Raw genomic sequence first — 113069 nt, 5'->3', positions numbered from 1 at the left:
TTTATCATGTAGGTAATAATAATTCATTTTAGGGACATTTACTGCTTTTATAAAAGTAAACACATAAATGAGTACTCCACAATTTCAAAATTATTTTATTTTCTATTAGGATAATCTAGCATTGCAAAAAACAATAACCATAACCATGGTAGATTTTGTGTTATGCTTACCAATGCTAAAAGCAGAAACAGAATTGGAATTCACTAATTATGTAATTTTTCTCTAGTTCCAACTATTACCTTTACTGCAGTTTCACAATTGTGGTAGTCACTGTGATGTGCCATGGCTTAATGAATTTTTGCTGAACTGTTGGGAGTACAGGCAGCAAATAGCATTTATCTGTCAGCTTCTTCAGGGATGGCCATAGCTGCCTTGTCCAAATCATGTCCTTTCCCAGGTCAGCTTATATCCATCCAATCATTGAGGTTATAAAGGCCCATCAATTTGTGCTCTCCATTGGACAACTGTAACTAGCCTTTTAAACTCCAGAGTATTCTATGAGGTTGGCTGAGGCTATTGGGCTTGCACCACAGCTCGACTTCTCTTTCAGCTCTATCTTGCTTTCTTACCTTCATCTTCACATACTGATTACAAGTGTGCAACCTAATAAACACTGCACATGCATATGAAATTCAATCTCAGAGTCTGCTAGTCAGAGAATTCCAGTGGTGAAAATAGTTTCATCTCCAGCAGGAACTCTGCATTGTTTCAAACTCAACATGTCCCAAGCTACGTTTATCATCTTAGTGTCAAAATTTCTCTCTCATTTTTATTAACATATATCTGAAAATAACACCACATATCTCTTGGTTATTTATTATGTATAACTTTTTTAACTCTTCCATCCTCATTTTACAACTTCCAGTGAGATATCAAATTTGGTCATTTCTTCCAAATTCAACATTCCTTTCTATTTCTATTGCCAGAACTACTGTCTAGGTCACTTGGTACCTGAGATACTGTCACTTGGTACCTGAGATACTGTCAATACCTGGACACCATAACTCATATTTTATATTTTGGTCTTTCCTACATATTAGTTATAGTTTTCCTGAGCCACCAGTTTCAATTCTGTGTTGATGAATCTCTAGTGGTTTGATATTTCATAAACTCTGGAAATGTTATTTCATGATTTTCTGTGTATTTGTCTTTACTCTCCAACTTGTAAACTCCCGGGACTAAGACTTGTACTTGCTACATGATGACAACAGGAGTTGTCAATAATGGAAATCCAGTGTGTTAGACTCCAAACATCTAAATTTGAGTAAGTACATAATTAAATACTATGTAATAAACATTACCCTCAGAGTATTTTTTAAAAGTTGTAAAAGCTAACCTGATACTTATTATTTCCTATCATTTATATTATGCATTTTTAATTTTGATTCTCAAATATTTCAATAGAGAATGAAAGATGGAAATTTAAGTGATTAAAAATAAATGTAAACCTACTTAACAAAAGTCAGTGTTTCCTTTCCTGAATGCGTGATAACTTGGTAACATTTTACAGTGTAATTTACAAAATAACAAGTTAGTGTCAAGATTTCATTTTAAGTAAACATTTATATTCAGAAATGTTTAGTATCTTTGTTGGTTTCTTCAAATCAGGATGCATATAACTTGTCATCAGTTAACAATTAAATATGTCACCAGAGTTAAGAAAAGCTATTAGCAAGAGGGACCTTGGAACTTTATGCTGGATTATCTCAATAGAAAACTTTTTATTTATTTATTTATTTATTTTTAAACAGGGCGTGGCTCTGTCGCCAAAGCCGGAGTGCAGTGGCTGATTTTGGCTTCACTGCAACCTGCGTCTCTCAGACTCAAACCATCCTCCCATCTCAGCCTCCCAAGTAGCTGGAACTACAGGTGTGTGCCACCCGCCTGGCCAATTTTTGTATTTTTTGTGGAGATGGGTTTTACCATGTTGCCCAGGCTGCTGGTCTCAAACTCCTGGGCTCAAGTGATCCTCCCACCTTGGCCTCCCAAAGTGCTAGGATTACAAGCATGAGCCACCATGCCCAGCCTGGATACTTTTAAGTATCCATAGATCATTAGAAATTAGCCCACAACCCTGCCTCCATAGGAATTTGTCTTATTCAAATATCTAATCTTCAAAAGTTAATAGAAAAATCAAGCTTTTTTTCCAACATAAAGAAACAATAAAATTATACAACCGTGTGATATATGCACAAAAGAGATTTTCTCTCCTTTCTATTGGAGCATTTGCCTTATAGTTGTGCCTATTCATGTTGACACATTACAAAGCTACCACTGTTGATAAAAACATTTTAGTATCTATAATCTTAGTAGAGAGTCTCTAAGCAGCTGGTCACAACATCTCCTAGGGATCCTTTCTGGGACCTGGGTAGACCCGTTTCTCAATTTTAATGATCACACGATAATTGGAGATGCTGAAAGAACCTGGTTGCCCAGTAGGAAAGTGGTCTAGATGATGATAGTCCCAAAGAAGATGGACTAGAAAAAAATAAAATGACACTTGGGGCAGAGTACTGGTGTTCTACAATAGGGGCAGAGTACTGGTGTTCTACAATATCCATTCTCCCAGCCGGGCGTGGTGGTTCACGCCTGTAATCCCAGCACTTTGGGAGGCCAAGGCAGGCGGATCACCGTAGGTCAAGAGTTTGAGACCAGCCTGACCAACATGGAGAAACCCCGTCTCTACTAAAAATACAAAAATTAGCCAGGCGTGGTAACGCGTGCCTATGATCCCAGTTACTCTGGAGGGTGAGGCAGGAGAATCGCTTGAACCCAGGAGGCGGAGGTTGTAGTGAGCCGAGATTGCGCCATTGCATTCCAGCCCAGGCAACCGTGTGAGACTGTCTCAAAAACAAAAACAAAAACAACAACAACAAAAAGGAAAGGATAAATCTTCTCTATGGGTTAGGAAATGGTCTCATGGAGAAGATGGCATTTGAGTAAGCTACTTAGGGTTTTTTTGCTCTATAAGTCGGTGTCAACGTCACGTTTTCACGTGGTGGCCTGATCATTTTGTCTTATAGTGATGTCTTTGTGTGCATGTGCGCTCATCTCCTATATTGGACGGGGTCTAGAGCAGTTTCTGGCACAGAGTAATCACTCAATATTACATCACTGTAATAAAAAATCATGATAGTAAATCTTGACGAGATAAATGAAGGCATGAATAAATGTATAAATTAACAAGTGGCAGTGAGCGCTTCAGGGGTGGTGGATCTTGTCTTACTGTCTTTGAGCTGCGGCCTCGCTGAGGGCACAGTGCGCGCAACTGGCTGGTGGCCCAGATTCACTGGCAGGCACCAGGATCGCAGCCCAAGCGCCGGGGCGGGAGGGATGACTCCGGACGGTAGGGGGCACCGGCGCGCGGCCGGGTCGGGCCCCCCGGTAGCTCCGCGCGCACAGCCGGACCGTCATTGACGCCATGAGCGCGCTGCTGCGGCTGCTGCGCACGGGTGCCCCCGCCGCTGCGTGCCTGCGGTTGGGGACCAGTGCTGGGACCGGGCCGCGCCGTGCTATGGCCCTGTACCACACCGAGGAGCGCGGCCAGCCCTGCTCGCAGAATTATCGCCTCTTCTTCAGTAAGTAGCTCGTGGAGGTTCGCTGAGCGGCGCACCGGAGAAACCTGGGTGGGGGATGGAATAGGGGACACTTGCGGCGCCCCGCGCGGTCTCCCCTGTCTCTCTTTTTGGGGCCCTCGGCGGTAGCTGCGCGGTCCAGGCAACCTTCCTTCTCGCTGGAGCGCGCACCGAGTCACGAGAACTGACAGCGAGGAGACGGCGGATCAAGACCTCAAAGCGAGCGCAGAGGCTCAGGGCTGCCGGCCGGGGGTACACAGCGCCCTGTGCCCTGCCAGCCGCCCTCCCCGAGGGGTGGGCAGAGTGCTAGCGGCCACCCCGCGGCGGCCCGCAGCCATTAGCCGGCCAGGCCGCGGTTCTCGGTTCACACAATTTAGTGAGGAAGGGAAGGCAGAGCCCGCCCACACGCCGGCCTTTCTAGTGGCGTAAGAAAGCTCCTACTGCGGGAGCTCCCTGACGTCGGCGAGGCGGGCGGAACTTTGCAGATGCCTAATCCAGCGTGTCTTCTTTTTTGGAGGGACTCTGATGAAGGTTCTTTCCCAGAAGCTTGACTCGGTACGCACAGGTTTACACCCTGAATATGATCCACCATCCAAAGCCTCGTTGGCCCCGGGGCAGCCCCTTTTCCTCCCCAAGTTGAACAGCCCAGAGGGCTAAGCGACTTGCGGGGGGGGTGTCCCTGAGTTGTCCAGCTCAGAGAAAGGACCCAGGTCTTCCGTGTACCCCATTGTTTCACTGTGTACGTTAAATGTAACTGAAAATAGCGATCTTGGTCGCTTGCCTTCACGCCCCACTGACTGCAGAGCCTTGGAGTGGTAGTATCAAAGTGGGCCTTGCATTATTGCTCCCCTTTTCGGAGCACTGGCCCTGGAGGCTTTCAGTTCTAAGCAGGCCCTCGAGTTCTTCAGGTCTTAACTCTGTGACCCCGAACGAGTTTAAGTTGCTAAGCCTTGTTTTTTCCATCTGTAAAATAGGGCTGCAAGAATGACATGACATTGTATATGTAAAGTGATTATTCACAGGGCCTAAAATATAAATTACTATTAATAACTATAATCATTATAGATATTTGTAATTGATGAAGGATTTGCAGTTATCCTACATGAGTTTAGGGTCGAGGATTATTTTGTGGGAGAGAAGACAAGTTTGCCTAAAGTGTGATTATAATGCAACTAGTACTAGAATTTCTGTTTTCTTCAAAATTGGTTGCAGTTTTCACCCTGTGCCACATATTTTCTTCTGTCTTTGGTTAAGACTAATCAGGTGAACAGGAAGTCTCAAATTTCTGAATGGATTGTGTTCCAAAAGGTTACCATATGATGAATAATGGGAATAGTCATAGAAACAATGTTTAAAGTGGCAGTTCGCTTTTTAAGCAGATTAAAAAAAAAAAAAAAAAGCCTGTCTGCTGCAAGTCTTCTAGATTTGCAATAAGTACAGTTATTAATAGATACCCAAATAATCAATAAATATGAAGTGTGCTAGACACTGTTAGGCATAGTACAGAGATTCACAATATTACTATAATTAATTATGGAAAAAGTAAATACACTGGTTGAGCAAAAACAGGCTTGAGAAGCCTGGCGCGCACAGAGTAGTTGACCCAGTACTGGATTTGGAATGGGGAGTCCTAGGCCATAATCTTGGCTCTGCCATTAACTCGCTGTGTGCTGTTGGGTGGGTGGTTACTTCAATTCTTTTTCACAGAGCCAGTTTCTTCAGCCGTAAAATGAAGCATTTGACCTTGAAGTGATGATCCTCAAGGTTCTTCTCAGCACTGGTATTCCCTGAAGGCATTGGATGAATAATGGAGATTCTAACAGTCTCTATTAGGACAGGATGTCGAATGGGGGCATTTACGGGATTATGTTGGCCTCTTCTTGTTGGTTTGTTTCTTTAGCTTCAAATGTACTTAGAACTCATGATTTTTCTGTAACTAGAGTGCCACAAATAAAATACGTTTTTCATTCAGCTGGATAAACAGCACAGGAAAGAAGAAAAGCCGATTTTACTAAGGTAAATGGGCAAAAATTGGAAGAAAGGGGAGTGTGGTTTTGGAGAGGGTCCAGATGGTGAGATCCTGATTGGAAAGTGTGTTGGTTAAACAGTTTCTGAACGAACCGCCAGATGGCATCACTGGCCAGGACCATTTACTACCTGCTAGAAGGGGTAGGGCAAAGTGAAAGGAAGCCACTCTAGGGCGAATGGGGTAAGGGGAAAACAATGAAAAAATTACCCTTTATAAAGATGGTCACAGATTGGTTATTTTTTACTCAGTATGTCTGTATGCAGTACTAGGGTGTCTTCTCACTTCGAAGACAAATATGAGTATAGTACTACTTGGCCTAAAATTGTTATTCATTGTTACTGAAGTGGAATCATTTTCCACATTTCCAGATATATTCCAAGTCTCTGAAATACTAGTGCATTGGGAGGTAGAACATTTTCCAGCTTCATGTCTGTAAATGGTTTCTCTTTTTTTTTTTCTTTTTCTTATTATTATTATACTTTAAGTTCTAGGGTACATGTGCATAACGTGCAGGTTTGTTACATATGTATACTTGTGCCATGTTGGTGTGCTGCACCCATCAACTCGTCAGCACCCATCAACTAGTCATTTACATCAGGTATAACTCCCAATGCCAACCCTCCCCCCTCCCCCCCTCCCCCCTCCCCCCTCCCCATGATAGGCCCCGGTATGTGATGTTCCCCTTCCCGAGTCCAAGTGATCTCATTGTTCAGTTCCCACCTATGAGTGAGAACATGCAGTGTTTGGTTTTCTGTTCTTGTGATAGTTTGCTAAGAATGATGGTTTCCAGCTGCATCCATGTCCCTACAAAGGACACAAACTCATCCTTTTTTATGGCTGCATAGTATATTCCATGGTGTATATGTGCCACATTTTCTTAATCCAATCTGTCACTGATGGACATTTGGGTTGATTCCAAGTCTTTGCTATTGTGAATAGTGCTGCAATAAACCACAATGAGATACCATCTCACACCAGTTAGAATAGCGATCATTAAAAAGTCAGGAAACAACAGGTGCTGGAGAGGATGTGGAGAAATAGGAACACTTTTACACTGTTGGTGGGACTGTAAACTAGTTCAACCATTATGGAAAACTGTATGGCGATTCCTCAAGGATCTAGAACTAGATGTACCATATGACCCAGCCATCCCATTACTGGGTATATACCCAAAGGATTATAAATCATGCTGCTATAAAGACACATGCACACGTATGTAAATGGTTTCTCTTTACTGTCATTCAGTAAAATCAGAATAAGTGATTCATGTAATACTTTAAAAAAATTGGTGTTAAGCTCTGTAGAAACAGTGAGACAGGATGATTAGGGGAAAGAGTATCCTGGTGAGAATCATCAGGCCTCCTTGTGCCAGCCCTGACCCTGTTAGTATCTTGCTGTCACTTCACCTCCCTGCATCTCATTGTTTTAAACCACGGAATGAGGAGATTGGACCAGATGATCATTTTCCGAACTGCTTAGTTGAACACAAGCATCTCATGGTGTATTACTAGGTTTTCTTTAAAACAGAGGGTTTCATGGTTTAATAAATTAGAATACGTCCCATCTTATTGCTTTTTTGAAGAGTAATTTGCCTATTGAAGTTCTGGAAAATTCGGATGTAACTTCTCCGAAACCTGAACCACAGAGTACTTATTTCTCAGAACATTTGTTAACATCTTAGTGACACCAGGGTTATGATTTCTGCAACTTCCAGAAACAACTGTGCTGTAACAGTTCTAGACTAATAGTCAAACCACTTAAGCTGTAGTCCTGACTACCATCTTGGACAAGTCACTCGACTGAATTAACCACCAGATGGCATCCCTTACCTCAGGTGACATCCGGTAGCTCAGTTTCTCCATAAATAAAATGGGGAAAGCACTAGTAATTTTATAGAATTGCTGTGGCAGTTAAATGAGACTATGTGTATAATTATCAGTGTCTCACACATGATAGGTATTTAATAAATGTTATTTATTTTTCCCTTTTGACTTTAAGGCATTAGACTAAAATCCTTATTGTTACATTCTGTGAAGGGAGAAAATAAGGGATGTGGATAGAATTGATTATTTTGAAAGTGTTCCTATTACATTATAGGTTTCAGAGGGGTTTTTGTTGCTGTTGTTGATTCATTTTATTTATTTTTGTTTGGTTTGTTGTGCACTCACGACTCACTGCAGCCTTGACCTCCCCAGCTCAAACGATACTCTCACCTCTGCCTCCTGGGTAGCTGGGACTACAGGCATGCACCACTGTGCCCGGCTTCCTAGATCTTAAAGTTTTAATGGGTGCTTGCAGTCTTTTGAATTAACTGTGAAATCATAATGAAGTTAGATTCACTTATATTGAGCCAAAGACCTAACACTGCATATATTCCTTTGATATCTTGGGTGTTTTTGTTTTGTTTTGTTAATAACTTGAAATTTTATTTTAGATTTCAAACTTTTCTCCGAGGATAGGGAAAAGCTATGCTTTCCATAATTTGGAATTTTGTTATTATGGGACAGGCAACTGGTTTACTTAGAGAAATAGTGCTGTGGATAATTCAAGTTGCTTTTATTTAGTCTGGAAATGAACCAAGCCATTCTTTAAAATTAATTTGCTTTGTCACTTACAGTAAGCATGTGCTTGTGTTGAAATTACTGTAAGTTTTCTTTACGTCTTCTGGGTAGTAGGTGGAATCTGCCATTGAAAGTGCTCTATCTTTGGACTTAAAAGAGAACTTCCCGTGAATAATCCACAAAATATGTTTGAGTCTGAAATATGAGTTTCTGTAACTTTTTAAAGTTGACCTATGTCATAGAACTTCAACTGATATAATAGAACACAATGGGTTTTGTGTGAATATAGAAAAAGTATTTTATTTGATTTTTCAGTCCTTAAAACCTTAAACGTTTTCTATATGAATGCTGTGAAATAGGAATTGTGTGATCTACATGGAACAGAGGAAGCATTTTTATTGAAGTTTTTAGGCTTCTTTACATTTCTTAATCTTTTTATCAGAAAATAAAACAAAGCTAGCTTCAGTCATTGCTGAAACTTCCAGTAAGAATCTCTATAAGTGGTTTTGTAATAGTGTGTCATCATATGTTGGTAAATGGCATGTATTTAGCTGTCTGGTATAGATACATAAAATTAGGTATGGTTTTCACTGAAATTCCATTCAATTTTTCCACTTGCTCTAGTGTAAGTAATAAACTTTCATCCTGATACAATTTGCTCTTGTGAGAGAAAGAATGACATAGATAACTTAGGAAATGCTAGAATAAAATCTAATCTCAAACCAGTTGAAGGGAAAATTTTGATCACTGTTTGGCAATATCTTGTAGATTGATGGGCCTGATAGAGGTTAGCAATTAATGCCTAAGGACACAATCTGATTTTTGACAACAGTGAAAATGCCAAGGCAAAAATGACGCAGTGACTACAATCATTTATCTCTTTTCCCCTATAATAAATATCCTATTAAAGTGATAGTGAGGGTAAGAAAGGGTAACCCTAAAACAACAGATAAGAAGGAGCCACCAAAGCTTGAGATTTTGAAATACGTATAAAAGATTTAAAAACCGATGGAGGTATGGTTATTAATGAAGCAGTGTGGAAGAAGTCCCAGCTTAAGTATATGTGTTCAGGGGACGTAGTTTAGGAAGAAGCCGAGCTGCTGCAGAACCTCAGAGAGGTTGTGGGTGTGTTGATATCAGATAGGATAGAGAGTTAGATGGATGTAGAAGGCAACACAGGGGGATTAGTTTAAGTTGTATTACAAATAGTACACAAATGTTTCCCATGCAGGTCTAATGCATGAGGGGTGTACTAGTTCCACCTATAAAAGTTGAATGAAGAGCTGAGAGGGAAGTAGGACCCCTGATGGTGTTGGTGCCCCAGCAGTACTCTGCATGCTGGCATTTGGGGACCCCAGCATAACAACCAGCCTCCTACCCATTCATGTCTGTGGGAACATAGAGCTCCCAGTCATTGTTTTCTAGTCTCTTTAATATAAACCAAATAGCCAAGGATCACCTAAGTTAGGCTTTCATTACTACTGTTCTACCAAACTGCTTTTTGTCAGGGCTACCTGTCACCTCCATGCTGCAACCTTAATGGTCAGTTTGAAGTCCTCATATGACCAATCAGCAGTAATTTTTACAGTTGATCGCTTTCTCTTTGAAACACTTTTTTTGTTTTTCCCAGAGGAAACTGCTTTCCACTGGGAAGGCACTTAGTCTTAGTTTTGATGCTTCTCCTTCACATTCTCCCTTGCTGAACCTTTGTCGTATTTCTGAACTCTAACCTTTGAAATGCCCAGGGCTCAATCCTCAGCCCAGTTCTCTATCTATACTGCCTCTCTAGGGCAGGGGTTGGCGAACTTTTCTGTAAAGGGCCAGGTAAGAAATACTTCAGGTTTTGCAAACCATTCAGTCTCTGTCACAACTCCTCAGCTCTGCCTTTGTAACATACAGCCATGGACAGTAAAAGTATGGCTGTGGTTATGTTCCAATAAAACTGTATTTACAGAAATAAAACCAGGCCATGTGACAGATTTAGCCCATGAGCCAGAGTTTGCTGACCATTGCTGTCACTCTGGGTGATCCCATCAGGTCCCATAGTGTTAGACACTTTATAATTCCCAGATTTACAACATTAGCCCCAGTCTCTTCTTGAACTCAGAATTTACACATCCAGCTTTCTACTCTGTGTTTTTACCGAAATATTTAAGATACAACTCAAGATTAACAGTACAAAACAGAACTCCTGATCCCCCATCCCCACCAAACTTGTTTCTTTCTCTGTCTTTAGTTGCTAACCCATAACTTGGGAATCATTCTTGTCACTTTTTACTCTTATCCCACAGCTAACTCAAGAGCATATTTTTTGAAATGTACCAAAAGATAATTCCTTCTCTCCACTTCCACCCTTGTCAGTTTCTCTGTGTCACCATCATACACCTTGATCAATTGTAGTAACCTCCTGATTCTTCACCCTGCTTTCACCCTTATCCCTGTATAGTCTACTTTCCATACAGCAATCACCTTGATCCTTTTAAAATGTAAGTCAGATCATGTCCAAGCTCTGCTGAAAATGCCAGTGGCTTTCCATTTCACTCAAAAAATTTTTTGAAATATGTATCATAGTATGTAAGGTCCTACTGGATCTAATACTGGGCTCCTCTCTGAATTCATTGCTTGCCACTTTTCCTTTTGATCAATGTCCTCCTGCCATCCTGGCCTCCTTGCTGTTTCTCAGACATGCCATGTATGTTCTTTCCTCTGCACACCTGTGCTTTTTATGCCTTAGGTGCTCCTCCCTAGAGGTCTGCTTGATCTCTTCCCTCACTTCATTCAGATCTGTGCTGAACTGTTGCCCACCAGAGAGATCTTCCCTGACCATTTGATATCAAATATTACTCCTTCTGTTACAGTAGGTAGCTAGTCAGGCCTGAGCAGGGCAGAAAAGGGCTCCTCTCCCCCACCACACACCAGGAATGACAGGCAACCATCAGGTGATGGTCAGGCAGTTGTTAACTGTTTCTCTAAAATATTAATTGGTTGCAGCCTGCACCAGGGAAAGGTAGTCTCCAAATAAACAGAAGCATCTGAAGCTTGTGGTCAGCAGCTTCCCATGAGATCTCAGGAACTGGGTGAGTGAGCTCAAGCATTTGCATTAAGAACAAAATGGCAGAGTTTCGTATATGACCTCCTAGGGACATTCGACTGGTAAGGGAAGAACACCTCAGGTGAACATGCGTACAACTCCAGTAAACACGTTGCACTTGGTCCCCCTCCCAAGTGCTAGGAGGCTACTGTGTGTACAGACAGCCTGCTCCAAGGGAAGAATCGGCAGATGGGACACAAGATCCCAGAAGTATGCCAATGTATAAAACCCCACGTTGAAATGTCAAACCGTGCATTTGTCTGTTCAGGTTGCTCACTTTGCCCTCTTCCAGGTGTACCTTCCTTCCCTTTGTTCCTGCTCTAAAGCCTTTTATTATAATAAACTCATTCCATCTCTAAAACTTGCCTTGGCCTCTCCTTCTGCTTCTGTCCGTCAGTTGAATTCTTTCTTCTGAGGAGGCAAGAATTGAGGTTGTTGCAGAGCCATAGGGATTTGCCACTGGTAATTATTCATTCTTCACTTTCCCTAATTTGGTTTCCTTTATCTTTATAGTGCTTATGATATGTGATAGAATAAACACATAATCAATTCTTCTGCTCCCCAACTAGAATGTGATTTCCATAAGAGCAGGGAATTAGAATTTGTATCTAGTATCTAGAACCATGCTTAGTACAGTGCGTATGTTCAATAAATATTTACTGAATGAATTCAAGGAAAACTTAAAAATTAAATGGGAAAAACAAGAAACTTGAATTTTAAAAGGTCAAATGGGTATTCTTTGTTACATCTGTTATAAAGGAAAGGAAGGAGTGGGCTGTGAAGAAATGGCAATCAAGACCAAGACCTCTTTAACAAATAACTTGTTAAAACAAGTAACTCAGTAGAAGGTGTAGTGGGTTGAATGGTGTTCTGTTTTAAGCCACGAAGTTTGTGGTAGTTTGTTACAGCAGTCCTAAAAAATGAATATAGATGAATTAGAAGATAAGGGAAAGAAATCTTATCAGAAAGTAGAACAAAACATCAGAGATAGAAAAAGGAGGCAAGAAGAAGTGACATAGACATTGAATCCAGAAAGTCCAACATTTGACTCATATGGGTTTCAGAAGGAAAGAAGAAATAAAATGGAGAAGAAATTGTAAAAGGGATAATAGAAAAAAATCTAAGAATTGAAGGACTCAAGTGTTCTGACCCCGCAGTGACATTGTTATACAACTATTGAGAGAATCCTACATGTCTTGCTGGGTGCAGGGCTTGGGAGTGGTTAAATAATAGGCCTGCAACACTGAATGCTCAAAGACTGGAGTAATGCCTTTGAAATTCTGAGGGAAAAGAATTTTCTCCTAGAATTCTCTACCTAGCCAGCTGTCGATCTGGAGTGAGAACTAAGTAAAGACATTTTAGACATTTAACAACTTGAGAAATTGGCCTCACACGCATACCTTCTTACAGAACACTTATTAGGGATATGCTTCTGCAAGACAAGTAAACCAAAAAACATGAATGCATGGGATCCAGAAAATGATAGATCTATGCTGGAGAGCAAAGAAGCAGTCTTAGGATGCCCAGAAAGCATCCAGTTCATATTGTAGCCCGAGGATAGAGGGCTCCTGAGGGAGCTGTTTGGGTAAGGAGAAGATTCCATAATTTTGATGATACCCGTGAGGCATTGGAATAATTTATAGATGTGATTATGACAATGTAAGAAAGATAATTAGAAGCACAAAGAAAAATAGAAGCTGAACCAAAAAAGGAAATTTAATTATAGTATCCTCCTCACCAAAAATAAACACATAGAGAATGCTTCTCACACACCTGAGTGTAAGAATTATTTGGGATGTTTGCTAAAAATACAGATATTTGTTTCTCCTTGAGATTTTGCTTCACTAGATGTAGGATGGTGGTTCAGGGATCTACATTTTAATGAGCATTCCAAGTTTTTCTTATCTAAGAGAAATTTTGGATATATATAATAGGAAATGCATAGAAAATTCAATATGATTACATAACATTCTGTTAGCCTTGCCATGAAAAAATAAAAGGACAGAAGACAAAAATTAGAAGAATGAAGAAAGGGAGGTAAAAGGCAGGTTATTTATGTCAAGAAATACTATATATTTGTCTTAGTTTGTTTTCACACTGCTGATAAAGACATACCTGAGACTGGGCAATTTACAAAGAAAGAGGTTTATTGGACTTATGGTTCCACACGGCTGGGGAGGCCTCACAATCATGGCAGGAGGTGAAAGGCATGTATCATATGGTGGCAGACAAGAGAAGAGAGCTAGTGCAGGGAAATTCCCCCTTATGTAATCATCAGATCTCGTGAGACTTACTGTCACAAGAACAGCACAGGAAAGATTTGCCCCCATGATCCAAGTACCTCCCACTGGGGTCCCTCCCACAACTCCTGGGAATTCAAGATGAGCCAGCCAAACCATATCATTCTGCCCCTGGCCCCTCTCAAATCTCATGTCCTCACATTTCAAACCAATCATGCCTTCCCAACAGTGCCCCAAAGTCTTAACTCATTTCAACATTAACTCAAGTCTGCAGTCCACAGTCTCATCCGAGACAAGGCAAGTCCCTTCCACCTATGAGCCTGTAAAATCAAAAGCAAGTTAGTTACTTCCTAGATACGATGGGGGCACAGGTATTGGGTAAACAAACTGTTCCAGATAGGAGAAATTGGCCAAAACAAAGGGGCTACAGGCCCCAGCAGAGCAATCAAATCTTAAAGCTCCAAAATGATCTCCTTTGACTCCATGTCTCACATCCAGGTCATGCTGATGCAAGAGGTGGGTTTCCGTGGTCTTGGGCAGCTCCGCCCCTGTGACTTTGCAGGGTATAGTCCCCCTCCTTGCTGCTTTCGTGGGCTGGCATTGAATGTCGGTGGCTTTTCCGGGTACATGGTGCAAGCTGTTGGCAGTGGATCTACTATTCTGGGGTCTGGAGGACAGTGGCCCTCTTCTCACAGCTCCACTAGGCAGTGCCCCAGTAGGGACTCTGTATGGGATCTGCGACCTCTTATTTCCCTTCCACACTGCTCTAGCAGAGGTTCTCGATGAGGGCCCTGCCACTGCAGCAAACTTTTGCCTGGGCATTCAGGCATTTCCATACACCTCCTGAAATCTAGACAGAGGTCCCAAACCTCAATTCTTGACTTCCAAGCACCCGCAGGCTCAACACCACTTGGAAGCTGCCAAGGCTTGGGGCTTCCAGCCTCTGAAGCGAAAACACAAGCTGTACCTTGGCCCGTTTTAGCCAGGGCTGGACTGCCTGGGATGCAGGGTACCAACTCCCTAGGCTGCACACAGCAGAGGGACCCTGGGCCCCACCAAACCACCTTTTCCTCCTAGGCCTCAGGACCTGTGATGGGAGGGCTGCTGTGAAGGCCTCTTGACATGCGCTGGAGACATTTTCATCATTGTCTTGGGGATGAACATTTGGCCCCTCGTTACTTATGCAAATTTCTGCAGCCGGCTTGAATTTCTTCTCAAAAAATGGGATTTTCTTTTCTATCACATTGTCAGGCTGCAAATTTTCCAAACTTTTAGGCTATGAGTGCTTTTAACAGCACCCAAGTCACCTATTGGATGCTTTGCTGCTTAGAAATTTCTTCCTCCACTAGATACCCTGAATCATCTCTCTCAAGTTCAAAGTTCCACAGATCTCTAGGGCAGGGACATAATGCCGCCAGTCTCTTTGCTAAAACGGTCAAGAATCACCTTTGCTCCAGTTCCCAACAAGTTCCTCATCTCCATCTGAGACCACCTCAACCTGGATTTCATTGTCGATATCATTATCAGCATTTTGGTCAAAGCCATTTAACAAGTCTCTCGGGAGTTCCAGACTTTCCCACATTTTCTTGTCTTCTTCAGAGCCCTCCAAACTGTTCCAAATTCTGCCTGTTACCCTGTTCCAAAGTTGCTTCCACGTTTTCAGTTATCTTTTTGGTAGCACCTCACTCTACTGGTACCAATTTACTGTATTAGTCTATTTCCATGCTGCTGATAAAGACATACCCAAGACTGGGGAATTTACAAATGAAACAGGTTTATTGAACTTACAGTTTTACATGGCTGGGGAGGCCTCACAATCATGGCAGAAGGTGAAAGGCACGTCTCATATGGTGGCAGACAAGAGAGTTTGTGCAGAGACACTCCCCTTTATATAATCATCAGATCTCGTGAGACTTACTATCATGAGAACAGCACAGGAAAGACTTACCCCTATGTTTCAGTTGCCTGCCACCGAGTCCCGCCCACAACACGTGGGAATTCAAGATGAGATTTGGGTGGGGACACAGCCAAACCGTATCAATATACTTGGTGGAATAAAAAGGTATGAAGTATTAACATTAGCCAATTAAGAACTTATGCGGAATAGGCTGAACTAAACTATCTCTCAGAATTGGAATCAGTAGGTAATTTCTACAGTTGATAAACAAAAACTACTAAATATGCTATTTTGAAAGATGAAGGTAACCACTAGACCTAATACAAAGAGTTGAAAATGGGTTGCTCTCAGAAGTGGAAGTAGACTGGTGAGAGGTGGAAACTTTTATTTTTTCAGTCATGGACCTGCATTGCTTTGGGTTAACAACAGCAAAATAGGTGATTTAAAAAGCAAATTGACAATAGCTTGTTTTCAACTGTTGAGAAACAAGCAGTCTGAGCTTCAGATAAGAAAGTTCTAACCTAAAATGTATCACTAATGTATTCTGTGGTTCTGAGGAAGGGCTGTCTGATGTGTGCTTCAGTTCTACCATCTTTTTTTTTTTTTTTTTTTTTTTTAAACCTAGTGCTAGATAAGTTCTACTATCTTTAAAAATAATGGCGTATGTTGCCCCAGCGCTTGCTCCATATACCATATCCCTCTGTCTGTGGCGCATATGTACCACATAGATTATGTTATTCATTTTGTAGAGGATCAGGATAGATACTACATATCTTTAAATCCACCTTTAGAGGATTTTAATACCCTTTAAATGGAACATAATAGCATACTAACATGATTGGCCCTGGAAAACTTTTAATGAGTTCTTATCCTTTTGCACTTTAGGGAAATGTATAGTTCTCTACTAGTGCTGAGAGGATGCCTTTGTGTTTAAACTTACTAGGTGATGATGATGATGACAGTGATGTAACGTGTCTTGTCTTAGCTATGGGTATGGATCACTGTCTAGCACTTTTGTATTCCAAAATCTAGTACATTTCCTTTTCATGTGAAACACTCTATAAATACATATTGCTTAGTGCAAGAAACTATTGAGAAAATTAAGCTTCAGAGAAATTGAGTAACTGTTGAGAAATAAACTAAAATTCTGAGCCCCTCAGTTGACTGAATGGGTCTCCTTTTGGCCAAGGGGACCCCAGAGAAACCTTGAAAACTGAGTTCTTGGCCACGACTGGAATGGGGAGGTCAAATACGCCTGCTTATGCCCTTTCCCTCACTAACTGCCATTACGTTTTCTTCCCTAAGGGCTAAATAGAAACCAGCCCTTTCAAAAGACTCCACAGATGATGATACCAACCAAAAGCCTGACAGCTGCCCCTCCCTTTTGTGGTTTCCACAAAACAACTCACCAGCATTCCCTCCTGATAAGAGTGGTTCTGGCAAATCTATGGAGAATGTGCAGTGAGGGTTTTCATGTTTTCCACTTCACCTTTTGACATCAGAGAGCTGAAAACTCCACCCTGGGATCATGGTAACACCACCATTTTTTGAACATGGGTCCTGTGGAGAAGCATGAAGCTCAATTGAGCATGCTTGCAGGTTGCAGTCCTTTATGAGAAATAAAGCTCTGCTTTCCAAATTTATGAACCTCATCTTTCTTCAGTTGCCACTTTTATCAAGCTGAGTAACTAGAAGTCAGGCTTTTGACCTTTCTAGTTGTTGCTCCTAAGCAAATTTATAGATATATTGCCCATTAAAGCATTATCATTATCTGAGATCTAAGACCATATTTGTTTTCTAGGAATAGTTATATTTTTACTCTTTTTCTTCATTATTACATTTTTATTTATTAATACTATTTCATGAAATAGCTTCTAGTAGATATGGTTATGTAAGTCAGTAAATACAGACCATTCACTCATTTGTAATCTTTTTACCTTCCAAATGACAACTAGAAAACTATGTGTGTATATATATATATATGATCTTACATCTTAATAAGTATTGGGCTTGTCCACAGTTAACAAGAGCGTTGGATCTTTAGGGAAATTTGACACCAAATCAGTGTCCTAGATTTATTTACTATTAATTACAAAGGCAGTCTAGCTTTTCTGTCAAGTTTCTTTTACCCCTATGATAACAAACTTCCCTTGTTTGTGTAACTTCCTGGATTGTTAGGGCTGAAATTGATAAATTGGTCTGGGACAATGATAGGTCCCAAATGAACAATTGAAGTAATCTTTTAAAGGATTGTATTTTTTTCTTTTCAGAATTCTACCTTTTTTACTTAAGTGACTTGAAGAGAGGACAATCACAGATTGATGATTGTTCTTGGAATAAGAGCTTCCATTTATACATTACAGTTGTCCCTCTGTATTTGCAGGGGATTGGTTCTAGAACCCCCATGGATACCAAAATTTGCAGATGTTCCAGTCCCTGATATAAAAGGGCATAGTATTTACATGTGACCTATGCACTCCTCCTATTTTTTTTTTCTTATGGGTCAGGGAGGGGGGAAAGAAACCAAGAGAAAGGAGCCCTCTTGTCTACTTTTAATCCTCTTTGGATTACTTACAATATCTGATGCCTTGTAATGCTGTGTAAAATAGTTGTTATATTGTATTGTTTTATTTGTATTGTTTATTGTTGTATTTTTATTTTTAAAAAATTTGCAGAATATTTTCAATCTGCAATTGTTTGAATCTGCAGATTCAGAAGACTTACTGTGTATGTCTTCTTAACCTCCTCCTAGTTGTCTTTCAGCTCCATATTTACTTATTTTTAAAATTCCATACAGCAAAATTTACTTTTTTTGTGGACACTTCTGAGTTTTGACAGAACATAGATTTGTGTAAACAGCATCACAATCAAAGTACAGAACACGTCTACCCCTCCCTGCAAAATTTTTTGTGGCCCCCTTTAGAGTCAGCCCTACTCTCTTACCATCAGCCCCTGGCAACCAACCGACGATCTGCACTTTATCCTATAGTTTTGCCTTTCCAGAATGTCATGTAAATGGAACTGTTTGAGTTGGGCTTCTTTCACCTGATATAATGTATTTAGATGCATCCATTTTATTATGTGTATCAATAGTGCATTCCTTTTTATTGTGGAGTAATTAATCATTGATTAAAAGACGACTATATGAGTGTAACATAATTTTTGTCCATTTACCAGTTGTACATTTGCATTGTTTACCGTTTTTGGTGATTACGAATAAAGCTGCTGTAAACGTTTAGAGATTGTTGGGTGAACATGTTTTTATTTCTCAGTTAAATACTTGGTGGGATTTCTGGGTCACATACTAATTGTATGTTTAGCTTTACAAGAAAGAGCCAAACTGTTTGCCAAAGCGAGTGCACCATTTTCAGTTCCCATCACCATATTTTATTTTAATCGAAAACATGTAAATGTGGCCCACTTTAGTATCTATTATGTTTAGAAAAGTAAATAATCATGCAAAAAATTGGTAATTTTGTTTTTTGTGTTCTTGTGTTACTCATAGATAACTTTGAAAAGCAGGCAGAGAATTTGAAATCTGATGTAATATATGAAAGAAGAGTTTTTTTTAAGTGCATGCCTTTAACTGATGAAAAGAACTTTATAGACCATAGCCGAAGTTTTATGTACTTGCCATTTGTGTGCTCTTTCTCATTTTTATCCCTACCTGTGCACACATCCTTCAGGAATTACCTTGTTGCTAAGGTGGGGAAATAAAAATTTTGTTAACAGTTTAAAGGGAAAAATAAAATAGTAATAGAGACATTTATCTAACAGATATTTGCTCAGCAAGTGTATATTGGATGCCTATTAAGTGCTAGGTACTTTTCCAGATGCTAGAGATCTAGTAGAAAGCATAACAGAACAAACAAAAATGAACTACAAAAACTCCAGAACTTAATTCTAGTGATAAGTGCTAAGGTAAAGCACAGAGCATGGTAGGGGAAAATAACAACTTCATTGTTAAGTTATATGCCTCTATTTTTTTTTTTTTTTGAGGTGGGGTCTTGCTCTGTTGCCAGACTGGAGTGCGGTGGCGTGATCTCGGCTCACTGCAACCTCCACCTCCTGGGTTCAAGCAATTCTTCTGCCTCAGCTTCCCGAGTCGCTGAGATTACAGGCATGCACCACCACACCCAGCTAATTTTTTTTTTTTTTTTTTTTTTTTTTTTTTGAGACGGAGTCTGGCTCTGTCGCCCAGGCTGGAGTGCAGTGGCCGGATCTCAGCTCACTGCAAGCTCCGCCTCCCGGGTTTACGCCATTCTCCTGCCTCAGCCTCCCGAGTAGCTGGGACCACAGGCGCCGCCACCACGCCCGGCTAGTTTTTTGTATTTTTAGTACAGATGGGGTTTCGCCGTGTTAGCCAGGCTGGTCTCGATCTCCTGACCTCAGGTGATCTGCCCGCCTCAGCCTCCCAAAGTGCTGGGATTAGCGTGAGCCACCGTGTCCAGCCATGCCTCTGTTTTTATTAGGGAGAAGCCAAGGCTTATTTGTTGTTGTTGTTGTTTAATAAGCTTCATTTTGGAATAGTTTTAGATTGGGTTAAGCTGCAACGTTAGTACAGGATTCTGCCATACCCCATAGCCCAGTTTTTCCCTAATATTATCGTCTTAACATCATTTACCATTGCCATTGTATATTTTTCAAAACTAAGAAACTAACATTGGCACATAGCCTTAACAAAACTCCAGATTTTATTTGTATTTCACTCGTTTTTCCACTAATGTCGTTTTTCTGTTTCAGGATCTAGTTCAGCATACCAGACTGCATTTAGTCATCATATTTCCTTACTGTCTAACAATCTGTTACAGTTTCTCAATCTTGGATTTGTTTCTTCTCTCTCATTTATTTATTTTATCATTTGTTTGTATTAGTGTGGATTCATGCATATTTGTTGTATATTTTGTTGCTCAAATTGTTCCTGCTTTGGCCTTTGGGAACTCTTTCAGATTGGTTCATGTTTCCCTTTACCATACCTCCAATCTTTTGATTTTTGAGCACTTGGTTGCCTTCTGACCCTACAAGATACTCCAGGCTCATCTTGGGTATTCTTTGCTCCAGCATTAGAATCAGGCCTTTCTCCAAGGAGGCCTAGTTCCTTTTACTGGAGAATGGCATTTCAAAACCAAAATCTGGATCAGGTGCAGTGGCTCACACCTGTAATCCCTATACTTTGGGAGGCCCAACGTGGGTGGATTGCTTGAACTCAGGAGTTGGAGACAAACCTGGGCAACAGAGCAAGACCCTGTCTGTACAAAAAACTTTAAACTTAGCTGGGTGTGGTGGTGCATGCCACTAATCCCAGCTACTCTGGAGGCTTGAGGTGGGAGGCTGGCTTGAGGCTAGGAGAGTGAGGCTGCAGTGAGCCATGATCATGCCACTGCACTCCAGACCCTGTCTCAAAAAAGAAAAGAAAAGAAAAGAAAGAAACCAAGATGTGGTTGCTGGCGTGCTCATTGCTACTGGGATGTAGCCAGTCTTTGTTTTATTTTGTTAAATATTCTTGAAATTTAAATTTGAAAATTGTTCCAAACAGGTAGCAGGCCAGAAGTAAAACAACCTGATTTAGGAAATTACAAAGTGAAAATTTTGTAGGGCTCTATTAAACCTAGCTTTTGGAAACAGATATATTCCAGTAAAAGTGCAGTGTATTTATTTAAAAGGCATTGTGTTTAATTAAATAATACATACTTTTGAAAGTATTTAAAATATACATTTTAGTATACAACTTTTAAGATAAGATAGTTTCTGTTATTGAAGTTTGTTTTTGTTCTAAGCTTACTTTAGTACTAGCGTCCTCACCACATTGAATGGAAACAATGTTTCGTTTCTTTTCTTTTAATCGAATAGGAACTTTGGACATTTTTTTTTCCTATGGATAGTAGGTAGAAATTGGGAATACTATTGTTGGGTGTCCCCAAGGGGAAACTGACATCAGTTTTAATAGAATTCACTTAGTTATGAGTCTCTTTTTCAAAAGTGATGGTTTTGTTTGTTTTTTATATTTTAGGTTTTAGTCTATTGTAGATATTTTCTGTTTTGGGTGTTTTAAGCCACAGGGATAAGTAAATTATTTCAGCAACCCAAATGTGGTTTAGCTGGTATATATTTCTTTTCGGTTCTTAGATTGTGGCAAGTTTTAAAAGTTGAATTTAAGTTGGGAGTTAAAGTTAGCTTTGGAAAAAATGGGTAAGTTTAAAAGTGGATAAGGATATTTATTATTGCTGTACAGAACAATGTGTCTGTTGCTTTAATTCTGTTTTCTTTTGTTTGTTTCTTTGCAGAGGATGTAACTGGTCACTACATTTCCCCCTTTCATGATATTCCTCTGAAGGTGAACTCTAAAGAGGTATTGTTTTGACTTGTTTTGGGAATGAAAATGGGTACTGCCAGTATCACCATAAGATGCTCTTTGGAAGCACCTTGAAAGGAAAAAGTGTTGTTGGAAGTCAGGAGGACAAACAGGAGTTACTATAACAGGATCATAAGCCTCCGATATGAATTAAAATTTGTATGAGAATAGGATTCTTCCATGAGGAATTGGGAGAATGGGGTGTTACTGGTCCATAAAACTTAGAATTCAGTAGGAAATAAAGATTTAAGGGTAGTAATTTAGGAAGTTAACAAGAGGTTTATTTATAATAATCAGCTAACGTTTGTGGATTAATTTTTATTTGCTAGCCACTGTGTGAACATAATGTTATTTAATTGTTATGAGTTGCTATTGTTCTTTCCAAGGACATTGAGGCTCAAGGCATTTTTATTGACTTGTCTAGATTTGGTAAGTGCCAGAGCTAGTTTTGGAATTAGCATTTCTGACCACAAAGCTCATGCTCTTTAACCACTCTATGAAACAGGTGCTAGAGAAATAAAGCAGGGGTAAAAATGATGGTGTTTGAACAGCTATTCTCTTAGAACTGAAAATCACTTGACAGTTGTCAGGGTGTGAAAGATGCCAGGAGAACTGATGCTATCAAATCAAAATAATTGATTTGGGACCTCAAAATCGTTGGGGTATTTTGAGATCTCTCCTGATTAGGTGGTAAGATGGCATATTTGGTAGTATTCATGATCATCATTAAGTTGTAAGTTATTTCCTTAAAATCCAAGTAGTGAATTACCAAATTTTTTAAGGGGGTACAACTATTAAGGAAATAACCAGGACTACATTCCAGGTTGAAATTATATGGAACTGGTGAATGGGGTTGGGTTTTCTCGGATGTGGGGAGATCAATGTAGGGGTAGAAGCCAGTGAAGAAGTGAGGAGGCTGCTTCAGATGCAAGGGTTATCTGACCTTGGTATTACCTCAGAGGCTGAATATTATGCATTGTAGTGAGGTTATGGGATGTGAAGTAGGATTCGTGCTGCTTCCCAGCTCTTCAGAATAAGGAACTGGCAGTAGAATAATATCGATAATTTATCAAGTGCTTGTGGTGCTTAGCCAGGCACTGTGTTCCCTGCTTGACATGCATTATCACAATCCTTCTGGCTCTACATTTATTACCCTTATTTTGTTAATGAGGCTAGGTATCTTGCCCATCATCACAAATCTCGTGTGTTTTGGAGGTGGGATTGGATTTAGGTGCTCTAACTCCAGAGTTTGTACTCCTCACTTCTCTTGTGCAATGCCTCCAGCTCATTACTTTTAAGTGTGCAACTCCAGGACAATAGAAGGAAACTAGAGGCAAAAGGAACTCTGTGTTACTGTGTGTGTCCGTGTGAGTGTATGAGTGTGTGTGTATATGTGTTCCTGTGTTTTGTTTTGGCCACTGAACTTTCAAACATAAATATCTCATGTCTCCCAACACTTCTCTTTGCTTTTGACCAAAAGTACATGCATTCACTTATTCATTAATTTATTCATTCAATCAATCAATAGTTATTGAAGGCTTATTATGAGCCAGGCACTGTTCTAGGCACTGTGGGAGTAGTAGTGAATAAGATAGATGTAGTTTCCACTCAGTTGGAGGAGACAACCATAAAACAAGTCAGTCAGATAATGTTAAGTGCTATAAAAATACAACAGGGAAATGAAAGATAAAATATGACTGGTGGGTAGTGTTGTCAGGGGTATGCTATAGCAAAATCTATATACCTCATCATAACAACAATAATAATAAAGCCGTATTTTTGAGAATCGTGTAGTAGATAGAGGTGGAGGTGGAAAAGAGAGTAAGCTAGAAACATGTCAGTGAGAATAACATTTTATCTAAGGAGGATAGGTTTTGGGAAATATGAAATTTGGAATTAGACAAAATTGATGATAGCGCTGGCAAATACAACAGGATATGCCAGTGAATTCTGGAGATATGGAAATGGGTACACATGGTGGTTGTATAAATAAGTTTCCCTAGATCTCAGCCAGTAATGATTAAAACTCTTGCTTTGTACTTTTGGACGTGATGTATTAAGAATAAAAATAATGGCTGGGTGCGGTGGCTCATGCCTATAATCCCAGCACTTTGGGAGGCCGAGGCGGGCGGATCACGAGGTCAGGAGATCAGGCCATCCTGGCTAACACGGTGAAACCCTGTCTCTACTAAAAATACAAAAAAATTAGCTGGGCATGGTGGCGGGTGCCTGTAGTCCCAGCTACTCCGGAGGCTGAGGCAGGAGAATGGTGTGAACCCGGGAGGCGGAGCTTGCAGTGATCCAAGATAGCGGTCACTGTGCTGCAGCCTGGGTGACAGAGCGAGACTCCGTCTCAAACACACACACACACACACACACACACACACAATGTTTCAGAGCTGATTTGTAATAATGATATTCTGTTTGTTTTGTTTTCTTCATTAGTAGTCATTTTGATATATAAACGTTACACATACTGGTTGAGCATTTGTGAATGGCATAATTTTTCTTCCCAACCCACCACGAAGTCAGTTTTAATTTAAAAGTGCTCGGTTTAATGGGAAAAGAAAAAAAGTGCTTGGTGGAGGCGTAGTAATCACACCTTGGTAGAATTCACAGGCAGGAGGTGCAGCTGAGTAGTTTCACGGCTTGTTAGTCATGCTCCCTGGAGCTTCATTTCAATAATGAAATGACTGTTTTAAGCGCAATCACTGGAAACTACCACTCTTTTCTTAAAGACTGAATAGAGCCTTTGCTTATTTTATAAAAACTGGGAAAATATACTTGAAAGAGATTTAGCTTTTCTGATCATTTATTTTATGAAACATTTCGATGCTCTATTCTGGGGATACAAATGCTCAGGGGAAAAGGAAGTGGGCATTTGGTAGGTTCTCTGTTGACTCAGATTTCTGGACAGTCTTTGTGTAGAATGTCTATACAATAGTCATATTTTTATTGCTATGCAGTGCCACTGTATACTTTCATGAAATATTATAGTCATAAACACCGTCTTTTCTTTTATAGGAAAATGGCATTCCTACGAAGAAAGCACGAAATGATGAATATGAGGTATATCCAAAGGTTTTTATTTTTGTGAATCACTTTTATATTGTTTGTTAAATACCTTGATGATAGTTTGCATTTGTAAAATGATTCTAAGGTTTTTACCCCTGCAAGACTTTCATGTGCATTCTGGTGTTTTTCTTTAAGGCAGCTAGGGCCGCTATTGCCATTTAATTTTTTTTTTTTATTGTGGTGAAATATTCATAACGAAAGGTTTACCATTTTAACTTTTTAAAAGTACAATTTAGTGGCATTAAGTTCTTTCACACTGTGTGGAATCCTCATCACTATCCATCTCCAGAACTTTTTCATCATCCCAAGCTGAAACTCTACACATTCAACAACTCCTCATTTCCTCTTTCCTCCCCCAGGGCCCTGGGAACCACTATTCTACTTTCTGCCTTATGAATTTGACTGTCCTGGGTATTTCGTTTCCACTTCATTTTACAACGGGAAAACCTGAGAGAATTAGCACAGGAACCCAGATTTTAGTAGTGAGTTAATGATCATGGAAGATGGTCTAATGTAAATGTACTTCATTATAAATGAAATATTTCACTTTAAATTATAAGAGAGAAGATGGTTTGAGGGGCTGTTTTAGGACCCAGGAACAATAATCTTTTGGGAGTAGAGGAGAAGAAAAACACTTATACCAACTATATGCTAAAATAAATATATTCTAAATATGTACATTCTAAATATATCTAGGCAAACATATGTGACCATCAAACCTTTAATAGTTCTTGACTTAGGACCAGAACATTTGATTGATATCTGTCATTCCATCTTCTGCTACAAGTGTCCTTTTATCCCTCTAATTCTGATGCCAGGCAGCTTTTCCTGCTGCCTTCCTGTCTTCTTTTATCTCTCCAGCTTCATTTCCATTTATGCTCTACCCCAACTGAAATTTATAGCTGCAGCATTTGAATCTACTTCCAAACATACCTGTGGGAGCCTTTAAATTCCTACAACCTTTGCCTGCTATCTATCTTCTATTTTTCTAAACTGGTGTGGTTCTTGAACCATCTACACTGGAACCACTTAGAGTGCTTGTTAAAAATTCAGATTCCATGCCCCATCTCCTATATACTAAGTCATATTCTCTGCTTGATAGGGCCTGGTTCATCTAGGTATTTAACAAGTGTTCTAGGTGCATCCTAGACATGAAGTTTGAGAACCACTGCCCTAGATGTTGAGTGAACAAGGGTTTCTAGATCCCCAGGGACTTAGTGTATTAACCTGAAATGATTATTTCAGGTTAATGAAATACATTAGTGGGAAAAACATATTCTGAGCCCAGACATTCAAATTAAAATTTAATTCTTAGAACACAGTTTTTATGATAGAGACTGTCTGATTTGAGTTTATTTGAAATTTTCAGGATTAGAGAGGAAAGAAGAGTGATTTCTTCCTGTCTTTTCCCCATGTATATAAAATGTACTGACTGCTTTTTCATACGTCTTATTAGTTTTTGTATTTTGACTTTTGCAACAAAATACAAGGAAAAAATGGAGAGAAAGAAAAGGACTGAAGGAGTAGTTCACGGTCCTTGCCACATACGCAACTTGCTGATTTGACTTGTGCTCCTTTTGTCTTTTTTATTTTCATGTAACATTTGGCAGACCATTGTTGGTTTATAATTAACATTAATCTTAGGAAAACTAGGCTAGCTTTGGCTTTAAAAAATTTATTACAGGACAAATGCATTTTAGCTGGAGAGAAGAAAGGCAGGTTGGAAATAAGCTCTTAGTGATTAGGAGCGAATGAAGAGGGACAGTGTGGTTTGCAGGCTTAAAATTCAAACCTCATTTATTGCTCATTTGGCCTAATTCAAGTATCTGTGAGTAGTTTTGGTAGGTGTCATTGTGTAAAACGATTGTCACCAGCTTGGTCTTCTTGGTCACCTCTGAGTATTCATCTGCAAGCATTTGTTCTCCTATAGCCAGGCTTTCAGGGATGAATAAATTATGTGAACATCTGCCATTTACTTCGGTTTTTCTTTTTACAGCTACTTCAGACATATTTAAACAGGTGCAGGGGTATCTCATGAAAGAGCATAGAAAATGAAACATAACAGCAGAACTATGTGTAAGGTTGCTAAGACAGGTATGAGACATACTTCTAAGGAACAGTTATTGAGAATTTATTCTCAGCTTTGTTGTTTATCTCATTATGGGCTTGCAGCTTTGCCATTTGTAACCTTTAGTCTTATGTAGAAAAACTTAATATAAATCATCATTACTTTTATGGCCCAATATATATCTACGTTTAATTGTGTAAATAGCATTCTTTGAAATAACAACATTCCATGTTACTCCAGAAAAACTCCATGATACTGTTCAGCAATGCTTTAGTCCAGCTTTGGCTGCATATTAAAATTGCTTGGAAAGCCTATAAAAATAAGCAGTGCCCTGGCTCCACCCAGAGCAATTTAATTTAGATAGATGAGAGATGGGGCTCTGGGAAACTTTTTTTTTTTTTTAAATTGATTGAAGCTGGTGAGATGGTATTGATCGAAAATAAGTATGTGAAATCACTGCTTCTCAAATGATTTGGGATGAAGGACTAGTTTTTTGGCTGGTTTATTTCTAATTGGTTGTAAACTGATACTTTAAAAAAATACAATCAACATGAATCATTAGAAAAGTGTGGGCCTGGCGCGGTGGCTCACGCCTGTAATCCCAGCACTTCGGGAGGCTGAGGCGGGCAGATCATGAGATCAAGAGTTCGAGACCAGCCTGGCCAACATGGTGAAACCTTGTCTCTACTAAGAATACAAAAATTAGCTGGGTGTGCTGGCGGGCGCCTGTAATCCCAGCTACTCAGAGGCTGAGGCAGGAGAATTGCTTGAACCCGGGAGGTGGAGGTTGCAGTGAGCTGAGATCGTGCTGCTGCACTCCAGCCTGGGTGACAGAGCAAGACTCCATCTTGGGAGGAAAAAAAAAAGGGAAGTGTAATTCAGGTTCCAATTTTTAATTATTAGATTCAACAGGTATAAAAATTGCTCTTTTTAATTGCTACAAATGTTTGTAAATGAGCCAGTAACAATCAGTTTGCAGACTGACCCTGGTCCTTCTTGGCTACCCTTGGAGTACAGTGTTTTAAACCATCATTGTTTCCCTGATAAATTGTTAGTTACTAATGTCAAAATGTGTGCAAATCGTCTTTAACCTTAAGACTTTCTCTTTGTAAGGCAAACTGTAGGGAATTATTTTTACTTGTCATTGACCTAGGGTCTCCTTTGGTGTAAGCATTCTACAAAGTTCAGGAATTAAAAAGAAAAAAAAAAGTGAAGCCATAGTCAGTTCGTAACGTCAGGGAGTCTGAACTCACAGGATATGCAAACTAAGTCTAGAATGTTTAGTGTAGCTCTTTGTGATCTCTGTAATAGCTGTACTTATGTCCTTAATTTTACCCTGTGATTGTAAATTGGATTTAATTATTGTTTTATCATTTTAAAATGTATTTTGTATCATAATTTTCTGTATATTGCCATTGGTCTTCATAACAACCTTGTGTGGTGAGTGGGACAGAGATTATCACACTTACTTTACAGATTGGAAAAGTGAGACTGAATCCTTACATGAGGGACTGGTTCTCTCACTTCTATTTTAGTTGGAAAATAGAAATTGAAACACATTTCTTGACTCCATTCTAGTTTTGTCACTATACATCAAAGATATTCTCAGACTTGTAACCTCTGACACTGTGTATTAGTGCTCAAGTGACATGGTGGCCTAAATTTGGCTTTGTTTTAGACAACTCTAATTTCTAGAAAAAATTTAAGGCATAGGTAGATGTCTGATGGAGACTGTAAACATTTTTTTTTGTGTGGGGGAGAAGCATCTAAAGCATTCTTGTAAAGGAGGTAACGGAAAAAATAAAAGGTCAAATTTTTAATGTTCTCTCTTTGTTTTGTTTTTAACTGCAGAATCTGTTTAATATGATTGTAGAAATACCTCGGTGGACAAATGCTAAAATGGAGGTACCAATATACTTTATTAATATACAACCAAAATGATTATAATGATATAAAACTTTGTTGTAAGTTGTTTGGCATAATATTTTGAATTTGGGATAGTTGAGAAAAATACTTAAAGCTAAGTATATACTTTATGGTTTTTTAGAGAGTTTTTTTTTTTTTTCCAATTTTGCCTCTCAGTTTGTTATATACATATTAATTTTCTTTTTTTCTCCTATGAAAATGGCAAATACTTTTAAAGGTTATTTAAGTAGATTCTGAGATATATTTGGTTCATAGATGCAACTGAAACTTTTATTTGGGGCCGATGGCAATTTTAATTTCTTAGGACTCAATTCTCCTTTAGATTTTATTCTACCAGGAAATAAATCATTTCATGGTTTACTCAATTTTTGACTATCACAGAGCATCTGCTGTTTTTCTGGTTAGCTTTTTTTTTTTTTTTTTTTTTTTTTTAAATTTTTCTGGGAAATGAACCTATAAGAACTTCCCTTTTGCTTTTCAGAATTTTCTTGTTCTTTCTTCAGTTAGGTAAGCTTCCTTATAGTTCTAAATGAAATTTAATTTATGTTACTTGGTTTAGTTATATAAACCTTCTATAACTTTGGGTGTAATAGCAAATATATTTTAAGTATTTTAATTAGGTATTGTTATGTAGGTGTATATTTTTCAGAATTTATATTTGGAAGAGAATTGTCAGTACTATTGTCAGGTCCTGGCAGTATTTTTTGTTAACACTTTAATAGGAAAAAGTAAAGATATTAGATTTTTTTTTTTGGTGTTGTTTCGTGTATAATCTTTCATCATTCTTGCTACTCTACCTCAGTTAGGTGTAGGATCCGAGGATCTGTGAGAATCTACCTAACTTAAGGAGTGTTTCTTCATTCAACATGGCTTGTTTTTTTGTTTCCTATATAGCATACTTTTTAAAAATAGCAATATGAATATACTTGATAGAAAACTAACTTTGAGGCTGAGTGCAGTGGCTCACACCTGTAATCCCAGCCCTTTGGGAAGCCGAGGTGGGCAGATCACTTGAGGCCAGGAGTTCGAGACTAGCCTGGCCAACATGACAAAACCCCATCTCTACTAAATATACAAAAATTAGCTGGGCACAAATTTTTGCATGGTGGTGCATGTCTGTAATCCTAGCTACTCAGGAGACTGAGTCACGAGATTAGCTTGAACCTGGGAGGCAGAGGTTGCAGTGAGCTGAGATCGCACCACTGGACTCCAGCCTGGGTGACAGAATGAAACTGTCTCAAAAAAAAAAAAAAGAAGAAAACTAACTTTGAAATCAAATCAGTTGGTGAGAGTCTCCTTTTTGATGATGTTTTAACTTTATATTGACAATTGATAATTGTATATGTTTATAGGGTACAAAGTGACATTATGACTTATGAATACAGTATGGAATAACTAAATCAAGCTAAATAATATATCTGTCACATTAAATACTTATCATTTTTTGTGGTGAGAACATTTGAAATTTACTCTTAGTACATTATTAACTGTACTTATCAAGTTGTATTGTTGTCGCAATAACAAAAAGTCTCATTCTTCCTGAGATTTTGTATCCTTTGATTATCATTTCCCTATTCCCCCTACCCTTAGCCTCTGTAACCATAGTTCTACTCTCTGTTTTTATGAGTTCAATTTTTTAGATTCCACATATAGGTGAGAACATGAGATATTTGTCTTTCTGCGCCTGGCTTATTTCACTTGCCATAATGTTCTCCAGTTTCATCCATGTTGTCACAAATGACAGAATTTTCTGCTTTTTTTAAGGCCAAGTGCTATTTTATTATGTATATGTACCACATTTTCTTTATCCATTCGTCTGTTGATGGACACTTAGGTTGATTATATATTATTTCCAATTTTTTTGATGGAGTCTCTAGAGTTGTCTATATATAAGATCATATCATCAGCAAACAGTGACAGTTTCACTTCTTTCTTTCCTACTTTGGATGCCTTTTTTTGTTTTCTCTTGCCTGATTGCTCTGGCTAGGATGTCCAATAATATGTTAAATAAAAGTGGCAAAAGTGGGCATCCTTTTCTTTTTCCCAATCTTAGAGGAAAGGCTTTCAGCATTTCACTATTGAATATATGGTAGGAATCTTTGAGTTAGCTTTATTATCATAATATTGATGGTAATAAAGCCTGAGATTAGTAACAAAAGGCAAGTTGATTAATCTTTATCTTCTTGCCATCTCAATCATTTTATTATTTGTGTTAGAAATAATGGAGTACATAAATAATACAGTGACTAAATATATAACCTGGTGTTTCCTTTCCAAACAGTTTCTCATAGAGTGCTATAAATTAGTAGTAAGAGCTGGCTTAATTTCTTTTAAAGCACCTTTGATCATTAAGTTGGAATATGAATGTTTAGTCTGAAAATAGCAGATTTTTAAAAGTACTATTTGGATGTAGAATTAATTATTTCTTATCCCGTCTCCTTTTTTTCCTTCTGTGATTTGCTTAGATTGCCACCGAAGAGCCACTGAATCCCATTAAACAATATGTAAAGGATGGAAAGCTACGCTATGTGGCGAATATCTTCCCTTACAAGGGTTATATATGGAATTATGGTACCCTCCCTCAGGTAACATTTTTGTTACAATGGTAAAACGTTCCTGTCGTCTGAAAAAATTGCCTTATAAATCCTGTGAACTACTTGAATTTAAATTGGTTCTGAGGACACGTCATTTGGAGAGGTTTGTAAATTTGGAATTTATTAATGTGGATGGAGTTTTAGTATATCAATAAATTTTTGTTTGAAACCACACATATGTCTATACTCAAGTTCTTGGAGTCAGGCATATGGAACATTCACATTTAACATTTTGGATACTTTTTTTTTCTGGTCTTGGCTATTAAGTGTCAGTGAAAAACTTTTAAGCGAGGCTTTATCTACAGTCATTCCTTTGAACATGACAAGTTATGCTTTTATATGCATTTGTATATGATAGCATGAATTTTATATTTTAAACTTTAACAGATGAATGTGTTAAATTATTAACTTTTTTCCTGGAACTCGTTGTAAATTGAATTGCACAACTTATATTATTTACTGTTATGAGTTAATAATTTTTAAGTAGAAAGCAGAGAGAACGAGCTAAATAATGATAAGGTAGCATTCCTGTTGGAGAATAACAACAATTTGCTTTTCTTCCTTTCTTTATTTCTTTTGGTCTTCTCTCATGTTTCCTCATTCCCAGAAAGAGGTAACTCTTCCAGATTATTTAGTGAGTAAAACTCAGAATATGCTGAATCAAAATTCTAGGTTTTGGGGACACAGAGAACCATCTGCCTTTATGTTTATAAAAACCGTAGACCATCTGTCTGGAAATTTAATTTTTATATTTTTATTTATTTTAATATTTTGCATGAAATTTCAAGATGGTATTGGGGAAATATCAGAGAAGAGAGGTCTTGTTTTATCCAACATGAATAAGCAACTGCCTGTGTAGAATAAACATTCACAGGAAAATTTAAAAAAAATTGTTTTCTAAAGAGTCAGGCTGTCTCTGATTCAGTTAGACCACCCACATGGATACATTCTTGGTTAAAATGGGCACTTCTGAAGTGATGTGCTAAGAATGAGAATGCCTGTGGAAACCATGAAAGCAGGTTTCCTAACTCTCCAGGTACCTCAATAGATATGCTGTTTGACCCAACAGCAAAAGGTTGCGAAAGTTCTATGAAGCTTAGGGGATGCAGCCTGTAGGAAATGTGTGGATGAGGGGAATGCTGAAGAAGCCAGTGAATTAGAGACCGACAGAAACAGAGAAGTAAGTAGAAGAGCTAGAGAATAAACTATAGTGCATGTGTTTATTTCTTTAAACATTTATTAAGCATTTATGTGCCAGGCAGGATATTAGGTGTTGGGAATATAAAAGACAGATGAGATATAGATGTAACATCAAGGCTTCATAATAAGTGACTGGAAAATGTCGGTTTGGGAGTGAGATTGTCACTTTCTAGTGATGTGACCTTGGGAAAGATACTTTTCCTCATTTTCTTCATCTGTAAAATGGAGATCATAAAATACTTCTTATCTTTGTGTTGAGATTAAATGAGTTACTGCATTCGAATAGTGTGTAACATGTAGTAATCAATTATTATAATTAAGACTGGTACTTTTATTATCGTATGATTCTTTCCATAAAGTTATTTTTAGTCTGATTGGGGCAATCAACAACTAAACTGCTGGTTATGATGTGGTATAATAGGCACTACTAATTCATCTACTAATTTAAAATTATGAAAAAAATAAGAAAACAAACCTGTTGACAGGAAGGAGAGAAGGGGAGGAATGGAGGTAAATGCAAAAGAAACTTCTCTAGTTTTCTGTTTAAAGTCTTGCCAAACTTCTGTACTCCTCTGGATGTGTTTGAATTTCAAGATGTTATGCAGTGGTATTAATCTGGCAGGTATGGTAGTTCTTAATTTATTAATAGAAATTAATAAAACAGAATTAGACTGTGGTAGTCCCTTAATTCAGTATTCACCCTGCATTCACCATTGCCTACCTAAGTTTCATACTCCATCCAACATCCAAATTGATATTTTTTAAAACGCAAATTTGCAGATGCTTTTCTTGTACAAGAATGCTTTAATGGTCTCCTGTTGCTTAAAAGATAGAATACAAAATTCTTAACATTGCTACTCAACCCTGCGTGATCTGGCTTCTGCTTACTTCTCTATCCTCATTTTGCAGCATTCCTCCTTTCTCACTTCTATCCACTACAAAGTCTTCTTCAGTGTTTTTAACTTACCTCATTGTGTCCACACCAGGCCTTCACCAAACTGTTCATTCATTCAGTACATATTTATTAAAGGCCTGTGTATTTGCAAGGTGTTCTTATAAGTACTGCAGGTGAAACAGTGATAAAAAGTGACATATATTTTTCTGGAGCTTTTATTTTAGTCAGATAAACAGACAATAAACAAAATAAACCCCAAATAAAATCTCAGGTGGTGGTAAGTGTGTCAAAATTTAAGCAGGGAATGGGGCTAGGGAATGTTAGAATTGTTGCAATTTAGACAGGGAGACAATCTCAGTGAGAAGGTGTTATTTGAAGAAAGACGTAAAGGAAGTGAGGGAACAAGTAGCATGCACATGTAGAGGAAGAACAGTCCAACAAGAAACAGCAAGTATAAAGGTCCTGAGGTGGAAATAGGCCTAGCATGTGTGAGTATCAAAAAGGAAGTCAATGTGTCTAGAATGGAAGTGAAAGAAAGGAAATAGACCTGCATTCTCTCTGCCGTTTTCAACCAGAGATCTGTACTATTTTTTTAAACCTGACTGATCTTAGAGAGAGAGAGAGAGAGAGAGAGAGAGAGAGAGAGTGTGTGTGTATGTGTGTGTGTGTGTGTGTGTGTGAAGTCTTCAGGGAAAGAATACACCATAAATTGCATATAAGTTAGTTATTTATCAAAGAAACTAAATTGAATGATGTTTTTAAGAATGCTGAAATCATGCCAATTGCTTATGGGAAGGGGTAGCTCTACCTAATTTTTTTTTTTTTTTTTCTTGATTGTCAATGTTCAGACGTGACCCTGTTAAAATGAAAGCCAGCCCCGGTCCCATTTACCTTTTAAATCTCATCTTCAACTCTCCTTCTGCCTTCTGCTTCACTTCCACACTGGCACTCTGGTGCTTGACGCACACTCCTGTCTCAGGCCCTGACCTTCACTGTGTCCTCTCCCTGGAACACTCCTTTCCAGGTATGCACATGGCTTCCTTAAATTGCCCTTAAGTCATCTTCTTTATGGTATCTGCCAACCATCCTTTAAAACTTTTAACCCTACTCCCATTCCCCATCTCATACCTTTTTTTTCCCTTTTCCATAACAACTACCAATTTGTAACCTGCTATATAATTTATTTATTATGTTTATTGTTAATTTCTCCCAGCTAGAATGCAGACTTCACGAGGGCAGGGATTCTGTCTGTTTTGTGCCTGCCATGGAGTAGGTGATCAATAACTATGAAATGAATAAATTAATGCATCGTGTATGTGTGTCACATTTGTTTCATAGCCTTGCGTGGGTACTTTTGCTGTTCTGTGATTTGTCTTGTAGCAGCAAGAAACTTGTTCAGAGCAGTTACGAAGCCAACTATGTGTTGGAAGAACATTCAAGCAGCAGAATACTGTTAAGTAGTAGTCTATCCACTTAGCTTGTGATTCATCAGTGTGCCATCATTATTCAGACCTTGAGCTGTCTAGACTGTTAACCTGAATAGCATCTCCCACACTCCTAATAATGCCTTCCTCAAAATTGGAGCTTGCCTGGGCAAAAATTCATCTTTGTCTTCCTACCATTTTATTCCTATTGCCCACATATAATGGGTTATTTCAGTGTTACATCTCATTGATTGAATATTTAGAATACCTGTCTGGCAAATATTAAAAGACTAGATTCAGCTTAAATTCAAAATTTCTTCAGTCTTAATCTAGTATTGATATGTTTACTTTGTGCTTAATTATAAATTTGGTTCATTGACCTCCCCAATCAAATATATAGTACCACTTACTAGCTTTATAACCTGAGACAAATGACTAAATCTCTCTAGGCCTGTCTGTTTATGTGGATGATCATACTACCTACCCCACAAGGGTATCGTGAGTATTGAATGAGTTGATCAGAGGTGTTTGGCCCCGTAGTGAGTTCTTAATAATATTAACTCAATGATGATGACACTTCTGCTACTGATGTTAGCTGCTAGTAGTAAAAACACTGGTAGAGGCTTTTGCTCCAAATTGAGGCTGGGAAAGCATAGATAATGGCTTATCCCTGTAATTTCAGTTCTTTGGGAGGCCAAGAAGGGAGGATCAGTTGAGGCCAGGAGTTTAAGGTTGTAGTGAGCTATGGTCAGACCACTCCTCTTCAGCCTGGGTGGCAGAGTGAAACCCTCTCTTAAAAAAAAAAAAAAAGGCGAAGGTAGTGGGAAAGTCAGAGGTCTTTCTTCCTTTGACTTGTGATAGGAATGCTGGTTAATCAGGAAGATATTCTTAAGAACCACCTGTATATATGGCTTTGTATGATTCAGGGATTTTTTAAGAGACCTAAGGACCAGAGCGTGGTGACTACAAATGTATTCACCAATACTTATAGATCATAAGGTAATAATCACAAACACCTGCATGAAAATGAGAAGATTTGTTTTAGGGTATAACGATAATATGTGTATTCTGATGTATTCATTTTTATAGCTTTATAAACATCTTTTCTATAATACTGTTTTCCTGTTGATAGGTTGTGTGTAGCTGTTATGTCTTTCTTGGGTCCATGCTAAAGTTTGTCTGTATAGATAGTATATATAGTTATATACCTGTTAGTCAAATTATGAGTTGTGTAACTATTTTACTTTACTAAATATTTCCAGATTGTTTATAAAAGAAGTTGTGACAGGCCGGGCGTGGTGGCTCACACCTGTAATCCCAGCACTTTGGGAGGCTGAGGTGGGCAGATCAGGAGGTCAGGAGATAGAGACCATCCTGGCTAACAGGGTGAAACCCCTTCTCTACTAAAAATACAAAAAATTAGCCGGGCCTGGTGGCGGGTGCCTGTGGTCCCAGCTACTTGGGAGGCTGAGGCAGGAGAATGGCCTGAACCCTGGAGTTGGAGCTTGCAGTGAGCCGAGATCGAGCCACTGCACACCAGCCTGGGTGACAAGGTGAGACTCCATCTCAAAAAAAAAAAAAAAAAAAAAAGAGGGGCCGGGCGCGGTGGCTCACGCCTATAATCACTTTGGGAGGCCGAGGCAGTCAGATCACGAGGTCAGGAGATCGAGGCCATCCTGGCTAACACAGTGAAACCCCGTCTCTACTAAAAATACAAAAAATTATCTGGGCATGGTGGCCGGCGCCTGTAGTCCCAGCTACTCGGGAGGCTGAGGCAGGAGAATGGCGTGAACCCGGGAGGCGGAGCTTGTAGTGAGCCGATATTGCGCCACTGCACTCCAGCCTGGGCAACAGAGCGAGACTCCTCTCGAAACAAAAAAACAAAAAAGAGGTTGTGACAATTTATACTCCTGCCAGTAGTATATAGGGTTCCAGATAACCTACATCCTTACTAATATTTTAGATTATAAGATTTTTAGGTTTTTGAAATAGTATCTTATTGTGATTTTAGCATTTCTCTGATCAGACTAGGTATCTTTTCATAAATTTATAAGTCATTCATGTTTCCCCTTCTTTTAATTATCTGTTCATATCTTCAGCCCATTTTAGTTGGGTTGCCCTTTTTCTTATTTAGTTGTCAAAATTATTTCTAAAGTCTGGAAGCTAATCTTTTGTCATTTTTGTGAAACCAATATTAAGATTTTGAACTGCTGCTTCTTGATATTTCTTCTTCAGAGTTTGTTCTTTTCTAGTTGTCTGTCTGTTAATAGTTGTACACATAAGACTCCACAAGAGGGCATACCCAAAGCTTAAATTTGTCAGGATTTCCTTTCCTGTTGAAATTATACTGTATTTTCAAGTTAAATTAGAGGTGAATTTAGTGTATATCTCTTTTTGTAGTAAAAAGTGAGGCCTGTTGATGCAGAGTATTAAAGTATTTAATGGTATTAATGGTATTTTTGCTGGTAAGTAAAATCATGAAGAATTGGCCCTAAACACAACAATATTGTAGAGTTTAATAATTTTCTACTTGGGTACTTAATTCCTCAACGTATGTAACCATATTGCTAGGTAATGTTGAAATTGGAGTTCTGAGGACCAACCAACCAACAGAAATATCCACCACAACCAAGTTAATGTCAAGACAGTGTTTGTCTCTGTGTGAGGAAGGACTTTAAAAAAAAAAATTAATGCCCATCAAAATTGTCCTAAGTGGGTCATAAGTATGTGGGCTTCCTATTCACTGGTAGCATTCATGCAGATTGTGAATGAGCACTAACAATCTTAGCATTTTAGGGCTAGGATGTGTCTAAAGATCCTCTTATTGGCCGGGCACAGTGGCTCACACCTGTAATCCCAGCACTTTGGGAGGCCGAAGCGTGTGGATCACGAGGTCAGGAGATTGAGACTACCCTGGCTTACATGGTGAAACCCTGTCTCTACTAAAAATACAAAAAAATTAGCCGGGCGTGGAGGTGGGCGCCTGTAGTCCCAGCTACTTGGGAGGCTGAGGCAGGAGAATCTCTTGAACCCGGCAGGCGGAGGTTGCAGTGAGCCGAGGTCGTGCCACTGCACTTCAGCCTGGGAGAGACGAGCGTGACTCTGTTTGGGAAAAAAAAAAAGAAAAAGAAAAACAAAACAAAAAAAAGGTCCTCTTATTTAAGCCATTCTTAATAGCTGAAGAAACGGATCTAGATGTTCAGTCAAGATAGTTTGTGGTAGAATCTAGATGTTTTCCTTTAAGCCAACGGGACTTCTAGCTTGTCACATTTGTTCTCTTGGAAGTGGGAGTAGGGATAAGGAAAATTATGAGGTAGGATTTCTGCATTAGCAAGGAGGAACCTCTCAGATATTTTCTGATTCTGCAGTAGGTTGTTTGATTCTGATTATACCTGGGTGTCCCATCTTGGTTTCCCCAGCACATTAAGATTACCTTTATAGTGTTTGTCACAAATGCCATACCATTTGTTAACATGACACTCTCCATGTCATTGACTGTTCCCTATACATCTCTGTTACTGGTCCGAAATAGGTACTCAATAAATATTTTACTGTATGAGTGAATGCCTGTTAATAGAAGAAAAGAAGGAGTAAAGGGAAGACTGGGGAAGAACAGAACCTCCATAGGAAAGTTACTTAGGAGATTCTCAGAGTAAGAGAAAGTATTTAAAAGAAGAGAACTGTGAAGTAGATGGGGTTATATTTGAAATAAATGCCATTCAATTGTTGTTATAATTTGCACATAAAAAGTAATGATTAGTAGCGTGAGTTGTAATACAATCTTTACCATTTAGAAACCATGAGTTTGTGCAAGTTTAAACTGTGTTTCAGTTTACTTGTCTATAAAGTGGAATTCGTTATGGTACATTATTCATGCAGTATGTATGTATATATGTATATGTTGTGTGTGTATATATTAGCTAGAGAGTGTTTGTCACCTATGGCCAGTATGTAAGATTAACAATTGTGGTTATTCTTACATTTTCTTGGTAGTATTAGTATTGGGGGCAGTGAAATGTTGTTGGACTTCATTTATTAATTTTTTTTTAAGATAAAGGTAGGCCAGGTTATTTCTGAATAAACTATTATTAGTACTAGAAGGAAAATATTGGAATTTCTCTAATGCTTAGCTGTAAATAAGTTTATTTGTAATTATTTATATAAAATTAAAGGAAATAAACTTAGATAACCTGAAATCTTAGATAATAATGATAATCTGAATCTTGGGATGACAGTCTCTGTATCCCTTTTAATTTGAATTTAAAGCAAATAATTTTAGGGAACTTCTACAGTTCCATTTAGAATCAGGCAATTCTGAGGCTTTTTGGGAGAGGTAGTGCCTAAGGGATCTTTAATCTTACTAGCAAATTTCTATTATGGTCTTCATTTATAAAAATTCGCATGTATTTATTTTGTAACTAATGGAGTCAAATCTTGCCAGTAAACTAAAGAATTGTTGTCTTTTCATGTTTTTATCAAGGTCCTTGAGATTTGACAGGTAGAGGATTTTTTAATGGAATGAATGAGACAAAATAGGTTTTTATTTTCTTTAGTAGTGTTTTGTCTTTTCGTTTATAAAGGAAAAACTGGGTTCCTTTTAATAATTTAGATCCCTGTGCTGTTACCATGTCAAAGGAAGCAGTGAATGACGGAAGCCACAGTTGAGGCAGTCAGTGGAAACACAGAAACAAGGGCACAGACAGTGAGAATATCCACTGAAACTCTAAAAGTGAATGTGAATTTATTCCCTGACTGAACTTGGAAGATGAGTATGTCTGGATATACCACCCACTTGCAGATGCAATTATACTGACAATTGAGAGACAGAGGGAGGAAATACTATACATCTGTTTTAATTATTATGATCCTTAGGGACATACTGGCCTGTTGGCCTTGTGCCTATGTAATTTCTGATAATGTTTTCTTCGGATTATTGTTATCTATAAAACTTTGTGATTATGTGGAAAGATTAAAGTACATTATAGTATTAAGTTACATTTCTGCTTTTTTTTTTTTTTTTTTTTTTTTTTTTTTTTTTTTTTTTTAATTTTAGACTTGGGAAGATCCCCGTGAAAAAGATAAGAGCACGAACTGCTTTGGAGATAATGATCCTATTGATGTTTGTGAAATAGGCTCAAAGGTTTGTTTTATAGACTGTATTAATTCTAACATGAGTTTTGGTTTATTCATGCCATAAAATTTTGTTTTAGCCTCTAGTTCTTCAGCTCTTCAGAGTTCAAGCCTGTTGATTTCTGTGTTATCAGTCCCTCTTTTTATCTTCACTTTCTTGTCTTAAACCAGGGGTTGGTAAATTACAGCCCTGTAACAAGTCAAAGCCAGCCTAACACCTGTTTTTATAAGTAACACAGGTATGCCCATTCATGTACATACTGTCTATGACTGCTTTTATACTACAACAGCAGAGTTGAGGTGTTGTAGCAGAGATTATATGGTCTACAAAGCCTTTTATTATTATTTTATTATTTTATATCTACCATCTGACCCTTTATGGAAAAATTTGCCAAGTCCTGTCTTCACCTTCCTTGCCTATTGTTTAGATAGAAACTTCAATTCTCATGAAAGTCATCTGATACTTTTTCTGTTTCTGTGTGCCTGCTTCCAGGTTGCCACATCCTACTGAGTAAAAACAAAATCCACAATTTCAGAAATTGATGCTACCCATCAATCCTTCTATGTCTTTGGTTAGTTCTTTCTCTATTTTCTACTACATTTATTGTTACTATTTCTTGTTCCCTGCAGACATTCAACTCTTCCCCGTTTTTTCTCACTCCTAGAGTAACATCTTATCTTTAATCATGTAGAGCTCAGAAACCAGCATGTAAAAAATCTCAATGTGGTTTAAATTTGTATTTATCTGATGATTAGTGATGTAGAGCATTTTTCATGTGTTTCTTGGTCACTTATATTTCTTTTTTTGAGAAATGTCGGTTCATGGCCTTTGCCCACTTTTTAATTTTTTTTTTTTTTCTTGTTGAGTTGTTTGAGTTGTCTTAGTCCTTTGTTGGAGGCATAATTTGCAGGTATTTTCTCCCATTCTGTAGGCTGTTTACTTTGTGTATTATTTCTTTTGCTATCCAGAAGCTTTTTAGTTTAAGTCCCATTTGTCTGTTTTTGTTTTCATTGAATTTGCTTTTGGGGTCTTCATCATAAATTCTTTGCCTAGGCGATATCCAGAGAGTTTTTCCTAGATTTTCTTTGGGAATTTTTATAGTTTCAGATCTTAACATTTAAGTTTTTCATCCATCTTGAGTTAATTTTTGTATGTGGTGAGAGGTAGGGGTCCAGTTTCATTCTTCAGCCTATGGCTAGCCAGTTTTCCCAGTACCATTTATTGAATAGAGTCTCCTTTCCCCAATTTTTTTTTTTGTTGTTGTTATTTGTCGAAGATCAGTTGGTTATAGGTATGTGACTACATTTATTTGTTCTCTGTTTTGTTCCATTGATCTATGTGTTTATTTTTGTACCAGTACCATGTTTATTTTTATACCAGTACTACAGGTATGTGGTATAATTTGTTGCTGAGTAATGTGATACCTCCAGATTTGTTCTTTTTGCTTAGGATTGCTTTGACTGTTCTGGCTTTTGTTTGGTTCCATATAAACATTAGGATTGTTTTTTCCTAATGCTGTGAAGAAATGACATTGGTAATTTGCTAGGAATTACGTTGAATCTCCAGATTGCTTTGAGCAATATTGGCATTTTAAGAATATTGATTCTTCCAATCCATGAGCATGGGATGTTTTTCTCTCTGATTGTATCATCTATGATTTCTTTCATCAGTGTTTTGTAGTTCTTGCAGAGATCTTTTACCCACTTGATTAAATGTATTCCTGGGTAATGTGTGTGTGTGTATGCGTGTGTGTGTGGCTGTTGCAAATGAGATTTTTTTGTTTGGTTCTCAGCTTGAATGTTAATTGGTGTGTAGAAATACTATTAATTTTTATATAGAGATTTTGTATCCTTAAACTTTATTGAAGTTGTTTATCAAGTCTAGGAGTCTTTTGGAGAAGGCTTTAGGGTTTCCTATATACACTATCATGCCATTAGTGAACAGAGAGAATTTGACTTCCTCTTTTCCAATTTAGATACCTTCTATTTCCTTCTCTTGGCTGATTGGTCTGACTAGGACTTCCAGTACTGTGTTGAATGGGAGTGGTGAGACTGAACATCCTTGTCTTATTCTGGTTCTTAGGGGAGATGCTTTCAACTTTTTCACATTTGGTATGATGTTGGTTATAGGTTTGTCATAGACGGCTCTTATTATTTTGAGGTATGTTCCTTCAGTGCCTAGTTTGTTGAAGGTTTTTATCATGACAGAATGTTGGATTTTATCACATGCTTTTTCTGTATCTATTGAGATGATCATATGGTTTTTATTCTTAGTTTTCTTTATGTGGTGAATCCCATTTATTGGTTTGTATATGTTCAACCATCCTTGAATTCCTGGGATAAACCCTACTTGATCATGATGAATTGTGTTACCTTTTTAATGTGCTTTTAAAGGACACAAGAACACCAGTGGAGCGTTGAAGCCTCCCACTATTGTATTGCTCAGTTTTCTTAGCTTTAGTGGTAGTTGTTTTATGAATCTGGGTGCTCTGATGTTGCATGCATGTATATTTAGGATAGACCTTGATGACTGTGTGCCTTGGTGATATTCATCTTGCATAGTATCTCTCAAGTGTTCTCTGAATTTCTTGTATCTGGGTGAAGAATATGGAACACTTCATGAATACGCGTATCATCCTTACATCTTATAGCCAGAGCAGTTTATTCCTTTAGTTAATAAGACCTGAAATAATATTTACTGAATATGAAATAAATATATGATTACCATCTAAAGAATAGTTCTTTGTTAGTGGTATGCTCCTTTCTTTCATGCCTGGCTATGAGATGAGTGGTTGAATCAGCTGTAAGAAACATAGTGGTAGGAAGTCTCTTTTAACACCACATTGTTAATAGGCAGAGGGAAAGAAGCAGAGTCCTGGAAGTTGGTAACAGACTTAGAACCACAGATATAGAAAACTTTAATGTTGTAAGTCCCTTGAGGGATTTTTGTATTGCTCATTCAGTGTCTAAGAAAACTAAATGTTATACTTTGAGCATAAATTTGTTGAATTGATTTTGGATTGAATTGAAGTGTGGTGGTTTTGTAAGAATTCTACCATTTATTCCTAAGCATCTAGTTTTTGGTTTGATTGAGTTTTCCTTTCTAGTTTTTAACGGTGTTACAGCAAAACAGTGCTTTCTTTGAAATAAAACTGTGCCTTTCTGTTGCATGTGAAGTCAAAGGGTGTGTCTCATTCTGAGGCAACTTGGTAAATCTGCTGGGCATGCTTCCTTGCTTGCTTTATAACCCATACATGTCTTACCTGTTCTTATATTGTTTGAAATTTTAAAGTAAATTTTGTGAATAAAAATAGATAAAATAATTTAGAATGTGCCTTTTTTTTTTTTTTTTTTTTATGAGACAGAAGTCTCACTCTGTTGCCCAGGCTGGAGTGCAACGGCATGATCTCGGTTCACTGCAAGCTCTGCCTCCCGGGTTCATGCCATTCTCCAGCTTTAGCCTCCCAAGTAGCTGGGACTGTAGGTGCCTACTACCATGCCCAGCCAATTGTTTGTATTTTTAGTAGAGAAGGGGTTTCACCGTAGTAGCCAGAGTGGTCTCGAACTCCTGACCTCGTGATCCACCTGCCTCAGCCTCCCAAAATGCTGGGATTACAGGCGTGAGCCACCGTGCCCGGCCTAGAATGTGGTTTTTAAAAGCTATATGTGATTTCCAGGAATTCTGATACCCTGCTGCCAGAGTCATCTACAGAATTTCTCAACTTTAACACTATTGATATTACAGATGGATAATTCTTTATGAGAGAGGACTGTCCTCTGAAGCATCCCTTGCCATTTCCTAGGAGATGCTAGTAATACCTCCTCCCCAGTTGTGACAACCCAAAATGGATATTGCCAGATATCCCCTAGAGGGCAACATTGGCTTTGGTTGAGACCCTCTCATCCAGTGTATCTAGTGTGTTAACCAGTATAGCCGACTTTAAACTGGCAATTATGTGATAACTTCAAATTTGAACATTTTTGTTTTATAAAGGATCTTACATGTCTTTTAGTCCAATATACCATACCCTCCCGAAGCCTTCTGTTCTCCAGGCTTTTTATTCTAGTTGTTCTTTATCTGACAGAGTTTCTAGATTATTTTCCACTCTGGTTACTTTTCACTAGATCATCTCTGTTAATGCCCCTGTTAGAATGGAGCAATCTGGGCTCAGTGGCTTATGCTAGTAACCCCAGCACTTTGGGAGGCAAGCTAAGAGGATCTCCTGAACCCAAGAGTTCAAGACCAGCCTGGGCCACATGGTAAGACTGAGTCTCAAAAAAATAATAATAAATAAATAGAATGGCATACTACCACAGCTAAACGCCCCTCTCTAAATATGATCCAGCCTGTATAAGTTAGCAATTACATATGCAGTTGTAAAATTTTTCTATGGAGTACTTTAGTTTTGATGTGTATTCAGAGCTGCAAATATCGTCCATATCTTTGTAATCACTTGTTGTATGTTCCTTTTGGACTTGAGAATCTAGAATTTAAGCAGCCAGAGTCCAAACTTGAGGACATGTATCAGAAATACTTTGTGATTGCAGCTGGTAAGAAGCATGCCGGAGGGCGGGGACTGGGAAAGGAACAGACAGTATTTCAGACAATGGAGACCTCAACTGTAGAGGGAAATTCTTTGTTTATAATGTCTTTTCCCGTGGATAGTGTTGTCATTATATTTCCTCCACAGATGTAGCTTTAGCTATTAACCCCTGGAGGCATGCAAAAAGAGCAGCTGAGTTAATCACACTGTGGCTTCTGTGAGTTGGTGCCAGTATCAGTTCAGAGGAGCCTATATAAGTGTGCACATCTCCCATTTTCCATCTCCAGAGACATCTTTCTGTAGTTTTTCAAGTAGGAGTCTAATTTTGTAGTGGAAGCAGCTTAGTTGTTTACCTGTAATTTGCAGACTAAGAAAGATGAAACTTCTTTTTCTATTAAGAAATAGAAAAGCAGGTTAAGAAATGAGAGGTTTGGTGTTTTTTTAAGAATGCTATAAACAATGGTTACATGCCCTTTTATAGAATTAGATCACTGTAGGAAATAACATATAAAGTGTCCCTCAGAAAATCTACTTCCTTGTCTTTGATCCTTTAAGATATATATACTTCATGAGGCACATACTTTTCAAAAAAATTTCTCCTAGCATTTTTGTTTACTGAGAATGGTAAGGGGAAAAATGAATGATTTCCTTTAGGAACCCAAACCTTAATACTGATGCTTATAGTAAAGTACTAGTCTGTAAACCATTATTTGAGGTACTCTATATGGATTATCTCATTTTATTCTTAAAACTGCTACCTTGTGAAACAGGTATTTTTATTTTCAAATTTAATATAAAATTATATTCCAAAGAAGTTAAGTAATTTCCCCAAACTTACATTGCTAGTAAGTTGGCAGAATTGGGATTGAATTCCAGGTATCTTGTCCTGGAGCCTGTGTTCCTAGTCTCTATACCAGGGGTGTCCAATCTTTTGGCTTCCCTGGGCCACACTGGAAAAATAATTGTCTTGGGCCACACATAAAATATACTAACACTAACAATAACTGATGAGCTAAAAAAAAAAAAATCTCATAATATTTTATGAAAATTTATGAATCTGTGTTGGGCCACATTGAAAGCCATCCTGGTCTGCATGCTGCCCATAGGCCATGTGGGTTGGACAAGCTTGCCCTATCCCCTTCTGCCTTTACTGCTAATATTTGTGAGAATTGATCCACATATTTATATCCATCCTATTTATATTCTTCACAATTTGCAGGTTATAGCCATATGATTTCAACTTTTATTATTTAAAATGACAGAATTCTAATTTTTGAGTTTATTAAGATACATTTGATTAAATTCAAGTCTTGATTTAAATCAGCTGCATTAAAGTTTATGTTCTTTTGCTTTAATTTGATACATGTTTGTATTTTTTGATTGACATTTTTAAGAAATTATCTAATCAATTTTGTAGTTAAACACAAAAAAGTAAGTATTTTGTTCATTATAGAATAAACTTGAAGGTAGCTATTGGAAAGAAGTGAACCATTCACTTAATGATAACAGTTTCGAGAGAGAGGACTTAAGGGATAGGAGCTGTTTTATTATGGTTCATTTTGACATGTATATAACAACCTCCATTATCATAAAAAATAATTTGTGATTAATTTTTAAATTGAGGTTCAATTCACATAAAATTAACCATTTTAAAGTATACATTAAAATTAGTGGCAGTTAATACATTCACAGTGTTGTATAACCATCACCTGTATCTGTCTAGTCCCAAACATTTCATGACTTCAAAAGGAAACCCCATCCCCATTAGCAGTCACTCCCCATTTCATTCTCTAAGTGGCCCCTGGCAACCACTGATTTACTGTCTCTATGCTATCGGTTTACCTATTCTGGATATTTCATGTGAATGGTCTCACATAATATGTAACCCTTTGTGTCTGCCCCTTTCACTCAGTGTGCTTTTGAGATTCATCCGTGTTGTAGCATGTATTGGTACTTCATTCCCTTTTATGGGTGAATAATAGTCCACTGATGGATAATATTACCTTTTACTTTTCCATTCATTAGTTGATGGGCATTTGGCTTGTTTCTACCATTTGGCTATTATGAATAGCGCCACTATGAACATTCATGTACGAGTTTTTGTTTGAATACTCTTACCCATTTTATTCACCTAGGAATGGAATTGCTGGGTCATATGGTAATTCTGAATTTAACTCTTTGAGGAACCACCAAATTGTTTTCCCCAACATGTTAACTCCCACGAACAATATTCAAGGATTCCAGTTTCTCCAGATCCTTACCAGTACTCATTATTTTCCCTTTTTGGTTTATAACAATCATCCTAGTGGTAGTGAAATGGTATTGTGATTTTTTAAAATTAAAACAAGCTTATGTCTGATTTCATCTTAAACAAATGTGAATAATTATTTTATCCAAGAAAGTAATGCATTTTAAAAAAAATAGTTTTAGCCATAAATATGAAGTAGATTTTTTCTAGCTTTATTGAGTTATAATGGACATATAATAAACTGTACCTATTTAAAGTGTATACAAATCGATGAGTTTTGATATAATTACATGCAAAATTATTATCAAAAATAAGAAAATGAACATATTTTTCACCCGCAAATGTTTTCTTACACTTCTTTGTAATCTCTTCCTTTGACATTCCCAACCCTCTGTTCTCAGGCAAAGACTGATCCGCTTTCTCAGTACAGTTTGACAAGAGAAGCAGCTTTGGCTCAGTTTGGGGTGTGAATCCCAGGTCTTCCATTCACTAGTTCTGTGGTCTCAGGCAAAAATTATTTAACTGCTGTGAATCCCAGTATCTTTATTTCCAAGACGGGGATAATATCTACACTCTACACTAGTTTTTGTAAGTGAAGAATAAAATGGTACCCATAGAAGATATCCTCTAGTGCCCGTCACACAGTATGTGTTTGGTATATCATTTTCTTTTCTCCTTGTGTACTATTTGTTTTTCCTTTTAAATATTTCACTACCCTTATCTAGACTATCCACTGTCATGTCTCTAATCTAGATCCAAATTACCTCATGTCTATACTGTTATAGTCTTCTGATTTGTTAGCCTCTCTCTTGTCCTTTTATCATATTGGAGAACCTACCTTGACTCTCTGTTCCTAGATCAGGGCAGTGGCATTAGAAATGAAGAAGGCACAGCTATGAGAAATGAGGCACATAGTGTTGATATTACATGTTTAAACTTACTATGTGTTCAGTCTTATATTCTGTTCTGCCCTGAGGTATCTAAGTCATCCAAATTAAGACTATAAATCCTTGAGAACAATTCATTCTTTCTTTTAATACACAGTGCCTAATATAGAGCTGAGTACTTAATAGAGGCTAAACATGTAAGAGTCTAACACAATTATGTATATTCCCCTGGAATTCAGATTTCAGTTAGTGTATACAGTCACGTTAGTTGTGTTAGCTAATTACAATTCCATACAGATTTATGTTAAGATTTTAGAATCAACTTCCAAATATTCTGACAGGATTTATTTGACTTTATGACTTAAAATTCTAGTTTTTTTCCCTCAAAATAAATAATTTCAGGACAGAGAAGTGACTTTTTTTCTACATACCTTGTTTTCTAAATGTGAAACTGCATTTTGAATTATGAAGAAATTTGTTCTGAAGCCTGTGTTCAAATTCCAGGTTTACAGTGAAAATCTATAGCCAACCAAACTTTTAAAAATAAAAGGATGTATAGAAAGAATGCATGCATATAAACTTGACATTGGCAGCTTGAGGGAGCCTCACTGAAATAACTTTCTTAAGCACATGGAACATCTGCTTAAGTCACACTATTTCTGGATTTCTCTTAAAATATTTTTGAAGTATTTTGAGAAACCTGTTTTGTCAATATCATTTATTATTTTCTTAAGGCTTTACTGTATTATGTTTTACTTTTCACTAGTAACTGATAAATATGGTTTGTAAAAAAGGTACTATGAAGCAATTTAAAAGGATTCTCAGGTCTCTTTTCCCCTCAAGCAGGAGGAATCAAGTTTATATTATGTAATGGTTTTATTTTCTATTTAGTGTGAGCTTCTAGGCCTAGTGGATATCTTAAATTTCAAGACATGTAAATAACTTCAGTTTCAGCACAGATTGCAATAGGTTGAAACTGTAAACAGGTCCACTTTCTTGGTGCCTCATTTTTTAAATATATGGATTGTTTTTACTTATATAATGTGATGAGATTTTGATTTGTTAATTAAAAAATTGCTCTTAGACCTTAAAATGACATTTTTCTTAACTTTTAAATTTTGGAATATTGACCATTATATGAAACTTTGTAGGTAGGCATAAGGGAATAAGTTATACACATATTGAAAATCTCAGGTTCATTGATGATAGCTGCCAGTGACTGGAGTAGTATTGCCAATGGAAGATGTGCCAGCTTAGTTAGTTACTGTCATCTACTCATTCCTTGTATTCTGCCTCTTGGTCATCTTTGATTCTCATTTATCTTTAAATTTTCTTGGTAATAAAATAATGCACTTCTAGCCACACTTGCCTAGGCTGTCTTATGTCCATAATTTCCAGGCTTGTTCAGTGGAATGCAATTAAAAGTTTTGCTTCAACTGCTGATTCCTCTGGATAGAATAAGAAAAATGATCCGCTTTGTAGATTTAGATCTGGCAGCCAGAGAAATTTCCTCCAGAACCGAGAAAGCAAAATATGGAGGAGAAGATCAAAATGACAGGCAACTACCTATTGTGTGAGAATTCTGCAAACACTAAGCAGGGATATTAATTTAAACCACAAGGTAGTTATATCATGAATGAGCTTGAGCATCTTTTTATACCCTTAAAGGCTGTTTTCATTTCTTCTGTGAATTGCCTGTTCATGGTTTCTTCCATTTCAATTGAGTTTTTTCCGTTTATTTATTTTTTATTTTTTATTATACTTGAAGTTCTGGGTTACATGTGCAGAACATGCAGTTTTGTTACATAGGTATATGTGTGCCATGGTGGTTTGCTGCACACATCAACCCGTGACCTACATCAGGTATTTCGCCTAATGCTATCCCTCCTCTAGCCCCCAAGCCCCAACAGGCCTCGGTGTATGATGTTCCCCTCCATGTATCATGTGTTCTCATTGTTCAACTCCCACTTGTGAGTTAGAACATGAGTTCTGGTTAAAGTCTGTTTTATCAGAGACCAGGATTGCAACCCCTGCTTCTTTTTGCTTTCCATTTGCTTGGTAGATCTTCCTCCATCCCTTTATTTTGAGCCTATGTATATCTTTGCACGTGAGATGGGTCTCCTGAATACAGCACACTGATGGGTCTTGACTCTTTATCCAGTTTGCCACTCTGTCATTTCATTGGGGCATTTAGCCCATTTACATTTAAGGTTAATATTGTTATGTGTGAATTTGATCCTGTCTTTATGATGCTAGCTGGTTATTTTGCCCATTAATTGATGCAGTTTCTTCCTGGCATCAGTGGTCCTTACAATTTGGCATGTTTTTGGAGTGGCTGGTACTGGTTGTTTATATCCATGTTTAGTACTTCCTTCAGGAGCTCTTGTAAGGCTGGCCTAGTGGTGACAAAATCTCTCAGCATTTGCTTGTCTGTAAAGGATTTTATTTCTCCTTCACTTATGAGACTTAGTTTGGCTGGATATGAAATTATGGGTTGAAAATTCTTTTAAGAATGTTGAATATTGGCCCCCACTCTCTTCTGGCTTGTAGGGTTTCTGCCGAGAGATCCGCTGTTAGTCTGATGGACTTCCCTTTGTGTGTAACCTGACCTTTCTCTCTGGCTGCCCTTAACATTTTTTCCTTCATTTTAACCTTGGTGAATCTGACAATTATGTATGTTGGGGTTGCTCTTCTTGAGGATTATCTTTGTGGTGTTCTCTGTATTTCCTGAATTTGAATGTTGGCCTCCCTTGCTAGGTTGGGGAAGTTTTCCTGGATAATATCCTGAAGAGTGTTTTCTAATTTGGTACCATTCTCCCCGTCACTTTCAGGTACACCAATCAAATGTAATGGTCTTTTCACGTAGTCTCATATTTCTTGGAGGCTTTGTTCGTTTCTTTTCACTCTTTTTTCCTCTAATCTTGTCTTCTCTCTTTATTTCATTATTTGATCTTCAATCACTGATATCCTTTATTCTGCTTGATCGAATTGGCTATTGACGCTTATGTATGCTTCACAAAATTCTTGTACTGTGGTTTTCAGCTCCATCAGGTCATTTAAGCTCTTCTCTGCACTGGTTATTCTAGTTAGCCATTTGTCTAACTTTTTTTCAAGGTTTTTAGCTTCCTTGTGAAGGGTTAGAACATGCTTCTTTAGCTCGGAGGAGTTTGTTATTATTGACCTTCTGAAGCCTACTTCTGTCAACTTGTCAAACTCATTCTCCATCCAGTTTTGTTCCATTGCTGGCGAGGAGCTGTGATCCTTTGGAGGAGAAGAGGCGTTCTGGTTTTTGGAATTTTCAGCCTTTCTGCTCTGGTTTCTCCCCATCTTTGCGGTTTTATCTACCTTTGGTCTTTGATGTTGGTGACTTGCGGATGGGGTTTTGGCATGAATGACTTTTTTGCTGATGTTGGTGCTATTTCCTTTCTGTTTGTTAGTTTTCCTTCTAACAGGCCCCTCAGCTGCAGGTCTGCTGGAGTTTGCTGGATGTCCACTCCAGACCCTGTTTGCCTGGGTTTCACCAGTAGAGGCTGCAGAACAGCAAATATTGCTGCCTGAAGCTTTGTCCCAGAGGGGCACCTGCCTATATGAGGTGTCTGTCACCCTCTACTGGGAGGTATCTCACAGTCAGGCTACACAGGGGTCAGGGACCCACTTGAGGAGGCAGTCTGTCTGTTATCAGAGCTTGAACACCATGCTGGGAGAACTACTACTCTCTTCAGAGCTGTCAGGCAGGGACGTTTAAGTCTGGAGAAGCTGGCTGCTCCCTTTTGTTCAGATATGCTCTGCCCCCAGAGGTGGCATCTAGAGAGGGAGTAGGCCTTGCTGAGCTGCGGTGGGCTCCACCCAGTTCGAGCTTCCCTGTGGCTTTGTTTACACTGTGAGTATAGAACCGCCTATTCAAGCCTCAGTAATGGCGGACACCTCTCCCCACACCAAGCTCCGGCATCCCAGGTCTATCTCAGACTGCTGCGCTAGCAGCAAGCAAGGCTCCATGTGCGTGGGACCCACCAAGCCAGGCATGGGAGGGGATCTCCTGGTCTGTCGATTGTGAAGACTGTGGGAAAAGCACAGTATTTGGGCAGGAGTGCACCATTACTCCAGGTACAGTCACTCACGGCTTCCCTTGGCTGGGAAAGGGAAATCCCCCAACCCCTGGTGCTTCCCAGGTAGGGCGACATCCTGCTCTTCTTCGGCTTACCCTCCATGGGCTGCACCCACTGTCCAACCAGTCCCAGTGAGATGAACCAGGTACCTCGGTTGGAAATGCAGAAATCACCTGTCTTCTGTGTTGATCTTGCTGGGGACTGTAGACCAGAGCTGTTCTTATTCAGACATCTTGGAAGCAACCTTCTATTTTGTTTTTAACCATTAAAATAAACTTTAAGTCATTATGTGTATATATATAACATATATTACAATAGAGTATACTCATTTTAAGTATATAGTGAGTTTTGACCTATGTATACACACACATAACCTCCTCCTTCAATTAAAATATGAAGCATTTCCATCATCCCAGAAGGGTCCCCCTTTCCCCTTTGCAAAGTCTTTCTGATTCCCAGCATTCTAGGTTGGTAGTGTTTTTAAGAATTTTAAAAATTTCATTTTTTTGTCTTCTGGCTTACATTGCCTCTGAAGAGAAATTGGCTGTCATTCTTATCAACATACCCTTATGTAATCTTTTTTCCCCTCTATCTGCTTTTAAGATTTATTCTCTGTCATTGCCACTGGTTTTCAGCACTTTGATTATGATGTGCTTCACTTTGGATTTTTTTTTGTTTATTCTGATGGGCGTGCGCATGTGTGTGTATGTGTGTGTGTGTGTGGGCATGCGTGCTTTCTCAATCTGTGGGTTTATACTTTTCATCAAATTTGGAAAATTTTTGGTTGTTATTTATTCAAGTATTTTTCTGCTTCCTCTTTCCCATTCTGGAATTCCATTTATACATGAGATAGAGTGCTGGATGCTGTCCGAGAGGACACTGGGATTGTTAATTTTTTCTTATCCTTTTTGTTTCTCTGCTGCACTTTGGAAAGTTTCTGTTACAGTGTCTTCAGGTTCACTAATTCTCTCTTTGACAATATCTATTTTGTTGTTAAGCTTGTTGAGAGAATTTTTCATTTCAGATCATGTATGTCTTAGCTTTTAAAGTTCCATTTGGTTCTTTTTATGTTTTCTATTTCTCCCTTCCATATTGTCATGCTTCTCTTTAAATCTTTGAGCATATTTACAGTAGTTGTTTTGAGGTTCCTATCTGTTAAATCATCTAACATTTCTGGAAATGTTTCTGTTGAATGATTTTTAATCTTTTTCCCCATTTAGAGCTTACATTTTCTTGTGTATTGACAGAATTTTGGATGTTGTGTTATGTTGAGTGCCTGGATGTTGTTGTCTTCCTTTAAAGAATATTTGTTTTTACAGGTAGTTAATTGTGAGTCAGTTTGGTTGTATCCAGGCACTTTTAAAACTTTGTTAGCACAGGTCTAGAGTAACCTTTATTTGAGAGCCAGTTTAGTCCTACCATTAAGGCATGCGTGTTATAGGTTCACTAATGAATGCCCCTTGTGCTGAATGAGGTTTTCCTGGGTGGTTGGAACTCATTTTATAGATCTCTGGCAGTTATTCTTCTCTTGACTTATAGAGTCTCATCCCATGCATGCACAGGTTAGTGTTTAATCCGTGTCTCAAGGGAACCCCAATGTATATTGCTGTAGTTATTTCTTATCTCTAGTACCATGCCCTACAAATTCCAGCTGCCTCATCCTCTCCATTTTTTTTTTTTTAAACTCTGTTCTTTAACCTCAGTGAGATCCCTGTCCTCTTACAGGGTTCCTTTCTCTCTACCGTGGTTTGGAACGTGTATTGAGCAGAAAGCCAGGGCAATCAGATGTCTCTTCTCGTTTGTTTACTTCTCTCTGGGGTCACAGTCCTGTACTGCCTGTTGTTTAATGTCTGAAATGAGTGATTTCATATATTCTGTCCAGTTTTTTAGCTATTTGCAATGGGAGGGCAAGTTTTTTGTTTATCAGTAAAGTAATTCAATCATTGGTGAAAGTGGAAATTTTGAGAAAGTTAACTCTAAAGGGACATTCATTGCAAGGCAGACTTTGGCTATTTTCATGTTATTTTTAATTATTGAGGCTTTATTAGATTTCAGTCTGTAGTTCTTTTCATCTTTTATATGGATTTTTGTGATATGTGAGTAAACTCTCCAAAGCCTATAGTGAATTTCTGTTCTCTTTAAAGATTCTTTCTTGTGGAGAAGTTATTCATGTGAAGATTCTCGGAATTTTGGCTCTTATTGATGAAGGTGAAACAGATTGGAAATTAATTGCTATCAATGTGAATGATCCTGAAGCCTCAAAGTTTCATGGTAAGACTGTTACTTTCCAGAAAGTGAAAGCAAATTAGTGTGTCATTGGAATTCTTAGAACTTAAAAGAAGTTCACATAGGGGAGTTAAATGTACTTTTTAAAAATGAGAGAGGAAAAGAGGTAGATAGACACATTATATTTTAAATGAAGAAAGTATATTCTACTGGTTTCCCTCTATTCCCTTTTTCTTCCCTCTCCTGTCACCTCTCTTTCACTCTCCTCCTCTCCCTTTCACTCCTTCCTTCCCTCCTTTCTTCTTTCCTTCCATGGTTTTGATGGCCCACCTGCTATTGGGAATTGTTTTGAAAGCATCCTTTGACTAGGAATAAAAGCATACAATACTGGCATTTTTACCCTGAAATCTCTTTTGTTCATATGACTAACAAGAAGAAACTAAGGAAGGAGTGTCATCGACAACAAAAGCTATTTCTGCACCTAGTTTTTGTCTCTTCTTGTACAAATGAAGGAAGAAGTAACTGCCCTGTAATGAAATTTTGATGTGCTAGAAATTTTAAGTTCTGGAAATAGCTTGGTATGATTTAATTTTGTTTGGAGTCAGACAGACTTCAGTTTAAGTTCTGGCTGTGCTACTTCCTGGATGAGTGACTTTGGGTAGATCATTCTTGAATTTCAGTTGCTCATCTCTAAATGGAGATGATTATACCTACTTGTAAAGCTGTTGGCAATATAAGAAATGATTTATTTAAAGCATCTGGCTTTCACATACCAGTGTCGAATATATGACAACTATTATTATTCTTTGACCAATTTTTCCTCCATTTTTCTTTCCTGTTTTATTCTCGCTCAGGATCCTTTTTCCTTGTAAACTTCAATTCTAAAACTGGAAATATTACCATTTCTAAGATGACCGAACCTCATTAACAATGTATCAATCTTAGTTTATGTACCTTTTCTTGCACTTGAAACAGCAGGAGAGATTTCTGTGTTGTCATTCTTGCATATAATTGAGAAAGGGAGAGGTCTGATAGGGTGAAGTGCATGTAACCTGAGGGTCAAAAGTAAAATGTGAAAACTACAATTAAAATAGGAGCCTCAAGTCTGTAAACCATATATATTTCTTATCTCATTATTTTACCCTGATTTTGTCTATTTTTATACTTTTCATATACATATATATGAGAATAGTAAATAAATTTTATTTAGTTAAAAACATTTTTTAGCACCTTAACTGCTCCTCAAATGAGAATTGATAATCTATTAGTGCCACAGGCAGCCGAAACAAATCATCCACCTAATTCATTTGTGATCTGCCACACTAAAGTCATGAAACCTGTACTAAGGGATACCCCTTTAAGCTGAAAAAGCTGAGCACTTGAATGAAAATGAAAATATTATTTAGAGAGTAGTAGTTCAGTACTATTGGAGATGTGATTTAACGTTTTAAATTGTCCAGCATATAACAAGCACTGGTGCCTGTTATAATAGATACTATTGTTCTTAACTTAGAAGATGCTCAGAGAATGTGACTTGCCCACGTTTGCAAACATGTAAATAGTATACAGCTTGAACTCGTTTCTGTCTGATTCTAAAGTGTGAATTGCTCAGTACTGTACTGAGCAATATATAGCCCATCTATACTATTACACCAAGCAATTCATCCTTGATTCTAGTAATTTATATATTTGTAACTAGAGGTATTGAAACTAGATCACATAAGCCCAGCACGACTCCTTGAGTTTCCTAAGTGTTAGAATAAAAAGTTTTAACTCTATTCATTTTATTTCTGTTGTGTACTCAGAATGGAGATGACTTTGCACTTTGGACATCTTTCTAAATTCCTTTCACATTTGCTTTTATGAAGAGATATGCAGAAACACTAAAGCCAGTTGCTGATTTGGGTTGAGAAGAAATTATTGAACTTGAATAGTTAAAACAAGATGTTATTGTTTTAGAAAACCAGTACATTTATCATTGTATTAAAAGTGAACACGTGTATTATTTTCATCATGAAAAATATAACAATTCTTATTCATAATATGTTTTTGAAATCCTAAAAGAATGAGTAAAGTATATGGGGAAAATGAAAATTGTTTATTTTAAGGATATTTGTATATTGTTCATATTAATTAACACTTAAAGTACTCTTCTCTTACATCTAGATTTTATGAAATAAGTTTGGTAGGTTTTTTTTGAGACAGAGTCTGTCTCTGCCTTCCACACTGAAGTGCAGTGGCACGGTCTCGGCTCACTGCAACCGCCACCTCCTACGTTCGAGTGATTCTTGTGCCTCAGCCTCCTGACTAGCTGGGAGTACAGGCGTGTGCCACCACACCTGGCTAATTTTTTGTATTTTAGAAGAGATGGGGTTTCGCCGTGTTGACCAGGCTGGTCTTGGACTCCTGGCCTCAAGGGATTTACCCGCCTCAGCCTCCCGAAGTGTTGGGATTACAGGTTTGAGCCACAGCGCCCGGCAAGTTTGATAGTTTTAAGAATAACACATTTTTTTTTCTCATTCCTTTTAGCTTCACATTATTGTTAATATGTTCTGCATACCTTTGTTGAATTTTCTTCTTTCTTTTCTCTTACTTTACAGAGACCCAGGAAAAAAATTGATGTAGGCACAAATTGAAAGGAAGAAGAGATTATAGTATAAATGTTTTTTATTTTTGAAAAATTATTTGTAGTCAACAGTATTTAATCCTAAATCAAGCAACTTTTAAAATGTTTTGGTATTTATGTCTTTCATATTTACCATCTAAAATCACAAACACAGGATTTTAGATGGCATTTTTAAAATTATAAAATTAATTTTATACATGGAAATAAAAACTCAGAAGTGTAAAAAACGGTATATAACATGAAAAGTAAAGTTTTTCTTCCTACCTCCCATCTCATCTTCTCATATCTTATCGCAGATGTTTTTTGTTCTTTTGAATGGTTGCTTCTATTCTGTAAATGATGTGCTTAAATTTCTTAAATTATGCATTTTCCCTGTTGACTCAAATTATTACTTTGGAAGACAAGGAACTTAAATTCTTAAACATTTATCAACAGTGTTACCATATTTCTACTGTATCCTAATAACTCTAAGTTGTATATTTGGAGCTGGATTTATTGCCTCATTGACTTTGAACAATAACTCTTAACTGCCCAGTGTAGAACTTAGAACGTTCAGTTTCTATATTTTTATCCTTTTCTGTCCCTTACAACCTAACTTCTCTCAGCTCCACTATCAATTCTATAGTGTCAAAATTTATAATGTTTACATTACGTGAAGTATAATTGTTTTTCCTATTTTGCTTCATGGTTGAATCTGAAAATTAAAAACTAAGTAGCATTTACAGTATTATTATGTAAATATTATTCATTTAGTTTATCATACTATTTATTAAGTGATCATCTTTGGACAGACTGTTCTCTGAACCTCCTGCATAGCTATCACCTGCGGGTTTCTTTTCAATGCTTGGTTAATTCTACTTACTTAAATTCTACCATTCCCTCTTTAGTTTTCCCTTTTCATTGTTGACTGGTGTCCATTTTCCAAAAATACCTAATGCAGTAACTTTAAATATAAATTACTGTGTATAAATTGAAATTTATATTATAAAGGAATAAGTGATTTTATATTTTATGATTGTTTAAATATTTGTCATCTATACTTCTTGGCTTATTTGTCAGATAAAAAAGAAAAATTTAAAAACACTTAGGGGAGGGCAGCTATCAGGAATTTTCTTTTTAATTGTGTAGTTTTCTGGGGATGTGTATAATATAGGAGTATATAGAGATTTTTTAAATTTCCTGTACATTTTTATTGTTATTAGACATTTTAAAAGTAAATCCTTGGCCGGCATGGTGGCTCACACCTGTAATCCCAGCACTTTGGGAAGCTGAGACAGGAGGGTCACTTGAGTGCAGGAGTATGAGACCAGCCTGAGCAACATAGTGAGACTTCGTTTCTGTAAATAAATAAATAATTTCTATCCATCCTATTAGTTTCTACTATCTTTAGAAAAAGAGGCCGAGGCAGGCGAATCACCTGAGGTCATAAGTTCGAGACCAGCCTGACCCACGTAGAGAAACCCCATCTCTACTAAAAATACAAAATTAGCTGGGTGTGGTGACACATGCCTATAATCCCAGCTATTTGGGAGGCTGAGGCAGGCGAATCGCTTGAACCCAGGAGGCGGAGTTTGTGGTGAGCCGAGAACACGCCATTGCACTCCAGCCTAGGCAACAAGAGCAAAACTCCATCTCAAAAAAAAAAAAAAAAACCCGAAAGAAAAAGAAGCTGTTATTTGGTATGATTTGTCAAAGTTTTTCTTTTTTGAGAATGAAACTCGTTTTAGTTCATAGTATGTCCTTATATCTGTGTATTTTCTTTTTATTCATATAGGCACATTTAAGTTGTGGTTCTTCAAAGACGTTTTGGGGTTGTTTTAATTTGTGAACAAATAAAATAACTTTTTTTGTGAAATAAATAAAATGAAGTAACTTTTTTGATCCTGATTAACATATGTACAGACTTTGGTAGACTGTATACCCCTGTTTTAATATTTACGGTTTTTACCTCTGATTACTGAACTTAAACTAGCCATTGCATCAGAGAACATTTTTCAATTAGTAAAAAACTTTTTTATGGTTATAGTTCTGTAATTTTAATGTTACTGTTTTAAGTCTTCTAGCTTCATCTTCTAAAAATGGAGTAGCCACCGTAAAAGTCTAAAAAATGTCCAAATAACATTTGAAATGAAACTCCTTGTACTCCCTGATACAAAATTGGTCACTTCAGCAGGCTCATTAACAGAGCACAAAGACATTTTATGCCCTGTAATTAGGTTTCAGGCCCTAATGCTCTTGTTGGTACCCTAATGGCCTGAAAGAGTTAATAAGACTCCTAGGACACATAAATTGTTACTAGAAAATACCTTGGCCAGTGCGAATAATAGCTTTGGTTATCAAATAACCAAGTTTAGAGCTTTTTAAAAGGATTGAAATGCTAGGGCATGTGTAATTTTTCTCGTGGTTAAATTAACCTCCTTCTATAATGTACAGCTTCAGATGCTCACCAAACAGATATTTGTGCCTCTTCAGAATTGCCACTGATGCCTAAGGACCTTATGTCAGGAGAACTAATGTCACGAGGAGCTAATTTAGGCCTAGATGCTATTTCAACTTGCAGAGCAATGAAGATTTTGTTTGGTCTTTAAATAAATGAAAACTATTGTCTGTTGTGCTGCAGTAACTGTTTACCTGTGCGGTGATTTTATAGTTTGAATAAATGAAAGATTTAAAACAATTGAAATCAGAACAGTTATATTAATATAGATACATTGTGGATGAATAAATTATATGAGCAATTATTTAAAATAAGACAGTTCTGACATTTTCATAGGCCGGCATCACACTTGTCCTAAAATTATTAAGGTATGTCTTTTATATATGTAGAATTTCAGCTTATATTTAGAGAAATTTAAAAATCAAAACTACTTACTCTCAAGGCAAAACTAAATATGTTGAGACACAATCTATTTGGCTTAAATGTTCATTTGCTAAGTAAACACTTCTAGTGCTTCTGTAATTATTATTTAAAAACGAGCAAATTAATATAGTGTTCTATTTCCTTTCTTCCTAAAACACAACTTAATACTGTCGTATAGGGGGAAAAAAAGAATAGCATAGTGATCTTAAGGGAAAATATTCATGTTTTGTAACCAGAAAGAATAAGGTTCAATTTGCTTTTCTGTGTGTGTTAGAAGACAGCAGAATGTACTCTGGCTTGGAAAGGGGCTTGCATATCAGCATCATCAACCTAAGAACTCTAACATTTGTCAGACAATCGCAATATGCCTGAGAAGAAACTATGCTAAGTGCTTCTTTTGGATTATGTTTAATCTTCACACAACTTCAGTCAAGATATGTTATTCTCTTTTTAAAGGATAGAGAAACTGAGGCACCGGGTGGAAGGGGCATGGGGCATGGTTAGTAACTAGCCTAAATCATATGGCTAGTCATTCCACTCCAGTCTGGCTCTGAAAAATGCTGGGTTAGTCAGCTGTATTTGTGGCCTTGGACCTTGTTGCTTTCTAAGAGTGCTGACCATTTGCTCTTAAGTAATTTAGGCATCAGTGGGACAATGATAGAGATTCCAGTGAAAAGATAGCTCTTTTGATCTTTATTCCTCTTATTTCATTAATAGGTATAGGTATGTAGGGATGGGTTGTGGGAGGAGGCAGTTGAGGAACAAGGACAAATTGAGTTCAAAAACTATAATTAAGATGAAATTAAATTACCAAGAACCTGTTGTCTCTTTTTTGAACCTTGACCTCTTACAGTTTTTTTAGGTTTCAGTCATTCTTATGATATAGTGAAGTATGGGGGAGGCCTAAATTCTAAAATGCTCTTTCTGTTTCTGTTTATGAATTATCTGACCTTGGAAAAGTCATAACCTCTCAAAGCCTTTGCTTCTTTATTTCTTAAAACTGTGGAGTTGATCTTCTGATCAGTAAAAGATCCCCAAGGTTTTTCCCATCTCTAAATTTTTGCTCTAGGAAATATTTTTAATCCATTATTTTTAGCTTGTTGTCTTCTTCTATTAGTAGAAAGACCTAAATTATCTTCAAAGTTAGTGCTATGGGAAACCCAGTTTAAATTAAAGAATTAGATGATTTCTTGGGGATATGAGCACATTTTTAAGTGCTTTAGGGTAACTGTTAAGTGATGAAGCTGGAAGTTCAGTGGAGGTCAATCTGACCCCAAGACCTGTGCATTTAGCCACTTTGTTATATGCTTCAAATCAAAATTAGATTAGAAATATTTGAATTCCTTCCATGTACAAGGCATCTGTATGGTTTTCATTTTACTGGTCATGTAAAATTACTTGTAAACTGGTAATGAATGTTTATATTTTGAGAAAAATCTAAGTCTTTTCTAAGAGGTTTTTCTGATACCATGCATATAGTCTCTATGTAGAATTACCTTGTTTGGTAATACTCACTTTGACATGCGTTAATTCCATTATATTTTCCTTACGTTAATACACATTCTTAGTACAGATTTTGTCTTGGTAAGAGTACAATTTGTGAAAAGGAGAATGGAGAAGGAAAGGGCAAGAACAATGAAAGATACTCTTCATCAGCCCATGAATGTTAAACGTGGATATGCAGAACAGTTTGGAAAACATGAAAATCTTTTAGAGATTCTGAGTAAGCAGAAATTATTAAGAAAATCAGTTCTCTTTGCAGGGACCTCTATTTGTGATACAGAAAATACAGTGAATGTTGTTAAATGAAACTTGTTTCTTGTGAGTGTTTGTAAGTCTTGAAAAACACGTGTTCTTGCTTCCCACAGAGTTTCTTTAGAGGGTACCAGTTGTGCACATGTTTAGTTCTGTGGGAGCAACATTTGTAGTACTGGGATGAGAGTGTTGTGCAAATCAACATCACTTCCTTTAGTAAAATGGAAACTCCTTTTTCATTTTTCTTTTTTCCTCCCCTTTGGACAAAATTTTAGCATAAGGCCATATCCTGGTGTCTTTTTCCCCTTTTATATAATGAAGGCAAAGAGATAGGGTATTACTTTTATGTCACTGGTTTTTATCTAAAAACAAAAAGTTCTCAGCCGATTGTGTGCTTTCTTCACTTTGTGTTATGGTTTGGTGGAGATAATCCAGGTAAAGCAGCATTTTAATGTTTTTTTTTTTCTCCTAATCTTTGTGGAAGTATAGGTAGCTGTCAATTTGTGGAAGTGGATAGAAAGGTTAGAGATGTGAATTTATATAGCTAGATAAAGCTCCATGGGTGATTCTAACAGATTTCCTTCAAATTGAGAACCATTTCGTTAATGAATTCTTTTCTGCTGGTTGGACATTCTAGTCCTGGATATAGAACAATAGGTAATGATTTTGATATTTATTCAGTTAGAAGAAGGTCTTAAGATGTAATTACCTAATTCAATTTGATATTTGCCCCCCACATACCTGTTACTCCATTTTTAAAGCTGATATATTGATTCCCTTTGAGATCTTGAGCAAATTACTTAACCTTTTAGAGTCCCAGTTTATTAATTTGCATTAAAGAGATAAATAATACCTAATTTACAAGTTGTGAAGCTTAAATGACATACTATTGTTGGCAGCAGCGGCCCGTCTGGAGCAGCCACAGCAAAGACTTTGGCTGCAGCCGGGGAGGCACAGCCAGGACTGCGAGCTCCACCGAGCTGCGGGAGCCAGGAACAGGTGGGAGCCCCATCCCCTTCTGAGTTGACAGGGTGGGATCACCATCCTCTGGGACACAGCTGCAGCCACCCAGCCACAGCTGTGGACCTGGGCATCCCTGCACTCTTGGGGGCCTGGGAAGCCCCCCGCCTGACCTCTGCAAGCTCAGAAGTGCCTGCTAATGCTGCCTGGCCTCTCTCCACTCTGATTTTGGAGTGAAGTCGTGGCCAAACCTGGGTGCTGTTGCAGCCCAGACAGGTGTGCCCTCACTCAGAGTGGCACTGACACACCAGCCCCCTGCCACCTTTGCCCCCTCTGGACTTTTGGCACTGACGAACATGGGAGGGAGGCCAAAGGGGTGCTGAGGGTGGCTTGGTGCAGGCCTGCAGGTGCCCCTTGGCACAAACAGCCTGGGTACAGTGGATGATGTATAGATAGCGGGAGGCAGAGAGGCTTCTGGGCGGAAAGAGGTGGGTCCACATTGAAGCCCCACCTTAAAGCCAGGAATGGCCTGAAGCCTGGGGACCAGGCTGTCTGTTCTGGGTGAAATCTGGCCTGGAGTGAGAACCTATGGTGTGTTTTCTGGGCCTAACCATGGCTGCCCATGGGCCAGTCAGCACACACTTCCTCCCTCCTGAGCCCATAAAAACCTGGGATTCAATCAGACTCGGGAAGATGGGACAACCTGCCTGCGATAGGAACTACCCACTTTGGGTCTCCTCTCCACTGAGGGCTGCAGTCTCAGTGGGCCTCAGGCTCAATGGGATGACCTGCCTGTGGATAGGAGCTACCCACTTCTGATCTTCTGAGATCTGTACTGTCAGTAAAGCACCTTGCCTTGCTCACCCTCCATTTGCCCAGGTACCTCATTCTTCCTCTATATGGGAGAAGAACTCGGGACCCCCCAAATGGTGAAACTGAAAGAACCCTAAGGCAAACAGGGCCGAAATATGCTACCTTCTGATCCTGTTCACCACATTGCAGGCAACAAGGAGAAGAGAAGAGCTGGGTGCCTTCAGGGATCCCAGACCTAATGGCTCCCTGAGCCAGGTCTGTGACACCCTCTTTGGGGCTCTGCACTTCCTGGTGCCTCCAAGCTTCTAAGTGCCACCATGTTTCCCGGAGCCTCCAGTGGAAGCCACTTGCAGTGTTTGCCTGGTCCAGCTGCAGCCTCACAGGGAGCCAGTGCCTGTGCTGGTGCCCAGAGTTGCCTGCTCCTTGCCACTCCATGCCTGGCTTGTCCTTGGCGTGCATGGGATCCAGGCTTAGCATGAGCGGAGTGCAGCCTGCCAGGCCAAGTGGGTGGAAGGAGCCCAGCAGGCTAAGCAAAACTCGCGAAAAGGCGCCGCCGGCCACAGAGATTTCCAGCTGGAGAAACGACAGCTGAAGAATCCTGTGGCACTATTACTGAGCCATAGGTTTAAAGTATTTCAAAATTTTACTAGATATTACCAAAGTGTCTTTTGCAGTGATTGTATCATCAGTGTATGAGAGTAAATGCTTCTTAAATAATAAGTTTGTTTTTTTTTTTTTTTTTGCCAATCTGATACATAAAAGATGATTTATCTTGTTTTAATTCTTTATTTTTCTGCTTACTACTGGGTTGGAGCATCTTTCTTGTATTTTTATTGGATTATTTGTATCTTCCCTTCTGTGAATTGAGTATATAAATTGTTTGCACTTTTTCTATTGGGGTTGACATTCTTTTGGTATACCAGAGTTTTTGGATAATAATCCTTTATTATTTAGGTTGCAAATATTCTCTATTTGCAGAGATGCTGTATTGACTTTTGGCTTACAGAGGTTTTAAATTTTGATGTATCCCATTTTATCAGTGTTTTTTATACATGACTTTAGTGTTTTGATTCTAGTTTAAAGATTTCTTACCTCTTGGTCAGAAAGATGTTTTTATTTTCTTTTCACTCTTGTATATTTTATTATCTTTACAATCGAGTCTTGAATTTATGTGGAATTTACATTGTCCATGTATACATTTTTTCTAACACTGCTGAACAGAAAGTCATTTTCTTCCTACTGTTTTGGAATGTCTTTCTTACGCATTTTATTATACAGGAGTCTGTTTCTGGATTCTATATGGTGTCAGTGATAGAATCCTATGCCAGCGTCATGTTATTTTAATTATGAAACCTTGTAGTAAGGCATATATGAGACTAATCTTCCAACTTTTGTTCTACTTTTTCATACTTGATTTTTCTTATGCCTTTATTCTTTTTTTTTTTCTTTTTATACTTTAAGTTCTAGGGTACATGTGCACAAAGTGCAGGTTTGTTACGTAGGTATACATGTGCCATGTTGATTTGCTGTACCCATCAACTCGTCATTTACATTAGGTATTTCAACTAATACTATCCCTCCTTCAGCCCCACACCCCCCAACAGGCCCTGGTGTGTGATGGTGTGATGTTCCCCGCCCTGTGTCCGTGTGTTCTCATTGTTCAACTCCCAACTATGAGTGGTGTTTGGTTTTCTGTCATTGTGATAGTTTGCTCAGAATGATGGTTTCCAGCTTCATCCATGTCCCTGCAAAGGACATGAACTCATCCATTTTTGTGCCTGCATAGTATTCAGTAGTGTATATGTGCCACATTTTCTTAATCCAGTCTATCATTGATGGACATTTGGGTTGGTTCCAAGTCTTTGCTATTGTGAATAGTACCGCAATAAACATACGTGTGCATGTGTCTTTATAGCAGCATGATTTACAATTCTTTTGGGTATATACCCAGTAATGGGATCACTCGGTCAAATGGTATTTCTTGTTCTAGATCCTTGAGGAATCGCCACACTGTCTTCCACAGTGGTTGAACTAATTTACACTCCCACCAACAGCGTAAAGGCTTCCTATTTCTGCACATCCTCTCCAGCATCTGTTGTTTCCTGACTTTTTAATGATTGCCATTCTAACTGGCATGAGATGGTTTCTCACTGTGGTTTTGAATTGCCTTTCTCTGATGACCAGTGATGATGAGCATGTTTTTATGTGTCTGTTGGCTGCATATGTGTCTTCTTCTGTGAAGTGTCTGTTCATATCCTTTGCCCACTTTTTGATGGGGTTTTTTCTTGTAAATTTATGTAAGTTCTTTGTAGATTCTGGATATTAGCCCTTTGTCAGATGGGTAGATTGCAAAAAATTTTCTCCCATTCTGTAGGTTGCCTGTTCACTCTGATGAGAGTTTATTTTGCTGTGAAGAAGTTCTTTAGTTTAGTTAGATCCCATTTGTCAATTTTGGCTTTTGTTGCCATTGCTTTTGGTGTTTTAGTCATGAAGTCTTTGCCTATGCCTATGTTCTGAATGGTATTGCCTAGGTTTTCTTCTAGAGTTTTTATGGCTTTAGGTCTTACATTTAAGTCTTTAATCCATCTCGAGTTAATTTTTGTATAAGGTGTAAGCAAAGGATCCAGTTTCAGCTTTCTACATATGGCTAGCCAGTTTCCCCAGCACCATTTATTAAATAGGGAATCCTTTCCCCATTGCTTCTTTTTGTCAGATTTGTCAAAGGTCAGATGGTTGTAGATGTGTGGTATTATTTCTGAGGGCTCTGTTCTGTTCCATTTGTCTATATCTCTGTTTTGGTACCAGTTCCATGCTATTTTGGTTACTGTAACCTTGTAGTATAGGTTGAAGTCAGGTAGCATGATGCCTCCAGCTTTGTTCTTTTTGCTTAGGATTGTCTTGCGGGCTCTTTTTTGGTTCCATATGAACTTTAAAGTAGTTTTTTCCAATTCTGTGAAGAAAGTCATTGGCAGCTTCCTCGGGATGTCTATAAATTACCTTGGACATTATGGCCATTTTCACAATACTGATTATTCCTCTCCATGAGCATGGAATGTTCTTGCATTTGTTTGTGGCTTCCTTTATTTTGTTGAGCAGTGGTTTGTAGTTCTTGAAGAGGTCCTTCACATTCCTTGTAAGTTGGATTCCTAGGTATTTTATTCTCTTTGTAGCAATTGTGAATGGGATTTCACTCATGATTTGACTCTCTGTTCGTCTGTTATTGGTGTACAGGAATGCTCATGATTTTTGCACATTGATTTTGTATCCTGAGGCTTTGCTGAATTTGCATATCAGCTTAAGGAGATTTTGGACCGAGACGATAGGGTTTTCTAAGTATGCAATCATGTCTTCCACAAACAGGGACAATTTGACTTCCTCTTTTCCTTATGGAATACCCTTTATTTCCTTCTCTTGCCTGATTGTCCTGGCAAGAACTTCCAACACTGTGTTGAATAGGAGTGGTGAGAGAGGGCATCTTTGTCTTGTGCCGATTTTCAAGGGGAATGCTTCCAGTTTTTGCCCATTCAGTATGATATCGGCTGTAGGTTTGTCATAAATAGCTCTTATTATTTTGAGACCTCTTTGTAGGTCTCTAAGGACTTACTTTATGAATCTGAGTGCTCCCATATTTGGGTGCATATATATTTAGGATAGTTAGCTCTTCTTGTTGAATTGATTCCTTTACCATTATGTAATAGCCTTCTTTGTCTCTTTTGATCTGTGTTGGTTTAAGGTCTGTTTTATCAGAGACTAGAATTGCAACCCTTGCCTTTTTTTTTTTTTTTTTTTTTTTTGCTTTTCATTTGCTTGATAGATCTTCCTCCATCCTTTATTTTGAGCAAAGTGCACATGAGGTGGGTCTCCTGAATACAGCACACTGATAGGTCTTGACTGTTTATCCAATTTACTAGTCTGTGTCTTTTAATTGGGTCATTTAGCCCATTTACATTTAAGGTTAATATTGTTATATGTGAATTTGGTCCTGTCACTATGATGTTAGCTGGTTATTTTGCTCATTAATTCATGCAGTTTCTTCATAATGTTGATGGTCTTTGCAATTTGGCATGTTTTTGCAGTGGCTGGTACCAGTTCTTCCTTTACATGTTTAGTGCTTCCTTCAGGAGCTCTTGTAAGGCTGGCCTAGTGGTGACAAAATCTCTTGGCATTTGTTTATCTGTAAAGGATTTTATTTCTTCTTCACTTATGAAGCTTAGTTTGGCTGGATATGAGATTCTGGGTTGAAAGTTCTTTTCTTTAAGAATGTCGAATATTGGCCCCCACTCTCCTCTGACTTGTAGGGTTTCTGCAGAGATATCAGCTGTTAGTCTGATAGGCTTCCCTTTGTGGGTAACCCGACCTTTCTCTCTGTCTGCCCTTAACATTTTTCCCTTCATTTCAACCTTGGTAAATCTGACATCCTGTGTGTTGGGGTTGTTCTTCTCAAGGAGTATCTTTGTGGTGGTCTCTGTATTTCCTGAGTTTAAATTTTGGCTTGCCTTGCTAGGTTAGGGAAGTTCTTCTGAATAATATCCTGAAGAGTGTTTTCTAACTTGATTCCATTCTCCCTGTCACTTTCAGGTACACCAATGAAACATAGATTTGGTCTTTTCACATAGTCCCATATTTCTTGGAGGCTTTGTTTTTTTTCTTTTCACTTTTCTCTCTAATCTTGTCTTCTCTCTTTATTTCATTAATTTAATCTTCAATCACTGATACCCTTTCTTCCACTTCATCAAATCGGCTGTTGAAGCTTGTGCATGTGTCACAAAGCTCTTGTGCTGTTGTTTTCAGCTCCATCAGGTCATTTAAGGTCTTCTCTACACTGTTTATTCTAGTTAGCCATTCATCTAACCTTTTTTCAAGATTTTTAGCTTCCTTGCGTTGGGTTAGAACATGTTCCTTAAGCTCGGAGAAGTTTGTTATTACTGACCTTCTGAAGTCTACTTCTGTCAACTCATGAAACTCGTTGTCCATCCAGCTTTGTTCTGTTGCTGGCAAGGAGCTGCGTTCCTTTAGAGGATAAGAGGTGCTCTGGTTTTTGGATTTTTCAGCTTTTCTGCTCTGGTTTCTCCCCATCTTTGTGGTTTTATCTACTTTTAGTCTTTGATGTTGGTGACCTACAGATGGGGTTTTGGTGTAGATGTCCTTTTTTGTTGATGTTGATGCCATTCCTTTCTGTTTGTTGGTTTTCCTTCTAACAGTCAGGCCCCTCAGCTGCATGTTTGCTGGAATTTGCTGGAGGTCCACTCCAGACACTGTTTGCCCGGGTATCACCAGCGGAGGCTGCAGAATAGCAAATATTGCAGAACAGCAAATATTGCTGCCTGATCCTTCCTCTGGAAGCTTTGTCCCAGAGGAGCACCCGCCTGTATGAGGTGTCTGTCGGACCCTACTGGGAGGTATCTCCCAATCAGGCTACATGGGGTTCAGTGACCAACTTGAGAAGGCTGTCTCTCTGTTCTCAGAGCTTGAATGCCGTGCTGGGGGAACCACTGCCTTCTTCAGAGCTGTCAGACAGGGACCTTTAAGTCTGCAGAAGTTTTGCTGCCTTTTGTTCAGCTATGCCCTGCCCACAGAGGTGGAGTCTATAGAGGCTGTAGGCCTTGCTGAGCCGCACTGAGTTCTGCCCAGTTCGAGCTTCCCTGCTGCTTTGTTTAGCTATTCAAGCCTCAGCAGTGGTGGACGCCCCTCCCCCTGCCAGGCTGCAGTCTCGCAGGCCGATCTCAGACTGCTGCTCTAGCAGTGAACAAGGCTCCGTGGGCGTAGGACCCACTGAGCCAGGCACAGGAGGGAATACCCCGGTCTGCCAGTTGTGAAGACTGTGGGAAAAATGCACTATTTGGGTGTAGTGTACCATTCCTCCAGGTACACTCTGTCACAGCTTCCCTTGCCTAGGAAAGGGAAATCCCTGACCCCTTGCACTTCCCAGGTGAGGCGATGCCCCGCTCTGCTTCTGCTCACCCTCAGTGGGCTGTACCCACTGTCCAACCAGTCCCAATGAGATGAACCATGTACCTCAGTTTGAAATGCAGATATCACCCATCTTCTGCATCAGTCTCTCTGGGAGCTGCAGACCAGAGCTGTTCCTATTCAGCCGTCTTGGAAGTGACTGCCTTTATTCTTGTGTACAGGTTTTAGAATCCTAATTGTCAAGGATTTTTGGTATCTTTAAAACATTAATTTTTATATCAGTTGTTGATATATGTTTCCCATTTATTCAGGAATTCTTTTATATATTTTATATCTTGTATATCTTTTGGCACAGTCTTAAAACATGTTAAATAGGTGTGTTTTAACTTATTTTAAAGGGAGAAAGCATTCATTTATACTTGGAATTTTGCCATTCTTAACTATTACAGTTGTGTATTAGTCATACATACATTCTAAACTTTGTCATCTTGTTCTTCACTGATCTTTCTTTTTTTTTTTTTTTTTAATTTATTTATTATTATTAAACTTCAAGTTGTAGGGTACATGTGCACAACGTGCAGGTTTGCTACATATGTATACTTGTGCCATGTTGGTGTGCTGCACCCATCAACTCGTCATTTACATCAGGTATAACTCCCAATGCAATCCCTCCCCCCTCCCCCCTCCCCATGATAGGCCCCGGTGTGTGATGTTCCCCTTCCCGAGTCCAAGTGATCTCATTGTTCAGTTCCCACCTACGAGTGAGAACATGCGGTGTTTGGTTTTCTGTTCTTGTGATAGTTTGCTAAGAATGATGGTTTCCAGCTGCATCCATGTCCCTACAAAGGACACAAACTCATCCTTTTTTATGGCTGCATAGTATTCCATGGTGTATATGTGCCACATTTTCTTAATCCAATCTGTCACTGATGGACATTTGGGTTGATTCCAAGTCTTTGCTATTGTGAATAGTGCTGCAATAAACATACGTGTGCATGTGTCCTTATAGCAGCATAATTTATAATCCTTTGGGTATATACCCAGTAATGGGATGGCTGGGTCATATGGTACATCTAGTTCTAGATCCTTGAGGAATCGCCATACTGTTTTCCATAATGGTTGAACTAGTTTACAATCCCACCAACAGTGTAAAAGTGTTCCTATTTCTCCACATCCTCTCCAGCACCTGTTGTTTCCTGACTTTTGAATGATCGCCATTCTAACTGGTGTGAGATGGTATCTCATTGTGGTTTTGATTTGCATTTCTCTGATGGCCAGTGATGATGAGCATTTTTTCATGTGTCTGTTGGCTGTATGAATGTCTTCTTTTGAGAAATCTTTCTTATTAAGTTAGTACCACAATTTGTCACCAGATTCCCTCAATTTGACCTCAAATATCTTTTAGTCCATTCCCTCCTTCTTCCTGTTGTCTTAAATTATATCTTACTTTTCCATTGAATCAGTGTTAACATTTCTCTAATTAGCCTCCTGACAAAAATATTTATCTCCCACACTGTTTACCAGACTTATTTTAAAGAAAACATATTAAAAAATGTTTTGACTCCTCAGAGCTTACAGAAAAATCCAGTTTCTCTAACTTAGTAAAATACTTTTTATTTTCTAGCCATTCACACTATTTATCCAAAGTTCTTAACACACTGAGATTTTCACCCTTTCTTATACATACCAGATAGTTTTGCACCTTAGTAGTTTTATCTTTTGAGAACCAGTTTAAATATCATCTCTCAGTGAATTGCCTTTGACTCCACAAGGCGAAGGCAGTTGGTTAATTGCCACTTTTTTTGCTCCCACATTATTTTGTTTGATTCTGTAAAATGTCTTTGATTTCACAGATTTATAATTTGTTTGTTTCCTTATCTACCTACCTATCTAGATTATGAACTCTTTCAGGGCTAGGACTTTCTCTCATTTATATTTTTTAGCTCACTTTGAGGTATAAGTTACATCTAGTCAAATTCACCCCATTTTAAGTATACAATTCAGTGAGTTTTGATAACTATGTATAGTCTTCTAGCAGTGATCACATTCGTAATACAAAACTTTTCCATAACCCCCAAAATTCCCACATAACCCTGTGCAGTCAATCCCTTCTTCCTACCATAGGCCATTAGCAAACACTGATCTACTTTCTGTCACAATAGTTTGCCTTTTCTAGAATTACCTATCAATGGACTCTGGTATCAGTGATCATTCACATGGCTGGGTATATGACTTCTTTCTCTTAACTAATGCTTTGCAGATTCATGCATATTGTTGCATGTATCAGGGTGGTTCTTCCTAATTTATTACTGAACTGTCTTCCGTTTTTTCGATATACCACAGTTTATCCATTCACATGTTGTTGGAAATTCGGGTTTCCAGTTTTGGGCTAATATGAACAAAGTTGCTATGAGCAGAGAAATACAAGTCTTCATGTGAACATGTTTTCATTTCCGGTGGGGAAATAGGAATAATTTTGCTGAGTAAGATGGTAATTATATGTTTAACATTGTAAGAAACTGTCAAATTGTTTTCCAGAGTGGCTCTACCATTTGTATTTCTACCAGCAGTGTATCCAGTTGCTGTCAGAACATGTGTTCATTCTTTATACTTTGTTACAGATGGTCTTAAATAACAAAATGTTTTTTAAAGACATTTCCTGTACATATATGTCTTTTACATTTGCCCACATATTTGCCATTTTCATACCCATGTATTTTGTTTCTTCCTGAAGATCTGTGGATCTCAGTTTCCACCTGGTGTCATTCTCTTTCAGTTCAAGGACTTTCACATATGCTTGTAGTGCAGTCCTGCTGGTGGCAAATTTTCTCCATTTTTATTTATCTAAAATAATCTTTTTTGGCCTTTGTTTTAGAAATACAATTTTGCTTGATGTTGAATTTAAAGTTATAGGGTTTTTTTTAAAGCTTTATATTGATGTTCGATTTTCTTTCGGCCCCCATTGCTTCTAATGAAAAGTGAACAGCCATTTGTATTGTTACCTCATATACAGTTGACCCCTGAACAACATGGGTTTTAACTGTACAGGTCCACTTATACATGGATTTCTTTCAACCAAATGTGGATTGAAAATAACAGTATTCTCAGGTTGCAAAACACAGTATAATGAGGGTCTACTTTTCGTATAGCTGGTTTCTGCAGGGCTACTGTGAGACTTTCATATGCATGGATTTTCGGGGAGCAGATGGTGGTCCTGGAACTAATCCTTCATGTACACTTTGTTACTAGTGTATAATGTATTATTTTTTTCTCAGACTGTTTTAAAGATTTTCTCCTTATCTTTGGATTTCAGCAATTTTTTTTTTCTTTGATGTGCTAAGGTTGCCTTTTGTTTGTGTTTATTCTGCTTAGGGTATACTGAGCTTTGTGGGTCTGTAAGTTCCTGTTTTTCCACCATATTTGGGAAATGTTTGCCACTATTATTTCACTTTTAGGGGGGCTCCGTTTTCTCTCCTGCATTCTGAGACTAAATATACATATTTTAGACTACTTTTTATTGTCTTACAAATCACTAACACTCTTCCTGTCTTTTTCATCTTTTTTTTCCTTACTGTTATTTAGACTGGATAATTTCTGTTAATGTGTCTTCTACTTCCCTGGTTTTGTTTTGTTTTGTTTTTCCTGCCATATCCACGTTCTGCTGTTAAGCCTACCTGATTTTTCATTTCAGATCCTCCTTTTGGTTCTTTTTTTTTTTTTGAAGTTTTATAGTATCACTTCCTCATCTTAGATTTCCATACGTTCGTGCATTGTGACCATGTTTCCTGAAAGTCCTGAACATATTTGTAATAACTACTTTAAAATTCTTATTTGCATAGGTCATATAAGGATTGATTTCTGTTAACTGCTTTTTCTCTAGATACAGGTCTCAGAAATATTCCAGTATGTACAATAAATCGCATAGTCATCCTGCCTTTACTTGGCAGGAGCCGGGCTTACAGCCTGTCCTATCTGCCTGCACATCAGGATTCCTGTGTGCCCCTGGATGCAGCCCTACATGTTGTTTTGTATTTTTGTTCCCTCTTGGGTCTACAAAGTTACTTATCTTGTTTTTGAGTCTGTTTGATGTTTATCTTTTTATAAGGTATCTATTTTAGGTAGGTTAGCCTGAGGGAGTACATTGAAACACGAATTTAGTGCCCCTCTTGTCAAAGGTCTCTGTTTTTTTCCAAAGCAGAATGCTTTGGAAACTTGAGGAGTGTTTTTATTTGCTGATAGTTTGGTTAATATACTTGAACTCAGTGAAAGCCTCATTTCAGAAATAAATATTTATAGGTATTTCACTCAAGTAGTTCTATTTATATATTCCCTCTCCATTCCAAATGTTTAAAAAAGGGGTTAAACTTCAACACATTGGAAAAAAATAAATTTATAAGAACTAAATTGTAATAATATTAGGAATAAAAGTAAGCACGTCTGTTGTTAAAGAAGAAATTAATTACAAATTCATTTAGGGTCTTTAAGTGAAAAACTATATGTGTATAGCAAAACGTTATTAATAAATATGCATGTGTATGTGTATATATGTATGCCCAGATACCTTTTATATGTTATTTTTAGTCTTTGTGTTTGTTTATAACTATGCCTACCTACCTTGATTTGTCAGGAACATTATGCAAATTAAAGTAACTCAGTATTAATGAAAATCTGTTTAGTATTTTTCTAAAAATTAATTCATGTTTGTATATTTATTTTTGAAAGATAAAAGCTTTTAAGGTTATTAATTTGCCTGTAACTATAACTTCGGTTGCATTCATAGACAAAGTTTTGGGGAATTGGAGAGAGAATTATTGATATTCGTTAAGAATTATTCCCTTTTTTTCGGTGACTTTCACCCATTATTAATCCACATAACAACCTTGATTTCTTCTTCCCTGTTCTGGATTTGAAGAAACAAGGTAGTATATTTTCCCCAAGGTGATACAATATATAAGTACCAGAAATGGAATTTAAACTTAGTGCTGTCTGATTCCAAACATGTTTTTCTTTAGTTCTTCTTAGAAACTTCCTGAGTGTTCTCATTGTCATTATTTTCTGAATATTTTTAGAGTTTTTATTTTCTTTTGGACCCAAAAGTTATTTATTTAATAAGACTTTTTCTTCTTTATTTCCTTTTAATATTTATGTTTTAATTATATTTAAAATATCAGGGGACTGGAGGTGGTTCTTTTTCAGTAGGCAAGAGTTTTTAAATTTGTTTATTGTTGATCTTTAAATTTATTATATTGTACTTATAGAATGTGTTGTCTTAATTTCCTTATGTTTAAAATTTATTAACATTTTCTTTGTTTTTGGTATATAATTATTTTTAAAGCTTATTGTTTTAATATGTCTCTAGATTAAATAGGTCTCATACTTTCTCTAGATTTCTCTCATGTATACTGTTCATGGTCTGCATATATAAAATATACCTTATCAATTTGGCTTTTGAAGTCATATCATTACTATTAACTTACTTGTAAAGTATGTTTTATTCTGAAGTTTGGGTAATATTGAAGTCTTGGCAAACACATGTGATTAGAAGCTCCCATTGGTTTAACAGAGTGTGTTTTTGGATTAAAAAAAAAAAAGAGTAGAAAGAATTTTCTAATTAGATTTTAGAAACAAGTGAATTGGTTTATATGGAAAGGAAATTTGGTTATATGAAAGATATACAGTATCCCCAGTGAAGGGAAAAAATAAGTCATAAACGTTTCTCTTAGAACGTGTTGTGTTAGATTTATCTCATGTCTACAGAGATAAAATGGTAGGTAAGTTTAGGTTTTCTTTTATAGAAACATAAACCGAAGTTAGTTAAGAAAAACTAAATTAAAATGAGAGCTCTGAACTTGGAAAAACCCAATGGAACCTTAAGATATTTCTGTTATATTGCTTCATTATTACCTGTTTTTCAACTGGAATTTTAGAGAGAAATTTATGATATTTTTCGATGTATTTATATAGAAAAATGACTATTTATAAAATGTATTTTTATAGTTTTAATATAAACGTTCCCTTAGGGAGATTCTATATAATCTTTGCTAATTAAACTTTCAAATTTGAAAGTAAATCATGACTGCACACTATTTGTCAGAAGTTATGACACTCTTTATAAAGCCTTTTTTTAAAATCTAGGGTGATGGGCTGGGTGGCGTGGTGGCTCACACTTGTAATCCCAACACTTTGGGAAACGAAGGCAGGAGGAACACTGGAGCCCAGGAGTTCAAGACCAGCCTGGGTAACAGAGTGACTAAAACAAAACAAAGCAACTTACTGAAAAACAAAACAAAACATAAAAAAAAAACAAAACAAGATTAGCCAAGCATGGTGTTGCACACTTGTAGTTCTAGCTTCTTGGAAATCGAAGTGGGTTAATTGATTGATCCCTGGAAGTCAAGGTTGCAGTGAGCTATGATTGCACACTGCACTCCAGCCTATGTGACAGAGCAAGACACTGTGAAAAGAGAGAGAGAGAGAGAGAGAGAGGGAGAAAGAAAGAAATAAAAGAAAGAAAGAAAAAGAGAAAGAGAAAAAAGAAATTTTGAGGACTGCTTTTAGTTTTACTGTAATTTAGGTTATTAATGTTACAGGCTTGTCCTTTTCTGCTCTTTGATACTTTGAATCTCATGTAAGTCCCATCTTTACTGGTTTATTATTGTTAATTTTTTTTCCATTGGTAATTCCTCTTAGTTTTACTTTGTAAAAAAATATCCAAAATCTTACCAATCATCACTACCTCCATACAACTATGTTTGTCTAAGCCCTCATCATAGTTCACCTAAGTAGACTCTTAGCAGCCCCTTATTGGACTTCCAGCTTCCTTTTTTTCCTCTATGTAATCTTTTCTTTACACACCAGATAGAAAGATCTTAAAACATTTACTCCTCTGCCCAAAACCATCCCAAAGTTAAAGCTGTAGTCCTTAGTATGGCCCTTAGAGTCCTTTGTGACTGGCCTGTGGCTGCTTCTCTAATCTTATCTCCTAATTCTTTCTGTTTTTTTCACTGTGCTCTAGCCATAGGACTTCTTACTCTCTCCCTGAAATGTTAAAAGCACACCTTTACTTCAGAATATTTGCATTTACTGTCTTCCTCCCAGACTGCACTTCTTTCAGATACCTGAATTAGTTGCTCCCACAGTTCATCCAAGACTCTACTAAAATGATTTCACCAGAGGATATCCTTGACCTCCCATATCTAAAATTCTCTTCTTACTTTACTTGCAAAGCAGCCTATGTGCATAACTGCAGATTTTTATGTTTTTTTCTTTTTCCTCCTAGTATTTAACTGTTTTCTTACCCAGGTCTAATTTTTTTTTTTTTTTTTTTTTTTTAAAGATAGGGTCTCACTATGTTGCCCAGAATGGTCTCGAACTCCTAGGCTCAAGCAATCCTCCCACCTCAGCTTCCCATGTAGCTGGGATTAGGGGCATGCCATGGCACCTAGCTCCAGGCTTAATTTGACAACAGACATTTTTTGCAACGTTTTATTGAATTCTTTCAGAACATTCAAATTAACTTCATAAAGACAAAAACTTTTTTGTACTCATAAATTCACTGGTTTATGTAATATTTAATTACATCTCATAATAAAAGATACAGTTAGCATAAATGGTTTGGGAATAAACACACCTGATGCTTGGTAAAGCTAAAACTTAACTGATGGAAACAAAAATTTGGCTTCATTCTAGAGTACTCTGCCAGAGTCAGCATACATAACATGTGAACATTAATCAGAATGTTCTACAGAAGTAGAGTCTTTACTAATCAGTCCAGTAAGTTGATCAAGTAGAGTTCGATTAAAAGAGCTTAATTTGTAATCAACATTAGAAACTGAAATAGATTTAGCTTGATTACATATATAGCTTTTCCAGATTATCCTCACTTTATTGGATTAGTTCATCTTTAAAATTCCTATAAAATTAATTCCACAAGTGGGAATAAATGACTACTAGAGAATTGCCACTTTTCTTAAAATAACACAGATTGTAAAAATTGTATCTAATCAAAGATGTCCTACAAATGGATAGTGTTGATGGATGCACAAAATTGTAGACATACTTAATGTCACTGAATTATACACTTAAAAATGCTTAACATGGCAAATTTTATGTTATGGATATTTTATCACAGTAAAACTGAAAAAATACATCTTTACTTACGTTTTTTAAATGTAAATAAAACCTTTAGGCAATGTTACTATGCAGTATAGAAGAAAAAGCAGAAGTCATGGAATTAGAAGTCTTGTATTTATGTAATAGGAGTTCTATCACGAGTGAGTTGGATAGATTTTGGCAAACCTTTTAAACTATCTTAGCTGTAGTTTTCTTATGTTGAATGTAAACATACTTGTTCTTAACTCTCAGGAATTTCATGAGGAACAAGTTTAAGTTTTATATATATCTATGTATGCTTTTCATAAACCACAAATAAGTTTATATACTTTAGCTGGAACTTTATAATTTCAGAGGGGTTATTGAACTGACTATTGGCATTGGATGTAAGAATTTGGCTTCAGGCATTTGCTATTGAGGTTTTAAAAGTGTTTAAATATCTTACTGTAATTTTTTTGTTTTGTTATTTGGAACAGTGCAGCTGTTTTCTCCTAGGGTATAATTAGTTGAGAATGGAAAAGTTTAGCTTATATTTGGAGAGTTATACTTCCTATTTCCATTATAAAATTTTCACTTTTTTTCCTAATTAGTGTCTTTGCTTAATGGGTTTCTCTTTATGACTTTTGGGGAGAAAGCCTCCTAGACTGAGACAGATATTAGATAATTAGCTTTCATTTTCTCCTTGGAAGTCAGTGAGTTAAGTAACAAAAATCATATAAAAGTTATATGATTTGTATAAGTTATATACAGTGGAACAGAAAATGATAGTCTGAGTAAGGTACAATGATGAAGTCGTAAATCAGACTTAAGCAACAGAAAGTTATTTATTGCTTTGTTGCCCAGGCTGGAGTTCAGTGGCATGATCTTGGCTGACTGCAACCTCCACCTCCTGGACTAAAGCATTTGTCCTGCCTCTGCCTCCTGAGTAGCTTGGACTACAGGCAAGCACCACTATGCCCAGCTAATTATTTTTGTATTTTTAGTAGATACAGGGTTTCACCATGTTGGCCAGACTGGTCGGAACCCCTGACCTCAGGTGATCTCAAAGTACTGGGATTACAGGCGTGAGCCACTGCACCCGGCCTAGAAAATTATTTATCTTGGGCATTGATTAAATTTCATTTCTAGATACTCACTGTCAGTAGACTAAAAGATTTTTTTCCCCTCTGAATAAGAAAACCATACATTCAATGAACTCAGTATTTATTAACTTTTGCAAAACATCCCTGTTTGTTTTGTTAATCACAAAACAGAATCATTTTAACAATATGCTGTAACAAATATATTGTATACAATACAATATACTGTGACAATATACTGTAATAAAATTACCAGTACCATTACTCTTGTGCTTTGTGGCCATTCTGAAGCAAAGTAAGGGTTAATTGAACACAAGCACTGCCATACCAAGACAGTGGATCTGCTAACTGAGAAGGCTGCTAAGTGACTAATGGCGGGTAGTATATAGAATGTGGCCACAGTGGGCAAAGGCATGATTCATGTCTTGGGCAGGATGGAGCAGGACAGCGCAAGATTTCATCAGGCTACTCAGAATGGTATGCAATTTAAAACTTACGAATTATTTATTTCTGGAATTTTCCATTTAATATTTTTGGATTCAGTTGACCGTAGGTAACTGAAACTGCAGAAAACAAAACTGTGGATAAAGGGAGATTACTGTGTATATGATCCTCAGTGACTGGCTTCTCTTAGGTGTTTCCTCCTTCTCCCCTCCCTCCTAACAGTGATGCTCTAGCCATGCAGAACCATCTTTGTATATTCTAAAATATAGTCCCTTGCTTTTATGTGTGCTGTTCCTTCTACCTTTTCCCCTCTTGTCCAGTTAGTGATGTACTTCTCACTTTTATAACGCTTTCTTTTACTCCCTCTTCTATGACATTAACATAGCTTATGTTTACCTCTGTTAAAATCTCATTGCATTTTAATTGCAATTTAACTCTTTGTCTCTTTCCCTGAGGTAAAAACTCTGAGTATCTTGATGAAAAGAATTTTGTTGTATCCATCCATTTATTCCCCATACATAGCACATTGTCTGAAGATGCTTTGTAAATGTTTGTAGAGTGCAGGAATAGTATTATACATATGAAAACACAAAAGTCTTAAGGTGATATACATATCAATGGTGATGCTGCTCTAGGTATCATAATCAATTGTGCTGCCGGTTAGACTGGGCCCCATGTTTCCTGGCTCCCTCAGTCCAATGCTCTGCCACTAAATGGAATGAATTTTGGTTCTTAACAAAACATCTTTTTGTTTTTTCTTTACAGATATTGATGATGTTGAGAAGTTCAAACCAGGTTACCTGGAAGCTACTCTTAATTGGTTTAGATTATATAAGGTACCAGATGGAAAACCAGAAAACCAGTTTGCTTTTAATGGAGAATTCAAAAACAAGGTGAAGATGAGAATCTTTATTTTAAAATGTACCTCCCGTACAATACTCATTTCAATTTCACTGGGGGAGTTTCTTATGTGAATATGTATATATAGTATGGTAAGAAAAGTGCTTTTTACTGACTTACATATTTAAAAACATTATTTTATTATTTAAATTTTGCTTCAGAAGATCTCTCTAAGTGAATCACTAAGGATGAAAAATATCTATGTCCATCTATCTGTCTATAGCTCCTACATGTTAGAAAATGAACAAATTTCATGATCAGTCTAATTTTGCAAATTGTGTACATAGAAAAACTTTCTATTTGCTGTTTTGTGGAGGAGAAAGTTACGCACCCTTAATATAAATCTGTAGGGCGCTCCCTCCTAAGTGTTCATTCTACCACGATGGAACTAAGCTGCTTAACAATTGAAAGGACACCTGAATTATCTTACTGTCATAGGATTTTTCTATTAGAATACCACAGAGTTACCACAAAGTATCTCTAATATGACATAAATGGAGAGAATAGGCCAAGGAGTTAAAGTCTAAAACATGGAATTTTTTTTAAAGTTATTACCACTAGGTAAGTTGAGTATTTGAAACCAACTTTTAAGTGGATAACAGTAAGTATGTTTTTAAGTGAAATAAGGCATGTTAATGAAAACTTAAAATTTATGATGAGTATTTTGCTGTAAAAGAATTGATTGTTGGACTCAGTGTTTTTTGTTGAAGGCACGTTAAAAGAATCCTTCAAATCTTGAGGGCTTTGTCTGGGATTATTAAATGTAAATATAAAATTATTATTTTAGATTAAATTATCTTCCTGAAAGGATTAAACATTTATACAATACTTTATTTTTTCTTTAAAAAATTTACATTTTATTATTGAGATAATTGAAATTTCAAACCTATATAGTATTTTTGTGTCTCCTTATTGCCTCAGGGTAAGTCTGCTAAGTCACAAATTTGTAAAGAATGAGGTAGTTTTTGGTTTTCGTTTGTTTTGACAAATAGTAATTCTTTTCTGTATAAAGATGAGGTCATTTATACAACTTCTCCAGAAAATAATTATTTTATGCATTGCTTTTTACTACTGCTATTTAAAATATAGAGCCTTAGTTCCTTTAGTATTGCTATGAAAGAATTGCTGAGGCTCGGTAATTTATAAAGAAAAGGTTTATTTAGCTCACAGTCCTACAGGGTATACCAAGAAGCATGGTGCTGGCATCTGCTTCTGGTAAGGACCTCAGAAAGCTTCCAATCGTGCCAAAAGACAAAAGGGGAGCTGGCATGCCACAGGGTGAGAGAGGAAGCAAGTGAGAGAGGTGGAAGGTGCCCAGGCTCTTTTTAACAATCAGTTCTTGTGGGAACTAACAGAGCAAGAACTCACTCATTACTCTGAGGAGGCACCAAGCCATTCATGAGGGATCCACCCCCATGATCCATACACCTCCCATTAGGCCTCACTTCCAACATTGGGGATCGATTTGAACGAGATTTGAGAGGACAAATCCCCTCAAACCATAGCAGGGCATAACTCAAGAATTAATTTGTGCCTTTTTAACATGGTTGGAAAGATGGCTCCTTTCTTTTATTCTGGGTTTTTCTTGCAACTCCTTTAAGCAGGTATTGAAATTGGTTCTAAATAATCACACTTATCCAAATAATTGGATTAAAAATCTATCCTTACATAATCAGATAATGTATTAGATTTCTTGTCCTGTATCTGAAGTGAGATCCCCGCCCAACACTATCTCATTAAGATATAAGCCGTCCTCCATCGCAGGCAATAGAAGACCTGAGAGAAATTCTCTTTTCAGAGGATAAATTTCCTATTATTACTGTGTCTCAGTTCCCAAGATTCTTTGGTTTCTTTATTATCATAATATGTGTAGTTATCATTGGAGAAGAAATGAGTTTGAACTAACCAGTAGGGACTCTCCATAAGGACAACGAGCAAGATTTTTTGGGAAAAAACTCTACAGAACTTTCTGCTTTGGAATTATAAAGCAAGTTTTCTTTAGATGTTCTTACTGCATGTATATCCAACAAGAGGTGTATCTGTTGTTGCTTATGCATTTTTAGACAATGTCATAAATGTCAAGGAGATATACTACTTTCAGACAGTGGATAGTCTAAAATAACTTTGAAAAACTACATTTAGACTGCCTGCAGTTTTGATGATGCTGAAATTAATGGGTGCATGCTTACTGACAAGCCGGGTACTGGGTTAAGCACTTTACACATGTCATCTTACTTACTCTTTCAACAACTCTGTGACTTAGATCAGGGGTTGGCAAACTTTTTTCTGTAATGGGTCATATAGAAAATATTTTAGGCTTCACAAATCGTATGATTTCTGTCACAGCTGCTCAACTCTGCTATTGCAGCTCTAGAGCAGGCCGTAGGCCAAACACAAACGAATGTGACTGTTCAGTAAAACTTTACAGGGGGCAGGCTGGATTTGACCCATAGGCCCTAGTTTGCCAACCCTGATGTAGATTATCCCTATTACATTCTACTTCATAGATGAAGAAATTGAGACTTAGCGAGCTTAAGTAACCTACCCAAAGTCACACAGCTGACAAATAAGGAAGCCAGAATTTATACCAAGCTTTGCCTGACTCTGGAGTTTCATGCTCTTAACAGTTAACTGTCATCACAAGATTAGTTTTGTGTTAGTATAACAATGTGACCGATATTAAATACGTCTTTTTTTTATTTGTTTGTTTGGAGCTAGGCTTTTGCTCTTGAAGTTATTAAATCCACTCATCAATGTTGGAAAGCGTTGCTTATGAAGAAGTGTAATGGAGGAGCTATAAATTGGTAAGAATTTGTCTTTTCTATGTAAGTAACACTATTTTGTTATTAATTGGTATTAAACAGCCACATAATACTCAGATTTCAGATTTTTTTAAAAAAGAAAATTTCATGTTTTTTTTTTTTTTAAATGTAAACAATACAGAGTATCTACCTATTCATTGAGCATTACTAAGTGTTGGGCACTATTAAACTAGGAATTTACATGATCCTTTTTCTCAAGGGATTTATAATTTAGTGTGAATACTGACAAATAAATGGACATTTCATTGAAATACATTGTGCAAAGATGAAAAACGCAATTTTTCAACATGTAAATCTATATGGTTTTTTTAATCTAATAAGTACCATATAATTTCTTAGAAAGTAAAAGCCTTCTTATTCATCATGATCACTAGTTGATTGATTAAGAGGAATTAATAGTAACATAAATCAAACATGTAATTTAAAACATTGAAATGCATATTCACCCATTTTTGGATATAGGGCTGAGTCCCTTTTAATATCGTTTCCATATAGATTTTGTATATACTCTAACATAACATAGGATAGAAAATAAAGATTCTGTAATCCTTAAACTCCTTGTAGCTTAAAATCCCTGACAGATTTTTAGAGTTCTTTTTAAAAAATCATTTAAACTATGTTATCCACACCCAATTTGATATCAAATTTTTATAGTGATTCACCTTTATTGAGGCTTTTTAGGGCCTCGGTATTGTTTAAAGCCTCGATAGTTTTATAACCTACTTAATGTTCATAGAAACAGTTCTTCCACACTCTTTCACAGTTCATCTGTGAACATAATTAATGTAAAATTTTGAAATTATAGTAACAAGTACAATTGACAAACACATTTAGGAACAAAAACAACTGGCTCTTGATAAGTCTAAGTATAGGAGGCAAAAGCAGTCCTGTGGGGGTACTGAAGATATTACTCTGAATACGATAGAGTCCCTGCGCTCTCTGAGCACAGTCTGGGAATCAAGAGGGTCGTTAAAGAAATCACTAGAATAAGGTAATCAGATGGAGTAAAGAATTACTTAATCTCAAGGAATATTTTACCTAAGTCATCAAGAAGGCCCGTTTTGCCTACAACACAAATGCTTGGCATTCAAGATACTGACTTTGTTTCTCTTGCTTACTAAAGAAACACTGTCAACTCCTTGGCCTTCTCCCTTTTTTCTTACCTCGTATGCAGAGCACTCTTTTTTTTTTTTTTTTAAGCATAATCTTAAACTGTAGGTAATTGTTTCTAATATAAATAATATATTTTATTCACAGCAAAGCTGGATATGATTGAATGTCCTCTAGTCTTGTCTATCCTAGTAAATGGTGGACTGAGCTATTCTTTATGGTCTAAAATTAAGACTACAGTGTAATGAGTCCCTCCAGTATGAAGGGAAGGGTCTCTGACTGTCAGAGGAAATATTTGCTTGCTCTTTGCTTGTCTTATCTCCTTCCTGATCACATTTTCTAAAAAGCTTATGCAGTCTTTGATGAGACTTGAGTGTTTCCTCAGGTTTCCTCAGCTACAGAGCCAGAGACCTTTGTTTGGTTAGTATATCTATAACTTGAATTCATTCCTTCTGTGCTGAGTCTAATTATCCTTACTGTGAAGGTAACTTTATTTCTAAACTCTAGAATCATTTTGCTGTAGCCTCCTGAGTAATGATAAGGATTACATTAACAGTAAGAGTTAACATTTATTAACTATACTATGTTCCAGGTTCTGAGTGATTTATATATGTTATGTAATTAATACTCAAGAATCCTATAAAATATGTAATGTTATCTCCATTTTATACATGAAGAAATTGAGTCCACATAAAGATTTAGGTAACTTACTGAAGGTCACACAATGCATGGTGGAGCCAGGATTTAAACCGTACTCTCTCTTTTTTTTTGAGATGGAGTCTTGCTCTGTTGCCCAAATTGGAGCGCAGTGGTGCGATCTTGGCCCACTGCAACCTCCGCCTCCCAGGTTCAAGTGATTTGCAATTCTCCTGCCTCTTAAGTAGCTGGGATTGCGTCAGCCTGAAACCACGCCTGGCTAATTTTTGTATTTTTAGTAGAGACTGAGTTTCTCCATGTTGGCCAGTCTGGTCTCGAATTCCTGACCTCAAGTGATCGCTCGCCTCGGGCTCCCAAAGTGCTGGAAGTACAGGCATGAGCCACCACACCTGGCCTAAACCTTACTCTCTTAATAGCTATGTTCTTTTACCTCCTCTACATTTTTTACAACAAAATAACTTTTTTTAGTGTAAGAATTTTCAGGATGTAAGTTTCAGTATATACATCATATGCGTCTAGAAAATTTAAAGTCAAGATCTTCAGAATTTTAACTTATTTTAATCCATATTTCTCTTATTTTTTTTTATCATAACTTAATTTGGAAATGTAGTCAGAGTTGTTAGTTTTTATTTTTTTTGCCTTTCTATAATGAATTGCCTTTCTTTCTTAATTCCTTAAACTGTACCATTATAGATTGGCAAGCTTCCTCTGCCTTCCTTTTTGAAACCCATTTTTCTCACTCAGTTCAGTTTAGGTCCAAACTATTGTAGACATTCTCTCAATGTATATGTAATACACAGTATTAAGCAGGGAAATTGTTAGAGAACGCAGATGCATTGTCCCCTTCTTTAAACCTAGAGTATTAGTATCTTTAGGAGGTAGAGTCTAAACATGTATGTTTTTCAAGCCCCCCATGTGATTCTGATGAGCCTCTCTGCTTAAGAACTGTATTATAATTATTATTATCATTATTATTATTATTATTATTTGAGACAATGTCTTGCTCTGTTGCCCAGGCTGGAGTGCAGGGGTGCGAACATGACTCACTGCAGCCTCGACCTCCCAGAGTTAAGTGATCCTCCCACCTCAGCCTCCCAAGTACAGGCATGCACCACCATACCTGGCTACTTTTAAAATTTTTTGTATAGATAGGATCTTGCTAAGTTGCTAGGGATAGTCACAAACTCCTGGGCTCAAGCAATCCACCCACCTCAGCCTCCCAAAGTGCTGGGGTTACAGGTGTGAGCCACTGTGCCCGGCCTTAAGAATCATAAAATCCAAACTTGTTCTCATGGAAAAACAAACAAGGCCTTCCAAGATTTAGATAACCTTTCTTGCCTCATTTTCCATCACTTCTTGTCTCCTATTTTGTGTTACAATAACTGAAGGCCACTTGTCACTCCTCACAAACACTGTGCTTGTAGTGATCTTTAGACCTTTATTCATTTTGTTTCCTTTGCCATGATTGTCTTCTCATTTCTTGAACTGGTCATGTTACTCATCTTTTAAGATTTAATTTTTACTTTGTCTTCTCTAGGAAACATTCCCTCATATAGTTTGCTAGTTGAAATGCCAGTACTCACTGTATTCCTTGTTCTCTGCGGATTTTCATCATTACATCTGTCACAGTTATTAAGTACTTGGTTCATGAATTTATCTTCTTCTCTAGAATATAAGTTCCTCAAGAGCAGATGAATAAAGATGCCTTATTCATCTTTATATTCCTAATGCCTGGCATGTAGTAGCTACCCAATAAATATCTGTTGGAGTAAATTGTTGAATAATATTTTAAAGCCAACAATTTTTTTTTTTTTTTTTTTTTTTGAGGCAGAGTCTCACTCTATTGCCCAGACTGGAGTGCAGTGGTGCAATCTCAGCTCACTGCAACCTCCGCCTCCTGGGCTCAAGCAGTTCTCCTGCCTCAGCCTCCCAAGTAGCTGGGATTACAGGCGCCCGCCACCATGCCTGGCCAATTTTTGTATTTTTAGTAGAGACGAGGTTTCACCATGTTGGCCAGGCTGGTCTCAAACTCCTGACTGCAGGTGATCCACCTGCCTCAGTCTCCCAAAGTGCTGGGATTACAGGCATGAGCCACCACTCCTAGCCTTGTTTTTGTTTTTTTTTAATCCAGGTAGTGACTCTTCTCTTTTCAGGAGCACTACATTTATTAAGTTCTTTTAATTGATTCCTTGAAAATTCTCTTTCTCAGAATAAGTTTTTTGTTGTTGTTGTTGTTTATTCTTTTTTCCACTGCTGGGTGTTTACTCTGAAAGCTAAATATTCTTTTAACAGAGAGAATTTTATTATTTCTAGTCTTACCTAAGAAAACTTTAAACTCGATTCTGGGAGAAGTCATTTTTTGACATTTGAGTTTATTCTTCAGTCCTCTCCCACTCTCTCTTCAACCAGTTGATATACCTTATTAAGAAATCAGAAATGTACTATTGTGTTTACTACTTTATTTTATTAACCATTATTTATTTTGATCCATCTGTCTTACATATTTTCCAAGTTTTGATTGATTCTTGAGTGCGTTCTAGCTGTAAAACTGCACTAATTTAAATTAGGTATATCTCCTAATGCTACCCTCCCCCATGCTCCCTCCCCACAAGGGACACAAACTCATCCTTTTTTATGGCTGCATAGTATTCCATGGTGTATATGTGCCACATTTTCTTAATCCAGTCTGTCACTGATGGACATTTGGGTTGATTCCAAGTCTTTGCCATTGTGAATAGTGCTGCAATAAACATATGTGTGCATGTGTCTTTATAGCAGCATGATTTATAATCCTCTGGGTATATACCCAGTAATGGGATGGCTGGGTCAAATGGTATTTCTAGTTCTAGATCCTTGAGGAATCACCACACTGTTTTCCACAATGGTTGAACCAGTTTTCAGTCCCACCAACAGTGTAAAAGTGTTCCTATTTCTCCACATCCTCTCCAGCACCTATTGTTTCCTGATTTTTTAATGATCGCCATTCTAACTGGTGTGAGATGGTATCTCATTGTGGTTTTGATTTGCTTTTCTCTGATGGCAAGTGATGATGAGCATTTTTTCATGTGTCTGTTGGCTGCATGAATGTCTTCTTTTGAGAACTGTCTGTTCATATCCTTTGCCCACTTTTTGATGGGATTGTTTGCTTTTTTCTTGTAAATTTGTTTGAGTTCTTTGTAGGTTCTGGATATTAGCCCTTTGTCAGATGAGTAGATTGCAAAAATTTTCTCCCATTCTATGGGTTGCTTGTTCACTCCGATGGTAGTTTCTTTTGCTGTGCAGAAGCTCTTTAGTTTAATTAGATCCCATTTGTCAATTTTGGCTTTCATTGCTGTTGCTTTTGGTGTTTTAGACATGAAGTCCTTGCCCATGCCTATGTCCTGAATGGTGTTGCCTAGGTTTTCTTCTAGGGTTTTTATGGTTTTAGGTCTAATATGTAAGTCTGTAATCCATCTTGAATTAATTTTCGTATAAGGAGTAAGGAAAGGATCCAGTTTCAGCTTTCTACTTATGGCTAGCCAATTTTCCCAGCACCATTTATTAAATAGGGAATCCTTTCCCCCTTTCTTGTTTTTGTCAGTTTGTCAAAGATCACATGGCTGTAGATGTGTGGTGTTATTTCTGAGGGCTCTGTTCTGTTCCATTGGTCACCAACATGGCACATGTATACATTTGTAACAAACCTGCACATTGTGCACACGTACCCTAGAATTTAAAGTATAATAATACTTTTTTAAAAAATAAATAAAATAAAATAAAATAAATAGAAAGTGCTTCAAACAGTGCCTGGTCCAGAGTAAAAGCTACTTAAGTGTTAGCTATTATTATTCTTGTTGTTGTTGTTTGTTATTACTACTATGGAGAGAGAATACTTAATGAATTCCAAGTTTAACATGGTTATTATTCTCAGAGTAGATGCAGTGTGGGTCAACTCCTGAATTCCTAAAAGTCCCATTCTGGCTGTTGCAATGCCTGACAGAAAGGGAACCCTCTTTTCTATTCAGGGAACGCAGATGCCAAAAGTCACTTCATATTAAATATTTGCATCATTTTTTATTCTGATGTCCATGTGCATGAAGTTTTCAGTTTTGGGTATGAAAATGGCTCTTAGTGCTAACATTTGTATTTGTCCATGAAAAGCACTAGTGTAAAGAATTAAACTGAAAATTTTAATATAAGGGAACCGGTGAATTTAGTGTCTTGTAGCTTTCAAAAAGAGGAAACGTGTTTCTTTAATATTTAGTATGGATTAATTGGCTTTATTAACTCATTTTCAACATGGGCCTCTAAAATGTCATTTAATGTCACCTTTAGTTTTGAATAGATACAAGGCATTTTAATTCACTTTATAGACTCAAAAGTGATTTTTTAAAAAGGTAGTACACTTACAATGCATGAATATAATTATTAACATACCTTGTAAACTTTCTTATAAAATGTTTGCACATTTTATGAATTTGGCTATAAATTCTGACAAGATGAATTGAGCAAATCGTTTTCTTAATATTTTAATTCAAAAAGCCTAAAGGGAAGAAGAGAATAATGGCCAACTGGAAATTTAGTATTATCCTTACATTTAAAGTGCAAACCATTACAATGTAATAAAATTAATCCAGACATTTCCGGGGGGCGGCGGGGTGGGGGGGAAACTGCACTAATTCAGTTGCTTAGCATTTCTTTGCTCATAAACTTTTTTTATTAACAATCATTCTCCTGTTTAACATATTCTATATAGTACTGCCAGAATTATCTTTCAAAAGTATGAATATGACTCATTTTTATGCCTAAAAACGCCTTATGATTCCCTTCAAAAATGGGATTTCATCCAACCCTTCTATTCTTAAACAATGTGTCCAAACCTGCCCTCCAGCCTCTTGGGCTCTTCCTTCCTATCCCCTTGTCTGTCTTCAGTGGACATCTTCATATTTTTGAAGAAGCAGTTTAGATGTCATCTCTGCACAGTTTCATTTTTGTTGGGCTGTTGTATCACTGCTGTACATACCTCTATGTAGAACTGGGGGTGGAATTTTTTTTTTTTAACACTTTGTATTGAGTTTTTACCTCAGCACTTGATAGCAGGACTTGACATAGTAGGTAGTCTAAATATGCTTACTGAATAAATAAATATATTCAATTCATCTAAATTATTTAGGTCTTGAAGTTGTTTCTTTTTACATTCCTAGAGAAAGGTATATTTAATCTCGCACTTCCTTTTTTTTTTTTTTTTTTTTTTTTTACCTTAAGTTCCGGGATACATGTGCAGAACGTACAGGTTTGTTACATAGGTGTACATGTTCCGTGGTGGTTTGCTGCACCCATCAACCCATCACCTAGGTGTTAAGCCCTGCCTGCATCAGCCATTTGTCCTGATAATCTCCCTCCCATCCCGCCACCAACAGGCCCAGTGTGTGTTGTTCCCTTCCCTGTGACCATGTGTTCTGATTGTTCAGCTCCCACTTGTAAGTGAGAACATGCAGTATTTGGTTTTCTGCACCTGCATTAGTTTGCTGAGGATGATGGCTTCCAGCTTCATCCACGTCCCTGCAAAGGACCTGACCTCATTTCTTTTTATGGCTGCATAGTATCCTATGATGTATATGTACCACATTTTCTTCATCCATTCCATCACTGATGGGCATTTGGGTTGGTTCCATGTCTTTGCTATTGTGAATAGTGCTGCAATAAACATACATGCACATGAGTCTTAATAATAGAATGATTTATATTTCTTTGGATATATACCCAGTAATGGGATTGCTGGGTCAAATGGTATTTCTGGTTCTAGGTCCTTGAGGAATCGCCACACTGTCTTCCACAATGGTTGAACTAATTTACGCTCCCACCAACAGTGTAAAAGCATTTCTATTTCCCCAAAGCCTCAGCATCATCTGTTGTTTCTTGACTTTTTAATAATTGCCATTCTGATGATAATTGCCATTTTAATAATTGCCATTCATGGCATGAGGTAGTATCTCGTTGTGGTTTTGATTTGTATTTCTCTAATGATCAGTGATGATGAGCTTTTTTTCATATGTTTGTTGGCTGCATAAATGTCTTCTTTCAAGAAATGTCTGTTCCTATCCTTTGCCCACTTTTTAATGGTTTTTTTTCTTGTAAATTTATTTAAGTTCTTTGTGGATTCTGGATATTAGCCCTTTGTCAGATGGATAGATTGCAAACATTTTCTCTCATTTTCTAGGTTGTCTGTTCACTCTGATGCTAATTTCTTTTGCTGTGCAGAAGCTCTTTAGTTTAATTAGATCCCACTTACCAATTTTGGCTTTTGCTGCAATTGCTTTTTGTGTTTTAGTCATTAACTCTTTGCCCATGCCTATGTCCTGAATTATATTGCCTAGGTTTTCTCCTAGGGTTTGTATGGTTTTTGGTTTTTACATTTAAGTCTTTAATCCATCTCGAGTTAGTTTTTTGTATAAGGTGTAAAGAAGGGGTCCAGTTTCAGTTTTCTGCATATGGCTAGCCAGTTTTCCCAGCACCATTTATTAAATAGGGAATCATTTCCCCATTGCTTGTTTTCATCAGGTTTGTTGAAGCTCAGATGGTTGTAGATGCGTGGTGTTATTTCTGGGGTTCCATTGGTCTATATGTCTGTTTTGGTACCAGTAATATGATACTTTTTCATGTATTGATAGCCTCAGTTGTTTTGCCTTTGTGTACATTTATCCCAAGGTCACTTCCTTCTATAAACTCTGGAGGTTATGGTCTAAAATTATTGTCATTCTGATGTCTTTAAATTTTCTCTCTCCCTTTTTCTTGACCACTTTGCTTTAGAATAAGAAGCCTTGACTTATCTTTATCCTGGACACTGTCTTTGAGGATTATAAGTGTGGGCCATTATTTGATTTGAAATTTACTTGAAAAAAATGGTTTTCCCTTCACTAAAGCACTATTATCTGTCTACTAATATACTTTATTATTTTTCTATGTAATTTGGGTTTGTTGTATACAGCATTTTTGGTTTTACTGATTTTTTGCTCTAATATCATCTTGTTTTGGTCAACAAGGGTGTATATAGGTCACGTAACATTTATACATTTAAAATATAATATTTAGTATCTTAATATAAAAAGGAAAGCAGTGCATTCTTTTTAGTTATTTTTTTTTTAAGTTTCGTTTATAGTGGGCACTAAAAGCTTAGTCATCCCTCCTTTAAATGATTATACTGCTTTTCCCCTGGCAGGTCATAGTCATAGTTTGAGAACTAAAAAGAATCTTAAAGATTAAAAGCTTCTTAGGGGGCTGCATGATTCAGTATTGTGTCTCCAGCATCTAGAAAAGTCCCTGACACGTAGTATGATTTTTTTGAATTGGCTAATAAATATGAATCAATGTTAAACAACTATTTTTACATGAAGGCCAGTTCAGAAAAAATAAAAATATTTCTTGGTATCATGCCTTTTATTACACTTTTAAACATTCAAAGTACAAATTATTAAATCCAAGAGGGGGTAAAGTGCATATATGTATGTGTACACACATATTTACATACATATATGTTCTTACAAGCTAGATTACATATATTATTGACTAAAAGGATGTGAGTGAGGATGTTGGCACTGTTTTTAGCTGATCGAAGAGCCTATTTGGTAAATAGAAGAAACTTTGTAATCTTTCATTCTATTAGGATGATTTTTATATATCATCCTATTTTATATATACATATACATACATACATACATACATACATATATATATATATATATATATTTTTTTTTTTGAGACATTCCCTCACTCTGTCACCCAGGCTGGAGTACAGTAGTGCCATCTCGGCTCACTGCAACCTCCACCACCCAGGTTCAAGTGATTCCCCTGCCTCAGCTTCCCAAGGAGCTGGGATTACAAGTGTGTGCCACCATGACTGGCTAATTTTTGCATTTATAATAGAGATGGGGTTTCACCATGCTAGCCAGACTGGTCTCAAACTCCTGACCTCAGGTAATCTGCCCACCTTGGCCTCCCAAAGTGCTGGGATTACTGGCGTGAGCCACCGCACCCAACCGCTCATATATTTTTTTAAGGTGAAAAAATAGCAGGGTCAGTTTACTTTCCCAAGATATCCACTACTGGTTACTTGTCAAGACATTTTATCAGAGATATTTAAATATTTTTAAATTTTACTGTGCTGGCTTAAATATTGTCATTGTTTTCTGATATTCCTATTCATAGTTTCATTTTGTTGTAGGAGTAGAGGATTACTTTAGAAGTAGGGTTGTCAGTAAACACCACACGTTCTCACTCATAGGAGGCAAGTGAACAATGAAAACACTTGAACACAGGAAGGGAACATCACACACCGGGGCCTGTCGTGGGGTGGGGGGAGGGGGAAGGGATAGCATTAGGAGATATACCTAATGTAAATGACGAGTTAATGGGTGCAGCACACCAACATGGCACATGTATACGTATGTAACAAACCTGCATATTGTGCACATGTACCCTAGAACTTAAGTATAATAAAAAAAAAAAAAGAGGAAAAAAGAAAAAGAAGTAAGGTTATCAGATTTAACAGATTAAAAATACAGGACACCAGTTAAATCACTTTTTCTTCTGTTTAAATATTTCAGAATAACAAATGTTTTTCCATGTAAGTGTATGTGTCTCTTTCAATATTTGGGACATACTTATACTACCAAACAAATAATTTGTTGCTTATTTGAAATTCAAATGTAATTGGTTGTTCTGTATTTTATATGGCAACTATATCTAGAAAAGACCCCCCCCCCCCCCGCCCCGCCATCCACCATCCTTTTCCCAGAATTTCCAAGGAATGTTTTACTTTGGTTTAGTTATAATGTTAAAAGCATTATATGTATTGTAATTAGTACTTTGTATACCATACTTTCTTCACAGGACCAGCACTTTTTTTACAGTGTCTAATTTTTTGCCTGGTTCTTTTTAAATTTATTTTTGACAGTCATCAAGGAAACATCTGACTTACAAGGCTCTGCCTTTTTCAATTTTCAGCTTGCTTAAACGTGAGCTGTAGAAAAGAGAATACAAAAAAACTTCATCTTTTTTTTCCCTCAACTTTTAGTTTAAGTTCTGGGGTACATGTGCAGAATGTGGAGTTTTGTTACATAGGTAAACGTGTGCCATGTGGCAAAAAAGCTTAGCCTTAAAGATGTTACTGCTAACTTTCATCAAATTCCATTCATGCCAAGAATGAAAATGAATCCCACATTAGGAGTCTGGATAGAAACCAAAATGACCACTTATTATAATCGCTGTATACTCAGTGTCATCAATTACAGAGAGATATAGACAGATGTTTTTTATCACTGATATCTCAATATATATCACAAAGCTATTTTGAAAATAAATTTGATAATGTATATCCTTAGGTCCACTTGAGGGGGAATATGTTTACGTGTGTTTTACCTATTATTTTATCTTTTAGGGATCTGCTAATCACTTTTTCTTCTATTTAAAAAAGTTAATTTGGCTTTAACTCCCTTCTCTACCACCTCTTTATCCATTTTAATCTGCCTGTTCCTTTGATGAAATTTTAAAAAATCAGTCTTAATATGTTTCAGAGGAATAATGGTTTTGCTTTGTCTAGAGATTGGCAATATGTAATAAGTGGCATGCTTTTAGAGGTATAGAAAAGGCGTTTGACTCTATGGAGCCTTCCCTAGTCAGGGAAGGAGCTGCTATTCCTATGCCTGGCTGAACTTCCCTACGTATAAGAAAATAAACTTTATATTCGTATAGTTTCCTCTTTAATCTCCTTATCTGTGAAAGAGATTCTGCAAAAACTTTAAGTAGCTCATTACAACATTTGTCACCTTGCTTAGAGGAAAATTTATCCTTGGTCCCATTCTGTGGGTCAAATTTGCTTCCTCTTTTCTTCAATAAAAGTGAAGTGCAATTGTGGTGTAGCTTTTTATATATACCTGGAAATTATTAGGATTTGTGTAATATAATTTTTAAAAATCTTTTGTCATCCTGGAGAGTGCTTTGCTGTGGACTACTCTATACTTTTAACCTTGCCTGAAAGAATATACAATAATTTTCATTGTCTTAATTTTTATTCATTCAGTTTCTAGTCATTGGTTGAAAGTATACAACTGATGTGGAGTATTTGGAGTTAGTTTTGGGGTTTTTTTTTGGTAATTGTTTCTTTTTATCCTGTTTAATAATAACATTCTCTTTTCCTCTCCAGCACAAACGTGCAGATATCTGATAGCCCTTTCCGTTGCACTCAAGAGGAAGCAAGATCATTAGTCGAATCGGTAAGGGGCAAACGTCCAAGACATCCTTTAATCTTATAAATGTCATAGGAAGTCTAGTAGAAATTCTGAAATCTCTAGCAATGAAATGTGTCAAGTCCTTTTGAGAAGCATAAAGTTTACGAGTCACACTGAAATCTTTTTAAATTCAAGGAATTTAAATGAAAAACTTTAAAACTTTTTAGTTGAGTTTTTAAATTTTGTATTTGAAAGTACATTAACCATTTAGCTAATTTCATATGATGCTGTTTTTCTTATCATCAGTTTATTATTGTTTATATAAATATGCTCTCCTCTGTACTGTTGTATCTCCATGAATTATCTTCTGTCCAGCGTCTACATTGGAACTGGCTATTGGCACAGTTCCAGTTTAGGAAAAATAAAATTGGCCCAGCATGGGAGCTCATTCCCATAATCCCACCACTTTGGGAGGCCAAGGCAAGTGGATTACTTAAGGCCGGGAGTTTGACACCAGCCTGGCCAACATAGCGAAACCCCATCTCTACTAAAAATATAAAAAGTTAGCTGGGCCTGGTGGTACATGCCTGTAATCGCAGCTACTTGGCAGGCTGAGGTGCAAGAATCACTTGAACCTGGGAGGCAGAGGTTGCAGTGAACTAAGATTGTGCTGCTGCACTCCAGCCAGGCCGACAGAGTGAAACTGTCTCAAAAAAAAAAAAAATTGAAAATAAAATAAAATTACGTTTTTCACCTTAAGAAAAATAAAATTGGTAAGACCCTTTGCTTTTTTATTTCCCTTTAGTCTGGCTGTCTCACATGCTTTCTTTCTGTAAGCTGAGATGATATCCTTGGATTTTTATATGTCTTAGTGATAATGCTGCATAGAGGCAACTGAATTTATTAGTAAATTAATGACTGATTCGGAGATCACTAAATTAGAAAATTTATATTCAGATAATCAAGTAATATTGCTTATATAAAGTGTATTTAGGAGTGGTCTTAGGCTAGAAATATCATTTATAGATTAAGGGTTTTTAAGAACTATGAAGTTGAAAAACTAGTGAATTTAGATCTTTACACCAAGAACAACTAAAATGTTCCTAAATGTTAGCTGATCACTGTGGCTGCTTTTAATTTATTGTTTTTTTGTTTTGTTTTGTTTTGTTTTTTTTCCCACTAATGTATTGGCTATCTAGTGCCTGTCATGTGGTAAGATATAGGTGCTGGGAATGCAGTATTAAAGAAAATATACAAAAACCTCTGCCCTTGTGTAGCTCACATTTTATCTGGAGAGATGGATAAGAAGGAAATATGCAAGTAAAATAATGAACTTTTCAGAGAACAAAAATGCCTTCTGAAAAATGACAAAAATGAGCAGGGACAAGGGGATAAAATGCCAGAAATGGGATAGGAGTTGTAGTTATTAAAAAAGCGGTCAGCCACAGCCTTACTAAGAAGAGGGCTGAATATGTGCCAAGAATTGTAGAAGGTAAGGTCAGGTGAAGGAAGAACATTCAAGGCCACACTCCCAGAGGCCCTGAGGCAAGAGGATTTCTGAGGTATTCAAGAAACACCCAAGGTGACCATAGTGACTGGTAGAGAAGAGAAAGTATGGAGAGAAAGGAGGAATGAGATTAGAAATGTTTGGATCTGGGTTTGAAAATGGGGGTCGATTATGAAAGACTCTGTGCAGGCTATTTAAGGATTGCGTTTCTTATTCTGAATGAAGTAGGGAACCATTAAAATATTTTCAGCAAAGGAGTGGTCTAATCTGACTTTGATTTTAACAAGATCATTCTGGCTGCATTGGTGAGAATGGGCTGTAGGCCATAATTACATTAGAGAAGATACAAGGAAGCTGTCACAATAATGCAGGCCACATTATTTTCTCCAAGTTATCAGTTTTGTATCTATGTAGATTATATTCAGAATTTGGTTTTCATTACTTCTTTAAGGATAAAAATGAAGGGAAACAAAAACTTTTCATCTTTGTACAAGCAGTCTGTCTTACTAATCTCAGATTAAGTCTATTCCATGTATTTCAGTTGTAGATTCATAAATAATATAGTAGATACTTGTCTTAAAATTAGCCACAGGCTCAAAGTTTCTATATTAGATCCTGTTTTTTTCATTGCTTTCTGTCACATTAGTGGCAAAACAATAAAAAAAAAAATTGGAGGACATATATATGATCTATTTAGATTAGAGGAATGAGATTATAATTCAGAAAGGTTAACATACAGCTTTAATTACCTGGCTTGGTAACTTGGTTGAGCTTTATAATAATGAAGAAGACACTATACTGAATAATTTTTCACTGAGAATACTGCATCAGAAATTCACAAATTAGAGAAACCAGTGCCTCTTCACTAGCTCAGTGGAACTTCATGTATGCCAGTTTTCATCATTAAATATTTGTAAGTCAAAGAATTACCCCATTAGCACCCTCATGAATGATTTGGAATTCTTAGAGCCCAGATTAGTTAACACCCTTCTCATATAAAGTTTAATTTGTAATAATGAAATTCTTTGTCATAAAAGCATTTTGTCTCATTTCCTCTCTTCAGAATCACATTGAAGTGTTTGAATCAGATTATTTAGGTGTATATTTCCATGTCTCTTCATTTTGCTGTATACTGAATATTGTACAGTCTTCAAAGTGCTGTCAGTTTTTGGTTTTTGTTTTTTTTGTTTTTGTTTTTGTTTTTTTGTCCTTTAATTGCTTAGAATAATTGAAGACACAGAAGCAGAAGTCATTCATCATACTTGATCAGATTCAGACTGTATCAAGTCCTGGGTTTGTATGAAACAAATTAGAAGATCCAGATTTTGTTAGTAGCTTAGAATGAGCAAATTAACAAGTCTAACATGTACCTAAGTAATATTATCTTGAGACTTATCTGTAGATGTTAAATGAGTCCGAAGTATGGTCACTAAAAGGCCAGACAGTAATGGAAGTTTTCACTTTTGAGATGCATATTGCTAGAATACTTAGGACATGTTGATTGAGATTTTAGAATATGGTTAACTGCTTTGTACTTTTAAAATAGACAAAGAAAAGAAAAGAAATAGACTAAACTTTTCAGTGGTTAATAGAACTATTGTAGGAAGTATATGCTGGATGAACATATATTGATCAAAACACAATTAAGTGTAACACTGAGACTAAACAAATTGTTAGTCATCCAACAATGCGTACAAATCAGTTAGGAAAAATATTGTCAGAATATCCAAGAAAAATAAAATATAAACTAACAAATTGATGAAAATTGTTAAGAACTATCTTAGAAACAAAATAGAAAATATCTACAGAAGTAATTTATCATACTTAGGTTAGAGATCTTAAGAAGGATAGATCTGAAAAGATTTCAGAAGGAGAATTTAAATGATCAAAATGATTATTAGGCTTTGTTTACAAATATAGATGTTTGAACTATATATTATCACAGAAAGCATGACTGTATCGTAACAAGTTTTGTTCATTTGATCCCAACACACTAGGGAACCATAAAAGGCAGAGAGAGTGCTCTCAGTGGGCTACAGCATGTGGACCCTGGCAACAGGACCCTGTATGTAATAGTTCAGCTGCAGGACCACTCAATTATTATGATTTTTTTTTTTGAGACACATGTTCTAGCTCTGCCGTCTAGGCTAGAGTGCAGTGGCATGATCATACAGTTCACAGCAGCCTTGACTTCCTGAGCTCAATTGATCCTCCCACCCCAGCTTCCCAAGTTGCTGGGACTACAGGGGTGTGCCACCACACCTGGCGAAATTTTTCTAATTTTTGGTAGTGGGGGGGGTCTTACTATATTGCCCAGGCTGGCCTCAGACTTCTGGCCTCCAGCAGTCCTCCCACCTCAGCCTCCCAAAGCACTGAGATTACAGGTGTAAGCCATCGCACCCAGCCTACATTTCTTTTTGTAAAGTTTTTTTTTTTCTTTTTAACCACCTGATTTTATAGCCAAAAGATATGAGATTCTTCCCCAACATTTGAGAATTTTGTGACTAACAGTTGGATCTTTATTTCAGGGAGCAAGGCTCAGAGCATTTATAGAGAACAAAGAATGTGTGTTTGTGTGTGCATGTGTGTATGTGTATGCAAAGACATGATTTGCCTTTCAGATAATATTAGTTGATAGTCTTTAAAGATATTTGATTTGACTATTGGGGGTTAAGATGCTACTTTTAGGACCCTTTAGCTAAATATTATTTTGGGAATGTTGAGAAGATTCAAACAAAATGTACAAGATTAATCTAATGGACATACATAATTAGTGAAGACATAATTTTTTCAAGTATATGTACACATTTCCAAAAATTGAATAGATATTAGACCACAGATAGAGTTGCAAAAGACTTGCTGTCATGCAGACCACATTCTCTGTCTACAATATAATCAATTATGAAAATATTAAGAGAAAACACACGTTCATGTGTTTGGAAATTTAAAAGTACTTATAAATAAATCAGGCCTGAAAAAATATAAATAATTTATATTTAAAGCTAAAATATTTAAAATTGAAAGACAACTGAGTCAATGTATGTTAAAACTTATGTAATGCAGCAAAAATAGTTCTTGAGAAATTAAATGTATACAATATAGCAGAAATGAAAGAAAATTATAGAAGTTCAACTTAACAATTACTCTGTTCATTTTTCTGACTTTTTTTTATTAGAAGACAATAGAGTAGAGTAAATATTTAATGAAACGGAAAACAAATAATGACAGGATCAACTAAAGCAAAAGCTGCATTTTCTTTCTTTTAAGACTAATTATATAGACCTGTGGCAAGAAAGACGATGAAATAGAATAGGCACAAATAAAAATAGCAAGAATTAAAATGAAGACATAACTACAGGCATAAGACATATTTAAATAATCAGAAGAGAATAGTGAAAAGCTTTTTGCAACAACTTTCTAAACACAGATGAATTGAGAATTTTGTTTAAAATATAAATTGCCAATATCAAATCAAGAATAAATAGAAAACCCAAATAAACTTGTAAAACAATACTTAATCATGAAGATGGCCATTTTTCCCATATTAATTAATGAAGTCAGTCTGTTTTTTTCATCTGAATCCCAATGAGGTTTTCACTGAACCTCACAGGGTGATTCTAAAATGTATATGAAATAGTAAAAGGCCAAGAATAAACTAGAAAGGATTAATAAATTTAAGTAAAGGGGGAAAAAAACTGTAAACAGTAGAAGAAACCTTAAAATAAGTTACAAGATAAGCCATTGATTGGAAGGAGATATTTTCATATAAATGATAAAAGGACTAGCATCTAAAATAATAACTTATTCAAACTCACAAGATAAAGATAACCCAGTAGAAAAAAAATGTGTAAACAGCATGAATACACAGCTCACAAAAGAGGAAACATACAATGACCACTAAACATCATAATTTGCTTTATCTTACTTGTAATTAGTGGGATCGAAATAAAACACAATACAATTTTACAGTTGTAGATTACCAGAAGTTTAAAAGTCTGTTAATACCAAGAGTTTTTAGGCAAGTGAAGAAAGGGAACCTTTCATACTTGATGGTATGATAGGCATATAGGTGGCTACAACTACTTTGAAGAACGTTAAATAATTTCTAGTAAACTTGATGCTTATAATTCACTACTCAGAAATTACCTTCTAGGTACACATCTTACAGAGACACTATACATGTGTTTATGATCAGAAATGGAAAAATTAGAAACGGAATTAAATGTCTATTGATAAGAGACTGGGTGGAAAAAGTGGGACACATACAGTATGTACCGTTTATGTATTTTTTAAAAAGCAGTAGCACATATTTTTTATGAATACAAACATATATGGCATTACATTTTAGAAACATAAATAAGAAAAGTAAACGTCAATTTCAGCACGGTGGCCAAAAGTTACCCCTGAGAAGGGAGGAGAATAAATAAGATTTTTATTTTTAATATACAGGGAGAAAGACTTCAGTTATAAAGATCTGAAATGACAATATTAACTCTTCTAAATCTAGAGCGTAGGTATGTGTTGTAATGGTCTCTGCATACAGAATATGTTTGAAGTATTTCATAATTTAAAAAATTTATATGCCCAGAAAAACAATTTAAAAAGATTAATGAAGCCAAAGCTAGTTCTTTGAGAAGACCATAAAACTGATAAGCCTTTAGGCAGAATGATCAGGAAAGAAAAGAAGACACATTTTCAAAGTAAGGCACAAAACAAGCAGTATCACTGCTAATTATACAGATATTAAGAGAAAAATAAGAAATATGGACATATTTTATATAAATAAATTTGACAGCCTGCATGAAATTGATAGATGCCTTGAAATACATAAACTACCAAAGCTCACTGAAGACGACATAGGCATAAACAAATTAAATTTGTACTTAAAAACCTTTCTATAAGCACAACTCTAAGCCCAGTTGGCTTCTACTACTATTGTTCAGCATTGTACTGAAGGTTCTAGCCAGTGCAATAGGGCAATAAAAAGATGCAGAAGGCATTCAGATTGTGAGGGAAGTGGCATGAATGTCTCTGTAGCAAGTTCAACAAATTCTACCTAAAAACGACTAGAATAAGTGAGCTTAGTAAGATTGCAGGACATGAGATTAATATAGCAAACAATTGCAGGCCGGTTGCGGTGGCTCACACCTGTAATCCCAGCACTTTGGTAGGCCAAGACGGGTGGATCGCCTGAAGTCAGGAGTTCAAGACCAGCCTAGCCGACATGGTGAAACCCTCATCTTTACTAAAAATACAAAAATAAGGCAGGCATGGTGGCGCACGCCTGTAATCCCAGCTACTCAGGAGGCCGAGGCAGGATAATTACTTGAACACAGGAGGCGAAGGTTGCAGTGAGCTGAGATCGTGCCACTGCACTCCAGCCTGGGTGACAGAACGAGACTCTGTCTCAAAAAAAAAAAAAAGAAAACAACAACAACAAAAAAACAAAATACAAAAACTTAGCCAGGCGTGGTGGTGGATGCCTATAATCCCAGCCACTGGGGAGGCTGAGGCAGGAGGATCGCTTGAACCTGGGAGGCAGAAGTTGCAGTGAGTCAAGATCATGCCATTGCACTCCAGCCTGGGCAACAAGAGCCAGTATACAAAAATAGTTGCTTAGTTGCTTGAGATATATGTGTATATATATATATATATCTCTGCAATAATCAAGAGAATATATTCAAGAGAATATAGTAATGGTATAAAGATAGATTAGTGTAACCAAATCTACACATAGACCTACATATATATAGACAACTGATTTTCAAAATGATTTTTTTTCAACAAATAGTGCTTAAATAATTCGTTATTTATATTTTTAAAAACACATTTCAGTTTTGCACTGTATATAATTGTCTAAAATGGATCCTAGACCTAAATTTAAGGCACAAAACTTAAACCTATTTTGACTTTGGGTTAGACAGTATTTCTTAGATATGACACCAAAGGCACAATCTGTTCTTTAAAATGATAAATTGGACTTCATCAAAATAAAAAAATTTCTGTTCTACAAAAGACATCCTTAGGAGAATGAAAAGAAGCTACATACCACAAGAAAATATTTGGAAATTATGTATCTGATAAAGGGACTTGTGTTCAGAATATATAAAGAACTTTCACAATTCAAGAAAACAAAACATTCAGTTTTTAAAGATGTACAATATATGGCTCTGTAAATGGATGGATGACCCCAAAAAAGAATTTTTTTAAAAGTACAAAATATATGAATGAGCACTTCACCAAATCTATAAAGAAGGCAAAGAAACACCTGAAGTGATGCTCAACTTTAGTTATTAAATGCAGATTTAAAACCACAATGCATGCTAATACACACTTTTAGGATGTCTAAAAGTAAAAAGACCAGCCAAACCAACTGTTAGCAAGGATGTGGAGGAACTACAATTCTCATTTACTGCTGGTTAGAATGCAGAATGGTACAACCATCTGGAAAACAGTTTGGTATATTCTTGAAAAGTTAAACACATACATACCATGTGATCCATTTGATCAAGTCATTCCACTCGTATATATTTACCCAAGACAAAAGGAAGTGTATTTCCATACAAAGACTTGTACACAAATGCTTGCAGCAGCTTTCTTTGTAATAGAAACTGAAAACAACCCAGATGTTCATCAGTAGATGAATGGATAAACAACTTGTAGTATATTTATGAGGAATGCTACTCAGTAATAAAAAGGAATAGGTTATTGATACATGCCACAACATGGCTGAATCTTTTAAAAAAATATATTGAGTGAAAATAGACATATCATATACATTTTATCATACCATTTATATAAAATTTTAGGAAATAAAAGCTAATGTATAATGATGCAAACCAGATCAGAGAGAGCCAGGAAGGAGGATTTTCCAGTCTCATTTTTAAGAGCATGGAGAAACTTTTAGGAATAGTGGTGAATATGTTTATTATCTTCATTATATTGATGGCTTCATGAGTGTATATATGTCAAAACTTATCAAATTACAGACTTTATATGTAGTTTATTTCAGGTCAGTGTTAGTCTAATGACACATCTTTTGGAAAAAAAAAAAAAATTTTCTAAAGTCAGATTGTCTGGGTCCAAATCTCAGTTCTTTAATTTATAACCTGAGGCAAATTTTAATTTATTTACATCTTTGATTTCTTATTTATAAAATGGGGCTTATAATAATAGTATCTTATCAGGCTGTTGTGGAGAATTGAATGAACTAATCCAGGTAAAAATGTCCAGCAGATAAGGTATTCAATAAATGTTGGATGTTACACTTGTCATTACTGCTGTAGGTTTAGTTGAGTTAAATTGACCAGAGAGAGAGAAATCCCTTCTATTCCAGCCTCTTCTTTTAATACTTCTAATGATGAGGATATCACTTCTTTCTGAGTTGACCCATTCCATTGTTGGATATTGGAAAAGTCAGCCTTACTAATTTTTCTAGACATATGAGAATTAGTCCTACTTTCAGGGAATTTAATAGGAAGAAAGGAAGGAAGAAGAGGTGGAACAAGTGGAGGGGAAAAGTAGTTGGTTTAACCACTCTTCCTATCTGGGAATTCTTTTCCCAAAATTCTTCCTTGTGCTTTGTGTAAGCACTTTTCTCTTTGAGGAAATGGAACACTCTAGGCATTATACAGAGTTGGGGGAAATTTGAATTAAACAATGTGTAAGGTTCGCTAATACTTGGTACTGTAGTCATTTTACTGGAAAATTGATTGAACTTTATGAGGCTCCACACACAAACTCGTGGCATATAGAACTAGGACAGAGCCATATTCAGTGCTAAAGATTCCCAGACCTGCCTCAGACATGTGCACAGCCTAACTCCAGGGATTTAAAACTCTTACAATCTGGAATTCAGGCCAAGAAGAGTAAGTAGTTATACACTTGCTCAGTTCTAGGGAACCAGACCATGCCACTGTGAACCTCTAGCTCGTAGTAGTGATGGAAGAAGTTCAGAAGGTTAAAGACTTCTAAAACTGGGCAGATAGAAGGCCTCTCAGAGAGGTCTCAGCACCCTCAGTCTGATTTTGTTTTCGCCTGTTCATGGACAGATTTCCACTAAAACTAGTCTCAGATAAACCTGGAGCACACAAGACTCAGATGATAGTGATGATGGTACATGGGATGCTAAATGGATAGTGTTTTGAAGTAAAAAAGTCAAGGGGGAATTGGAACTTCAGTATAAATGTATTATTTCTGGCTACATTTGGTGGATCTTATTTCTTCAGTAAAGCAACAATATCCATAGTGTTGTATAAAATTTGGATGGTCGTCCTATAGTTGGTGCAAGACTTCTTAGCTGAATGGTAAAAAGCAGTGCATTCAGGAGGCCAAGGCCATAAGGTGAATCCCAGTGGCAGTTAATGTCAGCATGTAGCGTGGCCATCTATTTCATCCCAAAATGCATATTGGCATTTATGTAGAGACTCGAAGATGAATCCAGGTGAAGGACTTTAGGTGAGTCCATCAATATAAGCATCTCATGTGAGTCTGAGACATTGTTATCATTCAGAATAATAGCACTTAAAAAAAAATCACACCAAAGCCGTGTTTTATTTTTCCTAAGGGTCACAACAAGATGGATGAATAAAGCAGTCAGCTTAGAACCACACTCTTAGGGGTTCTGCATTCTAATAAGAAAATACCAATTAATGAATATTTTAAATAGTTATAAGTAGGAGAGGTAATGACCAGCAGAAGAATGGTGGAGTTCATTATAGAGTTCTTGGATAGGACTTAAAACAGCATGTTCCTTATATGGTTCCTTTGGGCATAGCCTTTATCTCTGTTTAGGGCTTTCCTGATGACATGACAATAACAGCTTCCTTGCATGGTCCACAAGGAGAAGGCATTCCCTGGCTTCTGGTTATTGAAATTGAGCCAGCTCAGAACTAATCTCTGAGGTTAGTCTGACTGGGATACCCTCTTATCACCAGGGCTGCTTTGACCCCTCAGACTACCTAGGCAAGAAGTACTTCCCTCTAAGGGCACTCACTTTAATCAAAGCTATCTCTCCATCAAAGAGGACTGTATTTTCTTTTGGAGTAGAACTGATCTTAGGATGTAATTTTCTAGTAAGATCACACTACAATATTTATGTCACACAGATTTGTTTTATGACCCTGAGAATGAACATCCTTATGGGAATTCATTTAAAAATGTTTTAAGTAATGTCTTTTCTTCATAAGTCAGGGTCTGATTAGAACCAGACCCTGATTTCTGAAGAAAAGACATTATTTTAGTGTTATTTCTCCCTCTTCTTTCTCTTTTTGCCCCTTAACAGCCATGCTGTGCATTACCACCAGATGGTAGACAAAGTTAGTGAGAGTAAAACAATCACTTACTTAGCTACTAGCCATTTAAATGCATGCTTGATGAGGAAGTATTAAGAGATTAAACTTACATGAACTTAAAATATTTTTATATCTTCTTTATGAATAACTAAGAATTGGACATATTTTGTTGATTCTAAAATAAAAAATCAGAAAAGGATTATGTGAAAAGTAAAATGAATGTAGCATAACTGCCTTATGAAGTGTGGAAATACAATGCAGAAAGGTAATGTCTGGCTGGGCGCGGTGGCTCACACCTGTAATCCCAGCATTTAAGGAGACCTAGGCAGGTGGATCACTTGAGTTCAGGAGTACGAGACCAGCCTGGCCAACATGGTAAAACCCCGTCTCTAAAAAGAAAAAAAAAAGAAAAAGAAAGACAATGTCCAAGACACTTTAATTCAACTAAAACCTTGCATCACCTGAATGAAAAATTGGGAACCTGTTTTCTTTCCCTTTAATTTTGAACTCTTTTAGTAAAATGACATAATGTCAATCCCTGTGTTAGATATAGTAAAGCAGGATACTTTATATTGGTTCAGTGTGTCATGTTTGTTCATTTGAACAAATGTAACTTGCAGGTGAAAATGCTTATAGGGACCTGGTAGAGTTATTTGAAAGAGAGACACTTAAGCACAGAGCAGTTGTATTAACAGTTTATATTTAAAATACAGTTTATATATAAATAGAAAAGAAAGGAATACTTTGGTAATGAAACCATTAGATTTGTTTGAAAGCAATTAAAGATATAAAGATAATGAGAAGGATTTTGGGGATGAGGAAGAGGAGTAGATAGCATTTTTATTAATTAATTAATTAAAGACACGGTCTCACTATGTTGCCGGGGCTGGTCTCAAACTCCTGAGCTCAAGTGAATCTACCTGCCTTGGCTTCCCAAAGTGCTAAGATTACAAGCATGAGCCACCACACCCAGCCATGGAAATAGCATTTTTAGAATGAGACTATAAAACAATACTCATTGTTGGTGGATAATTTATCTTGGGTGAGTAGAGGATGTCCACATTCTTTTCCTACTAAGAAATTAGATGAGGTATTACATTAAAAGAAATTAGAAGTAACTAAAAGTTATTTTTTTTAGTTTCTTACAATGAAAATATAATCATAGTATCCCCTGAGAGTGAAGAATTGGGATTAGTGATCTTTTGGGTACTGCTCCATACATTTCTTTGTTCCATTTTCTGTAAGTAAATGTTATATTTGTCATTATGTTTAGTTACCAGAAAATCATCGACTGTAGGTAAAGAGTCAAATAGCTAATGTTTATCATGAATCCATTATAATTGATGTTTTCAAATTTAAATGATAGTTTCTCTTTTAATATGGTAATTTTTTAAATCACCTTCACACTTTATCATTATCTCTGAGTGTCAGACTTACCTATGATGGGGTGGGTGGGTGGGTGTGTGTATTTAAATATATATCATATGGCTTTGTATATTCTGAATATATTCTATCAATTGAGAAATTTATTTTAAGAATAAAGAAATAAACATTCTGGAAATTATTTTAAAATAAAATGTAACGATAAATGTTTTAGAGTAGCTTGCTCATTTCTTTTCTGTAATACTTTTTAGGTTAATGAGAAGCTGCTCAATTATTCTATTTTTATACACTATACATTTTATTCCTCTGAAATGTTTGGCAGCTCCAACAAGAAGCAGCTGCTAATTTGAAGCAGGAAATCTAAACAGCTAATTTAAGAAAAAAATTTTGTATTGTTATACTCCCCTTAAATTGTTCAGGACACAAATAGGCATCCTGCACAATTTAAGGAGTATATAGCAATTTCATAGAAGAAGCAGGTTACCCCGTTTTATGGTCTGTTTAGAAAAATAGAGCCGTCAAATCCCAAATGCCTAATCTCAAGGAGTACAATTTTTATGTTGTGTTACTGTCATACCCAGATTTAAATCCTACCATCCCAAAAATCAATGATGGTTAAGAATTTTTCTTTGTGCACAAGCTGAGTAGATTTTATTCTTTTTGAAGTACTTGGAAAAACTAAAGGATGTTTTTAAAAAAGTGTAATTTTAGGCCAGGCACGGTGGCTCATGCCTGTAATCCTAGCACTTTGAGAGACCAAGGTGGGAGGAACATTTGAGCCCAGAAGTTCAAGACCAGCCTGGGCAACTTAGCGAGACCCCATCTCTAAAACAAACAAACCAAAAAAAAGATAAAATTGTAATTTTATTTACATAGTTACACCATCCTTTTTTTTTTTTTTGATATAAAGAAAATAAAACAAAGTCTGTTTGTTCAGATTTTTTCTTAAAATGGAGTAGAAAGAGTAATAACTTTAAATTATTTATGATTTGAGAGAATTTATTAGGATTCTCCAGAGAATCAGAACCAATTGGATGTGCATATACAGAAAGAGATTTATTATAAGGAATTGGCTTACATGATTATAGTGGCTTGGCAAGTACAAAATCTGCAGTTGGGCTGGCGGGCTGGAGACTCAGGAAAGCAGATGATGCAGTTCCAGTGTGAAGGCCAGCAGCGTGGAGACCCAGGAGAGCCAGCTGCACAGATGAAATCTGATGGCTGTCTGCTGGCGAATTCTCTTTTGCTTGGGACAGACTAGTCTTTTTGTTCTATTAAAGCCTTCAGCTGATCAGATGGGGCCTACCAACATTATGGAGGGCAATCTGCATTATTCAGAGTTCACTGATTTAAATGTTAATCTCATCTAAAAACACCCTCCAAGTTGACACATAAAATTAGCTATCATAGGGAATATTTTAATATTGCTGAAATGTAAATCTTTCTTCTTGTGGAGTGGTGGCTATTCAGTACTGCCCTCAGATTTAAGCACGGAGAGCCTTCCTCAGATCCTGCTTTTTGGAGGGTCATACTTGGCCCTTAGTTAGTCTCATATCTTACCATAGGGCAAGAAGACCAAGGGGCCAAAGTTATAGATTCACCAGGAGGCATGCCCCCATTCTAGACCACATCCCCACAAGGGGCCAAAGTTAGACTCACTAGGAGGCATGCCCCCGTTCTAGACCACATCCTGGCTACCCAGGACTCTGGAATCCTCTGCCCAGACAGATTTAAGCGTGTTTCTGGGGCCTCCAGGCTACACATCTCCGCAGGTCCACACTCCTGACCCTGTGGACTTTGTACCCACCGTTACTTCTGCAGGGGCCAGTGGGTGGCTGTTTGGAGGTAAAAGGTGCCTAGATATGTGGGCTACTGAATTTCTACCCATGTGCAGATGAGGCCCTTGAAATTCAGAAAGGAGCCTGGAATAGGGAGAGAAGTAGAGCAGGATGAGGGCCTCATTTCCTTCCTATGCCACATCCAGACACATGTCTCTAACGTGTCTAGAATCCTAAATGAGAGCTTCTAGGTCGTTACAAAGGTATTTGTATCAAGATAGTGAGATGGAACACATTTCATATGTATATTCATCACTTGTTAGCCTGAGTTATTGTAACTTTTAAATATTTAGATGTATATTTGTACATTTGTACCTCTGCCTCAGACTTAACAAATGCTAGAGGCAGGTATTTCCTGTCTATTGAAGGTCAGCAAATTCAGAGAATTAGAAGTTAATTATTAATTTGAAATCTGAAAAGTGTGTTATAAAATCAGTGTAGGGTAGGGTTATCGCTAGGAAGGAAGGGGTCATAGTTGGGGAGGGGCCTGGCGTGTTTCATTTCTCTACTTGGATGGTGGACACATAGATGTAAATTCTAATGATTCTTTAAACTAAATAGTCTTTGTGGCTTCTTCTTTATGGAAAATGGATCTTCCAATGGAGTGGTAAAAAGTATTGTTCTTAATTATGGGGAAAAAAACTATCTCAGAAAAATGTTTCTTCAAACTTGTCTGTTCTAAGAATCTTGGTCCAGCCATCAGAATAAACAGAAACAATAATTTAAACTTCTAGAAAACAGATAAATTTTATAGCAAGTGTGTGTTTTATAGCAAGCATGAACAAACATATATTTAAATATGTGTGTGTGTGCTTGATTTTGACTTTCAAGACATCAGCTGTGGAAACAATTGAAAGAAAACCTTTCTTCTCATTCCCAGCTGCAAGACCTTCAGTGAATTCCATGGGTTAAGATTAAAAAAATATTTTCAAGTATTTTTATTTCACTCTAAGTCCGTGGTTTGTTTATCTGAAAGAATGAACAATGATAATGAAAAGCAAAGGGGAATATTTACCTTTTTCATGTTAGGGATTCATTGTATGTAAACTTTGTTCTACAATTTCATGAAAAACCTTTTCTGGATGTGCTTTCCACATATAAATATTTATTGTAACAGAGATTATTTCTCTGTTTTTATTTTCAGGTATTATCTTCACCGAATAAAGAAAGTAATGAAGAAGGTATGGTATATTTTGATTCATTAAGAGTGAGGCATATAAATTTATTTGTTTATAGTAGCGGAAGTCAAAAAATAAAAATAGATAAATTGAAAAGCTGTATAAGCTAAGTGAAATATTTTTAAAATAGTTGTTGAAATTTCAGATGAAATATTTTCTAATTCAGAAAATAAAGAGAATGCATTTAACTACTTTTCTAGTCTAGAAAATGGTTTGATTTTACAGTGACTTTTTTTGGTGAAGGACTGAGATATTCCAGCCAGTTCTGACACATTTAATTTTAAAAGATTTAATTTAAGAAAAAAAAAAAAAAAAAAAAAAAAAAACCTCTTACATTCAGATATTTATCTTATTTTAATGAATCACTTATTTTAGCTAAAGATCTTAAAACCTATACTGTTGTAGAATTAAAAATAAATACAATATTTTTATTACCATTATTTGAAGCTATTTTAATAAACAAGTAAAAATGCTCTGTAGTGAAATTTTCAAAATTTAAGCATGTGCACACATCATTTGTCTTTCAAAATATTGCAAGGCTTTTGGCTTTTTGTTTTAATATAAAATATTAGAAGAATATTCAAGTTGCAGATTTGGAAGAAATATGAGAACTATTTACTGTGAGTCAAGTATGACATGTTTAGAAAGGAGTAAATCCATAGGCATGATTTCATGGGAAAGCAAACTGTATTCCTTATATGGTAAGCTAACAAATTGTTTCTTTGCAATACTATCCCATTTGGGATATTTTTTGTGTAGTCAAATTTTACTATACGAGCTTTATCTAAACCTTTCATGTTGTAGCACTTCTGTGTTGTCTGCTAGAGACTAAAATGACCCAGAAAGATACAAGAAATAAAGTAGGAAGGTTGTAGAATGTTTAGTATAGCTTTATATAAGGCTTGGGCCAAATTAGAGAACTTGGGACAAAAGTTTAAAGGGAAATAGCTTTAAATAGAGAAATGCAACTTTAGATAGAGAGCTTATGACTGTATCTGCCTAAATATTTCCTAAAAGTCTAAATTAAATGTTATTAATCACTCCCTTCTCCCTCCTTCTTTCTTTTATCCCTTCCCCAATACCCTCTTTCCCCCATTTTAAATGCAGAGCAAGTATGGCACTTCCTTGGCAAGTGATTGAAACATCTGAAATTCTGCTGTCAAGATTCCCGTCTCTAAGGACTCCAAGACTCTTTTTCCCCAAGTGCTAAGGGGATCTATGAGCATTTACTGACTTCCTGTTAAAACTTCAGTTTTTCAAACTTTTTGAGCTATGCAATATATAAATAAACAGTAAGAATTTTAAATTACTATCCTTTGGACATTTATTGATATAAAAACAAGATTTTGGCCAGGCGCGGTGACTCATGCCTGTAATTTCAGCACTTTGGGAGACCAGGGTGGGCAGATCACGAGGTCGGGAGTTCGAGACAAACCTGGCCAATATGTTGAAACCCCATCTTTATTAAAGATACAAAAAATAGCTGGGCCTGGTGGTGCATGCCTGTAGTCCCAGCTATGCAAGAGGCTGAAGCAGAAGAATTGCTTGAGCCCAGGAAGCAGAGGTTGCAGTGAGCAGAGATCATGCCACTGCACTCCAGCCTGGGCAACAGAGAGACTCTGTCTCAAAAAAAAAAAGATTTTGTTTCATTTCATAGCACAAATTTAGAGGCATTGAGTTGACCAATTCTAGTTTCTATACCTAAAGGAACCCATTGATTTTACTAGTTTTTATTTCTATAGATTGGATGTAAAAATCACAAATTCAATAAATTAATAAAATTTGTGTAGACAACTGTTACTTTCATTTTCATACTGTATTATTCCTTTCAAGTCCATTGCTGGTAGAGGCTTTAAATATTTGGTCAACTTCTACTCTTATTAATGCCTGTGTAAATGTGTTACATTTATTAAGGCTCCTTCCTGTAACTTATTGTTTTGGAAATCCTAATCTCTTTTTGATTCTCATTCATTCCGCTTATGGTGATGACTCTGGGGATGACTCTCCCTCATCTCTATGGGATGTCACTCTGTAGTGACGACTCCCTCTATGATGGTGACCTCTATAGCGATGACTCCCAAATCTCCATAAGAAGCCCAGGTCTCTTTCTGGTGTCTACCTATTGGTCATCAGTTTAAATGCCTTTGGCTTCTCTTGTCCATACCTGAATTCATCTTCACTTGCATATATGCTCCTTTCTCCTTGTTCTTGAACAATGGAATTGACTTTCTCTAAATCTTCCACTTGAAGCCTTGAAATCATATGGAACTTCTCTTTATTCATGAAGATGATCTAAATGTTTATTTGTTGTCCTCATTTGTTGACACCCCTACTCTGTTGATTTTTCCCTTCACTGGATTCTTGTTAACAGGCTCCTGTCTCTTCTCCATGACTCAGATCCAGCCCCTCTGTCTCATCCCCATTGCTATAGATCAGTATCATGCACTCTTACCTCCTAACCAAGTGGTTGTCTTGCCTCCAGTTTTTCTCCCTTCATACCATCTTCCACATTTCTAAACAGTGATTTTCTTACAACATAGATCCTATTTTGTTATATTTTTCTCAAAATGCCCTCTATGCATAGTTTTCTATATTCTTGACAATAAAAATCAGACTCTCTCCTTTTGTCAGCAAATCCATCCTGCAGCTATGCAATGCTACTGACTCCTCAAACACATCTTATACTCACACTCTGAATACTGCATTTCTTTCTTACCAGTTTTGTTCACTACTTTTTCTCCCTTTTTCTATATATCATCATTAACAAATTGCATTTAAAGTGCTTTGTGGTTTACAAAAGACTGTTATGATAACAGTTATTGTTTATTGAGCACCTATTGTATAACAAGCACTGTTTTGGATACTATGTGTACATATACCCTATATGCCTGTACTTGAGAAGTTCTATAACTTGCCCAAAGTCACACAACTAGTTCAGTTTCAGAGCCAGGATTAGATAGAACCCATTACTCTGTGGCTGTATATCCTATAGTTTTTCCATCCTTCTATGCATGCAGTTTCTCACATACAACTGCCTTGCAATGTAGGCAAAGTGCAGAGCACTCCTCTATTTTATAGATAAGAAAACAGGCACAGAGAGTTTAAATGATTATTCCAGGAGTAAATATTCTCTTTGAAGTGTCTTTGGTAATGTATGAACCTCTTTGAGGGACAAGAAAGAGTGTGAGAGAAGAATGAATTCTTTTTACTTTTTTTTTTGATATATTGAGTGTTTAAATTGTGAAAATAAAACTTACAGAAAGATAGAGAATAGAGTACTGTTATTGCAATAGTTGTAAAAAGTTAGCTGGAATTATCAAGAGATAGATAGTGGATTTATGGCATGTGACGTTAGTCTCTCGAAGAAGTAAGCTGTGCCTGGTGGTCCTCTTGTGGCACAAGGCACACCTAGTATTTTTTCCCTTCTCCTTCTAGCAGTCAGTAGTACTCAGATGCTACCTAGTTAGTGAGCCTTGCTAGTGAGGTAAATCCATTTGATACGGTTTAGGTGTTTTGTCTGCTCCAAATCTCATGGTGAAATGTAATCTC

At 36.9% G+C, this 113069-nt stretch overlaps 1 protein-coding gene across 1 annotated transcript; it reads left to right on the top strand.

The window, feature by feature from the left end:
* The first annotated feature begins 3362 nt into the window (after window positions 1–3362).
* On the top strand, window positions 3363–110830 carry PPA2 (inorganic pyrophosphatase 2). Its single transcript, XM_007999439.3, has 12 exons — window positions 3363–3578; window positions 21678–21742; window positions 24770–24814; window positions 28740–28793; window positions 31280–31399; window positions 39981–40067; window positions 53987–54113; window positions 79393–79520; window positions 82246–82331; window positions 94297–94366; window positions 109487–109523; window positions 110628–110830. Exons 1-12 carry the CDS (start codon window positions 3422–3424, stop codon window positions 110654–110656), a joined length of 1005 nt encoding a protein of 334 aa, XP_007997630.1. The 5' UTR covers window positions 3363–3421; the 3' UTR covers window positions 110657–110830.
* Window positions 110831–113069: the final 2239 nt, after the last annotated feature.

The sequence above is a fragment of the Chlorocebus sabaeus genome, chromosome 7 (genome assembly GCF_047675955.1).
Source record: "Chlorocebus sabaeus isolate Y175 chromosome 7, mChlSab1.0.hap1, whole genome shotgun sequence".
Lineage (NCBI taxonomy): Eukaryota > Metazoa > Chordata > Mammalia > Primates > Cercopithecidae > Chlorocebus > Chlorocebus sabaeus.
This window is presented reverse-complemented; position numbering and strand designations above follow the sequence as displayed.

What these genes read in the sequence shown, in the direction of transcription:
- PPA2 (XM_007999439.3), top strand. Translation starts at nt 3,422, where the DNA reads ATGAGCGCGCTGCTGCGGCTGCTGCGCACGGGTGCCCCCGCCGCTGCG. An exon ending in ATTATGGTACCCTCCCTCAG is followed by an intron (nt 31,400 to 39,980) that starts GTAACATTTTTG and finishes TTTTAATTTTAG; the next exon opens with ACTTGGGAAGATCCCCGTGA. An exon ending in ATGGAGAATTCAAAAACAAG is followed by an intron (nt 79,521 to 82,245) that starts GTGAAGATGAGA and finishes GTTTGGAGCTAG; the next exon opens with GCTTTTGCTCTTGAAGTTAT.